Source organism: Equus quagga, chromosome 11 (genome assembly GCF_021613505.1).
Source record: "Equus quagga isolate Etosha38 chromosome 11, UCLA_HA_Equagga_1.0, whole genome shotgun sequence".
Taxonomy (NCBI): domain Eukaryota; kingdom Metazoa; phylum Chordata; class Mammalia; order Perissodactyla; family Equidae; genus Equus; species Equus quagga.
In genome coordinates this window covers 40,839,823-40,984,001 of record NC_060277.1, presented here as the reverse complement: position 1 = coordinate 40,984,001, position 144,179 = coordinate 40,839,823, and the positions used below count along the sequence as shown (strand labels likewise).

The 144,179-nt window shown below is 38.8% G+C and overlaps 1 protein-coding gene across 3 annotated transcripts; it reads right to left on the bottom strand.

Annotated features, from left to right (window-relative positions):
* Positions 1-58,087: 58,087 nt before the first annotated feature.
* MAP3K7 (mitogen-activated protein kinase kinase kinase 7) lies at positions 58,088-126,923 on the bottom strand. 3 transcript variants are annotated; one of them, XR_006890669.1, is made up of 18 exons: positions 126,535-126,923; positions 113,478-113,588; positions 112,338-112,403; positions 111,789-111,834; positions 110,547-110,685; positions 102,745-102,869; positions 100,046-100,174; positions 98,133-98,263; positions 96,460-96,541; positions 93,782-93,912; positions 93,006-93,135; positions 90,210-90,302; positions 80,469-80,533; positions 68,414-68,519; positions 63,839-63,900; positions 63,040-63,155; positions 60,459-61,222; positions 58,088-59,659 (listed from the first exon to the last, which is right to left on the bottom strand). XR_006890669.1 is itself a non-coding variant. In XM_046676211.1 (17 exons), exons 1-17 carry the CDS (start codon positions 126,652-126,654, stop codon positions 61,042-61,044), a joined length of 1,833 nt encoding a protein of 610 aa, XP_046532167.1. In that variant the 5' UTR covers positions 126,655-126,923; the 3' UTR covers positions 58,088-61,041. The 3 variants fall into 3 exon arrangements, 2 of the variants coding, with proteins under 2 accessions (XP_046532167.1, XP_046532168.1); XM_046676211.1 differs by having other exon boundaries at positions 58,088-61,222; XM_046676212.1 differs by lacking the exon at positions 90,210-90,302 and having other exon boundaries at positions 58,088-61,222; positions 126,535-126,921.
* Positions 126,924-144,179: the final 17,256 nt, after the last annotated feature.

Sequence of the window (144,179 nt, the reverse complement as noted above, 5' to 3'; positions counted from 1 at the left end):
CTGCATAACTTACAGTAGAGGATTACATATGAATCCTGCGTTTTATGGAGCCTGACAACTTTTTCTGTAATTGTGCGCAATAATTCTATTGAATTAAAGTAGCAGAGCTGTGCTACGCTGCCCGTAAGACTATTTTACCCTTCCAGTCTGACTCCTGGAGGCATTAGGACCTAGGGGACAGGGTTTGCTGAGCTTAGGACCTAAGCTACGGAAACTTCTGGTGTAGTCTCCCTTGGCCCTGAGCCTCACAGGTACCTGTGCAGCTTTAAAACTTAGTGATGTCCTGACCCCATCCGAGGCGCATGGAGTCAGCATCTTTAGGGTCGGAGCCCAGGCATCGGCGTGTTTTGAGTTCCACTGTAATTATGCTGTACTTGCGCACTCCAAAGGTCAAGGACTGCATCCAAAGCAAACTTCCCAGGTTTCATAAACTACCATATGTGTGTGTATCATACCTTCGTAGATATATATGCATTTTCATGAAAATATTTGGGATTATTTAATGCCTACAAAGCTGATGCTCCTGAGAGTTTGATTAGGAAGTCAAAGTGTCTGTAGATTTTTCTGCTAGGTCAGCAAGGTATTTCAGAAGCTTATCGAAAAGCTCTTTATCAGATAAGAATGTTTTCAGCAGTAAGCAGCAGAAAAGCCATCTGAGTCACTTAAACAAAAGGAAAGGTATTTATCTTACAAAACTAAGATGTCTGAAAGTAGATAGCCCAGGGCTGGTGCAGCAGTTTAATGATGTTAACAAGACCCTAAGACTTTTTCTTGTTCTCTTCTGACATTCTAACCATGTAGCTTATTGCTTCATGACTACGTTATGGCTGCGTCCGCTGCAGGCATCATGTCCACATTCAAGGCGGGAGGAAAGAAAGAAAGAGGGGTGCCAGCCATGTCTTTATCAGGAAAGAAGATCATTGCTCACATCTCTTTGGCCAGGACTGTGTCTTATGGCAATCGTTTGCTGCCTGGGAGACTGGAAAAGTGACTATTGCTTTTCTTGCCTTCATAGTGAAGGAACAAGGAGGAAAGAAGGTTAGGTAGGAATGGCCAGCCAATGCCAACTGCCATATTTTGATTATCCATATGCCTAAATGATTAACTTCCCCAGCATCAGGGAAAGTGTCTTAACACACCTCTCCGAATCATTAGATTTTTCTTATTACCTTTACTGTCCTTATTTTCATTAAAAATGGCGACAGCAGCTGCAACTACCATTTATTGACTACTTACTGTGTGCCAGGCATGTGCTCGCTGATTTTTCTACCTTGCCTCCAATCCAGTTACAATAATCCTCGCTGCAAGGGGAAAATCATTGTCCCTATTTCACAGAAGAGGAAACAGCCAGCCTTTCTGAGGCTCGAAGAGGGCAAATGGTTTGCCCAAGGCCACATACTAGGAAGTGATGGAGTCAGCATTTGAACTTGTCTAAACAGCTCTAAAGCTTATGCTCATCCCAACACAGACGCTGCCTCTATACCAGGATCAAAAACAGACTTAACTGAGGCACACACATGAAGGAATATAGATTTTTCATAATCACTACACATTATTGTTATAGTAGGCTCCATCTATTAGCCACTTGCTGCCCCTTACAACCCCTTGAAGTTATTTAAGAAAAAAAAAAAGTCACCCTCATGTTGAAGACTTCTCCGGAGTGACGTCGGTAACTGAGCCGGGGTGGGCAGATGGTCCTGGGACCCTCCTGGCCCCGCATGCACACTCTCTCTGTGGTCTCCTGCTCCTTCAGTGGGATGCCCTGCTTGGCAGCTTCCTGTTGCCATCCTTCCAAGAATTCGGCAAGGTCACTGGGAAATACGGGAGGGAGGATGGCGGGGTCGGGAGAGAAAGCACTATGGTCATATTACTTCTCGCATAGAAATAGATTTTATAGTGACAAGGTCACGCCTTGATTTCTGGGGAGACCATGACTGGGCAATGGTGCTCTGTGAAAATGAGCAGGGAGCTCCGCCTGGCCATTTGGAAACCCTCGGATCCAAGCCTATGGGAGGCTGGCTCCGGGAGGGGACCCCCCTCAGGCAGACTGGGCCCTTCTTGTTCAAGTCTGATTCACAGAGGATGTGCCAAGGTGCAGCAGAGAAACCGACCTCCAGCAGCTTCCTAGATGGAACTTGCTGTAAAAGAAGAGCCAGAGGGACTTGCGAGGTTTTCCTTCTGCTGCACAAAAGCCCTGGGGACATTCTCTACTGGGTTTATAAAGCCAAGATTCTCAAGCTTCAGAGACCAGCCTCTCATGGCCTTGAGGTCCTTGAGGTCCTTGCAGTGCGGTCCCTTGAATAGTCAGAGGGGAGGTGGGGGGCATGGATTTTGGGAGAGATCTATTTCAAACCATGGCAGCCCCGCTAAGTATAAGAGCCTGTATCTGCAGGCTAGTCGGTGCTTAGAATTCTCTTAAGACTCCAGGGCAGCTCAGAAACATTTTCCTGATTTTGACTCTTGCAAATAGTAGGTGTTGCTTGTGACCGTGCAATCATTGCTTACTCTGAGGAGGCGGATGATCAAAGGTGACCCAGGGACAATGCCTCTTCTGTCAACTAAGGAGCTCCCAGTAGCCCCTGGCTCCTTTGGATTGGTGCAAGCCAGATCAGGACTTTCTTTCAGGTAACCCAGGTGCGTATTCATGAGGCTTGGATGGCTTAGGCTGTCAGCCCCCGTAACAGGCCCTCAGGGACTAAGGACCACAAATGCACACATATTCTTCTCTTGGCCGTGGCCAACAAAGAAAATTCTTTGGTTCTGCCATTTCTCTACCTTACCTGTGGCGTGTTCATTCCCTGGCAAGGAGTCCCACCTACAAAAGCTGGCGGAGTGGGGTGTGTGCTGGTAGAATCTCTACACGCAAAGGTCGGTCTGGAGTTCTGCCCTGACTTCACAGCTGGAGATGAGCCACATTCTGCTTTTAGACTCTAAAAGAGTCCCACATCACTTGGTTCTAATAATGGGGCCCTGAGGTCTCTAAATTCAAAAATGTATAAATCTTACTTGTCTCCTTTTCAAAGGCTAACAATTCAGATAAGGCTGTAAAGATCTGAGGTCCTCTGAGCCAATCCTCCAGGCTCGAAATCCTCTTTGGCTTCTCTTGCAAAGCAGCAGAGGACTTGGGGTTTATCAAGTTTTCCATTTCTATTTTTGTCTCCCTCTGAAGGAAATAACCTGAATCTCATGGCTTCTGCCATCATTTCATCCAGTATGTCCATGTCTTATTCCCCCTTGCTCTCTTAATTCTTCCTGACTTTTTGCTCTTTTGAGAAGATCCTTAGAGTAGAGATGAGAAATGGACCTGCTTGTCCTAAAAATGGGTTGCCCTTCCCCAGGAGGCAGAAACAAGCCTGACGGTTGGGGATGTGGTGTCTTACTTTCTGAGTCAGTTCGCATTCAGCAAGTTTCTTGGTGATATCACCATCTTTGTCCTCTTGTCTAAGGCAATTCAGCAGGAAATTAGCAGTATGACGCCTTCTCATGAATGTGGCAGGATGGGGGGACTGGTTTACCACAGACCTCCAACAGGTGTGGTCATCTGAACAACGTAATTGGGTTGGGACTTTTTTTTTTTAACTATAAAGTCAACATACGCACTCCAGTGGCAGGAACAGAAGGTCCCTGAAGACCTTTAGGGGCAGATACATTTGGAGAGGTCTTTTCAGCTCAAGATATTTCTCCTTTCTCTGGGCATGCCCTTCACCTTCCCATCTTGTCCACAGGAATGGGCCTCCAGAAACCGTGCTTTGTTTTTTTGACGCTGCCTCTCCTAGGAGTAATAATTGATTTGAACAGGGTGGATGGCTGGGCTAATCTGGATCAGTTAGACTTCTCTTCTGTGGATTTAGAAGTAGATTTCTGAGCCACTCTCTGTGGTAATTGGAAATCTTTCCTCAAATCTTACTTTTTCAGTGGGGTCCACTCTGATCCATATTTAAAACTGCATCCTGCCTGCCCACCCATCCTGCTCCTAATCCCCCCACCTCCTTACTCTCCTCTGCTTTTCTTTTTCCACATTTTGCTCATCTAATGTGCTATTGTATATGCTCATTGATTATGTCTGCAGTCTCTCTCTTGCAGTAGAATGTCAACTCCCTGAAGGCAGGGCTCTGCCTTGTTCACTGATGCAGCTGAGCACCTGGCCCAGTGCCTGGCACATACTATATTTAACAAATAATAGTTGATTAAATGAATGGGAGCTGTGGAGTGGTCATATTCTGTTCTATGGTCTAGAGAAGCAGGAGAAGTCAGTATGCATAGAGAGAAGAAAGAAGCAGACTTACAGGGAGAGGTAAACAGGTGAGCTAGAGGTTTCTCTGTGGGCCTCAATGCCTTCTTGAGTCTAGGATTCCCTCCGTTGGGTTTCATGAGTCTTTGGAAACAATTGCCTCCCTTGCCTCTTAAGCTACAGTTGGTTTCTATGTCTCTCAACAGAAGGACCTTGATAATTACACGAACAGACAAAAAGCCCAGGCTTCCTAGAGCTTGCATTCTAATGGAGGGAGACTGACAATGAAAAATAAGTGGACTATATGGTTATGTCACATAGTGATAAGGACTAGAGAAAACTGAATCAGGAAAGAGGGAGCATGGATTTCTAGAAGGAAAGCATTTAAAATTCTAAGTAGAACTCCCAACTTAAAATTTTCAAGAAATGCACCCCCAAGAATGTCTTATTTGAGCCAAAACCCAAAGCAGATGACAATGCAAACCAGGACTGTATGTGAAGAAGAGCATTCCAGGCAGAGGGAACAGAAAGTGCAATGGCTCTGAGACAAGTTTAGGAAGAGGGAGCAGTCTGGTAAGTGGAGAGGAGAGTAGGACAGAGAGGCAGATGGGTCGGGAGGGGCCCTGTGGACATTGTAAGAAGTTTGGCCTTTACCCAGAGTAAGATGGAAAGCCACTGCAGGTTTTGAGTAGAGGTTTAAATTTTGAAAGGACCCCACTGGCTGTTGTAGGGGATCTGTGTGGGGGCAGTGGTGGGGAGGGTGGAAGCAGGAATCCTAGTAAGGAGCGACTGCGATAACGCAGGAGAGAGAAGGCGCCTCTGCAGGGGGTGGCGGTGGAGGAGGTGGTGAGAAGTGGCCCAGTTCTGCACATAGAAGGCAGAGCTGCGCCTCCAGCACCCGAGGCCCCATTATTTCCTGGAACAGTAAGGGGTCTCCTCTAGGCTGTGTGAGAGCGGCTGGGCTGTTGATCCACTATCCTGCCAAGCCCCCAGCACCCCCTTCATGCACCCCCAGCCATGGCCTCTACTGGGTGAGCCTGAGCCATATCCACCAAATAAAATCCTGGCGAGGCTGCACACTTTTCCCACCTCAAGGCCACTTGTGGGCTGTTTGCCGAAAGAGGAGCTTTTTCCCGCTTGTGGATGTGGCGTGGGAGAAACAGACCAGGAGCCGGAGATGCAGATGTCGTCCTGTGTTTGGCTCTGACTCAGACCTCAGTTTTCTCATCTGTGAAATGAGGGGTTTGACTTCCAGGATCACTCATGGTCCCTTCTAGCTCTAACAGACTGTAATTCTGCGGATCTGAGGAACGAGTGAGTCCATCACTGAACCCAGGTCAAAACCAAATTCTCCATCATAAGTCATAAAATTAGTGATGAATCAGTCCAGTGGTTACCGGAGGGAAGTAAGGAGCTCAGCCCTGCCTTAGCTCTCAGCTACTAGAAAATGGTCTGTGATACGTTACTAACTGGAAAGAAAACAGGTTCCCAAACTGAAGCTTAGATTCCATTTATGTAACGCACAAAGAGTGAAATATACCAGGGTGTTAGAAGCGTTCTTGCGGGGGAGTAACATTGTAGGTTTTATTTTTTTCCTGGAACTATTCTACATTTTCCAAATCTTTTAATATAATTTAATACATGTATATATACATAAATTTGTGTACATTCATAAGTGTGGTCTTTATATATTTTTGCCTTTTTTTTAATGCTTTTTGGTGAGGAAGATTGGCCCTGAGCTAACATCTGTTTCCAATCTTCCTTTTTTTTCCCTTTTCTTCCTTTTCTCCTCAAAGCCCCAGTACATAGTTGTAAATCCTAGTTGTAAGTCTCTCTGGTTCTTCTATGTGGGACGCCACCACAGCACGGCTTGATAAGCGGTGCATAGGTCTGTGTCCAGGATCCAAACCCGCAAACACCAGGCTGCTGATGTAGAGCACGTAAACCCAACCACTCTGGCCATGGGGCCGGCCCCCTCTTTTCCTATTTTGATTGCCCCCTCCTCTGCCTTTTCTCTCTGCCACCCTCTGTGTCTTGGCAAATCCCTTCCCGTGGCCCAGAAACCTGTTTTCTACAATGAACATCATCCATTCATTCATTTAAAAAAATGACTTCAAGGGCCGGCCCAGTGGTGCAGCAGTTAAGTTGGGACGTTCTGCTTCCACGGCCCAGGGTTTGCCAGTTTGGATCCCAGGCGTGGACCTGCGCACTGCTTATCAAGCCATGCTGTGGCAGGCATCGCATGTATAAAGTAGAGGAAGGTGGGCACGGATGTTAGCTCAGGGCCAGTCTTCCTCAGCAAAAAGAGGAGGATTGGTGGCAGATGTTAACTCAGGGCTAATCTTCCTCAAAAAAAAAAAAAAAAAAAGGCTGCAAGAAACAGTCTTGAAGCCTCCACCTACCATGGGAATCATAGTGGCTCTGACCTGTTTTTGATGCTCTAGGGAAAGGGGTGGGTGACAAAACCAGAGACAAGAGCATGGGGAGATTTCTGTTTGTTTCCTGAATGAGTATTAAAAACCTTAGACTAACAGGATTGTTGTAAAATGATTAGCCAGCTTCGACAGCAGGGTAGTTTAGACTCTCCCATCAGACTTTCACTCAGGGAAAATTCCCACTGGACATACAGGTTGTTAACACGTAGTTCTTGGGAAAGGACTAGGGAGGCTGCATGTGCAGTGTTAGGACAGGAGCATGCTTATTCCTAGGTAAACTGCCCTGTAACTTGTTATAGAAGTTGCACTTAAGAGATCCCCAATTGGTCATCCAGCCTAGAAGGCAAGTCTGTGGCAGACAAACCTCACCAGCCAGGAACAGGATGTATGATGGGCCCCATGAGACTGAGCAGGATGTTGACAGGGTCACTTCCTGCCGAGGAGAATCACCTTGTGATACCCAGAGTACTAAGCTCTGCGCTACTTGGATCCTTTGACTCTTTCCTAGAACATATATTTTTATATATGCATATACTTACATGCATGTGTCTGTGTATACTTTTTCCTTCTTCCCTTTAAGCCCTCTGGCATGGACTTTGATGGTGATGAGAAGAACGGCTCGTGTGAACTGGAGTGTATGAACAGTGAACATGAGAGCTGCTCGTTACCCGGAGAAAAAGGGCCCAGGAGAAGGTCTGGGCAGCTAGAGCAGACACACTGAAAATCATGGAATTATACAGTCTGCTACCGGAAGAAAGTAGATATAAACATAGACTATAGCCATGGAGGGGCCAGAGGCCATTCATCCTGCCCCCCTCTCTTAGCAGGTGAGGAAACTGAGCCGTCAAAGAGAAAAACCCTGTTCTGCAGCAGCTCAGTGACAACTAATCAGACCCAAACACATGTGCCTGCGTAAGTCTCGAAGTGATGGTTCTAAGAATAGAGGAGGTAAGCAGACCTCTATTCTTCTTTTGTCATCATAAAACAAAATGTTATTGGTTCCTCCAAGGAAAGCTCAAATTACTATGACTCCCTTTACCCTTTCTGAACTGAAGGGAATGGATCTGGATCTTTCCGTGCGTGGGGAGAGGTCAGTGGTGGTTACCCTGAGGCTACTTGTGATAAATTGCCTGCGAATTTTATCCGAGTGGACTCAGAACCTTCACTTTTGGTTCGAGTTCTTCATTCTTGGTGATTTAGTGTTGTTTTGGGAAATTCTAAGGGAGTGAACTGGCTTTTAACACAAGCTCTCAAAACACCTTGAAGGACCGGTTTAGGGACATCCGTGCCACCCAGCTGAGATTTCCAGCAGCCGCCGCAGCAGGAGCACATGTTTATAGACACGAGTCTCTCTCCTCAGAGGTTGTAAAATACGCCAGAGGATTTCCTCCTTTTTTACAAGCCCACTGGGTCAACAGTTTCTGTGTTAACAGTTTTTTAAAAAAATTATTTATATACAGGAAAGTCTCTTTAATTTGGGCTAATATCAAGGAAAACCTCCCTGAATTAGGAACAGAACTTATTTAAAGGAAACGTTGAAAGACAGAAGTTTAAAAAAACCAAACCCCAAATATGTACATATATTAAAATAAGGTAGGTCCCAAAATCTTGTCAGTAACATAGCCAGCCCCTCATACACATGATATTCAGCAGAGGCTCATTCAAGATATTTGGTATCAGCTGTTTGAAGTACAGGTGTTCAGAAACGCCACTGTGTTCTCAAACAGCGATGAAATGCCTCTTCACTCTTAATTAAAGAAGAAACTCAAGTTGTCACGGAGTGATTTTATTCCTGTAGGTTGACCTGTGGAATAGAAATTATCGCAAACTCCAAATCCTTCTCAGGGTGGTGGGGAAATGTTCTTGAGAGAATATTCACATGATCTCCATTGTCTGAGACACTCTTGCTTCTCGCACAGTGGCTGACATAGGAAATGTGTCTTTTTTTTAAGGAAAAAAACTGACAGATCCTCTTGGAAAATAAATTTTGAATGGAATAATAAAGGAAGCCACACTGTCGACCTATCCTTTAGTCCTAGTTTTCACCTGGATGTAGAAATACATTGAGGGGAGTATGCTCCCATAAGGAGTCAGTTGGAAAAATGGTAAATCTGGAACGCCTCAAATGCAAAAATAATGCCTCCTTCTTTCCATCGGGAAAGGAAAGTCACCAGATTGCTCCCATCCTCCTCTCCACTTTTGATTTCCCTGTGACCCATGACGTCCGCTGGCCGGGAGCGGAGGAGTGAGTGTGTGGCTGCACACACTCCTTATCCCAGTGTCAGACAAGTGACCCTAAGAGGCATCATCTCCTCAACGCTGTCCCCATTATCACCTTTGTCTAAAAACGGTATGCTTTGTTTGAATATTGTTTTAAAAATACTTTGCTCTAGAAGAGATACTGGCCTTTTTAGAAAACTGCTCCTGGCATGAGCCAAGATATTTTGTGACTCTAAGCTCTTTGAGAAGGCAGTGTGTATCGGAAAGCCAGCAGTAAAAGCGATGGTTGCTAAGGGAACAATTGAATTGCTGACACAGAGACATACGATGGGACTGAAAACTCTTTTTTTCTTCTCCTGCCACATGGAAAAGGAAGTAGATGAGTCAGAGGAAATGGTGGATGGTCCTTTCTGCCTGTTAAGAAAGCTAAAGGCCTGAACAGCCTATTTAGTTAGCTCAACGGGACAGAGTCTAGTGGCGGTTAAGGCTGAGAAAAGCTGAGAGCAGCTAAAGTTGGGGATAAGTTGGTGAAGGCTGGGGCTGAAACTGTGACTCAGAGCGAGATGAAAAGAGAAACGCCACCTACTAATGAGGCTGACATGAGGCTGGAGTGCAGAAGGCACTTAATCATAGGTAGACACATGTTTCTTTGAACACCATCTCCTAAATACTTTGAAATGTTTAACTGATTGGTTCATTCACTCATGTACCATTCAATTGCCAATTCTGAGAGCCTATTTGTTTAAATGTGTTTTTTTAAAGTATAATTTATATACCTTAAAATTCATCCCATTGTAAGTATGTAGTTTAATGATTTTTTTAGTCACTTTACAGAGTTCTATAGTCATTTCTCCAATCCAGTTTTAGAACATTTCCATCTTGCCAAAAAGTTCTCTTTTTCCTGCTCATAGTCAATCCTGCTCCCGGCCCCAGGCAACTACTGATCTCTTCTCTCTCTCTATAGATTTGCCTTTTCTAGAAATTTTATCTAAATGGAATTGCACGATGTGTAGTCTCTTGCATACAGCTTATTTCATTTCGCATAATGTTTCTGAGGTTCGTCATGTTGTACTACGTGTCAGTAGCTCGTTCTCTTTTTTTAATATTGAGTAATAGTTCATTGTATAGACATGTCACATTTTGTTATCCATTCATCAGTAGATGGACATTCGCGTTGTTTCCAGTTTAGGGCAACTATGAATAATGCTGCCAAGAACATTCATGTACAAGTCTTCATGTGGACATGTGTTTTCATTTCTCTTGGGTACATACGTAGGAGCAGAATTACTGGATCATATGATAAGTTTATGTTTAGCTGTTTAAAAAACTGCCAACTGTTTCTAAAGTAGTTTCACCAGTTTATGTTCCCATCAGCAATGCATGAGTGTTCCAGTTTCTCCACATTCTCCGTCTACATTTGCTATTGTCTCCTTTTTATTATAGCTGTTCCTAATGGATGTGTAGTAGCCTCTCATTGTAATTTTCAGTTGCATTTCCCTAGAGCAGTTGAAGTCCCTAGACTAACGATGTTGAGCGTCTTCTCATGTCCTAAATGTTTTTTATTAGGAAAAATATTTGAAATAATAGAACTTCGAGTGGAAAATCTGAAATCCAAAAACTATGAATTGAAGCACATGTCTAAATACTCTCCATCAGAGTTTATAGGACAGTGCTTTTCACTGCAAACAACTTGCATCAGAATCACCCAGAGTACTTGTTAAAAATGCACATCCCCTCCTAGCCTGCAGAATTGATACCCAGGTAGGGGTTCCAGAGCCCACTTTTTTTTTTTTGTGGTAGATTAACCCTGAGCTAACATCTGCTGCCAATCCTCCTCTTTTTGCTGAAGAAGACTGGCACTGAGCTAACATCCATGCCCATCTTCCTCTACTTTATATGTGGGATGCCTGCCACAGCATGGCTTGCCAAGCGGTGCCATGTCCACACCCAAGATCTGAACCGGAGAACCCTGGGCCGCCGAAGCAGAACATGTGAACTTAACTGCTGCGCTACCGGGCCAGCCCAGACCCCACATTTTTAACTACCCCCCATGTTGGGTGATTCTTATGCACACTGGAGTTTGACAGCCCCCACCCTAAACCGAAGGCACTTTTCCTTACCTGGTGACCATTATGCTGACTGCAGGTTCAGGAGTCACTACTATCCATGGTCCCTAAGAAACAAGTAACCCTGTAAGAGACCTTTGCCCCCAGCATCATGGACTCAGTGTGTAAACCTTCAAGAAAACCATCTTTTTGACTCTAGATTTCTTCTTCTGCAAATGGAAAAATTAGAATTCATCAGAGACAATGTATGTGATCCTTGTGTGCTGTTACTCTAAAAAATTATAAGAACCTGGTTCCCACCTCCTTTATAAGGTGGGCTGGAAGAATGCAGACACGAGAATGTGTGTAGGTTAAGGGCACTGAGTTCTAATACGAAAACACAGTCTCAACCAAGTTCATGAAAACATTAGTCATTTTTGACGAGGAAAGCTCTGTTTTAGTATCATTTCCAGAAGGAAAGCTTTAACTTTATTATTAGGTCAGGCAAAAACTCTTCAGTAGATGGCTTCAATCCCTCCTCTTAGGATGGTGAGTCTAGTGGCCTAAGATGGACACCAGTCCCTCAGTGTCACCAGTTCCTCAGGTACTCATCAGTTAAGGTTGATCGACCTGAATGATTTAAACACCGCTCTTAGACTCAGGGTTCATTATCACCACTAGGTCATGCTTTATGCCTAAGTTTGTAAGCACTATTGCTGTTACCCCAACAATAAGAACAAAAGTCCAAAATGCCATGGCCAGGCCAGGCACTGGGAGGATATTGCACTTGAAAGGAAGGTTTAAGACTCAAAGGGACACATTCTTTGTATACCATGATGATGGCGTGAAGCAGAAGACATTAATAAAAGCAGTAGAAAAAGGTTCAAAGAGCTCAAAGTGGAGGTGGGACTCATAGCCTGGAATCTAACCAAGAAGCTGCTTTTCTTTTCATAGAGGAAAGGCTAAAAAGGGACTCTTTCCATTTGCACTTCAAACTAGTTTTAAATACATTAGAAAAAATATATATATACACACACACACAACAAACCTCCCACCCAGACACCCTCCTACTGGCTGGTAATTCTATTTGAATGGTCTGTGGGTGGCATCCTGGGCAGCCAATATATCATTGTGCTACTCTCCATGTCTCTCCAGGGACAGTGAGAATACACACATGTGACGGCAGGACAGAGACTGCCTCTACCCATGCTCTTTGTGGGATCCTTTCCCTCCAAACGGCTACTTAGAAGCATTGTGCGGTAGAACTGCCTTGCAGGAATCCGAAATGCAAACATTTATGGAATTACTAGGCACAAATTACTTGGCACTGCAAATTGGAACAATTAGCAAACCTTTGTGATGAAGGAATGCTGAACGTGAAGCAACTTGAGAATGGAATAAAAATGGACCTATTATTCTTTGAGTCAATTAAGTGCACATAATATATTCAATATGCTTTAGCCAAACCGTATGTTTATCTCGGCTGTTTGAGAGTGAGGGTGGCTACTCCTAAGCAAAACCCCTTCACACCAGCCCTGCCCCTCACCGACCCTGGAAGGAGAGGAACAAGTCATTCCTTCAAGTGGACGAGAACTAGCTCAGTTGCACAATATCTTGTATACAAGTAAAACAATGCCAATAACACTGAGTAATTTCTTGTAATTGTTGCAGATTTTTATAGAAATTAGCGATAGAGAATGGACCATCTAAAATAATGCCATTTAGTAATGTGATTTTTTTTCCCTTTAGAGACGTCCAAATTACGGACATACTGTTCCTTGTGTCTTCCCAGATGGTAAACTAGACATGTTGGTTGGAAGTAAGCTTTAAAATTGGCACACAATTACAATTGCTGTCCTACTAAAATAAAAATACCAAGTGGCCTGTTAATAATTTTACATTTTCAAAAGACCATGAAACCCTTTTCTCGCTTGTCTATCCATACTATTTAAAAAATGTAATCTGTATAGTTACCATTAATGACCACCAGAGTTGGGCTGCACGGCCTCTCCTAGCCTACAGCAGTCATTCAACAGGGACTTATTTTGGTCTTACTTTCTTCTATCACCTCTCTCTCTGTCTCTTTCTATCCCTCTCTCTCTGCATTTTTTTCTTCTAGAGTCATCTTTGCTGTAATGCAATTCCTCAAACTTTTCTGATTCTTCGAATACACTAGCTGGCAGTGTCTCGGCATTTATATTTATAAAGTTGTTTCTGTTTTAACTTCGGAAATCTTCCGTGTTAGGGCTCTTATTTTTTGGCATGGAGTGGGGGTAACTTTTAAATTTTGAAATAATTTCTGAATTTCTCAAGAGTTGCAAGAATAGTACAAAGAATTCCCATAGACCACTTACCCAGGTTCTCCAATGGTCAACATCTTCCCACATTTGCTTTATCATTTTCTCTCCAGGTATATACATCTTTATTAGTTTTTGGTCTGAACCATTTGTAAGTTGCAGCATGATGCCCCTCCACACCTACATGCTTAAGGGTGTGTCTTCCTAGGAAAAGCATTGCGCTTCAGTGCTGAACAAAGAAAGCGCAGATAAGCAAAAAGAAGGAAACTAAAATCCATCTGGATTCTTACTACCCAGAAATAAACATTTTGCTGTACGTTCTTCCAGTTCTTTTCTCTGCATATATTCAAATTTGTTACACTCACGTAACATGATACTTACAATTTTAAGCCCTGACGTTAGAGGCGGCAAGGTACAGTGGGAGAGCTCTAGTTCTGGAGTCAGTCCGGGTTCAAATCCTGTGTGCACCTCTCACTATCTCTATTCATTTCCTGTGGCTGCCGTCACAGATTACCACAAACTGGGCGGTTTATAACAGCAGACATTTATTCTCTCATCATTCAGGATGTCTGAAGGCTGAAATCAAAGTGTCAGCAGGGTTGACTCCTTCTGGAGCTCTGGGGGAGAACCTGTCCCTTGCCTCTCTCTCCTCACTTCTGGCAGCTGCCAGCAACCCCCATAATTCCTCGGTTTGTATAGACGCATCGCTCCGATCTCCGCCTCCATCTTCATGTAGACTTCTCTCCTGTGTCTCAGATCCCTCTCTCCTTTCTCATATCAGGATACCAGTCATTGATGAATCCAGGATGATTTCATCTTGAGATCCTTAATTGATTATTTCTGCAAAGACCCTATTTCCAAATAAGGTCACATTCTGAGGTTCCAGGTGGACAAATTTTGAGGGGACACTATTTATCTCACTATACCAGCACTATGTTCATAGAAAAGGAATTTTACCTCTCTGAGTGTAAGTTCCTGGGGTGTTTTAAGGATTAAATGCGATGATACATAAAGCATTAGCACAATTCCTAGGACATCATAAGCATTCAATAAATACTAGCTATTGATTATGGCAATAACATGATTATAACATAATTTATTCAATTAATAACCTATTGGCGATCTAGATTTTTTGTTATTATAGATAAGCTCCTAATAAACATCCTTGTGACTTTATTTTTGAAAAGTTTTTACATATTCATGATTACTTCCTTAGCATTAATTCCTAGGCCTAGTTCACAAAAGTCCAAGGCTTTTTCTTTAACAATTCTTTTCTTGGACTGTGTAGTTTTTTTTTTTTTTTTTTTTTTAAGGAAGATTAGCCCTGAGCTAACATCTGTTGCCAATCCTCCTCTTTTTGCTTGAAGAAGATTGTCCCTGAGCTAACATCTGTGCCAGTCTTCCTCTACTTTATATGTGGGACACTGCTGCAGCATGGCTTGATGAGTGGTGCTCGGTCTGGGCCCCAGGTGCCAAAGCAGAGCATGCAAACTTAACCACTATGCCACTGGGCCGGCCTCCTCAGGCTGCATGGTTTTATGATTGATTTTCATTGTCCATTTTGGGAAATCATCCTTTGCATAGCAGTCTGGAGACCAAGACTAAGATAAGTTTTCCCCAAATTACCATTCCTGGAAATATACATGATGCCGAAGATCTGATAATGCTGGGGCCTGTTCACTAGGTGATCCTTCTCCCGACAGGACACAGAGTGGCCTGGGAGGAGATGCACAGCAGTACCGGTGTCCTTGGGGGCTAAGGCTTGGGGGGCGGGGGGAGGAAAGGGACCAAATCTGAAGCAAAGCCACTGGATTCTGCAAAGCAGTTTTGCACACTCAGGTAGACGGTAAACCACACCAACTGTGGCAGGAAAACAGCCCGCCACAAATAAAAGCCTAAACTCCAGCTGACGCTCTGGTGTTCACATCTTAATAAGAAATTGCTCAGCAGTTCAAACGTGCTGGTTCAAAGCCCTCACCACGCATATGTGGAGAAACCCGAGAGGCCATCTTTCTGGGGTAACCCTCAGGCCACAGGTGATTCCAGCAGACTTGTCGGTCCTGCCGCCACCCCCTCCTCCTCCTTGGCACAGAGGTGAGGTGGGATAAGCAGACACAGGAAAGGACCAGAGCACTCTGGTTTCCAATTTCAGTGATGCTCTTCATCATGTCAGAACACAGAGAGGCTCATACACTGCACCAGCGAACCAGGTCAGAAATAAAATGACTAAAGGCACTGGCATTTGACAGTTTCCTTCTGGAGCAAACATACAAATCTTTAGTCAGCTTCTTTTGACCACAGTTAGAAAATATTACCAGTGTAGATGACCACAAATGGTATTTAAAAACATCTTGATGGTTTGAGGGGGGCCAAAACAGAGAAATACCCCTCCACATACACACACACACATTTACCCCACCTCCCACACAAAACTATTTTTCCTTTGATTGACATACTTTTTAAAAATAATAATGTTTGAAATCGTTCTAAAAGTCATGAATTTGGGGGTGAGTGGATCTATCTGAAAAATCTATATTTAGCTTTGCAACGGGTTTGTGAAAGCTTGTTTTTATTTTGATTGTTGTGGGTTTGCACCCCTGGAGTTTCGTTTTGACTTTTCGGGTTAAGTGAGCTTCAAAACGAAACTCATCCAATTGTCAAATGTTCCCCCCAGTTTTAATTTAAAAACCGAGGCTCTCTTACTCCACAGGTTCTGACTATTAGTCTTTCTCCAGAATTCCTCTCCTCTCCCTCTCACAGGCTCTCTCCCTCCTACTGGGTGTGGAATTCCTCCCTTTCCCTTTCTTAATGCGTTGGGCAGTACAGCAGAGGCCAAGGCAAGGCCTTTGATGGAGTTGTCAAAAGAGCTGAGCTCATATTCTCACTCCTAGGTGGTGAAGCAAACTTCATCAGATCTGTGCCTCAGTTTTCCCAAGTGGAGAAATGGGATGCAAATACGATCTCCTCGCTATTTGTTAACGGGGCCATGACCAGAAAACCAAGTTGAACCAGATTGACAATTAAGGAACAATATTCCTTCTATGTAAAAGTTGTTGTCATTACAGGGAGGGAGTCAGCACCCAAATGTTTTTTATACGCTTTTGAAGCCTCAGGACCTGACGTTGGAAGCTACAAAGTGAATTCCTGCTACTCCAGAAACGTATAGCCTCAGACAGGTGCTCTGCTTGGTAAAGAGAAGAATGAATTATTAAACCAATCTATGAAGAGATAATAAGGTGAACGAGCTAATCAACACTCTATACTTCCTCTATTATCACAATTTATTGGGATTACTTTTTAAATGTCTGTTAAACACTATGCAAAGTGTTTAATAAGCTACAGCTATTTTCAGCTTGTATTGACTTCCTATTGCTGCTGAAACAAATTACTGTCAACTGAGTGGTTTAAGCACAATGCACGTTTATTATCTTACAGTTCTGGAGGTCAGAAGCCTGAAATCGGTTCTACTGCACTGAAATCAAGGTGTCAGCAGGGCTGTGCTCCCTCTGAGGCTTCAGGGGAGAATCTGTTGCCTGCCGGTTCCAACTTCTAAAGGCTGCCCCTTTTCCTTGGCTTTTGGTCCTGTATCACGCTGACCTCTCGTAAGAACCTTCGTGATTACTTCCAGCCCATCTAGATAACCCAGGATAATCTCCCTATCTCTAGATCCTTAACTTCATTGGATCTGCAAAGTCTCTTTTGCCGTGTAAGGTAACAACATACCTGCGGCTCCCAGGGGTGAGGAGGTGGACATCCTTGGTGGGCGCACGGTTCAGCCGGCCACAAGCAGGCTCCCTGTTGATCCCAGTACTTCACACACACCTATGTCAGAGCAGACACTCGATTACTATACAGAGAATAAATGCAAAAAATAGATTATGCCTGTTCTCGGCTGTTTGGGTCATCAGATGCTTATTGGGCACCTACTATGAGCCAGACCCCAGGGGCGCAGAGCTGCCCTGGGGCACACAGCCCGATAGGCAGACAGTCAAGGAGAAAAGTGAAAGGACAGAAGTGAGCCCTGTGTGTGTGGGGAGCCCAGTGGAGCAAGGGCACCATAGCAATTCTGTTGGTAACCTTGCAGTTTCTTCATTTACCTCTTGGCTGTTGTCTTCTCTAAGAATTCTTCGAACACATCCCCTTAGCAAATGTGATTAATTACATTCAGATTTTTTATTTCTCGTTTTTTGGCCCTGGGTACTCTTCTGATGTGCTAAGAGTTTCTACTCAGAATTATTAAAAGAATCCATGATTAAGTTTCTGCAGAACTCCCCCTCCCCACCGTGTGCCCCACTCAGGGAAAGCTCAGGTGGCTCAAAGGAGGTCCTCAGTGCAGCTCAGAAACACGGAGTAGGTTAGATGGGTTTCCTGAGCCAGCCTGGGAACATAAGCACTGGAGCTCATTGGTTTTATGGGTAAATGCATTTCAAATTTCAAATAGTGTCGATACACACATGACCTTTCAGAATACAACCCATTAGCAAGTCGTAGGCTGCCGCTTGTGCACCAGTGTCCAGAACCTGAATTTCCCTGACTCAACTCAGGTGAGTTACAGAACACCATAAGGTTTAAGGCCCTTTTACACGAGGTCTTCTGGGTTTCAGAAGGGCTGTGTTGATGCAGGGCTTCTAAGGAGCCAACCACCAGTCTCCTGTCTATGCTAGACTTGGGGCTTTTGCATTTCTCCCCTTCCCTCCTGCCCCTCCTCCTCGGTCCACTTTGGTAGACAAGCAGCCAGTCGGAGGAGGTTTAATGGGAGGTTAAGGAGAGAGAGCTCCAGAGGCTGCAGCAGCCATGGAGGACGGTGCGGGGGGGGGGGGGGGATATACTAGCTGCTGGTGGACAGTCTCTGTCTACATGTAGGTCACTCAAGAGGTGAGGACTGCCTGATATTTGCAAACCCACGCCCCCCTGCAAGGACACCAGGCTCTTGCAGGAAATAGATACTTACCCATTTTGAAAGGCGGACAGGTCCTCCCAGGGTCTGAAGGGACACCTCTGTTGTTCAAAGGTAGGAGTTAAATTGTGGACACACTCCCTTCACGCTTACTCTTGAAAGCTTTTCCTTTACAACTTCTCACGTCCTAATAGCTGATAGCACTCCTGAGCATGAACGTTTTTGTGCCGCTGCCCTTTTGGTGGTAGACGTTGGAAAAAATACAGAGTGCTAATCCCACACACCTGCTTTCAATTCTGCCCACATGGGTTTGGAGTGGGAGGTTCGCTCCGAATATTTCTATACAATTTTCAAACCCTGCATTTTTCCATGCTAACACATCTCTGCTTGTCAGCACCTCATTGAGTACACACACACATACACTTCCCCCCACCACGTTATGTTCTCAAAGGGTGGAGTCCGCAAGTGTGAGCGAGGATGACCACTAGATGGCAGTATATGAAACACTCCCAATGTGCTCAGGTGAACCAAGTTTGAGGATTACCCAGAGCTGGGGTTCCCAGAGTTTAATCTGTAAAATTTTATACAAGAAAAAGAAAAGAGGAGCACTCTGTAGACTTGTCAAGTTTTTATTTTGCCAGGGAACGTCATTAAGATATAAATCAACTTCCACTGCTTCCCAAGAGAAACATTCCAACCATAAAGAAATAGGAAGGACAGAATCTCAAAATTAAGGATTGTCTTCTAAATCTAATAAATGTAGCTTTATGAAAAACTCACCTCACTCTCGGTTTGTTCTCATTTTGATGTGGACCTGTGAAAGAACGAGCATTTGGGAAATAAAACTAGAGGAAAATTGGCAACTCCAGAGTGAAATCACGATCCTTGGGTTTGTATTATCTTATCTCCAGATTGAGGCTGAGACCTAAGGAGGGTTTCCATCCAGATGCACAAAGGGGAAGCAGCGATGGCCATTCCATCAACCTGGATTTGATAAAACTCACTAGGAGGCGTGGATCTAGATGGGCACTCAGGAGCATGGCACACGTGCTGGCTGCGTTGTTGTCGAGCCACCTGCCTTGTCATCTGGACTACTGACATCTTACCGTTGGTCGGGATCAAAACTGACCATTGCTAAGCCTCCCTGGCCTTCGGGATGGGCCCATCTCGCAGACCCCCTGCTGAGCCAGGCCTGCAGGGACTTCATGCTGGTCCCAGCCCTGCCCTCCACCTTGGTGTCCTGCTCTGCCTCGCCAAAGAATTCTGCAACAGAATACCAGGCACGTCTGCACGCCCCCGTCTGGAGCAGAGGCGGGGTGAGACACTCTGGTCTGTTAAAGAATGTGTTAGGGGCCTGCCATGGCAGAGTGGTTAAGTTCACGTGCTCCACTTTGGAGGCCCAGGGTTTCACTGGTTCGATCCTGGGCGTGGACATGGCACTGCTCATCAGGCCACGTTGAGGCGGCATCCCACATTCCACAACTAGAAGGACCCACAACTAAAAATACATACAACTATATACTGGGGGGATTTGGGGAGAAAAAGCTGAGAGAAAGAGAAAAAAAGGAAGATTGGCAACAGTTGTTAGCTCGGGTGCCAATCTTTTAAAAAAAAAAAAAGATGGGGCCGCCCCGTGGCCAAGGGGTTAAGTTCGTGCGCTCTGCTTTGGGTGGCTGAGGGTTTTGCTGGTTTGGATCCTGGGTGTGGACATGGCACTGCTCACCGAGCCATGCTGGGGTGGCGTCCCACATGCCACAACTAGAGGGACCCACAACTAAAAGTATACAACTATGTACCGGGGGGCTTTGGGGAAAAAGGAAAAATAAAATCTTTAAAAAATGTGTTAAATACTAGTACAGTGAGACCAATGATAGGCTTTCAAACAGAGAGACCCTTATTCAAATTCCAGGACTCGGGCAAATCATTTCACCTCTCTAATCCTCAGCCTCCTCATTCGAAGACTAGGATAATAATAACATATGCCTTTTACGGTCATTGTCAGATTAAATGAGGTAATCAATATTAAATGTATAATACACTGCTTACTGTGTGCGCAATATACATTAATCTTAATAATGTAATTCATTTTGGTGCAGGGTACTCCTTTCTAGAGGCAGGCAGGCTGGGTGACCCCAAAAGATGCCCCTCTTTGTGATGAGGATGCTCCACATCATATTTTGGGAGAAATTAGCTCCCAGTAAATCACCACCTCTGAGTGTCTGATTTCCTTTTAACGACACGTACTCTGTAGCTGGTCACAACATGGAAAGTGACCGGGACGTTATGCAGCTTGAGGATGTGGTCCGGCAGCACAGTGCTGGAGCCCTGGAGCATCTCCTAGGATCCTGGCTGCCCTGCTTACTCAGAGGGATGGCAATTACTTGGTATTCAAAGGGTGGGGAGTTCCAGTTTAGCTTTTCCCTCCTTCACTATACCTAATTCAGTAGAAGGTCCCATAGTAGGTATCTCCCCAGCAAATCTACGCAGTTTCTGGTGAGGCTGGAGAGCACAGAGAAAACTCCAGATAGCTAAACACGCCGAAACTGATACCACGACACTGGATGTGTGGGATGACTAACCCTAGCCTGGTTAGGAAACCCCTGGCTTGTCACAGACACGGACAGTCCCTGAAAGGCTGTGCTTGCACTGCCACCTAGTGGTTACAAAAAGCAAGACTCGGTCTGGGAAGGATTCTGGACCCCCCCCCAGCCAGACCCAGCTGTGCAGCTATCATCAAGCGCCAACATCTTCCTCACAGACATTTTATAAGAAAAATGTTTTATTCACAGCTTTTCAAGCTAATTCCCTAACTTAATTTAATTTCATCATCCCCCAAAAGCATTGAACGCTTGTGAGAGTCAAGGGAAGGCCCAGAGCACCAGCCTTGGTGCCCAAAGGCTCATCTGAGTCACTGGCTCATGTGCAACTTTGGGGAAGTGGCTGAAACCTTCCATTGTCTCTCAGAAAAATGGAAGTTAACAGTACCAGAGTTTAGGTGGCTGTGAGGTTTGAATGTGAAGCCCCTTTGTAAACTCTAGGGTGTTCTCCCCTTTCTGACTTCCTGCTGCCCCTCCTCACCTGGATTCTGCCTTTCCAGCCCCATGCCCACACCCTCGCTGCAGTAAAACCAACCAGCCAACCTCCTCCTCTTCCCCAGGAAGGGGAAGACCCCCTCCCTTGGTAGTGCTGAAAATAGAAAACAAACAAAATCCCAGAGTGGGAAAGACCCGGTCCAGGATGTGCTCATGGGGAGAGTTAACAACAACAAAAAAGGCAAGGGAGACCCCTGCCGTTCACAGCCCCCCATTTACCAGGATAAAACTTCATTCAGAGGACAACACACACCCTGAGGTGGGTGGACAACAGACAGGACATACTGGAGTTTACACAGAGTGATGGCCCCCCAAGTGGAGACCAAGGGCTCTGCATGTCTTCCCTGGGCTCAGCCCTGGCCCTGGGAGTTCCCGTGTGACCTGTGTGGAGGCCTCTTCAGAACAACTTCCCGCTCCGCTCAGCCCCTCTCTGATCTCTGAAATTCTCCCAGGACCCAGGATTCTACAAACCTGTCCGGGCTCCCCTAAGCTCAGTCCCCGGCCCCTCGTTCCCGTGGGGCTAGCTGTGGCTCACTGTGTGTCCTGTGTGCCCAGCTGACCTCTGGGGAAGAGGTCTCCAAACTCGTTTGATTGTGCACACCTATCTGTAAAATAATTTTAAGCACACACGTCATTGTGAACATTTATTTAAATATATGTATATATACACTACTAATCTATCATGTATATTATAGAACATTCACAAAAACAGATATCCTAGAAAGATGAGAAATTAATATATAATGTGTCACTGTGCCTGTGCCCTAGAGTGGGTGCAGCCCCTTTTGGGGATGAGAGGTCTAGTGTGGGCCTGGCCCCTTTCTCTGACTGTAAGAGCTGTAGTTTGGGCAGAGGGAGGTAATTGTATCTTGTGAGCTGGCATTAGATAAGAGAAGTTGGACATACAAGGCAGACCCTCTCCTGAAGTCCCCACATAAACAGAGACGAAGGGGACATCTGCTGGAAAGGAGTCAAGCGCGAGGAGGACCCGCGATTCTCTTCACATGTGACACCTTCCTCAAGGCTGCGTGTTGCTGGGATGTGGAAAGCTCTGCCACCCATATTTCAAACACCAGCAGGGCCACCCATGGTGGACAGGTTTCAGCAGAGCTTCCAGATTAAGACAGACTAGGAATAAGGACCTGGCCATCCACTTCTGAAGAAATGGACCATGAAAATCCCACAAAAAGCAGTGGAGCATGTCTGATAGAGCACCGGGAGGTGAGAGGATGGCGCAAAAAGACTGCGCAGGGATCTGCTCTGCTGTACACAGGGTCGCTGGGACTCGGAATCGACTCAACAGCACTAACAACAGCAAGGGTGTCTCAGAAGGGGCGGCCACGCACGATGGAGAAGCCCTGACACAAAGGTCACTAACTTTCTGGCCCTGCGTGACAGGATCTTCTGATTGCCCTCAGAGGACTTGTCATAATTCGCTGAAGTAGAGATAAACAGCTCTCCAGCATCTGCTGGATACATCTGCTGGTGAGAGCAGCACCAGCCAGGCCCTTGGTCTTGGCATCTTGCTCTGCCTTTCCAAAGAATTCTGCAACAGAATACGGGGGCCCATCTCTGTGTCCCCCTTCTGTGGCAGAGGCAGAGTGAGACGCTCTGCACTGTTATGAATGTGTTAAATGCTAACATAGCTAAACACCTGGATGCAAGCATTACTGGTTCACTTATATACACTGTATCGTTTAGTCCCTAAAGCAGTCCTGAGAGACAGGTGAGCGCCCCAGTGCAGGAGGAAGCTGAGGCTAGGAGAGGTTAAGCAATGCCCTCAAAGCCGCATGTCTCATCAGGAATAGAGTCTGCCTAAGTCTAAGGTCCCAGACTAATCATACAAGTTCAAGTTCAGAATAGTCAGCTTTTGGTAGTCATATTTATATAAAATCAGTTAATGTTTATGGAGTGCTTAATCTTTATAAAAGCTTCACTGTTGCATTTGTTCCTCACAAAAGCACTATGAGTGGATTCTATTATTTAAAAAGGAAACTAAAGCTTAGCGAGGTTAAGTAATTTGTCCAGAGTTGCCAGTTCTAGAAAGTTGTGAAATGTGATGTCTGACCTCAAAGCCAGAAACCATAACCTTTACCTCCTTCTCTAGGTCGGTCCAGCTCTGCTCACTGGGACATGGGACTCAAACAGCAACATTCAGAGCCCGCTGAAAGTTTTCTCCCATACCTGAATATGGGCTGTGCGGGAGGGGTTTACACTCAGCAGAATTTGTTTGTCAGATTAGCAGCAGGCAGGGCAGAGCTGCGACTTTCCGCTCGGAGAGTACGTGAATCTCGGAACCTGTGTTTTCTTGCTGTGACATGGAAGGGCTGGACAAAATACACTCCAAGATCCCCCTTACCTCTAACTTCTATGGTTCTGTAAGATGGGAATTGGGGAAGGGAAAGGTCTGAGAACAAAGATATTCCCACCCTTTAACGCGGAGTCAACTCTGCCCCTTGCCTGGAGGACAGCCCCTCCCCACAGACTGTGTTCTCCAACTTCGAAGCACATGCTTTTAGTTCTTCTTTTTAATTTAACTAACATGTAAAAGGTCAATCCTTCATTTAATGGCCGAATTTCAGGGAAATACTCTTTATTTCTGGAGACTCCTTGGTTTCAGAATGTGGAATGTTCCCTTGAATCAGTTGCCTTAAGAATATCCAGCGATGGTCTGCTGGCCTCGTCCTCTGTGGCTGGTGTTCTCCTCGTTCAGCAACAGTTAAACCAGAGTTTTATCCTACAGTGTGCCGAGTCCCTGAGACACAAAATTTCGTAGATGTATTGAAGGGACAGGTTCAAAATTCTTCCTGAGAGTTAATAATCTGTAAACATACTTCTAGCTATTTTTAAAAACTTACCAGGTGTTGTATATGCTCACAAGGGAATACTTCTAATACAAAAATCTAAGGCTGTTTATAAACTTCCCATGATAGTTTGCTTTCTCTAATCTATAGCACAGGGCAGTGAATTCTCACTCACCCCCTAGACCGTACCTGCCTGAAGGTCAGGGGCCACGTCTCATCCATCTTGTTTTTCTACAGCTTTGGTTCAGTGTTGTTCTTGTCTGTTGAATTGAAAGGATTTTTAGTAAGGAGGAGTTCAGAAGTTTGCTTAGTCTATCCATTGCTGGACAGCTGTAGTGGAACTTTATTCCCTAGCAGAGTGAAGACATATTTCCGTGTAACGTGTTCCTCATAGATGGGCAGAAGTTAGAGGAGCTCACTAAATCCCCGCTGATAGGCAGCAGGAGGAAAGAGCAAGAATACTGGGAGCCTCTGCAGGCAAAAAGTTTTGGAGATGAGTCTCTGCTCACTTTTTGGTATCTCAGCAGATGCCCACACCACACCAGCAACATGTGGTAGGAACTGGCCACGCGTGAACATGTAACTGGGCTTCCTTAGCCCAACCTCCTCTGGCAGTAGAGAAGGACTCTTCTTGCACTAACCTCCACCTTAAAAGTAAGGATTTGTCCTGTATTAGTCTTCAGGAGTTTGTGGATTTCCACGTGGCTGGATATAAGGGTCATCATTAGGTCCCACCTACACCCCCGTCTTCCCCACTAATCTACCATCACATGAGCTAGAGGTTCCCACATTTAGATTTTACTTTATACAGAGCGCTAGGGATGAAAGAGGCCTAAGAGCTCATTTGCCTGCTTTGTTCGAGACAGCAACCACTGGACACACGCAGCTATCTAAATTTAAACTAATTAAAATCAAATAAGAAATTTAAAAATTTGGTTCCTCAGTTGCTCTAGCCATATTTTAAGGGCTTAATGGCTGCACGTAGCTAGTGGCTACCATGTTTAAAGTGCAGAAGTAGAACGTTTCCATCATCACAGAAATTTCTATCAGACAGTGCTGGTAGACAAAAGGACTGATTTTAAAAACAAAGAAGAGATTAAATGCTTCACCCAAGGTCCATGGTAGAACTATGAATGAAACCCAGTTTTGCATACTTGAAAGCGACTCCTCTCTTCACTACACTGGAGGTGCCATTTAAAAGCCCCGGGAGAGGTTTCTCAATAGCATGTTAATTCACAGCATCACAAGTAAAGATAGCACCGTCTAGTCCTCCCTGGAAGAAGCCAGGTTAGGCAGTGTGGACAGCCAGGTAGGATGCGTCATGGAGGTGAGATGAGGCTCCATCATGACTCAGGGTGAGGGTCAGACAAACCCAGAGGCAAGGCATATCATCCATGTCTGTATTCCCAGGGCCTGGACCACAGCTGGGACTCCATTGTGACAGAAGAAACGAGAGGAGCCAGGCATAGCACAAGTTGCTGGGTATCAAGCAAAAGGACAGTTAGGGAAGACTGGAGAACTCTAACTAGGATCTGCAGTAAGAAGGAGGGTGTCCCTGTGCCAGCTTTTCACCCTGCCCTCTCCTGGCCCTCCAAATTTATGCTCTGCTTACTGGGATACATGACACCACTCTGGAGCTGTTAACCTTTGCCTTGGTTCATATCATGTGTGACTTGGTAATGAATTTCAACCCACTGTGAACACATAGACCAGGCCCAGGTTAAAAGTTTTGTTTTGAGTAGCTGTAGAGCTGAGCCATAGAAGGAGTGTAGGATAGGAACTCAGAAGACCTGAGTCTACTCTCCAGCACCCTTTGATCCTGGGTACCTCACTTAACATCAGTGCCCTCATCTGTGAAATGGGACAACAGTAATGATTCCTTGTTAGGATTGCTGAGAAGATCAAATGAGGTAATATTCAAGACAATTGTATACAAAGCAGAGAGCTCTGTACAGGTGTTCATTAGTTATTATCTTCATTATTGTTTCCTCCTTTGGCATCTCTTTCATAGCAATTACAGTACTGAATTCTGGGTGGCTACCATTACCTTAGGTTTACGGGACGTATGTGTTTCTCCTCCAAGATTTATTGTGTTCAAACAATTGATGTAGCTACCTAATATCTGCATTGGAAGATGATGTAGTCACAGCCTATGTGGTTTTGTGAGCCAGCAAAGAATAGTTTAATGGTTCAATTAGCTCCTTGAGGAGACACATGGTGCTTGAGATATGCCAAATAAGCAGCATGCAACCTCTGTGGGGAGAAAAGAAGTCAGCCGCCTGCTTGTGAAGACACAGCTTCCTGCAGAGCCAGATGTAGTTCGCATTTTCCTCTTGCTTTTTCCCAATAGCAGTGCTCAGGGGGGATAAACTTTACTTAACCTAATTAATTTTAATCACAGCTTTCAAATCTCATACTGTGAAAAGAATTACAAATTGGAATACATTAATAGAAGCCATAGTTTATGCTGTAAGCTAATCATGAAATGTGCATTTACATTTTCTACATGAATTTGCAATTACCATTAAAATAAAATTCCGTTATATCCTTTTAAATTACCAAAATGTGGAGAGCAGATTGAGCCAGGCTCATTTTTGTGCTAAATTACTAGAAGAATGTCTAAACTTCCAAGAATTAGACAGCTTCCTCCATTTGCGTTGCAGCAAGGAATGATTTCCAGTCATCTGCTCCAAGCGATTTCTGTTTTTAAATAATAATCTTTTAAACTAATTGTGCAAATGTCTCAACTGCTTTAACAAGTAGCCCTTTAAGTTTAATACAGAGGAGAAATTACATATATGTATATATGCAAACACACATAATATATTTACATACAGGCATATATCTATATACATATAGGTGTATTTAGATCTATACATGTCATTTTGCTTTTAGGTTCCATGAAGACTTTTATTTTATGGATGTTTGTATGTAAGTAAATGCTACCTGATTCTTCAAAGGATCTGAGGCAGTTTAGAGGAAACACAGAGGGCATAGTAATAAGATTTTAGTAAATAATTCCCAAATTAGAATAGAATGGCAAGACATCTGCATAGTTATATCATGGCTTTTATGTGTGGGGCTGGGCAGTGTTTGACCTCCCTTCACACACTTCATCTTGCTTGGTCCTGAGGCAGGCAGCACAGGTGCCATGGGCTCCATTTTATAGGTGAGGAGACCGAGAGTGTCAGTGAGAGCAGAGTGGGTCTTTCAACTCCAGTCTGAGGCTCTTTCTATAGGAAGGCTCTTGGCATCTAGAAACACAATTTTGGAACTGTGATAGCCCAATAAGGAGGCACAAGTGGACATAAGCAGTGATGACTTGCAAACAGCATCCTGATCTCTGAATGTTAGTGATACAAAATGTTGTGGGGTGAACGCTCCTCCATAACACATTGTGAAGCTTCAGCTGGTTTGTTTGATCACTGGCTGGGCTCATTTAGATTTTGGTTTCCTGGAAATATTTAAAATCTAATTATGCTGACGAATGTTGCTAGTATACTGCTGGCTGGTTCTCTGGCAATGCATAGAAACAACACACCCCAAAACAACAATAATAATAGTAATAGCAGCAACCAATTATTGATCACTTCCCTTGTTTAAGATACCTTGTCATGTGATAGTCCTTCTCATTTAGTGCTCTGTCTTCTATTTTCTCAGGCAAATAGTCCATTTCTGCCAAAATTTCCATCCAAGATGGCTTTAAGATGCCCACAAACCAGTTTGCCTACCTCTGCACATGACAAGACTCTGAGTGTCCTGTTGGACCCCTGGCTGGCCTACATGGAGACAGATCTCCTTCAGGATCAGGAGGGCCAGGCCTGTTTGTCCAAGGGTGGTCAGGTTTCAGATACCAGGTCTCCTTCAGATACCACCTTCTCTAGCCCTGCTTCCTCCTGGCCTAGGACTTCCTTCATTCATGGCTGACATCATTTGCTTTTGAATTCAGATATCGAAAGACCCTACCCTAGGGCACCTTAGGCCCAACCCAGAGCCCAGATCTCATCCATCGTTACAAAAGACAGCACACAGCGTGTGGACCCTGAAAGACTTGGGCTTTCAGATCATGCAGACCCGGGTGTGAACTGTGGCTCCACTGTATGCCCGCTGGGAGGTCAGGGGATTCACTGAACTGCTCTGCACTTGCAGTTGCTCATAGTTAGCAGGCGTTTACAGTCTGCTTTGCCAAGGCTTTGGGTGAAAAGGAAATGTGACATTGTGTAAAGCATGAATATGGTCTCTAGCACTTCAGTGTTCAGTACCGACTCAGAGGCTTGCCTGTGCTCCTGCTTCCTTTTCTTGAGACTTTAGTATCTTTCTTAATGCCTGTCACAAGAGATATTTGGGCCTATTTACTGAGAAAGTGCCAGCCCCAAACCACCATTTTTCTACCTCCTTTCTCCCCACTTCCACCCTTCTAGGTCCATGGAGCCAGCAGCCCTCCTAGACCAGACAGCCTGGACTCCTGCTGCATGGGGCCCCATGTCCCAGGTACAGGGAGGATCCGAACATAGTCCTCTGGGTCTCTGCACTGTTGACTACGGAGTTGAGGGCAGTGGATCCCCTATGGTCTGTCTAGTGTGGCAGGCGATCAAGACTGGGACAACAAGGGCATAAGATCGCACTACTCAAAGTGTGCTCCATGGACCAGCAGCATTGGCACCACCTAGGAGCTTGTCAGAAATCCACAATCCTGGGCCGCTGAATCAGAATCTGCATCTTAACAAGATCTCCAGTGATTCATATGGACTTCAAGGCTTGGGGAGCCCTTGATTGGCCCCCGGAGGACAAGGGACCCCAAATCACCTCTACAGGAGAACTTGGGTTCTTCCTTCAGGGGTCAGTGTTGGTATCTGCAGAGCCTCCAACAGGTATGGGTTCAAAACATGTATTAAAGTCCCATTTATCTGTGTAGGAGTCAGCTTTTACTTCTTTCTAGGTTGTATAAAACAAACCTTTGAATCTCCTTCCTCACGACCCACACACAATATAGGATGCTGCCAGCTTGCTTCAAGTTAACCTGCTTGTCCCCATACCATTCAGTAAGGTCTCCCACACACCTACTCCAGCCCTTTCCTATTGTCAAAACATGATCACACACGGGCATACCCACATACAGAGATGCTCGTGTATACGTATACAAGGACATGCATCACACACACACACACACACACACACACACACACACACACCCCAGACACCATGGTGAGGTGGGCTTGGTGAGCTGAGGAGTTGAAAGAAAGATTTCTTGAACTCTCAAGGTCTGGTAGTAGTGCTTTTTTATTCAGAGAATAGCATGGGGACAGGACCCATGGGCAGTGAAGAGCTGCAGACATGGAGACAGGACCCATGGGCAGTGAAGAGCTGCAATGGGTTGAGGGTAGGGCTAAATTTATAAAGCAGAGGTATGTGAGTTACTTCTTTACAAGACAAAGGAAAGATCATGTAAAAAAGTTGTTAACATGGTATCAGTGCAGGTGGGGTCTGGTTATCGAGTGGTCATATAACTCTGGATATGAGTCAGGTTGGATCAGGTCAGGATATCCTATGCTTCCTGGAGGATGATATAGATCGGCATGCAGGCTGGGACGCCTTGGGCTTCTCTCCCTGGGGCAGCCTTGATCCACATCAATGCCATTTCCCACCCCCGGACCTGAGCTTATGTTGTCTCCTCTGACTGGCGTGTCCTTCATGCTCTCATTTGGCTAAATTGTAGTCATCCTTTAAATTTCATTTAAAGTGTCAGCTCAGCCAGGGCTGCCATTTTGCTCCCACAAAGCCCTATATAAAATGGCTGTGTGATGGTGTTTCTGTGGTCACCACATTGCATTACGATGTTCTGTTTATGGCTTGATGGTGTCCTGGAAACAGTGGACCCAGCAAGCGCAAGGACCGAGTCGTATTTATCCATCTTTGTCTCTCCAACACCCAGCACAATGTCAGGCACAGCGTAGATGTCCCGAAAATGCTTCTTGCATCAGTGAAGCAGAAAAAAGCTTAGCTTTGTCTGGTGGCTTGGTATTTTGTCCTTTGAAGTTTAATTAGAATGAAATAAAATTACTGTAGACTCAAAGTGTTTGGGGAAAATTCTTAAAACCTTGCAACCCAAGTGGAAAAAAAAAAAAGATCAAAGGGAAATTAGATGACAATTTGTTTTAAAAAAGATTCTGCAGCGGCATTTTAATTAGAGAATATTCTTCTCATTGAAATTAGGAACTCCCAGGGAAATACTTGGTAAGTTGGAGCATCCCTCCTCGTGGTTTCCCACCAGCTATTGCAGGACCTGCTGAGCAGCCTTTGTGAGGGAAAGCTCCGAGGATGCAGCACGATGGGACAGGAGCACTTACACAGCACTGCAGTTCCAGCAATTAAGCCTCTCACCCTTCTCGCCCTGCGGGGGAGAAGGCCGAGGGAAGAGGCTCTGAGCATAAAGGACACGCTCGATTCCACACAACTGGACTGTCACACCGGGAATTCAGTTTTGGATCCTCCTCTCATGTCAAGCAGTGTTCTTCCCACCTCAGAATGTAATCCCTTTTGACAAACATTATACATCAAACCAAAAGGCTCTTCTCGAGAAGTCAGTTTGGACTGGATCAGTGTTTCCTAGACTTTGGGAGGTCACAGATCAGTAAAATTGTTTAAGTTTAAAGAAGAATAAGTTCAGAATGGCCAGCTTTTTTTTTTGAGGACTTTAAAAAAATTTTTTTATTTGTTTTTTTGAGGAAGATTAGCCCTGAGCTAACATCTGCTGCCAATCCTCCTCTTTTTGCTGAGGAAGACTGGCCCTGAGCTAATACCCGTGCCCATCTTCTTCTACTTTATACGTGGGATGCCTGCCACAGCATGGCCTGACAAGCAGTGTGTAGGTCCATACCCAGGATCCAAACTGGTGAACCCCGGGCCACCAAAGTGGAACATGCAAACTGCACTTGGCAGGCCCCTAGAATGGCCAGCTTTTTATTTTGCTAATTAAGAATGCTAAGAAAATCTATGATGAGTATTATGTCATAAAAGAAAGTAAACGTTAATATTAAAATGAATGATCTGAGAATAAAGTCCAGCTTTTTAAAACTTGAATACTTTAGCTTTATGAAGAACTTACCACATTGTCATTATTTTTCTCATTTCACAGCAGGCCAGTGAAAACCAGTAATGTTCAGAGTGGCGTTTGGAAGACATAGGCTTTGCTGATCTTTAATATGCTAGATCCACGTATTTTGTTGAAACCCTAAAGCCAAGCAGAAAAGTGAATGAAAGTTCACTTGCTGGCATTCCACACCCAGGTCAGTCACCTGCCTGCTCCTTACACAACTGTGCAGTAGGCATGACTCACTGCTGACATTACTTTTCCAGATCCAGTGTGTCCTAATTCTGCTTCCTGTTCATTAGAGAAAGAAGATGGAGGACCTGAAAGCCTTGATGTGATCTTCCCTAGTGAGTTTTAGGTAGGATAAGCTAAGCCAAAGTTTTGATCTGAGGACTTTATCCTTCGATGAACCCCACTCTTATTTTTGTTTTGTCCATACAAGAAAAATAAAGAAGATAGTGTTGAGATGTGAATTTGGGGGCTCATATGCAAAGGTGAAATAAAAACAAACACAAAACTTTATATACATTATGAGGAAATTATGGAGTAAAAAGTCTAAAAAGAATTCCTGTGATTGGTTGAAGGAGGGGGATTGTGAATAGATTTTTCTTTTATGTTTTCCCAAGTTTTGTTACGGTATTTATATTACTTTGGGATTTTAAAATGATTTTGTAATTATAAAGAAATGAGAAAAATTGAACTACATCTTTACCGACTTTTTAGGGATCTCAATGAAATATTGTAAAAGCAAGTCACAAACTAATGAATGTGTTGTGGCAGACTGTATTTTCCAAAGATGGCCACCAACATCGCCCCTCCCAGATGCTCCTCTTACAAAGGATCTTAACACTCCTCCCTTTGAGCTCTTCCCCTTGAACCTGGACAGATTTTTGTAACAGCCTCAACCAAGTGAGCATAGCAGAAGGATGCAATGTGACTTTTGCGGCTAGATTGTAAAAATGCCATATACTTCTACTCTGCCCTCTTGGGACTCCACTCCTTGAATTCAGCTGCCATGCTGTGAGGAAGTTAAAAGGCACAGCCCAGGTGGAAAGCCCAAATGTAGATGTTCTGGTTGACAACCCAAGTGAGGACCCAAAATCAACTGCCAGATGTGTAAGTGAGGAAGCCTCCAGATGATTCCTGCTCTCAGCCGTTGAGTCATTTCCAGCCTCTGAGTCTTCCCAGGGGATCCCAGACACCATGGAGAAGAGACAATTGTCCCTTCTGTGTCTAGGTCAAATTTCTGATCCACAGAATCCCTAATTCTAAGCATAATTAAATGGTTGCTTTATACCATTAAGGTTTGGGGTTAGTTACATGAGGAATATGTGTGTAGTATAATTCTTTTAGTAAAAGTAAGCAATCAAGAGCAAAAACAAAATCCTGTACATCTACATATACAAAAAGACCCCTGTACATCCATCTATCTTTAAAAATTTTATTGTGTTAAAATATATATAACATAAAGTTTACCATTTTAACCGTTTTTAAATGTACAGTTCTATGGCATTAACTATACTTGCATTGTTGTACAATCATCACCACCATCTGCCTCCTGAAATTTTTCCATCTTCTCAAAGTGAAACTCAGTATCAATTTAACACTAACTTCCCACTCCCACCTCCCCTCAGCCGCTGGCAACCACCCTTCTCTTTCTGTCTCTATGAATATGGCTATTCTAGGTACCTCACTGTCAACGCAAATAATCCATAGCCAATCTATAAATCAAAATTGGGCTGAGTTTATGATGAGTCAGATCAGAAGAATAGCCCAGGGCCTTCTTCCCCCGAGGAAGGAAGGAAGAGCCCAAAGAAGTGGGGTGTGCAGAGTGGTTATATACAGTCTTGGGACAAAGAGCATACATCACGTATGTTAGGAATGTCCCTTTTACAATAGTCATGAGACTGCCTTGTGGGCACAGCAGTTGATGGACATAGCAGGTAGCAAGTCTGTTGTTGGAGAGGGGTGGTCACAAGGTGAGCGCAGCAATCAATTCCTAGTCTAGGGAGAGATGCTTATCCTTAAGAAAATTCCAGCATAGGGGAATTTACATCTTTATCTTAAGGGCATTTGTCCTTGTCTTTGGGACATAGTAAATGCTTAAAGTAGATATACAATGCACGCTCAATGGTCACATCGGGCCCTTTTGGAAAAACAAGGTCAGGCTGAATTTTACACCAAATGGCTTCCTCATATACTCCAATATATCCTATTGCTTGCCATTTATTTATCATCATAAATAGAATGATACAGTATTTGTCCTCACATGACAAGCTTAGATCACTTAGCATAATGTCTTATAGTAGGATTGTCAGAATTTCCTTCCTTGTTAAGGCTGAATAATATTCCATTGTATGTATAGACCACATTTTGTTTATCCATTCATCTGTCAACGCACACTTGGGTTGCTTTCACTTTTCAGCTATTGTAAATAACATTGCTATGAACATGGGTGTACAAATATCTGTTCGAGTCCCTATTTTCAATTCTTTTAGGTATTTACTCAGAAGTGGAATTGCTGGATCATATGATAATTGTTTTTAATTTTTTGAAGCAGTACCATACTGTTTTCCATAGTGGCTGCACCATTTTACATTCCCATCAGCGGTGCATAAGGGTTCCAACTTCTCCACATCTTCAACAATACTTCCTATTTTCTGGCTTTTTTTTTTTTTACATAATAGCCATCCTAGTGGGTGTGAAGTGTTATCTCATTGTGGTATCACATTTTGATTTGCATTTCCCTTAGCGGTCAGTGATGCCGAGCCTCTTTTCTTGTGCTTACAGGTCATTTTACATCTTCTTTGGAGAAACAGTTAAGTCCTTTGTCCATTTTTTAGTTGGGTTTTTTGTTTTCTTTTTTGTTTGTATATATCCTTTTGAATGTATATATATATGAACAAGGCAAAGGCAGAGAAAAACAGCCAATGGAGTGTTACCTCAGAGGGTGTGTGATGGGGATAGAAGACCAGGAAAAGTGAGTCCTCTTTGCCATTTATGTTGTGTACTGGAGGGTTTCACTTGTCACCAGCATGTGTTACTAATAGAATAAAGAAAAAAAATTTAAAGGAATTATCAATAAAATGTCATTTTGCTTAAGTATCTCAAAATATTGGACTTGATACAGCCAAGAGAATAAAATAGTCTTGAGCTGACCCTCCAAGCAAATTTCAGTTAAAATTTTACTAATGAGAAGAAAGCTTCCCTTCATTGTTCTAGTTGCAGATCCTTGGCCTGTCTTTTTCCACCTACCCCCCTTTCCTTCTGGAAAGAGCTCAGACTAGGAGAGGAGCCTGTCTCTCTTGAAAGAGACTATTTGTTTCCATGGTAACTTGCCTTCTTCATCTTCAGAGTTGTAAACTGGCAAATTCTATTAAAGCCTTATCCAGGCAGTTGCTTTTGAAATGGTGTCTGATATTAGCTGTTTCCTTCTTTTACCTTTGCTGCCCAGTAATCTTTTGAATTTGGTGATTCTGTTTCTATCAAATGGAGGAAGTAAAATAAAACAATAAGAAGCTGATTATACTCGTCTGAACTGGCTCGCTGTGTCCTCTTGTCAGGTACTGTCAAGGGCTGTCATGGGGGAGTCTCCTGGGTGACTGTGATTTGTGTGGCCCAGGCCCACCTCTGCACTGCTCCCTGGCAGCGGAGCCCAGCACGCAAGCAGAGCTGCTTGGAGATGCCCCATGAGGTCAGCTGGAGAAGAAACAGAAACTAGCTCTGTTGTCAAAAATGATGTTGACTGTTAATGGATTTCAGGTCTTATCTATGTGATTCTGATATGGGCACGTGGAGGTGACTACACCCCTGCTGTGAAAGCAACTGTAGTTCAAATAGGTGTAAATAGACCAAGTACCCAAATTATCTGAGGCTGATAATTTTAATCTTTCCAGTAGCACCTATGCTTGTAAAGCTTCATTAATCGACTTTTGTAATAGAAGGTTTTGGGATATTTTATTGACCAGTGTCATTGATATGCACAAAGTCCATATGGTTTTTAATCTCTCTGGAGCTCCAAACAAATAACATTTAAATCAGTTTACAAACAGAAAATATCTCGAAAGCACTATTACTATTCAAGAAATTCAGCTACTTTATCGGTTTCGAAAGCAACTTCATCTGATTATGTTGAAAAAAATAACATTCTATTGGTTTTCCGTTTTTTTTTCTTTAAAGCTAATTGCCGATCAATAGCTTACCTCCAATTTTTGAACAGATTTCTTAGGTGAAATATTAATATTTAAGAATAATATTTAGATTGGAATGATGAAAAAGTTCTGGAGATGGATGGTGGTGAGGTTGTATAACAACCAGAATGTACTTAATGCTGCTGAACTGTACACTTAAAAACAGGTAAAACAGTAAACTTTATGTTATATATATTTCACCACAATGAAAATATTTAGAATTTTCAAACTGGAAAATAACAAAGGTTTCTACAATTGCTAAAGAAAAGCACATTAAGCAAAACACAATTATACAAGTCTCAGACTCCTAACTTTTTCCCCCCTAAACCTTTTGAGGTATCATTGAAAAATAAAAATTGTATATATTTAAGGTGTTCATCTCGATGTTTTAATATTTGTATATACTGTGAAATGACCACTACATCAAGCTAATTAACCTATCCCTCACCTCACATAGTTACCATTTTCTTTCTCTCTCTCTTATTCTTCTGTGGTGAGAACGCTTAAGAATGCTTAAGATCTACCCTCTTAGCAAATTTCAAGTTCACAAAACACTATCATTAACTATAGTCACCATGCTGTACACGAGGTCCCCAGAACTTATTCATCTTAGACCTGAAAGTTTGTACCCTTTGACCACTATCTGCCCATTTCCCCTCCACCCCCCACCCCCCCAGCAAGGTCCTGGCAACCACCATCTTACTCTCTGCTTCTCTGAGTTTGACTATATTAAATTCCACTATATATATTCCATTATTGGAATATATGGAATACTATATAGAATATAAGATATTGGAATATTATATATTCCACACAATGGAATTTTATATATATACTGTTTTATATATATAATGGAATATACACACACACCACATTCCCCTATCCATTCCTCTGCTGATGGATGTTGAGGGTGTTTCCACGTTTTGGCTACTGTAAATAAGGCTGCCATGAACATGGGAGTGTAGCTATCTTTTTGAGATTCAGGCTCCTACCTTTCTATGAAGATTTCCTTCACCCTTAAACTTAGACTCCTGAGAAAATTCCAAATTTCACTTTCTTTCACCATCTTCAGTTTTGAAGCATTTTGAGTGCTTCCCTTTCCCCATGAGTAATGATACAAGTACTATGTTCGGTAGCCCTCATCTCTAGAGACACTTTTGTATTTCTTTGTTTCCAATTCTTGCTCTGGAGGAGTCTCCCATCTCACAAGGGTGATCAAAGAATACGAACCATCCTAGAATTGTAAGGGCCCTCTGCAGCCAACTTGTCTGTCGTCCTACCAGGGCGGGCTTCCCTCTCCAGTATCTCTGACAGGTGGACACTCAGTGTTCACCTGATCACTTCCAGTGACCAGGAGCCCTCTACCTCACAGGCTGCCATTCCACCTTTGATCAGTGTCACTTACTGCACGTGCACTCAACAGTTTGTCTTGGCCTTGTGTCAGGTACTGGGGATACCAAAGAGAACAATATGGATGTAGCCTTGCTCTTGTAAAGCTTACATTAGAACATTCTTCTGTGTTATAGGCTGAAATCTTGTCCCTTTACCTTGGGCCCATTTGTTCTAATTATGTTTGCAGAGTTATAAAGAGTACCTGGCACCATTAATGAGTGTCTTCCACGGGCAGCCTGGTGCCAAGAGTCCTGGTGGCTTCATTTCTTTTATCCTTTATAAGAATCCTATGAGGCAGAGAGCATCGCTGTCTCCATTTTACCACTGAAGAAACTAAGACTTGAATGTTAAGCATCTTGCCCAAGATCATACAATTACTATCTGTGTCTCCATTCATATTCATTCACTCAACACTGGCTGAGAATCTACTATGCAACTGGCAATGTGCAAAAAAACTTGGTGGTTGTCCTTAAAGAACTCCCAGCCAAATAGCAGAAGACGTCAAGCAAACAGGGATAATACACTGTGCTGGGCTGTGTGCTGGGACTTACGACAGCTTGGATGAAGGTCTCTCACCTGGAAAACAGGTCCAGTCAGGCTCCCGAATAACACAGCCAGCTCTTGCTGGTCTCTCACACACCTGGCCCCTCTAAGCCATCCACCACCTGCATCCAGACTCATCTGTTTAAATTGTGAACCAGTTTTGTCACACACACTCATTTCTTTGTTCAGCCAACAAATACTTGTGAGTGCCTACCTCGTTAGCCTTTGGGGACACATCAGTGAATAAATCAGACATGCTCAGGACAATTACAGAGCTTTCAAGGTAGGTAAGAAATAGAAACAGGGAGATGCATAGGATGATTCAAAAAAAAAGCATAGAGCCACTGTGGAAACAGGCTGGTGGTTCCTCAAAAAGTTAAGCACAAAATTACCATATGACCCAGCAATTCCATCCCAAGGTATACACTCACAGGAACTGAAAACAGGTCCTAAAATACTTGTACACAAATGTTCATAGCAGCATTATGCACAATAGCCAAAAGATGGAAACAACCCAAATGTCCATCAACAGATAAACAGAGAAACAAAATATGGTATGTCTATATAATGGAATGTTAGTCATGTAAAGGAATGAAGTACTGACAAATGCTGCAACATGGATGACCCTCAAATATATTAAGCTAAGTGAAAGAAGGTAGACACAAAAGGTTACATATCGTATGATTCTTTTTATATGAAATATTCAGAATATGTAAATCCATAGAGACAGAAAACAGATTGGTGGTTGCCAGGGGCTGGGAAGAGGAAAGAATAGGGAGTGATTGCTTAATGGGTATAGGGTTTTCTTTTGGGGTGATGAAATGTCTTGGAACTAGATGGAGACAGTGGTCGCACAACATTGTCAATGTACTAAATGCCACTGAATTGTTCACTTTAACATCATTAATTTTGATTGGTAAATTTCACCTCAAAAAAAGAAAAACGCATAGCAAAGGAGACTATTTTAGATTGGGATCAAGGAAAGATTCTCTGAGGAAGCACCATTTAAGCTGGGACCTAGAGGCTGTGCAAGAGTTCCTGGAGAGAAGGTTGTTGAGAACATGTCACTGGTAAGAAGAAGGGACTACGGGTGGAGGTGAAAGGGAAGGCCATGTCCAGACAAGGTAAGGATTTGTAGGCATGTAAAGCGTCTTCGATCTTATGCCAAAAACTGTGGGAAATCTACTGAAGAGTTTTAAGCTGGGACAGTCACAGTCCAAGCTACGTGTTTTCAGGCTCACTCTTGCTTTCCTTGGAAATGGATGCAGGAAAACAAGAGCAGAGCAGGGATGCAGGAAGGACGCAACTACCAACAGTGACTTGGACTAAGGCTCCCTGGGGCTGTCAGTTTGGTCTATATCCCTCCAGGGACATAAAGATGCATCACGACCTCATCCCTTCCCCGTTCCCCTGGCTTGTCTGCCTCCCTGCCCACCCCACACCCTCTGCTCCAGCCATAAGGAAGGGCCCCTGGTACTAGTGAGTTCAAGGGGTACCACAATCTCTTTCGCTTCAGGCCTTTGAACATTCTGCTCCCACTTCTGAAATGTTTTTCCGTAATATGTGACTGGCGAACTTAAACCTTCAGCATTCAAAGGCATCACTTCTTTCCAGATGCTTCCTGGCCCCAAGTTACTATGGGGCCTCCTTTGGTGCTAACTCCAGTTCTCTGACCTAATTCTGTAATGGTGCATATCACAATGGGTGGTCATTGCCTGTTTCACCATCTTCGTTTTTCCCATTAACCTAAGGCAGAAACTCATTTGTCCTGGTGTCCCAGTGCCATGCACCAGGGTAGATGAATGACTTCTTTCATGAGAAAGGAGTCAGAATGAAGATGGCTCTCCTGGGGGTTTCCCGTGAGTTCTCAGTTAACATCATTTCTTTCTTTTCCGGAAGATGTTCACTCCAACCCTCCCAGATACTGACACTTGTCGAAATGCTTGCCTCTTCCCCCTTTTCACAATACCTCCATCCTTATAAAATACTAATCACATTTGAGTTTTCCAGACTTCTCAATGGTGAACAAGCCCCTCATCATTGCTTTTGTTCATAAAGAGCAGAAAATGTTGACATAGTTTTTAGTAGGGTATTTTCGTTCCTTTTTCATGACTTTCTAGCTCTTTAAAGACTATCAGCTCAGAAATAATCGATTTTTTTCTGAGGAGGAGGAGGATTAGCCCTGAGCTAACATCTGCCATCAATCTTCCTTTTTTTGCTGAGGAAGATTGGCCCTGAGCTAACATCCATGTCAATCTTCCTCCACTTTATATGTGGCCAGGCTGCCACAGCGTGGCTTCATAAGCAGTGCATAGGTCCACACCTGGATCCAAACCACTGAAACCCAGGCCACCAAAGCAGAGCGCGTGAACTTAACCACTACGCCACCACGCTGACCCCAGAAACAACTGATTTTTAAGACATTATAGTTCTACTGGACTCCTCAGGTTGTAAGTGCTCGTCAATATTTTACTCTTTTTAGGATATAACTTTAAAAAATATATTCACTTCAGTATTACTCAGGACCTTACGCATTTTCTCAAAACATTCACCCATTACCTCCCCAAGCAGTGTTCAGACTTCAGCATAAATGTTACAAGCCCACGCTCCTTGCACTGAATCCCACCTCTGCTGCGCACCAGCTGGGCAAACTTGAGCAAACTGTTTCACCTCCCTGGGCCTCTGCGTCCTCATTTGTAAACTGGGATAATAATGGTACCTGCCTCGGAGAGTTTTTGTGAACACTGAATACATTAATACTTGGAATACACTCAGAACAGTGGCTCGCATTTGCAGCAGCAACAAACACCTTCTGAGGATGGGGAAACGGAACAGGAGGAGCTGTGCGGGCCACGGCAACTGGGGCCTCCTATCTGCACAACCCTACCTGCTCCTTCACGTGCAGAGCGAGGACACGCCTGAGACATCTGACTTGGGAAAACTGTGCTGCCATCTTGCGAGTGCACTCGGGCAATACACCTGACAGTAAAACAGCTTTCTGAAGCCACAACAGCCGGAGGAGCCTTGGTTTGGTTGTCATGGTGTCTTGCCACTGATCAAACTAATAAAAAGTATTCTCTTGAATTCCTAGACTGAAAAAATCATCACTTACGGAAAGAAAGAAAAAAGAACATTTGTTCCCTGACAATACAATTTAACTTAATTTTCATGTCAGTTAGACTTAATAGATGGGGCCAGCCTGGTGGCACGGTGGTTAAGTTCACGTGCTCCACTTTGGTAGTCTGGGGTTTGCTGGTTTGCACACGGCTCTCAGGTCACGCTGTGGCAGTGTCCCACATAGAAGAACTGGAAGGACTTACAACTAGATACACAACAATGTACTGGGGCTTTGAGAGAAAAAAAAAGACACTTGATAAGAAAAAGCTAAAATCTAGGACAGTCTGGGACAGCATTAGGAATACTTAGAAAAGGGAAATACTCCTTTGGGGATGACTTTTTCCTTTAGCTAAGTAAAACCGACACAATTGAGCCATTGCTACTTTTTGACCCTATCAACCTTCTGATTCACTTTTAGTTTAGTGAGCATTTAGACTCTGCTTGCCTCAAAAAAGAAGTAGAAGCAGATCATAACTTCAATATAATGGGTAACAGAAGGAGGGATGAAATGCAGACTAGCAACCATGTAGAAGACACAGATGGCCTGGATGCCATCTGCTTGGCACATGTGATGTTACTCAGGGGGCAGGACATGGAGCCAGACACCTCCCTGGGGTTGGGCGAAGGTTGGGAGGGCAAAGGCCAGCAAACTCAGTTGAAGGTCAGGAAGGCAGTTCAGCCAAGCAGGTGCCCAGAGAACAAGGTGTCCAGTAGAAGGTAACTGTCTGGCCATTCAAGCAAGCAGCTGACCTTGGAAAGATCCAGCAAGTGTCATGAGCTACGGGATGGGGCATCTGGGAATAGACCATATTTGGATGTCAGACAAGCAGGAAACTGGCCAGCCCAAGCATGGGTCAGCTGGTAACAGAGTCCCTCGTGGGGGCTGGTTGGATTAGGGCTTGCAATGGGCAAGATCAAGGCAGGACTCCAGCCCTGAGGGGAACCCATCACCCTATCACGGCGCATGCTCAGAGAATGGTAAGCAGGAAGGTGAACCTGACATTGAGTCCCTGAGTAGCCCACATCCCCAGTGCGTGGATACGACTGAGCCAAGTCACATGGAGGATCACAGCAGGGGTGTGGTGGTAGGGAAAAGGCTCTCCCTGACTGCTGGATCAGTTAGGTGTGCTCTCAGCTCCAAGTGGCTGCAAACATGACTTGCTGTGGCTTCTTTATAGGGACATATATTACTTCCTTAATAAGAAGTCTGGAGAGTGTGATCTCAGGGAGGGTGGAGCAGCTCACTAAGGTCATTCACATTCTCTGCTCCATCATCCTTACACAGGGGCTCTGTGTCACCACTGTCACATGATGGTTCCATGCATTAGGTCCTCATACAACGTCCTAAGCAGAAGGGACAGATGGGAGCAGAAACCTGCTTTCTTCTAAGCCTCTGTCCGTCTGGAAAGAGAGGGCTTTTTCAGAAGCCCCCCAGCAGTCTTCCCCCACACTGCCCATTGGCCATATGTTGGTCACTCAGCCACCCCAACCATATGACAGGAACTTGAAATGCAAATCTTGTCTTTCCAGCCTCTACAAAGGGAGGCAGGCAAGGGAGAAGGGTGGTGGAGAGAGTGGTTGCTGGAAATCTTTTTTACACAAATCTATCTTTTTCAATGTAATTTTTTTTTCTTTTGGCTGAGGAAGATTTGCTGATCTACTATCTGTTGCCAATCTTCCTCCTTTTTTTTTTTTTCCTATGTGAGCAGCTGCCACAGCATGGCCACCAACAGACAAGTGGTGTGGTTCTGCACCTGGGAACAGAACCTGGGCTGCTAAAGTGGAATGCGCCAAACTTTAACCACTAGGCCACTGGAGCTGGCCCTAATGTAAATCTCTTTCTTCTCCTTTTCCCCTTAATTTGAACTGTACTCTGGATGTCCCTTCCCTCTCCCTTGCCATAAGATTATGAAATTGCTTTGGCTCCTTTAGGAAAAAATGGTATTGATTTTCTTATAGATTACAGCTCATCCCTCTCCCTGAGATTGGCCAATCCTGATTATTCAGTGTCAGGTGTTAGAGCATGTGAGCCTTGCACACACCTTGTGGCTCACAGTGAGGTGGGGCCCCAACTGCTGGACAAATGGCAGCCTGAGAGAAGGAATACTACCCCACATTCCCTGTCTTTGAAAACTGCCAAGTCCTCACAGGCCAAAGAGAGTAAATTTCAGGCAGTTGAGTTCTTCATTTGTGCCTTCTCCTTCTCCTCACCCCAATCCATGTCCCTGGGCAGAAAAAGCCTAAGGATATAATAAAAAGAAAGAGAAAGTATGTAACTATGAGGCAGCAAGAATTTCCTTATATGCTAAGAGGGTGGAGCCTTGAAAACTGAAAAGATCAGTTCTCCCAGCCTAGAATGGTCCACAGAACAGGTGAGCAAGAAGCCCATTTTAGGGTTCTCTGACCTACAGGTCCCCAGTCTTCAGGGAATGCAGAGACCATAAAACTGGGTGCACCTCAGGGAGAAATATAAGGGCCATCGGGCAGCTACTGAAGAATAAAGACATTTCCAGGCATATAATGAATCAAAAAGTTTGCCTCGCTTGTGCATTTTCTGAAGAAACTGCTGGATGATATGCTTCAGCCAAAGGAGGGAGTAAACCATGAAAAAGAAAGACAAAGTCCAGGAAACAAGGATCCAGCTCAGGAAAGCAGCGGAGGGAAGTCACAGCATGACAGCTCAGGGCTGGCCTGGAGAGCACCAAGTCTGAATGGGAGCTGGAGGAACTGTACTGGGAGGCTGCTGAATGATGGCTCTGGGGGGAATGGAGCTATAACTTTGTATGAGAATATGAAAAATTATTGATAGGTATGAGTGATACATCTGTTGGAACATTTATTTAAAAAGGTGATAAAACTATAGGCAAATGAAAAAAGGCACTGGGAGAAACAAAGGGTTTTAAGAGAAAGGCAGTATAATTATACATTACTTGGCTGAGCTCGGAACACTAGTTATCTAGTCATAACAATGCAATATCAACTGTGATCTAAGTATATTGGGATGAAAGGGTAGGCGAATGGGAGAGGTATGTTATTTACAAACATGGGGTAAACAGAAGAAACGGACTGAGAGCAGGGGGTGGGGAAGCGGCTGCTCATTTTGTAGAAAATAAATTTGATTTAAAAACTCTATGTATGTATTACTTTAAAAAATTAAAATTCATCTTTAAAACATTTTAGAAGTCAGGCAAATTGCTGATTTACTTGCTGAGGTGTATTCTGCTCTGAGGCACCTTGCCCTGAACTGTGGCCAGGCCACCCTGGATGTGCTATCGTCATGACCCTTAATGAGCTGACCCAGCAGGCGGAATGCAGGAGGCATCAGCATTTCAGCGCTTGTTTTGCCCTCTCGTTAAACAGAGCCAAGTTCTGAGGAGTTTTAATTAAGCTCAAATTGGGAATGGAGGGGGAGGAGCTGGGAGAAGAGATGAAAACCCTGCTCCTTGTTACAGCACGCCTTGTCATATGCTATTGCTTACATAGCAATGATCAGCCCTACTCAGCTACCACTGGGGAAATTACCATATGTAAATATGAAACTCAGGATTACAAAAGGTCCTTGAATGCTCAAAGTGATTAGTGTTCAACTTAATCTTCAGGGATTAGCATTTATGCCAAGTTAATAACTGAAAGGATATTCCGTAAATGACTCATTTAGTCATAGTGTACATTGATGGTTTTACACAAATAATCGCTACAATTTATGGTGATTAGAGCATTAAGTTCAATTTCCACTTATGTTTCGAGGCAGCTGTTTCTCTCAGAGTCCCTCAGGTTTAATACAGCAGGACTTACAATGGGTCACACGTTGTATCTGGGAACGCTACCCTGCCATTTTATCTGAGAGAGACTCTTTCCGTTATGCTGGTCTTGCAAATACATCCCTTGCTCTAGCAGCAGCAATTTGGACCCAATCCAGGACTCTCCCTACAGTCCTAGAGATCGTCCATGAGGAGAATGACTCTAAGATTCGTTCACAGGACATTTACTGGTTGGTTCCTAAATCAAGGAGACATTTTCAAAAGGGCTGTGAAGAATTTATGTTAACATTGCTGTAAATGAAAGGACTTAGAATCTTCTGAAAGGAGGAATCAACAAATACACATTGGATTCTATTTTTCCCTCAACATTTTGATTCATTCTTCTCTTGTCTTCAACACCTGAATATATGAGACAGAAGAAATGAATGAGCCCTAGTGGAGAATGGGGACAGGTAACATTAGCAACACTGAGAGTACAGGCATTTAGAAGGGGATCTAGACCACCTCCGTGCTGACTCGATGAAGAAACTGGGGCCAGGGCTCCTGACTCTCCCAGGAGTCTCCCAACAGCAAGGCACATCCAGTCAGGACAGGAAGGGGCTGGCCTCCAAGTCTTTTTCCTCCAGGGAACTGCTATTCCCTCACGGTCAGCTACAACCCTCCCGTTTTCTGGCTCCAAAGCATTTGATGACTGCAGCTCCTTCTCTGTATCCAGGAGCAATTTGATGAATGCTGATGTAAGAGAAAGCAGAAATGTACTTTTCCCATTACATCTATAGCTGGCACGCTTACCTTGGAATTACAAATAAGAAAAACAGGAGATTGTTATGTCAGTGAATAGTCTGACCTTGTTCCCATTACTACAGTTCTTTTCTTTTTCCTCCTTTTCTTTCTAACTCTATAAATCACTGAAAAAATAGATGGTTATTCACCAAGGAAAAATTAAAGGAGCATATCCACGTGTTCTTGCAATCAGTGTGTAGAGGACAGTCCTATGAGATGAAATGTCATGTTTTAATGGATAATAAAATGCCCCATTCCTAGCAGTCAGCAGGATAAGAGAATCTGGAACAAATTCTTTTAAGTAACAAACATTTAATACTTCTAAGCCCATATGACTACTTTTAAGAGTAAAATAAGACATTTTCCCCCCCAAATAAATGAAGCACTGTGTCTGAGTAGGGGCAAATGTCATTGTTTCATTTCAATGGATCTGCCTCTTACTCATCCGTGGAACAGTGTGCTGGAAACAGCCTGCTTTTGCATTGCAGACCAACCACCTCCGCATCTGTCACTGTGACAGGTTGTTATTTAAGGGGAATGGCAGGTTGCTCAGATTCTAAATGAAGTTCTAAAGAACAATTATTGCAAAGTTTAAACATTTCAGGCAGCAAACCTGGTTCAGGTTCTAGCTTGTTTAGGCAAGGAAGAAAAATAAATGCAGATTTCCTGTATTTTTTGATTTATAGACCTACTCAAAGAGTACATGATTTCTGTTGATTTTAAGCTAGTCACTTAAGTTAGCAGCGTGCAGTTCTAGCTGATAGGTGGGATGGCTAATATTGGACACAGGAAACTCACTGGTTGCTCCTGAGTGTGAGAAGAAGGTAAGGAAGCTTTCAACCTAAGGTCTCTCTCTAGTATCTTCTCTTGTCTTTTGTCATGTCCTCAAGTGGTTGACAAGTGCCGTCTGTTGGCAGGGCCTGAACAGACGCACAGCAGGAAACTTCTCCTTTATCTACTTCAGGAAATGAGTAAACAAAGTTAAAGGCCTTCCATTGCTAGTAAAGGTATGTGAGCACGAGGAGGGCCCAGCTCCTCCGGTTCCGCATCTCATCACCTTAGGAGCTTTGTCTACGCAAGATTCCTGTCCACGTGTATTCTGTTGAAGTCTGCTCACAAGTCTATAAATGGAGTGTCCTAGGGGCAGGCAAAAGACTGGGATTTGCTTTTTTTTGTTTTTTTTTTTTAAGATTGGCACCTGAGCTAACAACTGTTGCCAATCTTTTTTTTTTTTCTGCTTTTTCTCCCTGAATCCCCCCAGTACCTAGTTGCATATTTCTTTAGTTGTAGGTCCTTCTGGTTGTGCTGTGTGGGACGCCGCCTCAGCATGGCCTGATGAGTGGTGCCATGTCCATGCCCAGGATCCGAACCAGTGAAACCCTGGGCTGCCGAAGCAGAGCGCAAGAACTTAACCACTCGGCCACGGGGCTGGCCCCATCTCCTTATTGATTTATGAATTTGCCTGTTTCTTTCCCTCGATGGAGACAACACAACTTCCTGAAGCTTTCCTTGTGTGCTTCAGATCAAAAACCTTATTGGGGTGCAGAGAGATTTATGATTCACATCTATGTGGCTGTAGAAATATTCTGAAAAACTGCTAGTTGGAATTTGTCCTCTTCTAGATGGTTATAGACCAATTCCTTATGCTGTGCTCCTGTGTTTTCCGTCCCTCCCTTACTTCCCTCCTCATTTATTAGAATTCTTGTCACACTATTTACAGAGTGTAGTAATCACAGGAGATCAATTAAAAAGAAAAGAATATTCTCGATGATCTAAAAACAATTATCTTTGCAGGTCTACAGCAGGTTTGGTGACATTATATATGCTATGAATGCCTATAAATGCATTTTATGAAGCCCTATTCATCTGATACAACTACTTTTAAAAATATTTCCAAAGTGGAAATCACTTTTTGTAAACCAAGAAATTCATACATTCTTGTTGCAGAATCTTTTAGAAAATACAGAAAATACAAATCACCTGTAATTCTCACCCTCCAACGGCAACTTGTACCCCTGAGGATCACTGCACCTTTTAATGCACGACGTCCCACTGTCCTGTCTCTACCTCTGCCTCCTGCTTCTTCAAACTTGCTTAAATTTTTAAATTACAAAGTTACTATTTTCATTAAACATGCCAAACAATTCAGAGATATACAAAAATTGTAATAATCTTTCCACCACCATCCATCCTTTCTGGGATAACCACTGTTAAGAGTATCCTTCCACACTGTTTTCTGTATTCATATGCATGTCATATTATATATACAGGTTTTTTGTTTTTAAACTTTTTGACCAAAACAGCATCATATGTCTGCTCTTCAACGTTCTTTTTCAAGTAACAATAGGTCACAGACATTGATCCAAATCAATATATACAGACCTAATTCATTCCTTTAAAAAACTACACAATTTACCATAATTAATTCAATCTTTTTCCTATTGATAGACATTTTGTTGTTTAGGGTAATTTTTTTAATTAAAAAATTTTTTTTGGCCATTATGCAGTCTTTCACGTAACTTGTTAGTATTTATGTCCTTATATACAGGTGTTCTTTATCCTCTAGACTCCTCAAAGTCGAAATGCTCTGCCCAAGATTATGATTTTACCTTTCATAGAAGCTACCAGACTACTCTGGAATAAATATAACTAAACATGTCCAAGATCTCTACACTAAAAACTACAAAACATAGCCAAGAAAAATTAGAAAAGATCTAAACAAAGGGAGAAAATCACCGTGTTTATAAATTGGAAAATTCAATATTGTGAAGATGTTAATCCTCCCCAACTTGGTCTATAGATTCAAGGCAATTACAATCAAAATCTCAATAAGCTTTTTTTAAAAGTAGTTAACAAGTTGATACTAAAATTTATATGAAAATTAAAACAATTTTAATAAAGAACAAAGTCAGAGGACTGATATTATTGATTTCAAGACTTGCTAAGGCTTCAGTTTGATAAAGATCAATGGAAAGTAATAGTGAATCCACGTATAGACTCACATACATATGGTCAATTGATTTCAACAAAGGTGCTTAAGAGAAAGGAGGAAAAATGGAGGGAAAAATCTTTTCAAAGAATGGTGCTGAACACAAGTGGACAGCTTATGGAAGAAAACGAACACTGGTCCTTACTTCACATCAAACACAGGAATTGCTCAAAGTGGGTCCCACATCTAAGACAAAAGTTGAAACTGGGAAACTTACAAGAAAAACATGGGGAAAAATCTTTGCAAACATTTTTTAGACAGAACACAGAGAGCATGAAACATAAAATTAAAAAATTGATAAACTGGGCTTCATTGAAATTAAAAGCTTTTTCTCTTTGACAAACATGATTAAGAAAATGAAAAAGGCAAGCCACAGACTGGGAGAAAATATTTGCAACACAGATATCAGACAAATAACTGTAACAAGAGCATACAGAAGTCTTACAACTCAGTATTAAAAAGAGAAACAACACAACTAAAAAAATGGGCAAAGGATTTTAACAGACACTTCACAAAATAAATTATACAAAAGCCCAATAAGTAGATGACAAGATGCTCAAAATCACTCGTCATCAGGGAAACACAAATTAAAACTGCAATAGATACCACTACACACCTATAAGAATGGCTAAAATTAAAAAGACTCATCACACCAAACGTTGAGTAGGATGTGGAGCGACTGGAACTCTAACACACTGCTGGTGGGAACACAGTTGTACACCCACACTGGAGAAGTTTGGCAGTTTCTGGAAGAGTTAAACATACGCCTATCATAAAACCGCTATTCTAAGTATTTACCCCAAAGAAATGAAAACACGTCTACATGAGAACTCGAACACAGATGTTCATAGGAGCTTTGTTTGTAAGAGCCAAAAACCGGAAACAAGCCAAAATATCTGTCAATAGGTGAGTGAATAAACAACTGTGTTGTATCTATACAATGAAACTCTGCTCAAAAATAAACAAATAAGGGGCCGGCCTGGTGGCGCAGTGGTTAAGTTCCCACATTCTGCTTCTCAGTGGCCTGGGGTTCACCGGTTTGGATACCGGGTGCTGACATGGCACTGCTTGGCAAAAAGCCATGCTGTGGTAGGTGTCCATATATAAAAAGTAGAGGAAGATGGGCATGGACGTTAGCACAGGGCCAGTCTTCCTCCGCAAAAAGAGGAGGATTGGCAGCAGTTAGCTCAGGGCTAATCTTCCTCAAAAAAAAAGAAAAATAAATAAATAAAGGAACAAATTCTTAGTACATCTAACAACTTGGGTGAATATCAAAATCATTATGCTGAATGAAAAGCCAGCTAAAAAGAGACTACATTCTGCAGGATTAAACACTAGAAAATGCCAAAGGATTGTAGTTATGGAAAGCAGAGTAGTAGTTGCCTGAGGAAGGGGGTGGAGGAAGGGTGGATTATCAAGGGGCACAGGAGACTTGGAATTGGGGAAACTCAGTTATCTTGACTGTGGTGGTTCCACAGCTATATACATATTGCTAAAAGTCACCAAACTGTACACCTAAATACATGTAATCTGTATGTAAAACTACACCTCAACTGTTGAGCATTTATTTCCTAAGAACTTTAAAATTATTTTGTCTGGTTCAAAACAAATCCACTCCCAACTCCATTGGACTTCTGATTGAAATGACATTAAACAAACACTCTATATGTACGTATAGCCACAGAAAAATTTTATGACATTGTTTTCTCATTTATGTTCTCATTTATGTTTATGAAAATGTTATGTTCACGTCTTGTTTTATACTATTCATTAAGACTCCATAGTTTTCTTCAGCCCTTCCTATTGCCTGTTAAATGTTTTCTTTGATATTTTATTTTTCTTGCCATTGTCAGTAAGATTTAAAAAAAAACTCACTTCTACTTTTTTTAAGATTTTATTTTTCCTTTTTCTCCCAAAGCCCCCGGAACACATTTGCATATTTTTAGTTGTGGGTCCTTCTAGTTGTAGCATGTAGGATGCTGCCTCAGCATGGCTTGATGAATGGTGCCATGTCCGCACCCAGGATTCAAACTAGCGAAACCCTGGGCTGCTGAAGCAGAGTGCACGAACTTAACCACTTAGCCACAGGGCCGGCACCTCACTTCTACTTCTGACTATTGTTATTATAGAGAAAAACAATTGATTTTGACACATATCAGATACAGTTACTTTACCAAATTCTCTAATTTTAATAGAATTTAAGTAGAGGCTTGTGGGCTTTTTATATACGTTTATATTCTGCAAATAAAGATAATATTGTTTTCTAATTTCCAGTGTTTTTACTGGATGTTCCAGAATAACGACTAAGTACTCTATTTTAGGGGCTTTTTTCATTAGCTAAAACTTAAAAAAATGTTGAATGATGACAGCGCATCTCCGTTTTGTTTTAGATTTTAATTAAAATGTTTCAGATTTGATTAAAATGACAACTGCTGTTGGTTTAAAATGAGTGGATTTATCAAGTTTGGGAAATTCCATTTTAATCCTTCTATTTGTAAATATCAAATGTCCTTTAAGCATCTATGGGTATAACTGTATAGTTCCTTTAAATTATTTATATAATAAATTACACTGATAGATTTTAAAAAAATGTTGCATTCTTGTTATAAATTCTACTTCTTGGTGTGTCAATCTTTTAATATTTTGAAGCATTCAATTTGGACAGCTACATACACCAACTATAAAACATCATATTTTTTAACGGCTATATCATATTACATGGTGTAGCTCTACCATAATTTATTTAACCCTGATTAATGGTTATTTAGGTTGCCTTTTACTCAATGCTGTGATAAACGTAATTGTATAGTAGTATAGCTTTAAAACGATTTCTAGTTTCAACTTTACTTTCTATGCATCTCGCACAGAAATGGTGTAACCGCGGGCCCTCCGAGACCAGTTCAACTGACCCCATCTCCTATCAAGGGAGTGATTAAGAATTGCCTTTCAGAAAATTTGCAAAGTCACACATAGTCAGAGCATGTGCAGAAGTCATCTTGACCTGAAATAACCATGGAACCAAACATTCTCCTCCCCATGGAAGCAAAGGACCGGGACATGACTGGAACTTAGAAGTCAGACTCTTATCAGAAGCCAGCAGTCCCTCATTCAGGAAGATCTAGCGTTAAAATTCCTTCCCCACCTCATCATAAATGTTTAGAATCCTACTGCAAAAGTTTAGAACCCTGTCATAAATGTTTAGAATCTTAATAAATGCTTGAAGGCCACCAATCGAAACCTGTCCTGCCTGCATTTCCACATGCTAGCCTGTTCCCCTCAACCTCTTAAATTTCACCCCAAATCCTGAATCAGGGAGACAGATCTGAAGGCACACACCCCATCTCCCTGCAGACTGATTTCACAGAATAAAGCTGATTTCTGGGGCCAGCCCCGTGGCCGAGTGGTTGGGTTTGCACGCTCTACTTCGGCAGCCCAGGGTTTCGCCGGTTCAGATCCTGGGTGCAGACATGGCACCGCTCATCATGTCATGTTGAGGCTACGTCCCACATGCCATGACTAGAAGGACCCACAAGTAAAAATATACAACTATGTACAAGGAGGCTTTGGGAGAAAAAGGAAAAATAAAATCTTAAAAAAAAAAAAAAAAGCTGATTTCTTTCCCAAAGGCTGATGCTGTAATTAATTGACTTGTGTAGGGGAGGAAGACAAATCCTCTATCTGCTAGGTTCTTCTGGCTGGGCTACGAATTAAATTCATATGAGACAGAATAACAGGAGAAAATCAAACAAAGCTTTATAACATGTATACATGGGAGAAACCCAAGAAAACTGAGCAACTCGCCAAAATGGCAAAGGCTGTTACCTTAAATACTATCTTCAGCTAAAGACAAACAGGATGTTAGGGGTGGGGGGAGTCAGTTATGGGAGACTACCAGAAAAGCACAGTAAACAAGAGGAAGGTGGGGGCCTGGCCCCATGGCTGAGTGGTTAAGTTCACACGCTCCGCTTTGGCTGCACAGGGTTTCGCCGGTTTGGATCCTGGGTGCAGACGTGGCACCACTCATCAGGCCATGCTGAGGCGGCGTCCCACATAGCACAACCAGAAGGACCCACAACTAGAATACACAACTATGTAATGGGGGACTTTGGTGAGAAGAAGAAGAAGAAGAAAAAAACAAGACTGGCAACAGATGTCAGCTCAGGTGCCAATCTTTAAAAAAAGGAGGTTATTATGCAGATTTAAGTCCTGGCCTTCTGCACTGATAAGAGTTTCTAGAGATAAAGTCATTCCCCTCTTTCTGGTACAGGGAGGGAGACCTCTTTACAAATGGAGGTTTCCCTTACAAATGTACATGTCTCTTACAAAAGATAACTTCTATTTGGTTTTCAGTTTTTCCCATATCTGCAGTTTTTAAAAAAAATAACCAGCCAAAAATAGTCCTCATGCCAAGAGACACATCGTGAGGTGGTAAATTCTGATCCCCCACGCTTCCTTATGCACATTGGGCAAGAGAAGCCTGATTTGGTGCAGTAACAATGGGAGTGGTGGAAAGGACAAAGTTTGTATACTCAAAACTCTTGATTTTCTGATGTTTAGGTATCCCTCCTTACACAGAAAGGCAGTCCCCCCCTTCACTTATCTAACATCATTTTGGGTTACCTTTCTGTAGTTTTTGAAAGCTCTGCCTCTGCATCTTTTCTGATCTTATCCTTATCTCTATGCTCAGATTTTTTTGTGAATTCTAGGAATATGGCAGCTTTTATCTCTCTCTGACTCATTAATGATCCTGACTCCAATTCCTAGTGGGGATTTTTTCCTCCACACCAAGCAATTCTTGGACACCAGTTGGGTGTCCCACAACTTAACTCAATTCTGGCACTATCTACTTGGAGACAGCATCAGATGCCAAAGGTAAAGGGCTCAGTCCTACAAGACTGCTCCCCCTGCATTTCAGACACCAATCGCAAGTCCAGGTTATTACCTGTGCATCTGACCAAGTAGCTACAGATTAGAGGTTCTCACGAACCCTCCTTTGGATTCTATTAATTTGCTGCTAGAGCTGCTCACAGAACTCAGAGAAACATTTTACTTACTAGATCACCAGTTTATAAAAGGATGTAACTCAGGAACAGCCAGATGGAACAGATGCATAGGGAAAGGTATGCAGAGGGCTGAGCGCTTCCATGCTCTGAGTGCACCACTCTTCCAGCACCTCCACGTGTTCAGAACCCAGAAACTCTCTGAACCCTGATCTTTTGGGGTTTTTATGGAGGTTCCATTACACAGGCATGATCGATTAAATCATCGGTCATTGGTGATTGAACTCAATCTCAGCCCCTCCCACCTCCACGAGGTCCAGGGCTGGGACTGAAAATTCCAACCTTATAACCACATGGAGCTTTCCAAAAAGTCACCTGATTACATAATAAAAGACATCATTCACTCTCACCACCTAGGAAATTCCAAGCGTCTTTTAGGAGCTGAGTGCCAGGAACAGAGGAAAAAGACTAAACACATATTTCTTATTATAAACCACAATATCACACTCATCCTCTTAGCTTTCACAGTACTAGATGGGTTAGGATCTAGAAAATTTACAGCTGCAGTACCCTTTCTATTTGCTCTATGGTGTAGGTAATTCTCAAATTTGTGCAACAGTCACTTGGGGAACTGGAAAAAAAAATATCCCTGGGTCATATCCCGTCACTGTGAAGCAGAATTTCAGAGGCTGGGGCCCCCAAATTGTGCACTCTTTAAAAAAAAAACTTAAAGCCATTAAAGTTCTGATTCATATTTCACTCCTCTTGTTGGGACTCTGCTTCATTTTCACCAAATCCAGAGACCCTTTGGAATCCCCTCCTCTCAGGGCCACCCCTACCTGCAGGGATCCAGGTTGGGGCCAGTGGTGGGAGGGGAAGTTCCTGTCCTTGTAGGATTCATGCCAGGGCTCCAGTTGTTGTGCCCATGGCAAAGGGCCCTGGGGTCCTGCCAGAGAAAGATGGTTAGAATGATGTGTAAGGTGGTCTCCTGTCCTGGTTTTTATTTTTACTTCACAGAAAACAATAAAAAGGGAAGGGACTTTTAAAAGGGAAAAATCACCACAATGCCAACACTTGAAGACATCAACCACTGCATTTTCCTCTTTTCTCTCACAGTCTTTGTTGGAATTGTTCCATTTAATGGCATTATTATTTCATTTCCATTAAAGACCAAATAGACTTTTGTGAATGGGCTTAGGAATCTAGCTCTCCTCCCCTTTATTAAGTCTATGAGGAAAAAGCATTCCCAGTTCTACATTAGTTAAAAATGAGATTTTTTGGTAGGCCGTGAGGCTTAGAAGATCTGGGTTTGAACTGGAGTCTGTCATTTACTAGCTGGGCAAGTTTTCAAACATCTCTGGGCTTCAGTTTATCTCTAAAGCAAGCGTAATATTTAAGAAATGCCTGAAACATAGTATATACTTACAAATCTTAGCTCTTTTGTTCCTTTATAATGATATCTCTAAGTTTGTTAAACATTTTTTCCTCTCATGGCTAATTTTTGTTTTCCCATTGTAAGGGGTTGTTCTACCAAAGTTTCTATTCATTCATTCAGTTGAGACATAATTGAAAGTTTCTTTTCTAACCTGGATTGTCTGTTATTGAATATCTAAATTATGTACTCCAAGTCTGGTTCCCCCCTAGTGTTCCAACTAAAGTGCTCCAACTTCACATTTGGACATTTTACTTTTCTAAGCTGCATCAATTATAAATACAGGAAAATTTTTAAGTATCGTACAGCATATTGGTCAGATTTTGACACTAATAAAAACGCAAATTACCTGTGCATTCATGTGAGAGGTCAGCGTTTCCTATAACCATTTGATTTCTGAGTGGGGACAGAGGAAGTGAAGGCAGTGGCCTGTTTCCTCCCAAGGGAGTGCAGTGACGGCCACTCACTGTCCTCTAAATCTGTTTGATCCTTCACTTGTAACTGAATTCCCACCTCTTAGTTCGGCACATGGCTGCCCATTACACAGACATTTCCCAGCCTCCCTGCAGGCAGGGTGGCCATGTGACTGAGTTCTTGGAAATGGGTCTGAGTATAAGTGACTTGTACTTTCACTGCTCCTGCCTTTTCCCTCTCCTCTTTGGCTGGGATGCAGATGAGCGCAACTATCATATTACTTAAGACTTTTTCTATGAGAAAGAAAGAACTGCTATTTTGTTTAAGCCATTATTTTGGGCAGCCAGAATTATGCTCTAATGAATAACAGCAAGATAGTGTACATGGTTTGAAGCACTGAGACTAAGGGATTTTCTGATGTGGATGAAAAAAGAAAGTAAAAGGAGAAGAAATGTTCAGCTTAGGCCAAGGAAATTTGGCCAATTCCTCAAGCCTCCTGTACATAAAACGTGGAATCATGAATGGGAAGACAGACGTATGTAGCCACACATGAGTTTTACTACGAATTTTTAAAGTAAGACTATTGTTCAGTAATGTACTAATAGTATAATAACCCTAATGTACTCAAATAAATCTGTTTTCTAAGATACAAATTCATCAATTTCATATGCAGCTTAGAGAATAAAGAAATGTTTCCAATCCTCAAAGAAACAATATCTGTTAAAAGATTCTCATGGTATAGGCAAAAGCGACAAGAGTGGTATCAGTTTTTCCAAGTAATATGCTCATGACATTTTAGATGGACATTTAGTTTAGTATCTTTGTAGGATACTGATTAAAAGTCAGGAGAACGTGTGATGAGGGAAATCACCATTTTTTCTTCAACCATAAAAAAAGGTACACCCATTTTCCTGTTTCTTCAGTCTCTAATTTGAATTTAGTAAATGTATCAATTGATGATTAATGTAGTCACTGCTGTAATAACAAAAGAGGTATCCACAAAGAGAAACATGCAATAAGTCTGAAAGGTAACTGCATCCTATAAATTACTTTTGCTCTTCAGTATTTGCTCAGTAACTTCTGCTGCTTTCAAAGCAATTATTCTACTGCCATATGGCATCTATAAGATATTACTGACCATTAAATTACAGGATAAAGAACACACTTCACTACTTGGACTCAGATAGTTATATAACCATTTTTCCTAAAAAAGCTTCACTGAAAAAACTGACATGAAGGGCGGTTCACATAAACAGAAGCTCAGTTTTGTTGGGACCTCATGGCAGGGGACCTGAGCAACTCTGAGAGCAGTGACTAATTCCTGAGGGAAAAAGAGCATAGGTCCTGGTGGTAAGCAGCACGATATGCCAACACAATCTTATTTCTTTCTATGGGCACCTCTATACCAGGTAGATCCACTGACAGCATCTGTATGAAAAACTGTGTCAAATACTTCTTAAAGAAGATTGTTACTTAAAATATTATTTTGTATAATGTTCTGTGGTGTAATAATCAACCTAGTCGTTCCTAGGATTTTGAGCAAGCAAAAAGCAGCCGCAATGTGAATAAAAATGAAAAACAGAATTTTTTTGTTTTGAAGTTAAACTGATCAACCACCCTTGCTGAAAACTACCATGGATCTACTAATATGCTACTTGTCATGTCCATTTACATTTCAAACACCCAAAGCAATACAGACATAAACAGGCTTACTTTAACAAATAAATTCAAGGGATTTTGTGAGCAAAGTATTAAGGTTTTGTAAAAACATAAAAATAACGGGATCTAAATGTTTCAGAAGATGGTAACACTGCACAATCAAGCAGGCCACACTGGGCACATCTACAGCCTCCTAAAACCTATGCTTTCCGTCAAAGACTGATACTGAAAGGCTTTCAAGTATCACTAAAAATGGTTTAATCAATATTTCCTCTCAAAGGAATTAAAACAACTATTCAAGAGGGGTAAAAGGGTAAAAAGTAGAGCACATACTGTATGATTTTTGTAAAATTCGAGAAAATGCAAACTAATTTATATTGTTAGAAAGCAGATCAATGTGTGCGGCCTGGAGTGAAGGGAGGGGTGGACTGCAAAGGGGCATGAGAGAACTTTCGGTGGTGAGGGAAATCTATTCTGCATCTTGGTGGTTGGGTGGTTTTGTAAGTATATACATGTCAAAACTAATAAATTGCACACTTTAAATGGATGTAGTTTATGGTATAAAATCCATATCCCAATGAAAAACCAAAGAATAAGACCAAGAAAAAAAGGGCAAAAGCAAAAATACAAAAAACAAACCGACAATGAAAAAACCTGGGTTAAGCCTCGCTTTCCTGTAGAAGGAGAAAAAGTCTGCTTTCCAGACCAAGCCTCATATCATTATTTGTATTTCCATTTTCAGCACATCTTTCAGGTGGGGGTTGGGAGGGCAGAAGAATGAAGACACCACATCTATCAAACAGAAGAATGTGAAACTGAAGCACCTCAAAACTCAGTGAACATTTTAAATTAGAATATGGCAAAGAAGTTTAGAGCAGACGGGTTTAAAAGACACATGCTGGTCTCAGTGTTAGCTGCTACCTATAGCGCAATCACAAAGCCCGAGCCTGCAAGCTGGAAGTCACCTCATGTTCCCCTTCCTTTCTTTATCATTCAATTTAAAATTTTTCCTCTGCTCTTCTTCACCTCACGGGCTGATTGTGGCCAGAGTCCCCTTGCATGAGATTCTGCTTAAAACAGATGATGACAGAAAAGCAGACTCAGGCACAAGTCTTAACCTTTAGGAGCCTATTTTCCCATCTGTGAAATGGGAATACCATCTACCAAGTGACTGAAACGGATATGTAATTTGGTATTAGCCACAACCGCTTGGCTTATAATAGGTGCTGAACAAATATTTGTTAAAGTAATGAGCATTCGAATGAACGGACTGATTTACTAATGAAGGTAGAGTTTATAAGAATGTGTGTGCGCGTGCGCATATACCTTGGTTGGGAAGCTAGTAGGTTGAAGTAGGAATGAAACACTTCATGTAAGTTAGATATACTACAAGAAATAAGCTTTCTAATGAGAAGAATCACTTAGCAACGTATGCCATGTTGTACTTCATAGAAATCAGCATTCACTAAAATTGTGAAAAGCACCCATTCAACCAAAAGTTTGAATTGGAGGAGAGGGTATATTAATGGCCAATCACTCGGCCTCTCAAAAAGCATGATTATGTGACCACAGTGTTGAGTATTAGAGAATACTGACTTTTCAGTATTCATTCGATTTTGTGTAAGGTAAACATGCTGCCGGGGCAGAACACTTCACAGCTCATTTGCTGACATAAATCAATCACCATTTTTATGAATAAGTTTAGAATAACAATCTGAATTTTATTACAAACAAAAATAAATCTAAAAAGCTTCCTTCAATTATACAGTATGCACAAGAATTTCTGCATTACATCATTTTTACATAAAATGTTCTGAATGACAGAAGTAGAAGTAGAACTTCCTAGCATTTGAAGAGAGGAGCTGACTGCTGAAAACCACACACACTTACACAAAGAAACAAAATTTCGCAGGCAAGGCCTGCGATCTCTGGCTACAGGGAGGAGCTGAAACTGAAACCACGAACATGAAAAAAGCTTGGAGAAAAAAAAAGACATTCAATACTCTAAAACAGTTCAGCAAAAATACTCAAACGTTTGTAAACAACTTTTAAACACATCTCTTCAATATGCTGTGTTGCTATAAGGTAAATATTCTTAACTGATTTTTAATTGACTCAAAAAAGCTATTTTTACTGTTGAGGAGTATTTCCCTCTAGATTAGATAAAAGCTTTGTTTTCCTTCCCTGGTGGCAAGAATAACTCGCATTAGGGCTTGTTCAGGGATCGTTTGTGAATTTCTTAGACTGGGGCCCTTTAGCCACTTGCTCGTCTGTTTGCTCTTTTCACCCAAAAAAGCAGAGGGTTAGAATAAATGGTAAAACCAGAATTAATGAAAAATTTGGCTCCTTGTAAACACCTCTGTTTGAAGGTTTGATGGGTGAGGACACTGATGAAACTGGCTGTGGATTCTGATCATCCCTGCTATCCTTTCTCCCATCATCAAGGAGACTCAGGACTTAAAAAGTATGAGCTTGGCAACACAACTACTTAAAAATCAAGTAAGGCTGAACTACACTCAGCGTCCAGGACAATTATAGTACCGAGAATGCCCAGGAACTTACTGTAAACAAACAAGCAAGTGTTCAACAGCCTTTTCTGCACTGGGCGCCATGACTTAAACTACTATTTTCTTCCATTTACCTATTTGGATATTTTTATGAAGTGATTGCATGTAGTAATAATAATAATAATAAAATTTCCCTTTAAGTATGTAATGTATAGCAAAAACACATTAGTGACTAGAAATAAACTCTGAAATCTGTAACGCTAAATCCTAATGGAAAAGTCAAGCCTTAGCATCCACGCTTGGCTATCTCATGCTCTGAGATAATTAGAAAAGTCTCTGAACACTGACTAGGTCCCTTTTGGTGGAGTGACAGATGTATATACAAGCAGCAATGCTATGAATGAGTTCCACTTTTCCTCAGTCTACAGTTATTTTCTGTGCCAATTTTATCTTACTATTAATATGATGAGCCTAATATCACTTTCAGCTAGGTAATCAAATTATTTGGGAATGATAATCCTTCTTTTATTTAAATGAAGTGATTGTGGACATTTATTTACCAGAAACTTTCTAATTATAGATTTTGAACAAGCTAAAAATGACACAGTTTAGTACAAACTGCCCTTTACCTTTATTGCTCGTATACACAAGGAATACATTATAAAACTTAGCGGGAAGAGCGAAAAATAATGGAAGAAAAAGTTACCTGCTTTAGCATTTTTAAGAATAGTTTTGATAACTTCTTAGATCAACTTGCTTATCTGAAATAGAGCAAAACTACAATACAATCATGATATACTTCTAATAATCACAGCAATTACACTTTCATCTTTAATTTTCTCTTCATAAAACATTAATGCTATAAAAATGAGGTTGATGACATCCTTATTTAAAAGATACCTTGCACTGGTATCAAAATGTAATTTATTTTAATACCAACTGAAAAAATAGAGCTTATATAGTCTATTATTTCAACGAAGTTTTATTATTACTTTTATTTTCAAAGTTGGTAGCAAAGTTACTGTTAACAATATAAATTTTCTCTTTATAAGAGTTGAAATTCCCTTAAAAGTGTTGAAAGGCAGCAGACATTCTAGGATGGGCTTGTAAGGAAAATCAATTATTCCACTACTGATAAATAAGATACTTGATGAATTTATATTTACTTCTTTAACTTCCTTACTAACTTCTCCTGATCTGCCAGGTTTTTTATTTGGTATTTTAAAAGAAAACTAAGCCCAAGCCTATTAGCTGGAGCAATTATTTCCATTTTCCATTATTTCTCTTCAGTTTTTCAAATATATGGAAAACAATCCAATAATCATTGCAGGAAGGAATGATCATTTAAGCTGGATTGTGTTCATTTACCTTTTAATTTCATTTAAGAGATATTAATATTAGAATCATAAAAGCTTTACAGTTTCAACACATATACACGCAATCACAGAATTAAAAATCTTTATACCTTAAAAAAAAAAGGTTCCATTTTGTTCAATGTATCATAGTCAAATTTTAGTCTAATGAAATATGCTTTTATTAAATACAGCAGCCGCCACTTACCTTTAAATATCTTATGGATGGAACTAACTTCAGTACTGATCCAAGGATGCTGGCATTAAAGCCCTCACTTTGAACTATCCCTAAAGGTTCTGCATTTCTATAATGTACCACCAATTATTCTAGATTTATAATACCCTGTCTTTAACTTGGTATATACCATATTTTGGAAAAAAAATTGTTTTTTGAGATGAGATACAAGAACAAAATCATTCTTGAGGTTCCACCTCGAAACAAAAGACGATGTTTGCACATAGCAGCTAGTCTGATACCCCGTTTTTGTTAGGCTAGCCTTCACACAATGAGCATGCATATACAGCCGCGGTTCACTGCATCTGATCTGAAGTTGAGAACTGCTGCTTATTCAAGTCACAGGTGCCCCCATGTTATGCAAGGAGACAGGTGAATTGCATGTCCACCATGAGAAAAGGAAAATGAACGATGAAACAAATGCAGCAAATATAGGCAGTTGGCATTCAGAAAACGCCAAAAAGCTAACACTCATGAATTGTCATTATAAGGGTTTTTCTTTCCTTAAAAAAAAAAGTCTTTCTTTGCATATTTCAAAATGTAAGGTCCCAGAGAATCATGAAGTGCCCTGTCGTTTTTGCTGCTGACTTCTGATGACCTCTAGTTGTTTTTTGCATTGCTGGTAGTAAGTAGAAAGGCTTTTGTTTTCATCTAAAAGCTTTTTATGTTCCTGTACCAGACGAGATGTATTTTGCTGGTCCTTTTCATCCTGGTCCAGTTCTGCAACTAGTTCTTGCCTAAAAACAACCACCACATAAAAAAATATTATACATGATGGAAAAATTCATTCTTAAATAGATGATGATGAAAGCTCAATTAATTAGAACTTTTATTCTGGGTCTGTCATTATGCATCTTAGGTACACTACTCAAATATAGTCATGGGGTGAAATGGAAACTATCATCCACTCTTTCTAACGTAACCATACAAACATCATAATCCTTTTAATAAGTAACAGTACTTGGATAAAGAGTGAAAACAGATGAAATGGTATAACAAAAGTTTCAGAAAATTTTATTTGGTAACCCTTTAGTGTAGGAAGAAAAAAGTCTGAGAAGCGCTTTGACTAGAGGAAAATAACACAAGTTTTTATCATTCACATTCTACTTTTATATTCATGTACTTATATTCAGTCTGAAGTCACAATCCTATTTAACCATAGTGCGAAGTGGTAGCTAATAGAACATCTGCAAGCTAATTAAAATAGACGCTATCAACTTAAATCTTTCTTATTTTAAAACAGTGAGAACAATATAAAGCACTACTTTTAAGCTACCCACTTTTGCAAACATTTTCAGGAAAGATCCTCAGAGTCTTTTCTAGCCTGATGAACTTTTTTCTCTTTTATTCGGTGGATATTAAATATTAGCTTCTAAAGCAAAGCTACCGGATATAACTGAATAATTAATGAAAGGTCCTCAAAAAGATTTCCTAGTAATATTTCTCATTTAAAATATTTAAAATTGATTAAAACTGTCAAAGTTTTTATATTCCCCTCAATCCATCATTTTTTCCCCCAGCAGAGAACTCCTCTTTCAAATGATTAAAGCATGACAAAAGTACAGGTTAAATATGTGAAATAAGAAATCCAGTTTTTTGTTAACATGAAGTACCAGCAGTTCCATAATTCGTTCTACAATTTGCAGACTCTAATATTTACTTCCTATCCAGCCTCACCTTTAAGATACTGAGTTGAATTCATTTAAATCACTGTATCAGTAAATTGCAATGAAGCTATTTTTTCTGTCTTCTTTGAAACACAAACAGAAAACTTTCCACAAGTTACTTCAGGAAACAGGAATTTTCATTTATTTAGACTAAAATTAATAAAGGGAATTCTATTGCGATATATACATACAGTTGTCATGATTTTTTCCTACAACACTTTGTTTTAGTTACCACCACAAATCAGCTTCAGAGATATAAAATTTCAGAAGGGGCATGCTTAAAAAAACTGAAGTATTTTATTTTAGAGACCGCAAATAAAGGAATATGGAAATTATTCTGTATTTCTTAAAAAAGAGAGGAAGGCAGTCTCTATAAGTCTCAGAAAAACACGTGTGTGTATAAAACTTCCCAGAAAACACTCACAGGTATGAAATAAGGCCCTCCAGTAAGCAATTCTACTCTCCTAAACATACACCTGGAAAGAATATAGCAACATGCTTCTAAGATAAAGTACAACTAAATATTAGTAAATCAAATTATTTTATCTATGTCCAAGGAAACAATCAAATCTTCTAACAATAAATCTAAATAGCTTTTAATATTAAAATTCTGAGAACATAAAAAACATGTTTACGTAGCACCAGTTTATTTTCTGCAGTATTAATACAATATGATACATTCACAAGGGTTGAGTTTTGCATGAGAAACAGCCAGAGAGCTTAAAACTTAAGTGTACACACATATATAAAATCTGAGTTGGAAATACGCTTAATGAGTAATTCTAAAAATTATAAAGTTTTCAAGTCTTCAAACAATATTGCACCTTAACATATTTTAAACTCAAAATACTAATGTGTTTCTATTTTATTCATAAAAGATAACTTACTTTCTCTGCAATAACAATGCAATTTCTGTTTGAACTTTCATATATTCTTGTGCCATTTTACAGTGCTGTTCAAACACTGCCATAGATTCTTTGGAGTTTGGGCATGGTGCTAAAGGCTGAAAATAAATCAGGAATGTTAAGACATAATTAAATCAAATCTTAATATCTAGCTGAGAGTTAAGACAGACACTGATATATTTTTATAGCACTAAAGCAATGACCTTTTAAAAACAAGTTTAAACCATGCCCTAGAAAATCTCAGTGTCCTTCTGTTAGAGTTAGCTCAGAACTTAAATTTACACTTGCTGTTTTAACACTTTTGTTGTTACAGGGACCATGACTCTTGGCTTCAGGTTTTACATTTCAGGTTGCCAGACTGTATTATACCAAAAGACGTTTATAGCTCTCACACTCATGAGGAGACACTGAATTGTATTACTTATATTTTCAGTGAAATGACAATGTATCACAAAATCTACTAAGTAGAAATGAGCTTAAATGGGTTTTGTATTTTAATACACTAAAGCTAAAGAGCAAAAATGCTATTCTTGGCAGTCTTAAACAAAGATATGGGAGTATTTTAAGATGACTGTTAGGATAAGAACATATGATTTTGCCAATTTTAAATGTGATTAACCTAACTGAAAGAATCATTTATTTTAACAAGTTTAAGGAGGTCAACCAAAAGCATAAATAAATGAATATACAATGACAGGAACACAACTGTCAGCTTTAAAGATAAATTCTCTAAACTTTTGCTAAGGAAAAGGTAAATATTCACTGAAAAGTACTCCTTTACCTGCAGTTGGTGATCCAGTGTAAGATAGGCCATTGGGATGGAGTTATCTGATCCATTGGTATCTGGAATTCAAGTATGTATTTTATTTATTTTGTCATAAATAAGTGTAAACAAAAAGCAAGAAAGAACGCATGCAATACTGGTGTCTTTTCCTAAAGTAAAATCAAAGTTAATGCTACTGGTAATAAAAAAAAAAAACTTCTATTTTTGAATTCTCAAGGTAAACAGGATATTGAATTGCCAGAGATAATTAGAATGCAACCATACTCTCATACTTAAACAATATAAGTTGGCTATAAATTGAGTAATATTAAAGCTTTTCGGTCCTTAATGAAAACAAAAACAGTGATATGGGACCTTCATATTTTAAATTTAGATTTCACTGAGACTACCTAAGCAAATCCCAGATCTTTCTTTCCTTGATCCTGCTAACTTTACTATAAGATTGCTATAAGGTCAACTCTGGCAACATAAGTGTTCCTTCACAGGGAAAGAGGGAAAGCAAGAGACACATTCTCTTCCAATGAGTCACCTTCAATTTATACAGATTCTAGTGTGAGCTCCCCATTCCGCCCCTCTAAAGAGAATCACCGCAGAAAATGAGAGATGTTATTGATGGGAGTATATTACACATATGAACAGTATGGGAACTGTGGTTCAACGTCATGCCCAAAACAGTTAAACGGGTTAATTCAAATAACTAGTCAATTTTATCAAACTATAGGGATAGATAACTTTTGATTTGTATTTCAAAAGAGGTAAAACTGCTACAACAACTTGCAAAAGAAGCATGAAATGGTCTCCTCTTAACCTTAACATTTATGTACAACAGTTCCAGAAGCAGGCAGGATAACCCTGAAGTAACATGGACTTTTCTATTTGAGAAGCAGCTGCTTTCCCACTGTTAGTAGAGAATAATTAGGCTAAACAAGTGACTTGTTCAGCCCTTTTTCTGATAAGTAACTCCCTGAAAGAGTGGTGTGGATAAAGGCAAGGTCAGGATGACAGTAAGGCACTGCATCCCATACAATAAAAACTAAGACAGTTTGATGGTTCAGTAACCTCTTAATTTATTGTTGACTGATGTTCTACTTTTTTTTAAGCCACTGAGAAAGTGCTTGCAAGTAACTCCAAAAGCTAAGCTAAATCAGACCAAATGAGATAATGCACGTAAGGAATACCAGGCAATGCTGGCATACGGTAAGCACTAAACACTTAGGGGTAATGGTTATTTTGGTATTAACATGAAATGCAGAATTAGGAAGGAAGGACAATTTTAAATAAGTTTGCATTTTAGATTGAAAAAGTAATGTTTATTAAATACTGTAGTGTGATAAAGAACAAAGAATAGCATTACTCAGTGGAGCCACTCTAAAATCATATACTGACATAAATGTTTTTCTGAAATGGTTAAACAAGAAATACACTTAATTTGTTATTTCTCTGACCAACCCTCTCCTCACCCCCAACAGTAGTTTCAAATTATGCTCCCATGGAACACTATTTTCCAAAAAATTAAAGTTGATTAAAAATGATTCCCCCCGACTTTATGAGAAAAATTAAGGTCTTAAAAGAGTTTTTCCAATTTAACATCTCCACTTCTATTCCTCTTTCTTAAATCTTTGATTTGTGATATGTCTTATTAAACCAGTATCCTCTATTCGATACGTATTCAGAATTAAGTATATCATCAATGCTTCACAGCATTCTGGGGGTGGAAAAAAAAGTCCAAGGATTGTGCTATTCAAATAACTAAAGCCCTTTGATGGTGGGGAACTTAAGGTCCTTTACTGAATTTATTTATTCTCTAAAACCACAAAGTGAGATTTCACTTTCTCAATCATTTAAACTGAAATTTACCTTTTAGTCTCTAATAGCAATATTTGATCACAAGATAGCAAGGTTATTTCATTAAATTTTTTTTAACGTTTCAATTGCTAATCAAATCTAACCTCTTTTCCTGAATGTTGAGACTCACATTTGTTTGGTTAAATTAGGCGCGATATCTTTTCTGGCCCCTCAAACATAATACTTATAACAATCTCATATTCTCTGTGTTCCCTTCATGTAGAATGTTGTCTTCTTTCCGCTTTATGACTAAAGAAAAAATTTCAGTATTTTATGAAAAAGTTGCAGACTATGACAGGTCTTAATTGAATTGACTTCTCTCTTTACTATTACAGCACTCAGCTTGTGCTGCAAATTTAGTATTTTATTACATAAGTTTATTTTTAATGTATTAGTATTAGGACTCTAATCAGATTGCAAGCAATGGGCCACGTCTTACATGTCAATCTTGGCAAAGTACTATGCGTGGAGAAACTCTTTAGTAAGGTTTTCCCTCTGCAGCACCCTCTACTGAGTCTAGGCATCTCTCTCTCTAGTTGCTCTTGGCATATGGATGTCTTTTTCTTTATCCCCACACTATATTATGCATAGAAACACAAGAGCACTTACTATACGCTATGATTGTTAAATCGTTATGCTTTTTATTTTTCTCTGAAAATACATAGAAAACTCTCCCCTTTTAAATTAAAAAAATCTAATTAATTAGGTTTTTTTACTTATAATGCACTTCTGATTTTTTCCTGAGTCAGTGGCCCTTCAAAAAAGAAAAAGTCTTTACCTATCTCTTCCTGTAATTTATTCTATTAGCTTGATTATTAATACTTTCTCTAGAAATAGTGAAAGCTGAACTTCATTAATTATAAACTTAAACCAGAATATCAACTTTTCTAAAATTATATTAAAAATTATTTAAAAATCATAACAATACATTTGCAGTATGTTTCAAGGCAAAGACAAAATTCGATTGATATTGCAACCTGGACATACGTACGATTTCTAGCTATTGATATTTTGTTGTATTTTAGGTCCCAGGAAAGAAAAAAATGATGGGAGTTGGAAGGGTGGGAGAACACATAAAGTGAAAACACAGCAGTTAAGTGAGAGGGACATACGATAATTCTGATTTTACCTTCACGAATTCACAATCTGCCACATGTTGATGGCACGTCTAGATTAGTCTAGGCTGAAGTCAGGAGGCCCTGCCAAGCTGACTACCAGGTCTAGGCAAATGCTGTAATGTCAGGGTCAATGCTTCCTCACCAGAGAGTTTAGGAACCAAAAAGAGCTGATAGTATCTGAATGTTAATGATCAAACCTGTCAAGAGTACCTCTCTGCCTACCTCTGAGGAGAAGCATGTCATGATGAATTCTGCACATGTTCTGAGCAGTGGTGAATGTTCTGAACAATGCTCAGTTGGGCTGTGCTGGGGGTAAAACTCAGAGGAGTTTTTGCCACCACTAAATTTAAACTTACTAAAACTAGAGAGTACACCCCTGGCTAAACATAGTGCTATCTTACATGACACAGAGAAAAGCTACCCGATTAATTTTTAAAATTAAATTATGAACTTGACTAAATCATGCCAAATATCTATAAACACTGTAAGCAGTATTTTAGTTTGTAAAGACAGAAAGCTGACTTTTTAATTTCAACTTAATTGCCACTATTAATAACATAGTTGATCTTATATAAAATTCCGAATGGTTTAATTTTCCAAGGTCTAAGAGCTCATCTTTCCCTCTCTGACATAATAACATATAAATAATAATTTTTATAGAAGCATACAGCTGAGTACTTACCAGAGTATTCTCTGAATGCTAAGGAAAAGTTAATTCCACCAAGGCACAAAATATCCTGCTTATCCATAGTGAAACTATTCTATCACTAGATTTTAAACTAATATTTTGACCAGTTAGTTATTCATGTTAGGGAGTTTTAACACTCTTAACAGGCTTTTTAAGGTCTATTTAATAGAATATTTATATAATTAAAATGAAGTTTCCCTATCAGTTAAAAATGATTCTAAAGGTCAATGGTTAGAAATTTTTCCTCACTAAAATACATGACATCTTGTGTCTTTAAAAATAAAAGACTGAGGGGCCAGCCCCGTGGCTGAGTGGTTAAGTTCGCATGCCCTGCTCTGGCAGCCCAGGGTTTCGTTGGTTTGGATTCTGGGCAGACATGGCACTGCTCATCAGGCCATGCTGAGGCGGCGTCCCACACGCCACAACTAGAAGGACCCACAACTAAAAATACACAACTATGTACCGGGGGCTTTGGGAAGAAAAAGGAAAAAAATAAAATCTTTAAAAAATAAATAAATAAAAGACTGAGATGAAGATAATTCTTTTTACCATTCCGCTGATTTTAGTTATTTAAAAGATAATGAATTTACTACTGTCATCCAGCAGGATGGATCATAATAGGAAAATGGCAGATTGAAGTATCAAATATACAATATCTTCCTATTTGGAAAAATCCCAAAACAAATCTTCAAAATATATGTTTCGTCTCTGGGGGAGAAAATGCAGAGGGCAAGGCAGTCTCTGTCTTGGTACTCAAAAAGACATTTAAAATTTATTGCTAAATATTTGATTTATTAATATGAACATCTAACCTACTGTATAATGCCTGCCTTTGTAAAAATCAGAGTAATGACACAACTAAATGAAAGTAAATATGATGAATTCAACTTCATAATTATAGTGAGGAAATAAACTGGTCACCTGTGGAATCATCAGGGGTCCAGGGATGACTTCGAGCTGGCTTTTCTGAGGTTGGTCCTGAGGTAGTGATCATTCTGATGCTAGGACTGGAGGACCTGCTGCTCACCTGTAGGAAGAAGGGACAAACGGTGATTTTTATTAAAAAAAAAAAAAAGAGAAAATTTCCATTATAAGGCAAAGGACAGACTTCCATTTCTATCAGCAAAGGTTTCAAAACACTCTTGCAAAAACACAAATCCTCTAAGATTATCTATATACAAAATATAAATTTATATATGTGTGTGTATATGAATTCATACTCATTGCCTCCTAAAAATTGATGAGCTTGCAAGAAAGTAACAGAAATGCTCTGAGAACAGAAACAAAGCAGGATCATGAGTCTAGTAAATATTTAAGCTGCTAGCCCTGGTAATTTCATCTGAACCCATGGCCTACAGTTTCTGTGTGGACTGCCTGCTGCACTCAGAAGAACAGGTATTAACTCTTGGGGCTTTGTAGGATGGAGTAAGACTTGCTTGAAGCTAAAACCCAAGAAAGGCTTCACTTTCAGGGAAAGAGGGAATGAGGGAAAAAAAATCTACCCTACAAAATCAGATAGCAAGTAAATTTGTCTGTCTTGGCTCTAGGTGGAGGGGAAAAAAATATATCCATGGGGATCCATAAAAAATTTCCAGAATGGATGGAAGATACAAAAAATCCCAACCACAACAAATTCCAACCAGAAAAAAATCAGAGAAAACCCACAACTTTGAGTTAAACATGGGGCATATTATTGTCAAATTCTAGAAAACAAAGACAAATAGAAGATAGTAAAAAACAGCCAGAGAGAAAAGACAGATTATCCATAAAAGAACACTAGTTAGATTCTCAATAGCAACAAGGGAAACCAGAAGAAAGAAAGAAACCAGAAAGAATATGTCCAAACTGTTAAAAGAAAATAAGTGCTAACCTAGAATTGTTCAGCCAACAAAAATGTGAAGAATGAAGTCAAAATAACATTCTCAGATGAGCAAAAACTGAATCTACCACCCATAAGACTCTTACTGTAAGAATTTCTAAAGCATGTACTTTAGGGAGAAGAAAAATTTTTCCCTGATGGAAGCGCCAAGTTGCAGTCAGGAATATTGGTAAACACAAGGACAAATCTAAATGCTGAAAATATTAAACACTGGAAACAATAACTAACTTACAGAATTACCAAACAAACAAATAAGATGGTACTAAAATCGGAAAAATAACAGCGTAAGTGAGAGGAGTATAGATTTAAAAATCCTTACATTGTTCAGGATGAAGGTAAAGATATTAACTTTAGGTTGGGCATGAGTGTTGAAATTTCACAGGTAATTACTAAAAGTAATAATATACATAACTTCAAATCAGAGAGAAAAATAATGGAATGAGAAATATATTTACTCAATTGAAAGGAAGGAAAAAGGAAAAAAGAGAAAGAAGAGAAAGTATAAAGTAAGAGGCAACAAATTTATCAGTAACCATAATACATGCAAATGGATTAAACTCTCCAGTTGAGACATTTAAAAAATGAGATTGTCAGGCTGGATTAAATGCTGTTTATAAGAGATATATCTAATTCACAGAGACAGAGAAAAGATAAAGGTAAAGGATGAAAAAAGATAACTGGGCAAAAACTACCCCAAATAAAGTTATGTAGCTACATTAATAGCAGAGAGAATACATTTTAGAGCAAAAGAAATTACTACAGAAAGAGATATAATGATAAGTGACAATTCAGAATATAACAACGCAAAATTTATATGCTGTACCCATTAGACTATATGTTGTACCTATACATAACTTCCAAACAGATAAAACAATAAAACTGCAAGGAGAAAGTGACACATTCACCATCGTAGTGAGATATTTTAATACTCCTCTGTAAATGACATATAAAAGCAGACAAAAAATAGAACATGCACACAGTAAAATCTGAACTCCATAAAAAGCAAGCTTGATCTAAAAATATGAACTCCATGCCTAAAAAATGGAGAATATGCATTCTTTTCAAACACTCATGGAACGTTTATGAAAAATGATCATGTACTAAGCTATAAAACAAATCTCAAAAAAGTTAAAAAAAATCTCGTATCACATAAACCATATCTTTTTGTATTGATTCAAAATTAATCTTAAAAACTCCTTATGTTTAGACATTTAAAAGCATTTCTAAATAATTCATTGGTCAAAGAAAACAAAATGGAAATTAGAAATTATTTGAACTGAATGTTAAAATGAATCACGCTAAAACTTGTGAGATGCAACTAAAGAGGGACTTAGAGAAAAACATTTAATTCTAAGTATTTATATGAAAAAATCAGAAGCCGTGACAACTTACAAGCTAGGGATTTAATGTAGTTGGAAAAAGAACCAGGCTATAAGTTTCCCAAAAAGAAATAAAATGGGAGAATACTATAAAAATTTTGTTTAGTAAATTAAAACAAATTTAAAATGAAACGGACAAAGTCCAAAAAACAGATAAATTACCAAAATTTCTACACATTATAGAAAATACCAAGCCCAGAAGATTTTACAGGTGAGTTCTATCAAACATTCAAAATAATGACATTTTCCATCTTACCGAAATTATTCTAGAAAAAAGAAGAAACACTTTCTGACTCATTTTGTGAAGGCAGTAAAACCTGATCAATAAATTAGGACAGTATAAGAAAAACTACTAGCCAACACTTATTCAAGTAGATGCAAAAGTCCTAAAAATTATATTAGCAAATGGAATTTAGCAATGTAAAAACAATACAAATCATTTAAAAAGTTGAAGTTCTCCTAGAAATGCAAAGGTCACTTGAGATTATGAATTCTATTAACCCAATTCATCACATTAACAGATTAAAGGAGAAAAGCCTCAATAGATGCAATAAAAAGTACTTGACAAAATTTAACACCCATTTATGAAACATACATTTAATAAACAAATTCCATTTAAGAGAATTTCTGAAACAGATACATGGTATTTAAAGAAAAGTCTAGAAACATGATATATGATAGAAAATGGTATTGTCGGCTGGTGGGAGGATAACAAGGAGGTCATAGGTGAGGAATACAGAGAGAGAGACACGAGAATTGATCATGTTCCATTTCTTAAGTTGGCTGGTAGGATCATGAACGTTCATGTTATCATCAGGTTTCAGACCTTATATATTAAATATATTATTGTCTATGTATTAATATTTCATATAACATCTCAAAGGACATATAAACTAAAATGGATTTCATAAGAATATTTTTTAAAAGCACCTTTTTTCTTGAAGTGTTACTGAATACCCAAACAGGAGACTCAAAAAAGAATACGGAATATGGAGTTATGTAAAGTAAAACATAAAAAATACATAAATTCATAAAGAATCATTATGTCCAGTTTCAATATGTAAACATAGAAACACTCAAATTAAAGACTGCATCAAGTAAAATGAGAGGCAATACAGTAGTGGAACATACCCTTGTGCAGAGATTAGCAGATGAGAATTCTAATTATGGTGTAATGCCTGATTTAGTTTAGTTCAAGAAGACGTTTTTTTTGGTGAGGAGGATTGTCCCTGAATTAACACCTGTGCCAATCTTCCTCTATTTGTATGTGGGATGCCCCCACAGCATGGCTTAACAAGCTGTGTGCTAGGTCTACACCCAGGATCTGAACCTGAGAATCCCAAGCTGTTGAAGTGGAGCAAGTGAACTTGACCACTATGCCACTGGGCTGGTCCCTACTTCAAGAAGTCTTGCTTTCTTTATCTGGTGAAGGGTCGGGGCTGGGTTAAGGATGTGATAACCTGTAGTGTTCCATCCAGTGCGAAGATTCTATTATTTTAAGCCTTGGAAACTCACAATAGATTGAGGATACTAAATAGTGAAAGACACTTTTATAACACTTTCAGAGATAAAAATCTTAAAATGATTTTGAAGAAAAATTGATGGAATATTACTTTCATCTTGGGTACCTATTGAAATTGCTTCAAAAATTCCAAAAGCTTTTCTATACCATAAACAATTTTAAATCCCTTATCAGATTGGTCTTTCCAAAACCTTAGCTCATTCCCACCACACTTATAAAGGTGCCCTATATACCACACTGCTCATTCTGTTCTTCTCTCCTCCTTGTTAATTCCTCTCCAACCTGTAAGGCTCAACTCAGGTTCCCTTCAACACTATGTGGTCATTCTTGATATAGCCCTGGTTCTTGGTGCCCAAAGCCAGACCCTGTGTTTGAGGGTGAGGAGTGCTTAGCAGTGTGCAGAACACAAAACGTTCATTTACTGATTGTTATTGGATCAGGTCTGAAATTCTCACCCTGGCATTCCTCACCCTCTTATCTTACCTAGCCAGACCATCTCTTCTCTGACAATTTAAGCTCTCATTTCCCTTCCTACTTTTAATGTTGACCCCATATTCATTCAAGGATAACACGGTGTAGTGCAAAGAGAAAGTACAAAACTGAACTACACAAAGCTGCCATTTTTATAGGTCAAAAACAGTCAAATATCAGCAAATTCATGTGACTTAGTCAAAAACTTCGGAGACCTGAGTTTCAATCTCAGCTCTGCCATTTACAGCTGTGTGAACTTGAACAAGTAACTCAGCCTTCCTGAGCCTTAGGCTCCTCATTTACCAAGTATGGATGAGAAGAAGTAATAGTTAAGAAGTCAGGCCCTGGAGACAACACAATCCAGAGTTTGAGTCTCTGGTTTGCCATTTATTAGCAGTGCGGCTTCAGGTAAGTTATTTAATTTCTAAAACTCAATAATAAAACAATGACATTATTACCTACCTCATCAGGTTGTAAAAAATCAAACGAAATAATGTATCTGAAGTGTCTTGACACAATAAAAATGCTCACTAAATGGTAGATAATTAGGTTGTTGTAAATATAAGAATATATGAGACTTGTAACACCTAACAATACACTTTCTAGATCAAAATCACAGTTCTTTCATAAAATATATTCAGTGACTAAACTCTATCACAAAGACATTTTCTCCTTTGAATTTTGGCTGTATTTATAGTCCATTCCTACATAAACTTCAACTTGAGCTGGAAATGCTTTATATTACCCTCAAAGTTGTGATTCCTCAAAATCATTATAATCTCTTAAAGGCAGAGACCATGTGTACTTTTATATTATATTCCCCAGGATTTAGGAAACTGCTGAATATACAATAACCACATAATAAATACTCATTGAGTAAAATGGCAACATAAGCTGCTGGCACTCAGATGTAAGATTGGTGCTTAGGCTTATTTACCTTTTGTATATAAGAAGAACAAGAATATACACCAAAGAGAACCATGATGAAATATATCACTCTTACTTTTAGGATGCTGCTACCCTTGGTTAACAAGTACAGATATTATGACATTATTCTCGAGTCCTTTTAACCTTCTTTGACTGAGCGCAAGTCTTGATGATTTAAGAAAAGTACAGTGAGGGGCTGGCCCTGTAGCACAGTGGTTAAAGTTCCACATGCTCTGCTTCAGCAGCCCGGGTTCATGGGTTCAGATCCCAGGTGTGAACCTACACCAGCACTCAGCCATGCTGAGGTGGTGACCCACACGGAAAACAGAGGAAGACTGGCACAGATGTTAGCTCAGGGCTAAGCTTCCTAAAGCAAAAAAAGAGGAAGATTTGCAACAGATGTTAGCTCAGGGTAAATCTTCCTTACCAAAAAAACCCCACAAAAAAACAAAAGAAAAGAAAAGAATAGTGATTTGACAATAGTTATAATTTCTATTTTTCTTCAAAGTGCTAGCAGGGGAGGGTTTCAGAGTCAACCTAATTTTATGCTAATATTCTTACTTTAACATTTTAAGAGAAGAAATTAAGAGCTTGTGACATGAGACTCAATATAAGTTACGAGAAATTAAGATACAGTATGAGCTAAGAATTAGGTTTACATAATATAAGAATGGAATGGATTTTTGTCTATTAAAAAAAGGCCACTGAACATTTGTTACATTAAAACAAATAATCCTATTTGGACTTAATATGAATTATAGTATTCATTAAGTTTAAATATTTCTAAAAGAATTCTTTGCTACTTATTTCTTTTCACCTTCTACTTTCCAAAAAACTATTAGACAGCAGCTCATGTGCACACTACTCATTGGTTCTACTTGAGACTTCCTCTAGCTATGAAACTAAGAAATAAGGATAACATTTTTAGGTCAAGTTTCAAAACTGGTCTTTCTTTAAAGCTACAAGAAAAGTTATAATGAGTTAAATTTAAATCCATAAATTAACTAAGTCTTTATATTTCAAGGAATTGGTATTTCAATGAATAATATAATATTCTAACATGTTTGTAGGAAAAAAACTGAAGAAATATTTAAAAACAAGCCATAACTATTTTTTGAGTACTTTAAAAATACAAGACACTAATAAGAGCAACAGGTAATACCTGACAATAAAAAAAAAATCAAACTAGTTTGTGGGTTAAATTTATGTTACTGCTTACAACCCATTACAAAAAAAGTCTTTTACAGAAGCTATTAGAAAAATTCACTGTAAAATTCTGATGGCCATAAATGCTCTCAAACTATTAAAACTCATTTAGGTTGCTCCTTCCTTCAAGACATTTACAACTACTTTATTCTATTCTCATATAAAGTGCAAAGTTTAAGGATATAGAGAAACTTGACTTACCACAAGGATTGAATACGAAGGTGGTTACGAGAGTACAGAAATGCCACAGCAATTTAAGGCAGCAAAAGAATACTAAGCCAAATTTAAACCACAGGGGCAAGTTATCATGAGCAGCCATGAAGCCGAACTGGACTTTGACCAGGACTTTATCTCTATATTTGTAAAAAGGAATTGGGAGTTATTTTCAGGCAAAAATAAAGCTATGCTTTTTATGTCTCACCTGAAAGACTGGGAAAATATTTTCATAAGTCAAGAATTCATGGCCAATGCTGCTATTTAGACTGACATTTAAAAGCTATTTAAAATCCCCAGAAATCTCCTTAGTTGCTAAAATTATACAAGCACAAAACAGAGATTAAATGTTGATTTACATGATATTCTTGCTTACGGTAACAGCTGAATAATATAAATATTAAAAAGAAATGGGAATCAGTTGGTAATGTGGATTTATAAGGGTACTTCCGTCATTATGATAGTCACAGATAATTCCATTGACTCTATACATGACAGGGCATACTGAAAACACTGTTTCTAATCTGAAGGCATAGGCTCAACCTAATTCTAGCTTCATTATAGTTCATTACAAGAAAATTTAAGAATTTCATTATTATATGTTCTTTAAATTCTCCAACAGAAAGGTATACTATGAACCAGGAATTATTTAAAACTGATTTAGAGCTTTAACAGAAAATTATTTACACTAAAGGAGGTGCAGACTGAGGATGAACAAAAGAAGTAATATAATAAATGATATCACTTAAATAAATAATAGCAATGCAGGATAATACATCTCTTGATATGTGATAAAAGGCCTTTAAGGCAAATACTTTTCATGATCCCTGACAGAAGCTTCCTTTATGACACACAAAGAACAGAATGCCAATGGATTTTACTTCCTTCCAAGTGCTACTTGGAAAAAGTATTTCCGGAGAGTAACACACTATAGTGAGAGCAGGAAAGTGGTAAAAGCTCTGGGAGGCACTCTATGAGGAGACAGGCACACAACATGTATTAAGCATCTACTGTGTGTCTGGTACTTTCACGTGTTATAAGAACCCCAAGGGGTGGGTGTCGTGGTCCCCATTGGGAGATAAGGTTGCTGAAGCTCAGGGAAATTAAGGAACTTGCCCCAAGTAACATATCTGCCTAGTAAAAGTAGATTCTAAAGCCCATATAGAAATACAGTAGTATGTCTAATTGTCGAAATAATCATAATTGTATCATCTTGCATTTGTGACTTTCACTGACTGCAGTCCCCTCCAAGAGAAATCTTAAAAATAGATCAATATTGGATACCATTCCAGAAGGGGTATGCAGGCATATGTGAGAATGTATCATTTTAGTGAAACATAGAAAGGCTCAACCAGATGTATAAAAAATAAATTTGTACAGTCATGGGTAGAAATTTATTACCAAGATGGGTTAGCCTTGCTCAACAATATGATATAGCTAAAACTCATCATCACTGAAAACTATATTTAAATAATTAATGATGATGCAAACAGAAGCCAAAATACTTGAAACTGAAGAGATCTAGGCTTACTTTAACATGCCTTACATTCAGTTTTATAGGCAAGATGGAATGATAGAATGTAGAGTCTGTGTGCTCTGGAATCAGATCCGGATTCAAAACTTGGTTGCAGCAATTACTGGCAATGTATTGGAAGTAAAAGACCTAGGTGAGTTTCTTTAACCCTTAGTTTATCCATTTGCAAAATGAGGAAAATAAAAAGTATCAAATTTATAAGGTTAAGACTTAAATAATATATATTAAAGGGCTGACTGGCACAAAGTTGGTGCACAATAAATAAATTGTAGCTGTTATTACTGTAGTTCTCTAATTGATGTGGGCATAAGTCTGATCTGCCCAAAGAAGCTCCTTGGGGACTGCACCTTCTCGGTACTGTCAACGCCCCCCAACCAAAGAACACTAAGAACGCATCTGTAGTGGGATGAGTTGGGTTTAATATTCATTGCAGTGAAGCAGAACGAACACTCGCCATGGGGCACTTTGCGGTGTCTCAGTAAGAGGGTTTTAGAAAGAGCTTATTATAGGATTTGGGCTTTTGTTGAGTGATTTTAGAGGGGCTCCAAGAAACGATGGGTTCATTCTAGATTGGCTACTGTCACAAAGTAGGGGCAATTCTACAGGGAGGGCAGAACAGAGCAAGGATAAAGCTGCACTTGGTAAAGAAGGAGCAGTCACTCACGTCAGCTGGGAGAGGGCAATATTTGGTATCTTGTGGGTGGCACAGTGACATTTTTGTCTGTGCTTAGACAATATTATAAAATGGTCTTGTTTTGTTTCACTTTATCATGGTCTCAGCACAACCTTGTCTACTGGCATTCTGAGAAACTGCTTATGCCTTGCTTCTAACCCACTGAGGTCTCAGTGTCAGACCAGTTCCTGGACATGAGACGCTCCTTTTTTCTTTCTCAGTATCTTTTCGAAGTATCTAGGAAGCAAGATCCATTACGTGTGCTTAAGAAGCTTTCTGAATTAATAAAAACCTGAGTTAATCAATTTAAAAGTGAGTTGTATGTTGTGAGGATGCAATCTTTTACACAACTACTTTTAATTAAGAAGCTTGCTTCGTTCACGATTCCTCTCAATAGGAATGGCAGTATAAAAACAACCAATTTCATTGTAGTTTACAGATGGAAAGTCTAAGTGATTTCATTAAGATCAGCCTTGAATCAAGAGGCAAAGTACAAACTCTGGTCAGTTCCCTTTCCTCTATGAGATGCAATGTTAAACTGTATTAGTAAGTTCTCTCTTTTCCTCTGATGATTGTACTGGGTGGGCAAATTCTTTTCTTCATGCTCTTTATCAATTTCTGTGGCCAAAACAAACAAACAAAAAACCTCCATGCATCTGTGTAATCATTGCTTTTGTTGTTAGCACTGTTGAGTTGATTCTGACTCCTAGTGACCCTGTGTACAGCAGAGCGGAACCCTGCCCACTCTTTTTCCACCATCCTCTCACCTTCCGGTGCTGTATCAGACAATGCTCTGCTGCTATTCACAGGGTTTTCACAGCCAATTTTTCGGAAGTGGGTGGCCAGGTCCTTCTTCCTAGTCTGTCTTAGTCTGGAAGCTCCACTGAAACCTGTCCACCATGGGTGACCCTGCTGGTATTTAAAATACTGGTGGCAGAGCTTTCAGCATCACGGCAATATGCAGCCGCCACAGTATGACAATTGACAGGTGGGTAGTGAGGTCCCAGACCTGGAAATGAACCCGGGCCATGCTTGTGAGAGTGCCAGATCTTAACCACTAGACCACCAGGGCTGGCTACTTATTGCTTAGTCCAGACTTTAACAAGACCTGTACCTTCAATTTTGAAAATCCATATTGTGCACACTTTTCTCCTTAAAATAATGAATGTTATTTCAAGAGCAATTAAAAAGATTCTATCATAACATTTTCGGGGGAAAATGCTTTCATAGTACATTAGAATTACTGTTAGCCATTCTCATCCTGAACTGGATATCAGGCATTTTAAGCTTGTAATACTTAAGTAATTTTGAAAAAGTTGATCAATTTTAAGCACTGGCTATACAATGGCCATATATCATCTGTTTTAGAACAGGTGTTATTACCATATCAAACTACCCTTCACTCCAAATCTTTCGGAGCAGTCCATGACAACTCATGCAAATGACGGTCCCACAACCATAGTCTGCCTCAGTTCCAGTGTTTTACTACCTGCAGGTGTTGTAAATAAAAGGGTAACATTCATAATCTCAATACAGAACTTGTGAAGAAATAAGTAAGGCCTGGTGTGGTGAGGTCAGTCCTGAATGACAGCAATGCCTTTATTATGGAGCACAGAGAAAAGCACTCGCACTAGCGGATGCCCCTGAATTATCTTAGAGCAAGCTTCTCATTCCTAGTCAAAGGGGGAACACTTGGCTAGAGTTTCTCATAACTGGAATATCAATGGCAATAGTAAACAGGGTTAAAAAGGCTGAGCTCATCAAGCCTCTAAGGAATCAAAGCAAATACCAGATGTCAAACTGTTACTAAATGCCCTGATTAACGCTTCAAGTATTTGAAGGCGAGAAAGCAGGGAACTTCATTCAAAAGTTCTGGGGTCTCACAAAAGCAGATATACTGAAAAAGCTGTTATTAAATAAATGAAATCAAGATTTAACATCACTTAATACCATAAAACACATAATACATTAATGTGTATATATGTATAAATATTTTATGTATGTGTTTGTATACACGTGTGTGTTTAGGCATTGTGAGAAGTAAAAATATTTCCTAATATAAACGAAGATTAAGGATATTTATCATTTAAACATCTCAAGTGGTTTTTGTTAGTTAAGCTGATGGCTATAAAGGGCTTTCAAATTTTTATTAACGACTACAAAGAATCTCTGGAATTTAAAGTATGATATAAAAATGAAATAATATTAAAACACCTATCTAGGATGAAAAGTACTAATACATTTTACCATAAATTAAATCACACTGTTTATAATACATAATCCTATAATTTTACATGAATATAGACCATAATGTGATACTTTTATTACTTCAGATGCATGCTGTGCTCATAAAATTTATTTCAGCACAACTGAAAACAAATCAATAACAAACCCCTCATAATTAGTTCTCATTTTAAGCATATGATATAAATTATATATGTCGTTTATTAACCTGAATAACAGAAAAGAAATAATGACTCAGCTGCTACTTTTATATACTTGGTTGGTTAAAGCTCTGTACTAGTCAGAAATGGCTTAAATTCTAGCACCGTCTGGATCATCTACAAAGAAGCAGTGATAGAGATCAGGGGAGTTCAGAAGAGCATCCAGAAATATAAGATGAAGAATGAAAACTTTACCAACTGGGAGAAAAGTCTTTCTAGAGTTTATCCATCTGCTTGGTAAATATTGTCTTAAGAATATTTCACAAAAATATAAATCCAGTGAAATGAAAAATTACCAGATTAGTCCTCCAGGTATGTCAGTACCTATGTGATCCCAAAGAAGTGACATCGTATTGGGGAAATATTTATTCCCCTCATTAGTTAAAAGGAGACAATACTAATGATTCACTTTAGAGACAATGATAATGACAAATTGTTAAATTACAAAACTGAATACTTCCTTATTAAAGCATATATAAAAACCAAATAACAGATAGAGAGCACTATTGAATTAATCAATCTCTCATAAATTATCCTTCAAGTTAAATTAATAATAGCATCTATAATTTTTTTTCTAAGTATTTAAGTTCAATTGGCAACGAACTCTATTACAATATTAGGTCAACTCATAAAACTAATTTTGCAGAGTATATATATATTATACTTAATTCTTGATTTCTGCCCATTATTATTCTTCAAAGACAGAGAATTGGAATGTTAAGTCTTACCTGACCAGGTTCTGTTCCAGTAACAGTCAAGTCTTGGATGGATCTACGTCTTGGCTGTCCGTTGCCTTTGAAAAAATAAAAAAAGTAAAATATTGAAATTTATTCAAGCAGACAATAAGGGTGTTAACTGCTACAGTAGGCAGTTGGAATTTGTTGCTCCTTGGATCTACACGAAATGTTTGTAGGAAAAAGAATAAGTGACTTTATTATAAACAAAACAAAACAAAACAACCCAAGAAAACCCCCAGAAAGATAAGGAAAGGAAGAGAAACACCTGCAGTGTTTTAACTCAAAAGCTGCTGGCCTACAACAAAGTATGTCCTAACACAATAGCCACCCCTACCACACGAATAGCTGCTGGACTCTCTTCCACCATCTTCTGCCATGTATTTAAATAGATGAATGCTTGGGGGCTGGGGCTGATGACGGCATCTATTTCAAGGGCCTTACGTTACAGTTTCTACAGCAAGACAGCTAGCAGGTTGTAAGACATGACTGAGTTTAACCAACAGCAATATCTTGTTCTGTTCAAGGCCTAAAAGAATGTGTAGGCTTAAATTCATTATACCAAGTCACACTTACTTAATCCCATTAGTCTTCGTCAGAATCTGGTAATTTATTATTTGTGAAAAACTTCTCTTTAATTTCCTACCAGAGATGAATGACTCTTATTCCATTCCCAAATATATAGCTTGTAGAAATGGGCTACTGTGTTAATGCTGCTTTAGGAACTTCTATGCTAATAATAATTTAAAAATCAGTTTATGAAAGAATTCTACAAATGTAAGCCTTCAGCAAAATAGAATGAATTAAGCAATAGCCTCACTCAGATTTTTATTTGGGAATATGGCTGTTTACACATTATCTTCTAAGATGAGAGATCAGCTGTCTAAAAGAAAACATCAAAATATTATGGGTAACGGCTGACACGATACTCAAAATTCTTTTGACTCTTAAAGTTATATTACGTAGTTTCTCAACTAGTGGGCAGCACTCAAAACATGCACTGTAATAGCTGTGGCCTGAGTGGCAGAAAGAATTCATTCTTAAAAGTTTATATTTCCATGATCCCTAGTAACTTATTTTAACCACTCAGCAAAATAATTTAGCATCTTAATCCATGTGATCCCATTATTATTTGGCAAATAAACTAAAAGGACCTTACAACAGAATAATGATGTTTTACTAATACGTGTAGTGAATATAAAAACTCAAATTTACAGCCACCCTTGAAAGTGTAAGACATCATCACTCTTTTTCATTTTAAGCTATGCTTTAGAATTCTTTGCATAATCTTAACTCAAATTTACTTCAAATTTCATTCTGTTCCAAGTTCCAACTTTTGATTACAAATTAATATAACAACAAACTGCACATTTATTGAATCAGGCACACTAAGATACTTTTGTGAAAACTTTTAACCATCCCTGTTTCCCAAGGATAAAAAGGATCGCTACCACTGTGACTAATCAGCAATTTTAGGCACATTTCATTCAACACAATCATTCTAAAATTAGCTTAGATGAGACAGGCTTGTAAAAGTGTCTGGAATTCTCTTTTCAGATTAGCAACATTTGTGAATCTGGGGAACCACCCAGCACATGTGTCTAAAAATCATTACATCATCATTGCAATAACAACAAAAACAAACTCATATCTAGGTGGGGGTAGGAGGAAAGGGAAGTAAAAACTTTTAAGGAAGTAGAGTAAGGAAGAGCTGAAAGTTAATAAATGCCAAAAAATGAGAAATCTTCAAGCTACAGCATGAGTCAAAGCAAGCAATATCAGGCAATGCATTTTAATTAGCACAACCATGGCAGAAACCATCTGGCACATCGTTCACACAAAGCAAAAAAGGACTGCAATCAACAAATACTTGTTGCTCCAACATTAAGTTTTAAGTCACAATTTAGAAATATGAATGTAAAAAAATCAAACTCCTATTATTGCAAATGAAAATTATTGGATGTGTTCTCAGTAAACTTTGATTGATTCTGACTTTTTTTGCAACTAAATACTATTGAGAAACTCGCTTATTTTACATTTTTTTCATGGTTCTTTGATACGTGCACATCTATGTTACACATGGTAGTATAAATAAAAAAAAGTAGAAACAAGGGGCAATATGATGTCAACAGATGCCTAATCAAGGAATCTAAAACCTGCAAATGATGTCCTGAGTATTCTTATGCATCGAATTTTGGAACTTTTATGACTCATGATAGAGAACAAATATTTTTTAGAATAACTTTTTACTAAGTAAGATCAACAAAAGAAATACACTACGTCTCTAGCCCATCCTACCCATCACACCCCTCAAAAAAGAAAGGGTGATTAGAATAGCAGTTATAGATCAATTCAGTTACTTTTACAATAATGTCACAAAAACAAACTCTCTCTTCAAAAAGCTGGTCCTTCAAGTACAACTCATTTCCTGAGCTGGTATGTGAACACAGAGTCCCTCCAGAGACTGCTGGCTTAGGTCCCAGTCACTTCTATGGTTTTTCTTATTGGTTTAAGTAAGCTCATAGTTTTCCTTACCTTAACTACGTTTATTTTCTATTTTCCAAACTTCCTGAAGACTCTCTTCACGTAAAAATCAACACTACATTTTCCTGTAGTCATCTCTTAACCAAAATGTTGGAAATTTTGAGATTCATAAGTTTTGAATATTAAAAATTATGGGATACTGCTCTCTTTATGTGTAAAATACACAAGATTTAAAAAATTTGTACAGCACTATACACTGCAGTACTATATTATTATTTCATGGTAAAGTGAATGTGTAATTTAAAAATATACATTCTTGTTTAGGCTGCCATAAATTTCATATTTCTTCACTAATTTCAACAAATTCTGCATTATTCCTCAGAAAGGCCCTTCGGGGTATTTTTTTTCTCCTCCCAAAGGAAAGTAATTACTATTGATGAGTTTTGCTTTCTAATAAACCAGCTTTATTAGGTTAGAGTTCAATTTTTTTCTTATGGATTTTTTTTTTAAAGATTTTATTTTTTTCCTTTTTCTTCCCAAAGCCCCCTAGTACATAGTTGTATATTCTTCGTTGTGGGTCCTTCTAGTTGTGGCATGTGGGACGCTGCCTCAGCGTGGTTTGATGAGCAGTGCCATGTCCGCACCCAGGTTTCAAACCGACGAATCACTGGGTGGCCTGCAGCGGAGTGTGCAAACTTAACCACGGGGCCGGCCCCAATTTTTTCTTTTTTTTTAAAGATTGGCACCTGAGCTAACAACTGTTGCCAATCTTCTTTTTTTTCCCCCTGCTTTTTTCTCCCCAAATCCCCCCAGTACATAGTTGCATATTCTAGTTGTGGGTCCTTCTAGTTGTGGCATGCGGGACGCCACGTCAAGATGGCCTAATGAGTGGTGACATGTCTGCGCCCAGGGTCCAAAATATTCACTGACAGGTCAGACAAACTTCCCTATTTGGCCACAATACAGATTTTATTGAAGGTGAGGTGGCTACACATGGCAGAAGCAGGTACAGTATATCTCAGTATAGCTCTCCTTGGGCCTCAGCATCCCTAATCAAAGGTTTACAATGCTAATGACCCTATCTGTGCAAGGCAGGAACTTGCCAGATCTAGCAAAGCTCAATTCTTTCTATCTCGTCTATTCCTATTGGCACTGCACTATTCAGGGAGGGAAAATTGCAGTAATAATCTACATACTTACAGTTAAAGGAATGTTTATAAACATTAGTATGTACTGGTTCCTGAACCAAATATAGTATTAGAATGGTTATATTCTTTTCCTGATAAAGCAAAATACTGCCCAGGTGTCTCTGAACAGATCTCAGCCCCAGTGTCCAGCATTCTATAAAGCCCTACAGAATGCCCCTTCCACCCCTCATCTGTTCGCCAGTTAACTAAGATAGGTGAAACTTCTGAAGGAGAACACCACCACATAAGTATTAGAAACCTGCCATTTACCTTTCCGTTAAATATGTTTGGGCCTTTCTATATTCTACTTAACTACTTATATTCTTTAAACAAGCAATACACAATTAAAGCTAAATGTCCCTGACCAGAATTAAAAGTGAATATTCCTTAAATTTTTCTCAGTTAAGAGATCAAAATGCAGCTGAAATCATAAAGACACCTCAAGTTTCTTTTCAGCTTTAAGAATGATATTACAAACAATAAATATCAATTAAATTCAGGCTCTTCAGAGACCTGGGCAAAAATATTTTATATATTTCAGTAAGACTGACTCAAAAACATTTGCATAGTCAATCTTTTTTTATCATATCCTTAAAAACAGTTCGCAAGACAAAATTCTCTTTGATTAAAGCATTCTATCACTCTAAAATGTTATGCCATATTATTTTAGCCTTAGAAATAACAAAAGGTATACTAAAGCACCGCTGTTCGAGGTTCTCAAACAGAAGCACATGAAGGCAGTGCTTATCTATAGCACAGATGAAAGAATTTTCAAGCGCTTAAAATGAAATCAAGCCTTATAATGCAGTCTTAAATAAGAAAAAAATTCAGAACTACTGACTACGCTGTTATAATATTAATAAAAACTGTTTAAATATAAATTTCTACAAAACTTGCCAATTTAGTTAATTTTTTAAAAGACATTTTAATATACTATAGTTACAACAGTCATACACTATCAGTATTTGGAAAATTTACTTTTGCAAATCACATATTGGAAATTTATTTCATTTTGTAACAGCAATCAATCTTGTATAAACTATGTACAGGAATTTTATATTAGAGAGGAAGTCCAGAAGCCTAATGTTACAATTAAATCTTTTACAGGTGGTATGCATATATGTATTTAACAGTAGTCTTTCCTGGTGGATTTCAAAATGCATTATAATCACAGTTGATTTCCTTAAGTGCTATACCTATGCACACAAGGACTCCAGGGCAGGACTGCTCATCTTCCTTGATTACTGATGCTGGAGCCAAGAACAAAATCTGCTTTCTTAACTACTCGGTCTCTTACTCTATGCTTTAAACTGGAAAAAGTTGTTGCTCCTGTTTTGTAACTTTTTGACATTTTACTTGTTCATCTTTGACATCTGGATTTTTAAAAGAAACGTAGAATTTAGGTATTCTTTTAATATCCGATCAAATGCTATTATGAGAATGTGTTAATATAGTTTCACAATTCATAAGCCCTATTTCATTTGAGTACTTAAGTTGAAGAAGGGGGGAAAATAGATCCTTGGAAGCTTGGAAAGTAACAAAAACAAAATGTGGGAAAGTCAAGAAAATTCAAGTAAAATAACCAAATAAAAATCCATATTCTTGGGGCCAGCCTGGTGGCTCAGTGGTTAAGCGCCCATGTTCCGCTTTGTTGGCCCAGGGTTTTCCGGTTTGGATCCCGGGTGTGGACGTGGCACCGCTTGGCAAGCCATGCTGTGGCAGGTGTCCCACATATAAAGTAGAGGAAGATGGGCACGGATGTTAGCTCAGGGCCAGTCTTCCTCAGCAAAAGGAGGAGGATTGGCAGCACATGTTAGCTCAGGGCTAATTTTCCTCAAAATAAAAAAAAACCAAAAAACCCCCACATATTCTCATTAAAGTCTTGGAGGGAAAAAAAAATTAGAAAAATTTACAGCAATCCAATAATCTGCCACCCATTTTCTTTTCTTTAAATAAAAGTAATACGAATTAAAATGTACTGGCAGAAAAGAATAAAGGACTATGCTTTTAAAACTTTAACTTTTAATGGAAAACATTTAAGAAAGCCTATTTCCTTTTCTCAAAGTCCATTCCAATTTATCAGTTTATCATCTTCAATAAACAAATGGATTAGAAAACTGCAGGTCAAATGGCTTAAACCCTGGGCAAGAAACTTCTACATTTACATTTACTCTGCTTAGGTAGCACACTGTTACTTGGCAGGACCTTCTCCACAAATGAAGAGTTAGAAAAAAAATAATACCGTATTGGTAACTTACTTTTAACTATGTGTCTTGCTTGGTAATAAGAAGCCAGCCTGCTCTACAGGCACTCTTTGTGAGCGGTGGGAAGCAGAAGGGAGGGTTATCCATACTGGAGTTTGCTAATACTTCTTCAGAGCCAGGGCAATGTAAAAGAAGTATAAAAAATTATGTAGTTTGATCCATAGGAAGTCCTAAGGTATTAAAGGCCCATTTTTGTATGACCCGAGAGACTACTAAATTGATGAAGATTGTTGTTAGCCACAGTCTGCTTGCTCTTTCTCATAGGAACGATGGCATAGTATAAAACAGTGTTGAAGAGCAAGCAAAAAACAAAAATTGAATTCGTTTACCTATGACTAGGTTAGGCATTTTAGTCATTATAAAGATGTATCAAAAAAATTCTCTAGAGTAATAGGGTGATTTAAAAAACTTTAAAACTTGGTTTTTAAAAAATGCAAGAAGCAAGAAAGTTCAGAAAAGATAAATTTGTACATTGCCAATAAATAAACATAAAAATTTTTGTAATGCTTAAAGGAATGCTATTAAGAGAGGCAGCTCATTCCAAGAAGTACATTAGATTCAGTATACTGCCCTTGGCCAAAGGAAAGTATTACTTAAATTACTTATCCATAAAAGACAAAAAATATAGCTATGTTTTAAAAAATGCTAACTGGGATCCAATGCCAATTAATACCAGTTTGGATACATCAAGAAGTATCTGGTAACTCCACAGAACTTGTGGGAAATCAACTTTGAGGAAAAAAATTTTAAAAAGTATTAAGAAATTTGGAGAATTAAACCTCATTCTCCTTTATAATTAAAATGGCCACGTAAGACATTTGAGATATTCCCAAAGTGTGGGTTATACTGAATTTTAAAATACAATCTAAGAACAAATTAATGTTTGGTTTTTATGTCCAATTGTCTCAAGTCTAGTGCTTGCATTCTTTTATTAAAGAAAGTAAAACTGATTAGGTTAATGTTTAAATATCTAGAAAAAACGCAATAAGAATATTTAATAAAATATATTACTGAATACTATTTCCATTTGAACAGCATTGTTGCTCTGGCAATTAAGAGCAGAATTAAGGTTTCCTGACTCCATAAGGAACCAATGTCAGAAAAGAGGGTCTCCTGGCTGAAGAGCTCTCTTTAACACAAACCGTAAGGAGGAGCAAGGCAGAATTACTCTATGTTCTCTGACTCAAACAAAAGAGGAGAAAACAGATGTGATTTGCAGTCAGAAGATCCAGGTTGGATCCTGGCTTTGACTCTGGGAAAACCACTCAACATCAACAGATCTAAATTCTTTATCTGTAAAATGGCTATAATTTTATCTAATAACCTAGTTATGAGACTGTTATGAAGGTCAATTAAGATGATGAACTTTAAAGTACTTTATAAGCCACACAGAGCATCTAACCAGCGTTTCTCAGCCTCGGCATTGTTGACATTTTAGGCTGGATAATTCTTGGTTGTGGGAGGCTCTCCAGTACATTGGAGGATGCTTACCAGCATCCCTGGCTCTGCCCACTATATGCCAGTAGCACTTGCCAGTTGTGACAAGCAAAAACATTTCCAGATGTTGCCAAATGTCCCCTGGGGGGCAAATTTACCCTGGTTGAGAACCACTGAGACTACTATTCTTTCTCCTCTGCTCTCCCCCTTATTATCTTGTATAGTATTGTCTATACTGCCCACTCTGTGTGTGTGTTTGTTCTTAATGCTTACCCGTAAGACCTGGATTAAGATTATACTATTTGCCTAAATTTTCCTGATTCCCTCAAACATGTAAGATAATCACAGCTTAGCAGTATGTATGTTTAAATGTTGCCACTTCTTTATTCAAAATATTCCCTCAAACATAGTATCTTTCAGCGTACACGTAAAATGATCTCAAGTACTTTGTTGATTTTGGAAGCAGCCTATGACTCAATAAATAAAATTACTAAGTGAGAAATGGATTAACTCTATGCTCTGAACAGCAATAGTGACGATGTTGTAAAATAAGCCATTTTGGTAACCAGAATAAAAATTATCCTAATATAAAATGGTTTTATACAGACAAGATGGCCCTTAATTTAGAATTTGTATTTTATACATATTTATAATTTATACAGATTTTATATGTATCTTAGTTCCTAGTCACTGGAGCTCAATAATGGCTTGTTCACCTATTTAATAGGCATACATTTATTAAACACTATGTGTGAGGCATTGAGCCAGATACTGCTGATACAATCAATAATAAATAACAAAAATGGTCTCTATCCTCACAGTTTTCAGTTTACTAGAGGAGAAAAGAACCACTATTCCAGCTATTTCACTTCTGGGTATTCATCCAAAGACCATGAACACCCACTAATTTCAAAAGATCTATGCACCCCTATGTTTACTGCAGCATTATTCACAATAGTTAAGACTTGGAAACGACCTAAGTGCCCATCAAGGAAGGAATGGATAAAGACGATGTGGTATATAGACACAATGGAATACTACTCAGCCATAAAAAAAAATATGATGAAACCTTGCCATTTGCAACAACACAGACGGACCTTGAGGGCACTATGCTAAGTGAAGTAAGCCAGATGAAGAAAGACAAATACCATATGATTTCACTCATATGTAGAAGGTAAAAACAACAACAACAAACAAACATACAGACACAGAGAATAGACTGGTGATTACGAGAGGGGAAGGGGGAGGGTGAAAGGGGTAAAAGGGCACATGTGTATGGTGAAGGATGGCAGTCTTTGGGTGGTGAACATGACGTGGTCTACACAGAAATCGAAACACAATGATGTACAACTGAAATTTATATAATGCTATAAAACAATGTTACCTCAAAAAAAAAAAAAGAATCACTAGATACTCAACTATAACACAATATTATCCTAAAAGCACAAACACAGGCAAAGTACAGGGTGATGGAGAATTCACCCAAATCACACCCATGAATGTGTGTGGGAAAAATTATGTGTTTTCTTACCAAATTTTGGGGAAAGAGGTGGAGGAAAACCTAAAGCAGAGGGATAAATAAATGATAATTTTGATAACAAATAATAACCAATACTGAAGGTTACATATGCCGTTTAAGTTTCTATCAAAAATGGTGATTTAGATTTGTCTATAAAATGATCACCATAAGAAATAAAAGCAATTTACCAATTTCAGACCCATGTGTGAGTTAAATATAAAAATATGTAACCCGCAAGAAGATTCTCCTGATAATATACAAGAATCAGAACTGATCATGATTCTTTGGCAAGATACCATGCAAAACAGCAAATTTCATTTAGTTTTACTTTATTTCTGTTTTCCAGGTTAAGGCAAAATGCTATTTAGCAACTCTTTTTCTCAACTTCATATTGCACTTGCTACCAAGGGAAAGAGGCTGGGATAGAAATCTAGAGTGAGCCTAAAAAGTAGTAATCAAGGAAGGAAAGGGGCCAACGACAACAAGTACTTTTCAATAGTTGTTTCCTCATGCTACTGGATACAAAAAAGGTCTTGGTTCAGTTCATCTGCTCACTTAAAAGATGAGAGGAAGTTGGTAGAATTCTGGGCTGGCACTCTCCCTTTTGTGAAAAGGTATACTTTGCCTTCCATTTTATTCTCACTTTTAGAGATCTGAGGTATTCTGTCAAGCTCGCTTCAATGTAGATAAAAATACACAGTTTTCAATCTATCTTCTTAATTACTGAGTGCAAGGTATCTATTTTCACATCCTATAAAAATTGGAGCAAGAAGCATTTTATAAGTACCAGGGATCATTATTCCGGTTCCACAGCTATTAGACCAACTCAGGTGGTCTAAGATACCTGATAAGATGATCTCAGGGACATATGCTGCCATCTCCAGAATGTTGCCAAATGAAGCAGTTTTACGGTGGCCCCGTTTAGGCTTGGAATAGGCTGTAAAAACACATATATACAGTATACATGCAAACAACCACAAACAGTAACACAGAAAACGATTAACTACAAAAATAATAATTTTCAAATAGTTTTGTTAATAACACTTCATGCAGAATGGCATGCAGAACTATATAACTTCATGCATGCTTAGAAAAGGCATGATTAAGGAGCAAATAACTACCAATACAAGATGTTTCACATACCGGCTTTAATTAGCAGAAAGAAAAAAAAAATAGGACACAGACAAACAAAGCTGCAGGGTACTGAGGAAGCTCAATTTCAAACATGTTCACAGAAACAATCTACCTAACTGAAACCACTGATATGCGATGGGGGGCTGGGATGAACGTGGGAAGGAAGAGAGGAGTTAAAAAGAAAGAAGCTATCAATTTGTTTTAATGTCACAAACACAGGAGTACATGTTCAATTAGGCATTTCTTGAAGTGTGCTATAAAATAAAATTCAATGATTAAATGATAATTACTGAACCAACTATGAAAAGTGTACGTTTTTATGACTATAAATATTTACACATACTTCTAGTAAACTGAATATTTATTGTAGTTTCCAAAGTTTAGGGTACATTCTTGGTAAACACGAATAGTGTTGAAACGCTGGAGAATATGAACCTTTCAAAGTAAGACAATTCTCTTAAAAATCTGAATTGTATAAAATTCAATGGACGTTCAATAGCATCTGTTCTATAGTTAGGGTAATTTAAATGTGTGTGGTTACCTTTAACCTAGTGAAATATCACTTCTGTAAAGAATAATTATAAAGCAGTAACTGACTAGCAAAGATATGAAACTATCAAGTTTTATAATTACCAGCAAAGATATAAAATTATTATAACACTACTTCCTGTTTTAGGGTAGCAAACACTATTTGGCAGGCCTAACTTGAGTGATATTCCTCAAGTGAAGGTTCCCCAAAGTGTGAGAGTATCTCTGTGTGTGCACTGTTCATCTGACACTACACTGAGACACTCTCACTCAACAGAAACACTTGTGACTCATAGACACCAGGAGGGCTTGTGAGTGGCTGGTGACCTCCATTCAACTAGATCATTTCTGAAGCTCCATCTCTGTGGCAGAGACTGCTAGTCTCCTGCAAATCTCTATTTTTTTCTTTCTCAGCAACAGAACCCTTACTTTACTCAGGACAGCAACGTTCTCAGATAAAAGATCGTAGATCCTTCTTCCCTTTGTAGCCATCTGATCCTATTACTATGGCCAATGACTTCTATGTGGAAACTGTTAGCAGGGACTTCTGGGAAAGTTTCTTGAAGGAGCTTGGGTATGTGCCCTTTTGGCCTTGCTCTAATTCTTCCTTCTTGCTGCCTGGATTGTGGATGTGACGACTGGAGCTGTAATAGCCATTTTGCAGCACAAAGTAACCTTGAAGATGGAAGCCACACAAAAGGGATTGTGGCAAAGAGACAGAAGGAGCCCAGTTGCCTAATGATCATGGAGCCTATCTCCAGATTTGTGCACGTGTGCAAAATAAAGCTTAAGTGTTAAAGACACTGTTATTCTGGATGTTCTGTTATATCTAACCAATTCTAATGCTAACTAATAAAGTCAGTGATCAAGATTAGTTGAAAACAAGTATACTATGATGGTCCCCTGGACAACTTCTTTCTGAAAAAAGCTCCACACAAAATGAGAATATTCTATTTAGAAAAAAACTAAATGAATGTCTAAAAAGACCTAAAAAAACCCCACAACAAACCTGGTTAGCTAAGTTAAAAAATATATATGCTAACACCCATGGAAATACACATGTATACACATACATAGTTAAAAGACCAGAGGTAAATACACAAAAATGTTAAGTGTTTATCTGAGTGGGACAATTATGGAAGACTGGTTTTTTGTTTATCTCTGAGTGGGACAATTATGGAAGACTGGGCTTTTTTTGTTCGTTTACATTTCCACATTTTCCACAACAGAAAAGTATTTACTTTTATAATTGGCTCCCCTCCACTCCTGGGGGAATATGAAAGAAAATAAATTAAACCAGCATTACTAAAATGAAACCTGATTAGAAAAGAAGGTAAGAAGTTCATTCAGATAACAAAACATATAATTGTTTTTGTGCTGACCAGTCATTCCATAATTAATCATTTTAAGAACTGAAAAAATGGAATTTAAATGCTACCTTTTTCAAGATCAAATAAAATTATAATGATCTTTTATTTTACAATTAAGAGAATTGATCACAACCAACTTAGCTACTTTTTGCCACTGGAAGGAGTAGGAGCAGACAGTAAGGCCAAATCATATTTGGATCTGGAGTACATTTTTTTCGCTAAATTCAAAACAAAATACTCACTATTACTTGAGTTCAGCACAAGATTCTAGTATAAGCACTCAAAATCCTCCAAAACATTCTGGTTTTGGCAAAATTTCAACCTCTCACTTAGATTTTCAGCTCATGTTTGAGTTGAAAGAATTACATTCAATAAAATCTATAATTAGGAAGGTACATTTTATGATCCAAATAATTTTACAAGTCATACCTTCCTTATACGGAATTTGAAATAAATGTATAAATTATTGCTAGAAGCTTAGAAAGTATATTGTAAGCCTACTTTCTGCTTTAAAAAAATTTTAGACACAAAAAACCTTGACATTTCCCCTACTGAAACAACTGTAACTACCATTTTCACTCCTCTTCAGACTTTTATTTCCTTTTTACCTGCGGTCGCAGCAATCCTGGCTTCTATTTCAGACATGTCAGCACTCATCCTCTTGCCCTCGGAGGTTGGGGGCAAACTCTCTACGCTGCTCCCACGGGACGCTCCCAAGCTTAAACGTCCAGATTCACTCTGTTAAAATTACAGGTCAATTTGAATTACTGAAGCTCTTTAGATTTAAAAATCCTGGGCAGTCTAGAAGGAGGAAGATATCAACTGGGATTCTTACGGATTCTGTTCCAGTCTGAAAGAAAAGGGAAGTTTTCAGGGAGAGGGAGCTACAAGGGTAAGGGAGAGCAAGCTGCAAATGCTGGCCTTTAGGAATGGTTGGTCACTGGAGTTGGGAGTTAAATGCCCCAATTATTAGTTAACCTAAATGCCTCAGATGAGATGAATAAAATCACTCCTTAAAATATTTTTAAACTAACAACAGCAAAAATATAATAAATATGAACAAGATGACACGACAGATTTAGGACAACTCCTTTAACAGGGTAGTACGGCCAAGAAATACCCATTTTATATTTTTAACCATCAACCATTAAAGTTAGAGATCATCTTTTGCACAGCTGGCAAAGGCAGCAATCATCAGAAAGGAAAACAACCTGGTAATAAATGGCAAGAGAATCTCATTATATGTTTCTACTCTTAAGCTCATCTGTCTGCTTCAGGAATAAGATTCAGGATTTGTATAATGGAAGACAGCAAATAACTTCTGCTTAGTACAATGTTATAACTAAGGTTACCACATGATTTTACTTTTAATAGTAAAACAAACCTGTTGCTTTGCCTGATTTTTCAACAATTTTGATTCTAAGCGTTTAATAGTATCATTTGTGGCAGGAACTTGCTCCATATTAGTGTCACTTTTATTACTGGTATTTGTAGAAGCGATGTCCATGAATGAGCCTAGGAAAGCAGAAACAATTATGAATATAGCTGTGAATAATACAAATGCTTCATTCAATAATATGTAACTTAAATTCTTTTCCAAACTAGCAAGATATGAATAAAAATAAAATAAGACTTTACAAGCTAATGAAGATACCCAACAAACCCATTTTAAATGAAATTTAAGGATAGCACACAAAGAGAACAAAAATGCCTAAAAAGTCTTCTAACAGTCAAGGATGACTTTAAGGTTCTTAGCCTGAGCTAGTAGAATGAAGTGGCTTATATGAATCAGATGGGGAAGACCATGGGAGGAGTGAGAATGAAGGGAGTCATCAGGAGCTCAGTTTGAAAATGGTTAAGTTTGAGTTCCTACTAGGTATCAAGCAAGTACTTGGATATACGAGTATGAAACTCAGGTGTGGGATGGAGCAAAACATCAGCAAATAGATGGTATATAAAGCCATGATACTGGATGAGATTACCAGGGGAATGAGTATAGACAGATAAGTGAAGAGGCCAAATGACTGAGCCCTGGGCACTCTGACATTTATAGCTTGGGAAGATGAGGAATAACCAGAACAGGAAACCATCAGAACAAGTAGCCAGAGATGTAAGACGAAACCCAGGCTAGTATGGTATACTGGAGACCAAAGTGCTGTAAAGAAGAGAGTAATGAACTGTGTCAAATGCTACTGAGAGTCAAAATAGATGAGAACTGAAAATCATTCATTTAGCGCTAGTAATATGGACATAACCAGTGACCTCGACGAGAGCAATTCTAGAGTAGTGGTATAATAAAAGCCTCAATAAAGAGGGCACAAGAGAGAATGGGAAGAGAGAAGCTAGAAAATGCAAATACAGACTATATATGCTCTGCAAATGATCCCAGAAGAACAGGACACAGAAGGAAGAACTGATAAGAGCAGATGGGATACAATGCACAAGCAGACAGGCTTGCCTTCGGCTAGGAGCATGGAGAATTCAGTCACAGCAACAGAAGACAAGGTAGAGGAGATGGGCACAGGTACAGGCAGGCGGGTAGATGTAGTGGGGGAACTTGTAGGAGCTATCTTCTGATTACTCCAATTTTCTCAGAAAAATAGTAAACAAGGTTAGAGGAGGTGTTTGAAGTTTGAGGAGAGAAGCTAAAGTATAAAATTAAGTCATCTAGGAGAGGGGAGACGGATTAAAATACAGTACAATTGTCCAGCAGCTCTAAAGAGGCACTGGAGGATAGTAACCATGTGTCATCTCCAGTCACATTCAGCTGCACTGGTACAGGCAAGGAGTAAACTGAGTGTCAGATTTAATTAGGCTTACAGTTTAGCCAAACAACCCTGAGACAAGGGCTAGAAGGCTGAGGATTATTCCTAAAGGATTTATAATAGCTGCCTGGAATTAAGTGGAGTGAGGGAGGAAGGATGGATCTAAGAGGACTGAGGGTCAGTGAAAAGGTGGAAGAATCAAAGGACTAAGGGTCACAGTACGGAAACGGGAGGAGGGTCTGAAGGTAGTGGTAGAAGTAAATAATGTCATTTTAGAGTAGTTCATTTTAGGATTCAGAGCCCCTCAAAAGATTTTCAGTAAAATTGGAATTTGGGAATAACTAGCAGAAGACTAAACCAGCTTAAAATAAATATAATTATTTCTGAGGTGGAGAAAATAGACCAGTCCAAATATTTGTTAGTAAAAATAAAATACTAAGGGGCTGGCCCCATGGCCGAGTGGTTAAGTTCGTGCGCTCCGCTGCAGGCAGCCCAGTTTTTCGTTGGTTCGAATCCTGGGCGCGGACATGGCACTGCTCATCAAACCACGCTGAGGCAGCGTCCCACATGCCACAACTAGGAGGACCCATAACGAAGAATATAAGACTATGTACCAGGGGGCTTTGGGGAGAAAAAGGAAAAAAATAAAATCTTTAAAAAAAAAAATATTAAGTCTGGGATAAATACATGGACAAATATATGTGAACATATACACATAAACCTTTTAGTTGTAATTAAATTAATAATGAAATGTTTAAAATGCCATCTATGTTGAGAAGTACAGTTTCTCTAAGTTAGAGTATTAGACTATCTTTTTTGATGACCACAAACTACAAATACCACTACAACTTCATATTTAGAAAACTGAACTAAAACTCAGCTTCTTAAATAAGAGTCTCTGTAGACTCTTCTACAAAGACCAAAAAGTAGGGTATTCATGATGAAGAAATTATGTTGTTATATATATTTACAATACTTTCTAATACTATTTGATCTGACAGTGTCTGTGTAAAAACTTTTTAAAATAAAGAATGATGCTCACAGCAATATAATATTCAATCTTTTTATATATAACCATGCAAGAATTCTAAGACTTGGAAGCGGGTCTTCAGTAACTCTTTAATCTGGGCACCTTCATGAAGATTGATACACCTGGAAACTCAAATTGCAGTCAATCATATGTAATGAAGAAATTACAATGCAAATGGGGACATCACTCACTGGTTCTTGATTATAATTTCATGGGGAGAGAGACACAAAAAAATTAGGTTATTACTCTTCCAATCTATCCATTTACCTGTACTGGTGGCAGAGTTGCTCTGTCCTTCATCTGAATATTGACAAGGATATTGTAACGGCTCATCTGCTCCTGGAAAGTACTATATATAAAAAGGTAAATCACAATTTAAAATTTCTTTAATACAAATTAACTCCTGTAAAAATTAACTTGAAGAGTACGTCTGAATTACTTCCTTGTTGTAGGATTTCAACGTAGCAAAGATCGTGCTTTATTTTCCCTAAGGCATAGAATGAATCTGTAAATACCTAAGTTTTATATTTTACAAAGATAACAATAATGTGCTACTCTTCTGAATTTCAACCATGATCAACGCCATGTATCTACCTAAGTATCCATTTTACACAGAGCCTAGATAGTCTTGAAGAAAATAGCAAATATTTCTCTAGAGAAACACAGGAAATACAATAGTATCATTTCTCATAATTATATGAAACATATTTATGTTCTCATAGCAGCAATGTAAACTTCCAAGTTGATGAAATGATTCTTAGTCTGACAACTGAGACTGGTATGCCATAGAATAATTATTAGACTAATATTTTAAATATCAAGGATAGATTATGGATGTCCCTCTTTGAACTGAAGATGTAATATTGGAAACACGGGATAGATAAAAATTAGAATTTAGGGAAAAAAAAGAAAAGTTTTTTTCTCAAATTAGACAAAGCACATATAAGCACAATTACAATTTGAACAATTTATATATGCCAGTGTTTAAAGCTATCTGACTACAGAGACTAAGTTGCTTTCTTATGAACATATCTTTAGGGCCCAGGATTCTATATATAGCTGGTATCCGAATATGATGGTAAGAAGTTGAAGCAGGTTTGCCTAAGTTATTTTCAATAGAATGAACAAACTAAATCTTCACCCATTTAGGAAATCACTTAGTCTATATTTGAGGAGAATGAAAGATTCTTTCACTGAGCAAACTGTTCTGAAATTCAGGAACTTTCATGAACTTTTTAAAGTCAAGGTACTATTTGATAGATTTTGTTAGTGCACCAAAAACTAGAGGCCTAAAATTATTCAAATAATTCTAAAGAAGTGTTTGATTTACAGACTAGGAAATTTTGATAATCATTTAAAAGGGTTCTTCTAAATTCAAAATTCTATAAATCCTAGAAGGAAGTTTAACTTTTTAATGGCAAATGAAAAGCTGAAAATACGTAATGAAAAACCAAAAGGTCAAAATCACTTAAATAAATGTGTCTGAGAATGCAATCTCTCTATTGCCCTGCATAAAAGACTGCTTGCCTGATGAAGATGTGTGCTAAAGAAAATTTAAAATTTACTTTAGCAAGCATTAGAGTCATAAAATACCTAAGCCCCGGAAAGGCTTTAGAGAGTATCTAACTCAGCATCTCTTTCATTACAGATGAAGCAACATGCCCGGAAACACATTTGTCCACTAAGTTAAGCAGGAGGAAAAAGCAAGTCTGGAAACGGAGTCTAGCCATCTTTCCATTATAAAGAACTAGATATTCGTTTCTCAAAATAATGTCTCCTCATTTGATTATAGGAGCAATGAATGTTCATTCTAACTTGGAAAATACAGAATAGTATAAAGCAGAAAATAGCAATAACGTCCCTTTACTTTAAAACCCCTTTAAAACTCAGTATATATCAAATTCCCCTAAACCCAAAGCCCCTCAAAAGAAGGATTATACCCGCATCAAGTGAGTCATTATTTTCACAATTTCCTCCATTGAAGGACGCTGAGAAGGATCTTTAGACCAACAACGAGTCATCAGGCTCTCAATGGGCTTAGGTAAATTTTTGATCAGTGGCGGTCGAGTACCTACAATTGAAAATTGGGGGGGGGGGGGAAGAATGTATTTACCCAAAGAATGGTATAAGTTTTGTGTATGTATTTCCAAAGCAGTATTTATTTTATAGATCTTGTAATTTAAGATTTTTTTTTGGAGTAATAAAAGTACTCTTTCTGTCCTTTAGGCTAATAAAGGTATAGTTACTTTTTGAAGAGTTAAATTAAAATTTCTATATGTGTTAGGGTAACAGTAAGACTGAGAATTAATATTATTTCATTCGTTATAAACAGTCTTTCAACAAATAATAATGGATTAATGTGTTTTATTAAGAAAAATAAAATCCTGGCTTGAGGTAATCTTACCTGAGATATTTATTTTTAGATTTATTGCAAAACCTTCAAATGTGTTTGAAAAATCATCTTAGACATCTAAAAGTCATCAACTCTGGTGTTATACTCACTGGCCTCCCAAGTGACTCTCTTGTGGAAGGCAAACCTTTTGGCTGCTGTGAATCAGTCATCTCATAAGCTGAAAACTGCCAACTTCTGTGCAGTAACCAAGACTGTAATATTATTACTAAGGTCTCTAATTTAAAGAAGTCCTCAAATATAATGAAATCTTTGTAATTTCATCAATTAACAAGTTAGTTCTTTTATTCCTTACTTCATTGACAGTCAGCTATTTACTGACAACTGACAGAAAGAAAAAGAAAACAGACTGTCTTGGTCGATGTTCAAGCATTCTCCACAATGACATTAAAGTCACTAAAATGAAAGGTAGTACAGGAAACTGGTAAACGCGCTCACAATTACTCAGATGAAGGTACTGTTGGACAAGTCTATGAATGACTTAAATAGGCAGATATGTGTTCGTACTGCTTGTGGGATAGTAGATTAAAACGTCATTAATCAGAATGATTATACTCAAGTGACAGAAATTAAATAACAGAGGGTGATGTTAAAAGTTAAGCAATTTCCCTTCATGGAGTTTATTTTCCAAAGCAAATGGGAAGTAACTTGATTAATAAGTAAGATGTATCCTAACATCATGGGTGGTTAGAAACATCATAAATAGAGGTATAAAAGGGAACAGGTGGGATGCAAGGCCAGTGAGTCCATAAGGCAACACAACTTAAAAATAAGAGCACCGGAATACAAAGATCTGGATTTGAATCCCAGCAATACCACTTACTAATCTTGTGACCTTGGGCAAATTATTTAACCTCTCTAGGTCTCAGTTTCTGTAAAGCTGTAAAATGCGGCAATAATTGTACTCAGCTCATTAGGATGAATGAGAAGACACAAGGAAAGAGGATGTGAAGCACTTTGTGTTCTGCCTTTATGAAAAGCTTAAGAAACAACTCAACATCATTCTTTGCTTTCTCTCCTCGGTGAAACCCTTGCTTCCTTAGGAGAAAAAGGCTTCAGCTCCCAAATTATCTTAACCATGTGACACATTTTATCCATTTACTTCATTTTTAAATTTTATTTTCTCCACAGAGTCCAGTCCGATGCTTCCCTATCCCCTGGAGAGAGCCAACTTAGGTAGTGGGCTCTGGCCATCCAGGGATGGCCTTTCTCTAATTAGCACAGTGTGCAGACCTCTAGCTTTGTGCAAAGGCCAGGACCGTGCCCTGCCTTGCCCTGCCTGATTTTGGGGTTGGCGGAGGGTTGGAGACTGATGGTAGGAAAGTATTCTGGTAACAAAGAATTGTACATTTTAATATTAGGGATAAATGGTCTTCTTTGGAGGAGAAACAATTTTCTGAATAGGAAATATACAAAACATTTAAAAAATTTCTTTTCACGAACCATTATGAACAGCCCACATGATACGGAAAGCTGGGCCACCAATCTCATCAAAGGGTTTCCGACGCGTTATCACTTCCCAAAGGATAATACCCCAGCTGAAGACGTCACATTTTTCACTGTAATTGCTACCTAGAAAAAAGGGTAGGATACTTTCAAGACTTTTTTCCACATCACTTACAGAAATAACTGCTTTCGTAAATTTTAAGAATTAGCATTGTGTACAAAAACAAGAGCATGCCACATGTAGAGTTGAGAAATTACTCTGTCTGAAGTACCTTAAGTCTTTGTAACAAATACACCTTTTTCATGAATTAAGTATTAATAATGCACTAAAAAATCCACTTTAGAAAGCTGGTCACTTTCTACCTTTGCATCAACAAGCACAGGGCTTATCTTTTATTTATTTAGACTGTACTTTCTGAGGGGCAGAGTATGAAACATTTGTACATTCCTTTCTTTAATTTCTTAATTTTAAATTTTCTGCCCCCATTCTCTTAATGGATAGTATTACTCTACTATCAAAGCAGAAGAAATTTCTAATTTAGTGCTGGGATTTTCTTTTCAATATCTGGTGAGATGAAATTCTTAATGTGAAAACTTAAAAATAAGTTGTAAGCAGTGAAAATTATGGATAACAAATTTACGGTGAGCAGATTATGTAGCAAAATTTACACGTTTACTAAATTGGCAGGTGAATCAGCACAATAAACAGCCATAAAACAAAAAAAATTAAACAAAAAAACCCCCCAAACAACCCAATATAAGAATGAACAATGACAGCGATAGCTACATACGTATCTAGTATGTGTACTACACCTGCTCTGAGTTGAGCACTGTAAGCATTACAATGAAGTTCCAATCTAATCTGCACCACAGGCGCTGACATCTTTCAGATATAAAGAAATCTACATAGGCTAATCGTCTGAGCTGAGCTTGGTTGCTCTAAACAATTAGCAGTAACTTTTATTTCTGGGTTCTTTCGTATAAACAAATCTTTTGGCTCTCCATATTGTGTTATTTTAACTCGCAGAAAGGTTTAAATAAATAATTATAAAACAATGCCAATTATATGTATTTTGTATATGAATTTGAAAACAGGAGGCATCATTAATTTTGTGTAATTTTTTTTTAAAGATTGGCCCTGAGCTAACATCTATTGCCAATCTTTTTTTTTCTTCTTCTCCCCAAAGCCCCTCAGTACATAGCTGTATCGTCTAGTTGTAGGTCCTTCTAGTTCTGCTATGTGGGATGCTGCCTCAGCACGGCTTGATGAGCGATGCTAGGTCCGTGCCCAGGATCTGAACTGGCAAAACCCTGGACTGCCAAAGCAGAGCATATGAACTTAACCACTTGTCCACGGGTTGGCCCCTAATTTTGTATGATTTAACACCTGCTTGTCTACTAACTTTTTAATAGAATTTTATGGCAAAATAGCTCCACTCAAGTGACCAGCTGCATAGCAAATTTCTCTTTTGGGTGGGTACAAAGAAACAAGAAACTTTAAATTCATCAAAATTAAAAGAAATAAGCCATAATCAGAACCTGATTATTGAATGTATCTGAATTTTATGGGTATTCACACTTCCTAACATACAAATCATACATCTTCAGTTCAACTTTTCTCATTTAAAAGACAGTTTGAAATTTTTATACAGAAACCTAGCACGAAATTTATGAATCACTCTTTTAGAACTTGAGTGAGATATGGAGATATAAAAGAAAGTTAACATAAGCTTATCCTTTACTTGTTGTTTTTAGTATCATGTAACTGTCCAATTACTTGTGTTCTTTCTAAGGCATGCTCACTTAAACTTGAGACTGTGAAGTTTTAATTGCTAGGAAACCAATACAAAAGCACAACTGACTCGTTATTCCTGGTATTTCTGCTCTGTAAAGTTGCTAGTAACACTGAATTAGTGAACACTGAGTCATCTGCTCCTAGCGAAATACAAGGTTTTTCCTGCAAGCCTCTTCACAACATTTTGTCAACTGATCAATACATAACCTTGCTTTACATGTGTTTCGGCTTCAAATACCCTATTTAATATATATTGCTGATTCACTAACATCAAACTCATGGCCAAGAGACTATAAGCCACGCCTGCATGAAAATTGGTTAGCACATATATTTTCTCTGTAAAACACATCACAGTAGACTTAGAAACACTAGAAAACACTTCAATATTACTCTTGGAGGCCATTTTAAACAGTGAAATCACCAACAAAAGGCACAAAAAAGTGAAAAAATGTGGTACTAAATAGATCACAAAAACAACAGTATAAGATCTGAAACAAGAAGGCAGAGTATTGCCTTGTTTGACCTCAGCTGGGAATGCGTGTGTTTTGTGACTCAAAATTTTTTCCTGCTCTATGCAGGCCTGAGAATAACCATGAAAGCACCGAGTACTGATCTTAGGGTTACAAACAGGAGATTTTACAATTACAGAATCTGAGAATGAGGATGAACTGTACACATGATTGAACTTGCATAGAAGGTGCTAGACAACTTAAATCTTGCTATTCGATTTAAGATCTAAGGCTACATTTATTTAATACCTCCTTAGACTTTTGTATCTAGCTTATAATTATGTACTATGCAGAAATAAAACCACGGAAACAGGGAAAAGCTATAAATACATATTGGATTTACATGAGTAATAAGGCAGATTACCAATCACATTATGCTTTTGTCATTTTACCTTCAAAAACTTCAGGTGCCATCCAAGCAGCACTCCCCTTGTTATTGGTCATGTGTGTCTGAATGTCACAGGCTGTACCAAAATCACAGATTTTTAAAACTGTCCCTCCTGCAACCAGCAGCAAGCTGTTAAAAAAAAAAAACCAAAACAGAAAACCTAAGGTTTTAAGACCAATATATGATTCTATAATAAAAGAAGAGCCTTTTGTGAAAATAGAAAGGGTTAAGCAAAATGTCACCATTCCACTTCCGTGAAATGTTACCTGGTCAGCATGATAGCTCAATACTTGAGAGGAGTATCAGTAAAAATTAACTGGCCATAACCCAATTCTCTTAGAGGGACTGTTAGACCCACTTTTTGATGTCTCCATCTCCATCTCCATCTTTCCTGACTACACTTCTCTCGGGGCCAAAACAAAACATGGGGTTTAAAAAACTTCTAGTAGGTCAACAATATGGTGTCCTGAAACAGGACCGGATGGATATCTATACCTTCATAAATCACTTGCCCCTTATAGTTAATCTATCTATCCCAGTGTTTCTCAAGCTTCAGGCAGAAACCTAGTTATAAAATCTGTATTATAAAAATCTAGATCATAGAGCTGGAAACCTAAAAAATCACTCACAAAATCAATTCAGACTATGACACCATTTTAAGAAATAAAACAATAGAAAATATCAAAGTACATCACAACTAGTAAGATTAAATACTGTTTCACGAAAGTTGTTTTACTTCTATACACAGTGATGTGTATACACAGGATAGATTGTAAAGTATTTCTTACTGTGGATCCGGGTCCAAAAGTCTGCAAACCTGCTCTGTTCTTATTAAACTTATGGTAAAGAGTAATGAGAGTCTTTAGTTTAGCCTAATGCAGCAAGACTGGTTAGCTGTTCACTGATCTCATTTCCTCTCCCTCCTGGACACACAACAAGATTACATTTCCCAGTCTTCTGAGCAGTTAGATGTGGCTATATGACCATTTTAACCAATGGAATGTGGGTGAAAGCAATGTACTTCACCTCCAAACCTGGCCCATAAAAATCTCCCAAATATATACTCCTTTTCCTTTCCCCATATGCCACTGAATGCAGAGGATTATGAACTACAAGACACAAGGAGCCTGGGACTCTGAACCACTATGTGAAAAACTGCCCACTAATCAGGAACATTCATTTTGGACTTCATATGAGTGAAAAGAAAAAACCTGTACTTTGTTAAGCCATGAGATTTCAGGGCTTATCTATTACAACAGTGTCACTCTAACCAATATAAGAAAATGATATTGAAGTGGATGAAGCTATAACAAAAACCAAATATATTGGGCATTGGCTTAGTAGTAGGCAGCAAGAAAACTGCAACTGGAGGCTGGAAAGATAGAGATCTATGCAAAGATGTGGCAAGATGTGGCAAAACGTGGTAAAATTTGTCTCCTGTGATAATTTGTGGCTTTAAAAGACTGGAAAAGTTGACTGCTTCCAGACTCCAAAGAGCAGGAACTAAGAATGACAAAGGCCCATGAGGACTCAGCACTGCAGCAAAGAACAAATTAAGAGAAAATACTTCTCACCTGAACTTGATGTCCTCAAGGTGTCTCCATTCAGTTGAGAAAAGACATCGAGGCCAGGAATTAAGTAAACCAGGTTTAAGATTTTGTCTAAGAATGAATTCTGGTAGTAGTCACAGGCACATGGAACTAACTGGAACATGGGAGATCAAAAGCCTACTTTTAAGGAAATTATATTGCCAAAGAAACCACAAGTCTGGGATAAAAAAGCCTCTGACAGTTTGAGTTTTACAACAACTCTCAGGACCCCGGATCTGCATAAGCAGGGAGTAGGCCACAAAGTTGTACAGCTTCTGAAGAGAGTATAAGCCTCTGGAGATGGACAGGGCGGAGCCTACAAAAGGGTGAGGTGAGGAGTCATGAGCAATGGATAAGGGAGTAGTTCTTCAAGGGCAGAATCAGAGTCTGATCAAGAAACCTTCCCCAATTCCACAGCAGAGGGACTAGACAAAGGAGGACTTCATCCCTACAGACCAGTAACTGCTGTATGCCTCCATTCTTCCCTTTTCCCAATGGAGACTTCCACTCACTGTCCTGTCTCTCTTCGGCCATTGCGTGTGCATGTGTGTTGGAAGCGGGAGGGAGAAGACACAGATAACTTGTGTTTTTGTTTCATTTGTTTCCAGACTGTGAGGAACCACATCCAGACCAGCTGGAGAGGACTACAAATTGTCCTAAGATCCTGGACCGTGAGCTGGATGGTGAATGAAAGAGCCTTTGGGACGTTTAATGGGCAAAGGGCATGAGTGGTTCTACCTGTGCTAATAGTAAAGATCTTGGGGGACCAAAAGGCAGACAGGGCTGAGACTGGCCAACTGCTTATCAAACCCATCCCTTCTTCTTCTGGAGCATACAGGACATTTCCCAACCTCCCTTGAAGGCAGGTGTGGCTAAGATTTAGTTGTGGCTACTGGTATGTGGGTAGAAGGGACATGGGTCACTTCTAGGTCTGGCTCAAAAAACCTCTCATAGAGGATCTCCATTCTCTTTCTTTATCTGCTAGCTGAATGCAGAGGTCCCCAAAGTCCTGGAAGATGGCAGGAGTACAAGATGGAGGGCGCCTAACTAAGGTCCTTGAATGACCATATGCAAGGTCGTCTGCCAAAAAGGAATATCTGTTTTGGATTTCACATGAGTGAGAAATAAATTCTATTGTGACAAGCCTCATACCGGCTACAGCAGGTAGTGTTAAAACAACTAATTTACTCAGCTATTAAGATTCCTTTAAGAAACTAATACTCATAATCTAAAGTTTTCATATCCCAATGTAACTTGTTACTCCTATAAAAACTAAATCTGTAAAGTATTTTGAAAGTGTAAAAAGAACTATGAAAGTAACTTTTTTATTATTACTATTTTTTATTAGCTTACTATTATTAAAATTTTTATTTTTTATTTTTATTAGCTTACTATTATTAAAAAGAAGCTAATTATATTTAAAAATATAAATCATTCTCTATATCATGACCTAAAAGGCTGATAAGCAATATATATCTTATAGCTCATTAATTCTCATCGCCTTTTTCATATCTGCTACTTAAAAGTTTAATCATTTTTAAATGCTTTTCTTAGTTCTTTTTGGTCACTTTTGATAGTTTTCATTTTTTTTGCACATTTTAATTCCTTCTTTTAGCTTTTTAAATAATTTAAGCATATATACTTTATACTATATCTGATAATTCCAAATATTTGGAGTCTTAATATTTGAGGGCTTATTTCTGCTTTGTTTATTTCTGCTGATTTTCGCTCATGGGAACTTGCATCTTTATAGGTGTGGTAATTTTTATTGTGGCTTCACATTTGATTGATCTTAATCTGCAACAATCTAAAGGCTTGGATTGAAAGTATATGACTTTAAAATGGAGTTTCACTCACTCTTAGATGTCCTGAGACACTATCAATCCCAAAGCACTTATAACCTGTCTTGTTGGGGTTTTCTTGATTGTGTAAGTAGGGCAAATGCAAACTCAAAGTAGCAGGGGGGGAGACGCTCAGTTAAGAGAGAGAAGTTTGCCTTGTCAGAACACTTTGTTTTCTAGCCCGCTTTTCTTTAAGTTGTTCCCTCCAAGGACATTGAATTTATGCAGAGGTCTCAGTTCTGCTACCTCACCTGGTACAGAACAAAGAACCTGTCTCCAGTTACACGGGGGCCAGTAAAACCTGGCGCTCACATTTTGATACTGGCCGAGGCTCACAGTAGAGCCCTTGGCTTCCATGCTTGCTTCCCACTCAGGGAGCAGTTCTCTCCACCTTTTGCCCTGATGGATTTCCCTTATTTTTTTAGTAAGATCATCCATACATGTAAAAGGATGTTTGTTGTAATATGTAGCATCTCTGGGGGTTTGCTGTAGGATGGTTTTCACTTCATCTGCTTTGCCATATTGCTGCAGTATCAAATTCTTATTATGTGAGAATAAGAATCAAAGCCATATTTCTATTCAATCCCTACAAGTACAGACAGGATGTTAGAATTTAAAAGCATACATATCACGGCTTAAACTTTATGTGCTTTTCAAAGAAGCATATGAAACCTTGCCAGTATATCAGCGTATGCTGGGATAAGTGGCAGAGAGCCTACAGAGGCCCAGGTTAAAGCTGGCATGTCTCCCTGGACCATCACTTTTACTCAGTTGTAGGTATTTTTAACATCCTAACATTAACTTTAAAACAAATAGCATGATATATGAAGTTGAATGCAAAATTCACATGCAACTTTCCTTAAGAAGGCTCTACTCTCAGACCTACTGAGATTATATTATACCATAACTTAGTTCTAGGCGGGTAAGAAAGTTTGAGAAGCACCAATTTAGAGCACTGAAAACTTTACAGAATCTCAAAACGTCAAATGATTCAGTAGCATTGTATTTTCTAAAAGCAGTTCTATAAATCAAGTTTTCCAAGTCTAAGATTGCTCCTAAGGCCAAGAATAGTTTCTATTTTAAGTAGTCACCTTCCTTAACAGGCAATAAGGAATATTATTTATCCATTAAAAATAAAGAGGTACATATCTGTGTATACTGATATGAAAAGATGTCCATGTAAGAGAAAAAAGCAAAATTGTATATAGTATAATCCAATATACACTTAAAAAATAAAACAGCGGGGGGCTGGCCTTGTGATCTAGCGGTTGGGATTGGCGCAGTCTGCTTTGGCAGCCCAGGTTTGTGGGGTCGGATGCTCGATGCAGACCTACACAACTCGTCAGCCATGCTGTGGCAGCGACCCACATATAAAATGGGGGAAGACTGGCATGGATGTTAGCTCAGGGCTAATCTTCCTGAGCAAAAAAACCCCAAAAAACTGGTTACCTTTGAGGAGTAGAAATGTGAGGCAGGAAAGACTTACGTCATATTTTTCTATAATATCTGAATTTGTTTTTAAATCATAAACGTGTATTATTTTAAAAATAACACACAATTAAAGAAAGTAAACCAAAATAATATATAAGAAGGAAAAAAATGGTCCTCATTTTCAATGTCCTTATTTCGAAGAGACTTCTAAAAATGCTCAATGCCTAAACCATTTTTACGTTTCGAGTATGTGTTGGGGGGAGGAATATAACTCTATTATGGTTAAAATGACCTAATGAAAGATTTCCAGAAAAATCTTCTGAACTTAAGATTCTGACTTTCCTACGTGCTGTATTACCTAAGCACGATCACCAAGCAGCATATTCTTACTTAGGTTTTCCTTCTGAGAACAAAGAGAAATAAAGATGCGCAGTGTACTTTGTGTCATCATACTATACTGCAGTAGTATTCAACAGCAGTATATGGGGATTCATTCTAAGGACAAGTTTTATAAATTCCTTGTATATAGTCACCCAGTTAGCTCAGTCTGTAGAGCTTGAGACACTTAAATTCCTTGTATATAATTTTGTACTAAAATTCTAACTGGAGAGATTATTTAGAAAATTAGTTTTCTTTTAGTCAAACGTAACTAAGATGAGCCAGATAAACTACTATTCTCATCTCCATAATGCCACAAATACTTCTATGATAACAGAAAGTGGAAAGAATGCTAAATGTAATTTACCTTTATATGCACTTCAACAAAAACATTTTTCCCATTTCACTGTTCTTGTTGCAACTCTTACTACTCTTTACCAAAGATAAGAACTCTGTAACTGTTTTCCCTGTTTCATTCTGGTACAATCAAGATAACACAGTAATTTTTCTGAATGACTTATATACTATTACTATTACAATTAGCACTCTTTTACTCATAAGACTTTAATAATTCACAAGCTCTGAGCATGACATTTAAGGCTCACTGAAATATGAACTTAAATTATCTTTGTAGGCTTACTTTCACACAGTTAGGACCAAAACCATACTTTTATTATTGAAGAACACGCAATGAACTTGCAAAAGATAAACAGAAAAGGGGCAAAAGCACCAACTGATACCGAATAAAACACCCAACCAAATCAGCAGGTGTCTTCTTTATATGCCATTCTGAGGAACTCTACCTGACCACAGCATCTGTACGCTGGAATTTCCAGTGACAACAAAATATAGCATGTGTGCTTGTACTTGCAATGGTACATGAAAGCATAGCCATTCCAAAGAACTTTCTTTTCCCAAGTACATTGTGAAAAATCAATTCTAATGCTAAAGCCCAAGTTGAATACTGCGTGCCCCAAAGATGATTTGCAATACTACAGGTGAGTCCAACCACAACAATGCCCAGGAGGAATGAATGACCTAGACCAGACCTCTTGTAAACATGTTAATGGTATTTATTAACAAAAAGAGAGTCCCTATCTACAATGATTTTACTAGGACATATCTGGTCTGTCTAAATAGGCTGGTTAAATAAACCTAAAATTGATGGATTTATGGGGTGCGGTTGGATGGAGAACAGAGGTAGTCATTTAAGCTGTGTAATTATAGAATAGAAAAGCTGTTAGAAAAGTTTTGTGAGATATTTTCACGTATATCGTTTAATAACTAGCCAGTTATTCCAAAGTCAAAATAGGTCCTAATGTAGAAGAAAAGGAACACTTTGGGGAGTTGCATCTGATGGTTTCTGGCTCTTGCAGGAAAAGAATGCTTTATGCCTGATGCTTGCCTGTACCCTTTGAATCATTAGGCAATTTGTTGCTGGATAAGAGTTATGATTTTCATGAGTTTGCTTTGATAATTCAGCTCTGTGTTACTATAGGGTGAATAAGGAGGACTCAATCTCCACAACCAGGAGAAAAAGCCTACGTGATTTCCTCTTTACCAGCCAGGATAGGTAGCTAAGACAACAGCCTCAGGAGTTAAAAAAAATAAAAGTGTCATGAATCTGGGGCTTAAACATTTGACCAGGGAACTGGGGAAAGAGAAATCAGTTTAAGGCTGGGAGTAGAAATAAAGTACACCAGAGAGAACAGTGATTCCAAGAAGCTGGAACCTATGTAGAGTGTATCAGATTAGACATGAGAGTGACAAGTTACATCCAGAAGGGACACTTTAATGCTTTAAACCAGTATCAAGAGAATGGAATACTTGAGACTGATTTCCTAGGGGGAACCTCTTATCTGAGGACTGATATGGCAGCCATGCGTGGTGGGGAGAGGGCATGTGGGGACTTTTTTACTTTGTCACGGGTAGATACAGAAAAAAATTAGAGAAAAAAGGGGACAATAAATACCACATGTATGTTTTCTTGAATTGAGCACCTATACAAACAAAAAACCCCAAAAGTTTTAGACTTTTAAAGTGCCTACTTAGGGAATTTTGAAGATCTTTCCAAGTCCCAGGATCCTTAAGATGGAGAAATCCGGGATGCCAGACATGCCCTTTTGCCTTCATCTGAAAGGGCAAATAATAAGCACTCCATAAATTTCTTTAGAATGTCTGCTATGGGTGGACATTGTGCTAGTTGTTAGGGATCCAGCAGGGAACAAGACAGATGTGTCTGTGTTCTCATGGAACTAACTGTCTAGGGACAATAATATATACTGCAGGTGCGAAATAAGATTTATAGACTAATGATTCTAGAAGTACGCTAATCCAAAGTAGGAGTTATTAAAAATAAAAATTTGACCAAAATAAAAATCCCACTAAAGACAAGATTCTAAAATGCAAGCTTAGATAAATGACTAAATGATAAACGGGAGTTAAAAATAAACACTCTTGATGCAAGCCAAAAGGGAATAGAAAAGAGAAACTCATGTGCAACAATCAGCTTGAATTAGGGGATGGGTGAGGGGTGGCGAGAGAGCCACCACATGACTAGAACTTACTTTGGTGGTTTCAGGTCCCTGTGAATTAGAGCTTTGGGTTGCATGCTGTGAAGATAGGCCACTCCTTGGGAACACTGTAAACACCAACTCATGGCATGGGCAGCAGTGTAATACGGCAGTGGTTCAGCCCCATGCAACACTGCAAAACAAAGGCACAAACTAAAAAGAACTTTATTGCATATAACAAAAGATACAAGGTGAGCACAAGCACAATCACAATACACATGACTGGGTATTTTTCTACACATGCTCCCATCAATCGTGCTTTTAATTCTTTTCTAAATAAAGTGATGGAAATATCTAATAATTTCAAATGGATAACTACCACATAAGTACCTAACATTCAATAGTGCTTCTATTAAATGTTATACATATATTCAAGTAAAATTAATATACATTACCAACTTTTTCATATTGATAGATCAGCCTTTGAAATAATAATATAAATTATAAGCAATATGACACACTACTATAAGAGATACAGAGAAACAGTATAGAAGGAAGCAATTTAATATGTATCAAGATGTTTACAGTGATGCTTTCTATAATAGTTAAAAACTAGAAATAGTTCACCCAAATAAAACAATGGCATATTAGATACCCACTAACAACAGATGAACACATAGGCAGTAAACATAAGTAAAAACTTACATAGAATAATGTTAATTTAAAAAATAAAATGCAACAATTTATTTTATACAAGTGGTGTAACAAGAGACAATACATTTACATATATGGTTGCTATTTCTTAGAGTGAAAGAGCTCTCTTCTATAAAGGTAACCAGATGATACACAGCTTTCTTCCATTGTTATAATTAAAATGTTCTATGAAGTGAGTTTTCAATTTTATTTTTGAAAAGAAATCAAAAGAAAGCAGAATGAAATGGAAGTATGGTTAAAGAGTTTTAAAATGAGGAGGCTCAAAGCTAAGATAGAGCAAAAGGAAAAAAAGTATGAAGATATTTTAAAATCTATTTAAAAAGCAAATTTTACTTTACTTAAATGCTTTTAACATTATGAAAAGTACCATCAATTTAAAAGATTGATATACTTAGACTTCTAAATTTCATATACTAATGTTGTAGCATCTTTTCATTTTTAATCTTGAGCTGATTTCTTTTTTTAATTACCTCCTTTTGGGACTCTGAGGGTAAATTGTGAAGAACATTAAGTAACTTATAGTTTATATTAAAAGCTTTTCAATTATTTTACTCTACTAAAGACAGGTCTAATGACACTCACCATTATATAAAGAGCCCCCTTCAGCATATTCCATCACCAGACACACCTAAAGGAAACACATGCCAGAATAATTAACTACAGAGCTGTAGCTTCTAGGGGACATCACAGATAACTTAGTTCAACCTTTGATTTTATAAATGCATTAAAAATCATTCTTTTGGCCCCTACCATGTGAATGTCACTAGAGGGAAAAAAAAGGTATCCATGATCTAAGATCTTCTCTTCTAGGGGCCCACTGTCTAAGAGTGGAGATGTACGTAAAAATATAACCACAAGAAGTTGGGGATGTTCTCCTATGCTAATGAGTAGGTGCTGTCACAGGAGATCATAAGCCTCATAAAAATATGAGGTTACTGGATAAGACGACCTAAGACAACTCCTCCAATATACTGTGTTACTCAAAGACTAGAAACAAATACATAAAGTACAATTTTTTTTCAGAAATAATGTAACATAACAAATCAACATAGCTTCATAAACTATACAACTGCACACACCTGCCATGTCATTTCTTATAGACAGGTGACAATGAAAAAGTGACAAACTTACTGGATTCAAGCAGGCGCCATATAGCTTTACAATATTAGGATGGTTCACACGGGATAACTGCCGAAGCTGTAACAAATTAAAGTTTCTTTTAAAAAGTGCTAATCTTTTTTTTTTCTAAGATTTTTTTTTTACATTTTTTTTTCCTTTTTCTCCCCAAAGCCCCCCGGTACATAGTTGTATATTCTTCGTTGTGGGTCCTTCTAGTTTTGGCATGTGGGACGCTGCCTCAGCGTGGTTTGATGAGCAGTGCCATGTCTGCGCCCAGGATTCGAACCAACGAAACACTGGGCCACCTGCAGTGGAGCGCGCGAACTTAACCACTCAGCCACCGGGCTGGCCCCCAAAAAAGTGCTAATCTTTTAAGAACTGATTTCAAAGCATCTTTAAACTCTTAGGGTTGTACAAAATGTTAATCATTAATCAACTGTGTAATCATTCAAATCACTATTTACTATGTAGCAGGCACTGTGGTCCTAAGGCCCTGCCCAGAATGGCAGAGAATCACCGCTCTAGAGCTTAGTTGGGGGACAGACATGTAAACAAATAAAGCAATGTTCAAAGTTCTATAACAGGAGTTATGAACAAGATAAGTACATGTAAGCACATATAAGAAGAAGAAATTAACTTTCCCAAGAAATGTTAGGACACCATCCAGAGATGGCATTGAGTTGACTTACGCAAAGCAGAAGAAGCCATGTCATTGTGATTATCATCATCTTCATAGCTATGGTTGAATCATCCACCTACTCTATTTTGGGCCCTGGTGGCCACTTTATAGATATTGTATAATTCTCACAACTCTGCAAGGTAGGTATTATAATTTCTATCTTAAAGATGAGGGACCTTTAAGATAAGGCTCAGAGAGGGTAGGAGAGCTGCTATACCTACAGGTAGGAAGTAGTGCAGCCAGAGTTTGAACTTTGGTCTCTCTGACCTAAAATCTGCACTCTTTCTGCCTACTTGTACACTCTTCCCTACACTCCATCTCCCAGCTCTTGAATTAATTCCCTCTTCTCCATTCCCACTACCAATGCCTTAGTAATTCCAACCTTACACTTGACAAACACTTTTTTTCATAATATTAAATTCACAATGTATCATGGGTGAAGATACGACAACAGAAATGACATCTCAACTTACCTCTACAATAAAAGCTTTCCTCTCAGATTCACTTTCTATTTGTTTAATAGCAACATCTTTTGCTCTCCACTTAGCTTTGCAAACTACTCCAAAGGCTCCTCTTCCAACAACCTGAGATTAAAAAAAAAACACCCTAAGAATTAGAAACAAATAGATCCAGCCTAACATATAACACTGAAGCCAATCTGAAAGACTAATTGAAGAAGACTTCAGAAACCAGTACTCTCTGGATTTGCCACTGAACAAGTATGAATTTTTATTAAAGTGAGGAGAGAATGACATGCACTTGTCTTTGTTTTTGAAAATTTATGGTCTAGACACTTCTTCATTCTCAAGTAAAACCAAAAACAACAAACAAAAAAGACTGTTGGAGACAAAATCAAACCAAAACAGGCAAGATGAATGGGAGGATAGAGAGAATATGGTTTAGAAAAAATAAAAAGCAGGAACATTTAAAAACTGTTTTGACCTATCATATTCATGAAATTAAAAATAGCTTTTGAATAATCCAATAGGGTGTAGACGGGAAAGGATGAAAATATAGATGGTAAAAGATTGGTGATTGTGAAGGATAGACAAAATGTGTTATTATCTACAGAATGAATTACTATTTGTCAAGAAAACGGAACTACTGCAATGCTACAACACGGATGAACCTTAAAAACACTATGCTAAGGTAAAGAAGTCAGACACAAGAGACCACATAATGTAGAATTCCATTTATATGCAATATCCAGAAAAGGCAAATCTACACAGATTGAAAGAAGATCAGTGGTTGCCTGGGGCTGAGAGTGGAAATTGGGATTAACTGTAAACAGGTAAGAGGAATCCTACCAAGGTGAGGAAAATGTTTGAAAACTGATTTATGGTAATGGTTGTAAAAACAAGTATATTTGTACAAATTATCGTACATTTCAAATGGGTGAATTTTATGATATGTAAAATATGGGTTATTAAACGTTATTTTTAAAAAGTTATAAAATAAAGATTGGCTATGTGTTGTATTATTGTTAAAGTTAACCAATGGGTACCCTCAAGGGTTCATTGTTCTCTCATGCTATTCTCTCTACTTCTATAAACTTACCATAACATAAAAAGCACAAGAAGAAAACAAAACAAAAAAATAGCTTTTGATACTTGTTAGAACAAAATCATCAGATTTTATCATTGTAAAGTTAAGTGTCCTTTACTCCGATCTTCCAACTTTCAACGGATCTAAGTACTTCGTGTCAATGCCTTTTCCTCAAGTGAAAAATCTACCTCCCAGTACAGCTCATTTTAGCATGTACTTTCTATGTAGCAGGCAATGAGCTAAGTGCTTTACTTCCATTACCTCATTTACACAACCCTAGGAGACAGGTACTAATGCTATCCTCAATGTACAGAGGAAGCACCTGGGTTTAAAGACATAAACTAACTTGCCTAAGGCTATATGGCTAGTAAATGGCAAATGCGGTTTGAAGTCAGGCAGTCTAACAGCAGAATGTTAGAGATCCTAATTTGTACACATACATCTGTATTATATATCAGAAAGTACCAGTTTCAGCTTCCCTTGGAGGAGGAGTCTTCACTTCACACAAACCTACACAAATAAATCCTGGGCACAAAACTCTTCTATAACAAAGTCAGCTGCAGCTAGGGTGATCAAATAGTTTATCATCAACATCGGCTTCTTTGTAGAGAAAGAAGGGGGTGTTAACAGTAACAAGCAGGACAGTAGTTGTAAACTGGGATGTACGGCCACTCTAGCCATTGCTCAAATTCTACTTCATACATTACGCAAAGTGGTACGGACATTTCTCATGTTGCTTAACATATAAAAACCACACAAATGGTTAACATTTATTGAATGTTTACCATGTGCCAGGTAGCTTTTCATGTATTAACACATTTAATCCTCCTCCATTTTAAAGGTAAGTAAACTGAGTCACACAGTGCAAAGTGCCCAAGATCCCACTGGTCAGTAAGTATTCAGAAAACCCAGGATTTGAAGCCTAGGGTATATAATAACCAATTCACTCTATATTCAGCTTCTATTCATCATTGGCTTAAAGGAAACTGGGCTGCCTCTAGGCCAAAGAAGGCCAGCACCTCTGGTGGTTAGTCTTTCCTTTGGTGACTTTCCCTTTTTCCCTTTCCAACCCCCCGGTACTCAGGGTCTTCCTGCTGTTTAGGCTCTTGCTCTCCTCCACACTTCTCATAAGAGAAAGGAAGCAATTATCAGTCATTTGCACTTGTCATCCAGTTACTTTAACATGAATAGGTACTGGCTAAAACTAGTAGCATTAGAATAATGGAGAGCACGCCTGGGCTCTGGAATCCACAGGCTTTAGTTCGAATCTAAGTTCCGGAACCTATTAGCAATTAATGCTGGGCAAGTTAACATCTTTCAGCTTTTGTTTTCTTGAGAGTAAAAAGGAGATGTTTACATTTTCCTCAGTGAATATCTATAAGGTTCATAAGTCAAAACCGGGCATTTCCTTAAATACTACAAAAGAACAATAAGTGCTTGGAGTTGGGTAGGAATCAGTGGAACGAGCTGTGCTACTCATTTCTCACAATTAACCACGATGAATAGCAAACAGGTCCTGAAACAAATTTCAACTTTAGGGGGATATTAGGCTAATAAGCTGTGGATGGAGACCAGCCTACCTATTGATATTACTAAGAAATAGTGATTATGAAGTAATTTAATTTATTCTTCAACCACGTATTTACAAATACATCAAGGAAACTAGTACTTAGTAGGTCTCTTCTTGCTTCATTTTCCTATTCTCAGGAATGCCCATGCACGGATTCCAAACATATATGTGGATCATGCACTTGTCACAAAAACTGTTAGGTGTGTATGACTGACTGTGATGCACAAGTGCCACCTAGTGCTGAGATGATGACTGACTCTGATCTTTTGACTTAAAAGCATGGGAACAAAATGTGGGGAAACGAGGACATGATAAACTTTCTCCCTTTTGCTTAAGAAAGCAGTTTTTTGGAACACCCTGAAAGACAAAATAGGCATATTCATGTATGATGAGAACCCATGGCCTTAAGAAGCCTCCACTCACATTAGGGCCGTAAGATATTTCATATGTATGGTGAAACAAAAGATCTAAAATGACGATAAAGAAAGTCCAAGATGCCCAAGGTTGTACACATAAACTGAAATATACGACAAAAAAAAATTGCTATGAATTCAAAGGAGTGACGTTAGAAGCAGAGTCAATGCTTAAAGAATAAAATTTCTGTGTACTTAATGATTCTGATCACTAACTGCAATGTATGGAGGCGAGTTTCCCCACACTACCAAGCAATTCTCAGATACCAGTTGGGTGTCTTGCAATTCAGCTAAATTCCGACACTCTCTAACTAGAGAGAGCATCAGATTCCATAGGTTAAGGGATCAGTTCTACAGGACTGCCCCCCCAATCCAGCTGAGCTTCTGACCAACTGACTACAGATTGAAGGTTCCAGTGACCCCCTCCTTGGGTTCAATTAATTTGCTAGAGCACCTCACAGAAAAACATTTTACTTACTAGATCACCAGTTTATTACAAAGGATATAACTCAGGAACAGCCAGATGGAAGAGATGCACAGGGCAAGGTATGGGGAAAGGGTGCGGAGCTTCCAAGCCCTCTCTGTGGACTGCTCTCCCCGCGTCTCTACGTGTTCAACAACCCTGAAGCTCTCCAAACCCAATCCTTTAGCGTCTTTATGGAGGCTTCATTACACAGGCAGGACTGATTAAATCACTGGCCATTGGTAACTGATTCAACCTCCAGCCCCTCTCGTCTCCCCAGAGGTGGGGTGGTGGTGGTGGCGGGGGTGGTGGTGTTGGGATTAAAACTTCCAACCCTCTAATCACATGATTGGTTCTCCTGGCAACCAGCCCCGATTCTAAGGTGTGCTTCAAAAGTAACTCATTGACATAAAAAAAGACATAAAAGAAAAAAAGAGAGAGACATTTTTATTGCTCTCATCACTTAGGAAGGAAATTTGGAGGGCTTTGGGAGCTGTGAGCCAGGAACCACGGACAAAGATGGAATATATATGAGAAATATATTTTCGTCATCTGAATGACTAAACATATATTTCTTATAAAACACCATATCACAGTATTAAAAAATGACTTTCCATTTTTTCAAATGGCACAAATGTGGGGTTATTAGGGGTGAAAAAAATATATATATATAAAGAATTGACCCCCTACCTTCATGGGATGCAAGTGAAGTAGAGAAGAAATTCAAGACAAAATAATAACACAATTTTTTAAACATCAGCTGAAGAGAGCCAAAGGTGAGAGGCTGTGAAGGTGGCTCAAGAATCACCTCCTCCCCTTCTGGGATACACTTATGGATGTGAGGGCAGAAAGGACTTAACCCTCACCCAGTTCTCACTGAGATGCCCAGGAGGAGGCAGCCTCATAGAATATACTTTGCCAACACGGGAAGCTACAAATGAGTAAGACTGGCAAGGGAGATAGGTAGCGGGAGGCCCTACTCATGTTATCTCAGCCCCAACAGACATGGAAATGATACAGAAAAACTCTTCCCACGAGAAAAGCATGGTAACTGAAAATTAAAGACTATTCTGACAGTAGGAAGGAGGCTTGCGTAGGGCAGAGCGTTGGCACACATATCAGAGGCTGTAGACGGCTCAAAGACAGGGAACTAAATGTAGAGCTCAGCTGAGTTTCAAGGATCAATGAACATCAAAGCGGAAGGCCTAGTCAGTGAGCAGAAAGAAATGGGCAAGGTGTCCTGCTTTCAAGGGGAAAAAGTGAGGCTTATGCCAGGACAATGATGAACTTCATTTGTTTACTCCCTAAACCAATATCTCTTCAATGTCTACTATATTCAGGTGCCATTTGGGATACCAGAGATAGAGCAGTAAATAAGACAAAGGCCCTGATCTATATGGAGTGTACTTTCAATTAAGGGGAGAAAGGACAGTCAATAGATAAAAAGATGAATAAGAAAAGTATTAGACTAAAAAAATGCCATGTAGAAAACAAAAACATAAGAAGGTATGACAAAGAGACTGGTGGAAACTTCAGGCCGACGAGCAGAGGAAGGCCATCTGAGAAGGTTACTACCTTGATATTTGAATGACTCAAGGAACAACCAAAGAAGAAACAACTAATGTAAAGGGAAAAAAAACCCCTCATTCCCTATTCAACAATATTTGAACCCCATCTATAGGCTAGGTACTATCCTAGGCACTCAAGACATAGAAGTGAACAAACCAAACAAAAATCCTTGCTCTTACTCCTCCTATTCTTAGGGAGGGAGGTAAATAAAGAGAAAGCAAGGCATATAAGAAAAAGATATAATATTTTAGAAAATGCTAAGTGTGCTAAGAAAAGGAGCATAATTTTGTGTGTGTGTGTATTCCTCCCCAATGCAATTTTAAACAGGGTAGTCCTGCAAGGCCTCGCTGAGAAAGGTGCCATTTTAGTGATGACCTGGAGAAATACTTGCAGTGTTTGGTGTGGGCGGTGCATAGTAGGAGAAGGGAAGAGTGATGCAAGCTGAGGCTGGAGACAGAGGCAGTCTGGATTCTGATCGGCTCTCTGCACCATGAAAAGGAGTTTTGATTTCAGTCTAAGTACAAAGGGAAGCAAGTGGAGGAATTTAAGGAGGAGACACATAATATGATTTTACATTAAAAAAAAAATCATTCTAACTTTCATGTGAAGAATGGATTGTAGGAAAGTTAAAGTATATAAATAAGACCAGGAAGGAGACTATTACAGCAGCCCAAGCAAGAGAGAATAGCTCTCCTAACGAGGACAAGCTTAATGGCAGTGCAGAAAAATGGGCAGATCTGGGATATGTTTTAGAGGTAGAGTCAAAAGAGCTTGCTGATGGTCTCCATGCAGCAGGAAAGGTGGAGAGGAAAAGAGAAGAATCAAGGATAACGTCTAGATTAGGCAACACTTTAATGAATGAGAAGAGAGAATAGAGCAAGCAGATTTTTGTTTTTTTAATAACAGTGAGTTCTGTTTTAGCCATATAAAGTTTAAGATGCGTATTAGATACCTGAGTGGAGATACCCAGAAACAAAGCAGAAACATGAGTTGAGGAAAAGTCAGGCAGGAGATAAAAGCTTGGGAGAGTCATCAGCATTTAGTTGGTATTTCTAGTCAATCAACGGGAAGAGATCACCAAAAAATAATATGTAAATACTGGGGTCCCAGAACTGAGGTCTGAAGCACTTCAACATTTAAAACACAAACAGAGGAGAAAGAACCAGAAAAACTGAGAAGGAGCAATCAATAAGGAAGCAGGCAAACCAGGAGAGTGTCACAAGAAGCCAAAAGAAGACTTTCAAGAAGAAAGCAGACAGAAAAACAGCAAAAGCATTAAGCCAATGGCTCTCAAAATGCGGTCTCTGGGGCAGAAGCACCAGCATCACCTCAAAATTTGTGAGAAATCTAATTTCTCAGATTCCAACCCAGAATTACCGAGTCTGAGAGTAGGGCCCAGAAATCTGTGTTTTAACAAGCCCTTCCGGTGATTCTGATGTTTGAGAATGACTGTATTAGGTTACATTAAACACATAATTAACAGTAAGACAAGATACTTCAGTGGAAGCCATCACAAATACCAGAGAGCCCTCCCCTGCTGTCGATATTATTTATGAAAGTTTTCCAGGGCACTGAGACAGGAAGAAAGAAAAAGGAGAATTCTCGTGAGCAATCCACTGCTTTTCGTGAAACATGGTAGATCAACAGAAAAGAAAGGCAGAGATGGCAAATTAAGACAGTGGGAACTGAGGTAAACAATGAAAAAGCTAATAATCAAACTACAAACACTGAAAGGAAGTCACTTTTTACTTACTATTAAATTTCGAATTCAAGTTCACAAATCAAATATGCTTTTTGGATTGCATTCATATCTGAATAATATACATTTCTTCAACACATTATCATTAACAATTATTTTGAATGACAGTTTTCCCCAAAGATCAACTTTCACCAGGAGTGTAAAAAAGGGGGCTGGCCTGGTGGCGCAGCGGTTAAGTTTGTGTGCTCTGTTTTGGCGGCCTGAGGTCCCCCAGTTCGGATCGCAGGCGTGGACCTATGCACCGCTCATTAAGCCATGCTGTGGCAGGCGTCCCAATATAAGGTGGAGGAGATGGGCACAGATGTTAGCTCAGGGCCAATCTTCCTCAGCAAAAAGAGAAGGACTGGCAGTGGATGTTAGCTCAGGGCTAATCTTCCTCCAAAAAAAAAGAGTGTAAAAAGGGGCAGACATCCAAAGTATAAGTAACTCTCCCATCAAAGACATCCATCCAAAATGGTGAACCTAGAAATAAATGTTTTAGATATTTTTCAAAATCCCTCATCTGTAAAAATAGAAGAACAGAGGAGTTCAAAGAGTACTTGGGTTTTAAAAGGGAAGTCAATTTAGAAATATTTCCTTCTAAATTTATGGATGTTTTCTAAATTAAAATGTTCTTAGATTAATTCTCTTATGATATGCATCCTTCCTCCTGTGGTTCAGCCTCTTGGTTTCGGGTCCACAACTTTAGTCTCATACAGTAAAGCAGATTTAAACTTAATTTCGTTTTTTTCCCCCTCAGGGAAAGATTTGCCCTGAGCTGACATATGTTGCCAGCTTTCCCTTTTTGTTTTTTCCTCCCCAAAACCCCAGTACATAGTTGTATATTCTAGTTGTAAGCCCTTCTAGTTTTTCTATGTGAGCAGCTGCCACAGTGTGGCTACTGATAGACGGGTGGTGTGGTTCCGCTTCCAGGAAGCGAACCCAGGCCGGTGAAGCACAGCACGCTGAACTTTAACCACGAGACCATCAGGGCTGGCTCTAAATTTAACTTCTTAACAAAAAATATAACAGAAGTACATGAGAGATGGTATACAGAATATTTCCGTGTGATTAGTATTAAAAGGCATAAAAATCAAAACCAGAATTTGTTGTCTGTATTTAGAGAAAGTAATTCCTTTAAAGACTAATTTTCTTTAGGACGGAAGACTACTCCATTCCTTCATCCAAGTCAAATTATTAAAAACAAAAAAACAGCTAAACTAGACTAAATGGAACAGGACGTATGCCCTTGCGCTCTTAGTTTACTAAGAAATAATTCTTAATTGTCCCCCATTCATATTATTTTTAGTTCAGTGACTATAGCTGTCAGTTTGGTTTGGCCCTGTTCTGTGGACTATGTGAATAGACCCTGGCTATGCTGCCATTGCTCTGGCTAGAAATTTGGAACATGACAGAACAAGCATAGATCTTACATTTATTAGTTAGAACTTGGAGCCTCCAACTATTTCAGAACTTCAATATCTATTAATAAACTGTGGCAGAGTGCAATTGCCATTTGCTGACAAGACAGATTTGATAACACAAAAGTAAAGCTTTGATTATTCAAACTTTCTTTTGAATTGTTCTTGTAGTCTTTTAAAGCCTGTCATAAGACATCTGACCCATTTAATAGGCTTTTCTTTCAAATAATATGCCCTTGTCATCTTTTAAGCTACACATGCACAATATAAAAGTTATTGCTGTGTCTACCTCTTCACTGTGATAACAATTCCAGGTTTCTACTGAAACCAACGACCACTAAATTTCACATGGAAGAGTTTATTAATAATTTTGGATATCCATAATTAAAAACTGACTAATAAATCTATGGACTCAGTTTATTCAGGCCACTATAAATTAGGTTTTTCTCTATTATCAGTTGCCCATATACCTATAACCTAAAACTACAAAATATATATCACTGTCAAAGTTCTTTCTTCATTTCCCCTTAAACAAAATTTTTGTGTCGCTATTATAAAGCTTAAGAGCATATAAATGCTGCAATGTTTATACACGCTTTGCTCATATGCTACACTTAGGTCAACACTGTGGGTCTCCATTTAAAAAAGCAACCATGCCAAAGAGGGTCTTTTTAGCATTTTAGTAAAGGCCCACCAATAAACGGCTTACTCATGGCATCTTATCCTTTACAGCATCTTTTGCCCCTGCTAGACAAAAGTTATTTGCTAGGTATAAAGGAATCAACATTTGGAAAGAGAATTAGATTTCATTTCTAGTGTAAATGCTGCCTTAAATCACTACATTTATCTTAACCACTGGTTTTTATAACATGTAATTTAAGAGAACCAGATGGGAACTGAATTCTCATGATTATGCTGTGGTAACTTCATTTATTCATTCAACAAATATTTATTAAAAAACTTTCTAGGTGCTAAGCATTGGAGTTACAAGTGTGAGTAAGGCACCTTACATTTTGCTGGGGGATATACAATTCTGGGTACTGATAAGTGCCATGAAGGATAACAGAAGTGACAAAGACCTAGTGTGCTCAGGGAATGCTCCTCTACGGAAGCAACATTTGAGGTGAGACTTGAACAGTGAGAAGGAGACAGCCATGCAAAGTTCTGGGGGGAAGGGCATTCTAGCCAGAGGAACAACTGCAAAGACAATTCCTCTTAGTGCCCTTCCTAATCTATGATGCTTACTTCATTCACAATCCAGTTTCAAACTCTCTTCCACTCAATGGAGCCTTCTGTGATTAACGCTATTTTGGCTTAAGTGCTCAATTTACATTATATTCATAGTTTTAAATTTATGGTTCTGAAAATGTAATTATTTACTGTTCTGTATTTACTCTAGTCTCACAGTAAGTCAAAAATTTTAAGGAGAGAACTCTAGGATTATTCTATTCGTCTTTCACAGTACCTTAGCAGTATTCGTGCACAGGAGGAGAGTATTCAACTAACTACTGTAAAGGAAATCAGTATTTTGTTTCCCCATCCTCAGAATGAGGTTTGGTTACAGAATATTTCAGAAAGAACTAAAACAACACTGTAAATAAATCCCACGGAAAGAGCAACTGACTCAGAAGTGAGAAACTGCAAATTCAATTGCCAGCTCTACCATTTACTTAGGCATGAGGTTTCTGGCAAATCAAACTCTGACCAATTGTCAAGATCTGCAAAATGGGGATATCACTTGCCCTGTCTAACCAGGATTACTTGGTCACCAACTACATTCCACAGAAGATGATCACTGTCAAAGTTTACCATGGAAATAGAGCATAAATACTGGAAACAACAAATGTGTTTTCATTTTAGAACCGGAAGAGACCTTAAATGATCTTGTTCAATCTCACATTTTACACGAGAAAGTAGAGACCCAGAAAAATGAAGTGCCTTGCTCAAGGTTACTGAAATACATTATGGCAGAATCAGTACAGCATCTAAATTTTCTAAATACCCAGCCCAGTTCGCTTTTCACTACTCTGCAGTGCCTTTACTGCTTCTTGCAACCTCGTCCCCAATGTACATACCTCACAATTTATTCTAACATTTTTATACTCAGATCCAGAATGGTAAAAACTAAATGACTTAAAAAAAAATACCTACATACATTTCTGAAGCTGAGACCTTACATAATTTGATATCAGAATTCAATTTAGGAAACGTCACGCTGATATTACTGAGTCAAAATATTAGGAATGTAAGGATTAAAATCAGCTGATGCTTAAAAAATATGCACTATTAAATGACTGCAAATTTGGTCTGTGGTTGGAGTATTTTTTTTACATAGTTTCTAACTGAATTGATAGGATGCTAATTCAATTACATTGCTATCTGAAAAATATAGAATATAATTTTATTTATAGGCAATATATTTGTACCATACAAAATACTGAAAACAATGTAAAATACTTTTTGTTTCTGGTCATCTTCCTCTGTTCTCTTATTCATGATTTTGACTTAGAAGCAGATTCTAAGATGAGAAATAGTTATTGAGTGCCCATGGTGCACCCTGGATTATATAACACTGTTTTAATGTGGGCAAATGATGATGGAAATTATGTAACAGTCTCAACATTAGAAAGGTCCAAATTCAATCTTTAAAGTGAAAATAAACTGATATTAAAAAAATGTATGTGCAAGTGAAGAATATGATGGAAATTATGTAATAGTCTCAACATTAGAAAGATCCAAAGTCAATCTCTAAAGTGAAAATAAACTAGTATTAAAAAATGAAAAAAAAAAAACCCAAATGACTGCCTAATATTAGAAATTCTCATCTAAAACCAAAAATCTACTCCTCAAGAATGTCCTAAATATACCAAAGAAAGGTTGAAACATTATCTAAACTGAAAGAGGGTCTTGGGAAACATAAAAATCTAATCAGAAGTTAAATGGCTTTGGTGGAAGAGCAACAAAATGATGTCTCCTTAGTAACTTTCATTCTTCCAAGAAGCAAGAATATAAGTGCTTTAGAAAGTAGTGTGTGAAAACTACGGTTGTAAGAATCAAATGATGTAAGTCTGTGAAAGCATTTGTTAGACTATGAAGCACAAGTTATTATTATATAACAATTTGTAGTCTACAAGCATAGCAGTTTGCCACAGAGTAGACGTAAATGCTTATTTAAAAACTGCAATTCTTTTATACTGACTCACTGAAGTTTTATTCTTAAAAAAGAAAGAATGTTAGCCATGAAAGCTGGATCAACTATCCACTTCTGAAAAAGGAATTTATCATAGCCTCAACAGAAAACACACATACACACACAAAAATTCCCCTCTCTTCAAAATACAGGTCCTTCTTTTAGCCATGTGACCTTAAAGCAGGTCACTGTCTCTCTCTGGAACTGTTTCCTAGTAATATGTGTCAGGCACTGTGTTGGGTGTCTTGCACATACTGCCTAACAGGATCTGTTATACAGATAAAATGAAATAGAAATTATTATCCCTATTTTACAGTTAAGTAAAGTAAAGCTCAAAGGGGTTAGTTAGGAAACTTGCTCTAAATCACACACCTAATAAGCTGCATAACTGATATTCTGAACGTTCCTCTAACTGCAAAGGCCTCCTTCCCACTTACACTACCTTGTAAAATGAGGTTGTTCTCAGTGATCTCTAAGGTCACTTCATGCAATAAAAAAATATGACTGAGTAATCCATTATTCTTCCAAAACCTGCATAGAAAAAATTTTATTTGTTGAATGATAATTATCTCACTACTTTCAGCTTGCCATTCCCTAAAAATAATTTTGGATTTTTAAAGTAGAGATAACTCTTTGAGAATCTACAATAGAGAACGTACAGGTTCTTTACAGCATATTAAGCAAAGGGCTTAATAATCTTTAAAAATGATAAATAAATGGCAACTGATAAATACTATTTTCAACCAAAGTTTTAAGACTTTCTGAAGTGTGTCTTTAAAATATATATACACAGTTTTTACTTTTCTAAATTTTATGGTCCTTATAACCAATTTACTCCTCTGTGAATCTGAAAAGCAGCAATGTATTAAAGGCACATTATTACTTTGCTCTAAAATAACACAAATTATTGCAGAATAAAGAATGGATTCAGGTTTTCTAACAGCGATTTGTCTGGTGGTATATTCTGGTTGTCACGGAAATCATTAGTTATCTCTTCAGAAAATGCTACTGGAAATATCTTTTCTTCTAGACCAGTCTACATTACTAATGGTGAAATTCATCTAAATTAGTGAAACTGAAGGCAGAAGATTTAATATTACGACTACTGCTCTGCGGAATCGGCGAAACTGAGAACCATTCGGTACTCGGGAAACACTTTATTAGACACGATGATGTGCTAATTTACCAAGCATTTATTGAGCATCCACTACGTGCCAGGCACTGCGCTAGAAGTCGAACAGAAAACAATCCTTGGCCCTTAAGAACACCACGTCTTAGTGAGTTGAAACTCCAAAGCGGCCGCGGTCTTTGATGAATTTACTACTTACAGACATAATAACTGGAGGACCACACTACCTCACCAGTCCATCCTTCTGTTTGAGATGACCCAAATCCAGGCACTAGACTATCAAATCCAAACTCAAGAGTGCCGAAGTGAGAAAAAAAGAGCGCTACCCCGGAGCAGCTGAACGCGGAGAGTCCCCTTTACACCCAGTCTCTGTGGGGACTCCGGGGTGGACCCTGCGGGGCCCGGAGGGTGAGACGGGAGGCGCCTTAAGAGCCGGGCCAAAGCAGAAGCGGCGACGGGCGGGGCCGGAGCCCCGTGCCAGGCCTCGCTCACCTCTTCCACCTCGATCTCCTTGTAGTCGATCTCTTCAAAGTTGAGGACTTGGGAGGGGGCTTCGATCATCTCACCGGCCGAAGACGAGGAGGAGGAGGAAGCGGCAGAGGCTGTAGACATGATCCCTCGCGGAGCCCGGGGGGCCAGGGAAGGCTGCCGCCCGGACACTCCGGGGGAGACACGCGCCCACCCGCCTCCGGACCGACCTTCACCCTGGAGCCACGGCGATGCGTGGCGGGGACAGAAGCAGCGGCCACAGCCGAGTCCCGGCTCCGGCTCCGCTGCGTTTTCCGCCGCCGGGCCCCGCCCACTAAACTTCCGGTTCCGGCCAGAAATCGGAAACAGGAGGAAGGCCGTGAGCTCGAGGGAGGGGAGGGGAGAATTTTGTGACTGAGACGGAGAAAGGAAAGACAGGTTGGGGGGTGGAGTAGGGGAGGGTGAGAGGCTATCTTGGACTTGTAGAACAAATTTCGCGAGATCTTTGTTAAAGGGCCTCCGCAACCGGATGATACCGCGAGAGCTGACGCAGTGTCGTAATTAAAATGCGCGAACGGAAGTGGCGCGGAGGGCGCCGGAGTGTCGGTGCGGTTGGTCCTTTAGGAACCCGCGGGAAAGATAAAAAGCCAAGCTCTTAACTCTGGTTGGCGTCCTGTGTTAAGACCCCACTTCCTTTTTTCTCTGAGACCTGCAGACGGACGGGATAGTGTTGAAGTGAATTTTTGTGACGAAGCTTAGTTTTCAGCTAAGCTAAAAGTAAGCTGAGAGGAATTGTTTCTTTAAGAAGCTTTGGAAAACGTGTTTCCCCCAATGTGGTGCCTGGAAGGAAGGAGTTGCTACTGTTACTTTGAGCCACTCCCTGACGCTGTCAGAGATTCTAAAGAAAATAATACAGAGCGAGCCACTGCATGTAACCTGAGTAACACTGTCTAGGCTGAGTGCCCACAAACAGAAGTTAATATTAGGTAAGGTAGATATTTGTAATTTGGCGTAATTGGTGTTCATGTGAAGTTATGGGTTGTATTAACAGTAGGTATCAAGTGTGGAGCACTATGCTAGATGCTTTACATGTATATTTAGTTCTTAACAAAAGCCTTACAAATTAACTGATTTTTTTTTTTTTTTTTGCCATTTTCAGGACATGAGAAAATAGGCCCAGAGAGATTAAAACAATTATGACCCTCACAAGCTAGTAGAACCTAAGTCGGTATATCTCCAAGGTGGATAGTATTGCCTGTGTTGTGCTATCAACACAATTTTTAGTTTTGAACTAGCTGTTAAACTTTATTTAGTCAATTTGACCTGAAGACCAACTGGGAAAATTGGAGTTAGAGATGGTGGTTTAAGGACCCGAGATGAAAGCCTGCCAATGTCAAATTCTAAGTCTCAGTGAGAGACCAAAAAGGTACAGAAAGGGAGAAAGTGAGGGGAATGATGATCCTAATATCACTGGAGGAGAGCTTTCCAATTAAGGAGTAACCAACCAAATAAATGCTGTAGAGAAGTTCAACATTTTTGGGTTTGCAAATAGGTCATTTGATTTGGCAATCAAGTTAGGAACTCCTGGAAAACATTGTCTGTTTTTAATTCATAGTTCTAGTAACACTCAATGACAGTTTGGTTAGTGGATAAAAGAATGAGAGGAAAGAAGAATTTCTTCTCACTGTACACTTCTCTGCGTGATCTTACTCAGGGTCTTCACCACCTATGCCACTTTTATGATGCTAAATCCATGCATCTCCCAATGCTCGAATTTTTCCTGAATGCTAGACCTTTTGGCCATCTCTATTTAGATGTAACATAAACACCTAAACTTCAAGATTCCAAAAGCAAATTCAAGTTATCACCCACCACAAATATGTTCTTCCACGCACATTTTCTGTCTCTGTGAAGGATCCCATCATCTACTCAGTTGTCCAAGTGAGAAATCAGGGCTTTATTTCTACATGTAAAACGATGGGTAGGGCACTAATCACCAAATGGAACCAGATTAAGCCAATGGGATAACCATTTTTATCTTGTCATTTCTCTACTCAAATTCCCAAACTGGAATGGTCACTCCTTAACCTTGTGCTATCATTCTGCAGGTTGTATCTGATTTCTCTTTAACATGTTGATCTTAATGCAGTGGATGCTACCAAATGGGAACTCAAAATATTCTTGTTACATACTCTGGATGAATGAATAGCTTTTGCCAGTCCTCCTTTTCCCTGGAGTGCAAAATTTGTTTTCTATACCTTTGGTTTGGGACTAGAATCCTGCTGATAATAGACTAATCACTACAGCTGTGCTGCTGTTCTCCTCCTTGATTTCCCCCCAACATTTTATGAAAAATATCAACATACAGGAAAGTTGAAGGAATTTTACAGTGAATACCTATATACTTAGCACCAGTATTCCACCGTTAACATTTTACTGTACTTGCTTTATCATGTATCTGTCCATCCACCCATACAAACGTACATTTATCTTTGTTGAATGCACTTCAAAGTGAATTTCCTGGATGATTTTGAACATCATCTACCCTAATACTTCTGCTTTTGTGTTTTATCCACTGATTTGGACTTCTGATATTGATACTAGTCTAAAATCAATTGTCCTATTTGCACACAGACCACCTTTTGGTCTGCTTGGCCCCTTTTCACTAGCTTCTGACAGGGTCCCAGGAGTGTTCATGTCTCTGCATCCAGTCATCCCCCAAATCCGGTCCACCTCTCCCATTCTGTGAGTGGTTATGTGAACTGGTAAATTCCCAGTTTTTCATTTAAGCTGATTCAAATTGTATTTTTGTCACTTGCAATCAAAGAATTCTAAGTAAGACAGTTTGAATCCAGAAAAAAGAGGGAGGGGAGCTGAACCCATCTTAGTTCACCTCAGTGTTGACTTTGCATTCCCTATAACTTCTTTAATTTTCATGAGTTAAGGATGGAATCATGGACCTCACAATTTCATGTCAACTTCAGTCACCAGTCTATCGTGTCTCCACAAATTTCCAGAGATACATTTCAAACTATTTAAGTGGTCTTCTCGAAGTCCCTCCCAGTTTGAGCACTCTCTACCACCCACCCTCATGTCAATGTCCTAATAGCTACTTTAACCTTCAGCTCTGTCTTCAATTTTAACACTTTTATACCATCCAGGGGATAAGGGCCAGGAGTTTCAAAATCTGTTTCCCACCATCTCTGCATGTTCTAATTGGGATTCTCATCTTACTTGCCTCATTTTGGATATAAGGACACCTGCCACCTATTTTCATGGAGACTTAGCAGAAACAGACTAAAATAGTTCCACTTTAAAGTTCTGTTGCCTTGGCATATGTAGTACATTAGATAAAGAGTTTCATATTTTATCAGTTAATATCACTTTTGTTGGAAGTAACAGGAAACTCAACACAAAATAGTTTAAACATTAAAGAGGATTTATTGGCTTAGTTAAATGGAAAGTCAAGAGCCAGAAGAGGCTTCAGGTGTCATTTGATTCATAAACTTAATGATAGCATCAAAAATTGAGTTTCCGTTATTGTCTTCTGCATTTTCTGGTATTGGCCATTGCTCTAGAACAGAGTTTCTCAACTATTTTTTCATTACTGTCTCCCCCTGTGCCCGCCAAGGAGCCTTTTAAGATTTTTTTAGTGGCCCTCCCAAGGTTTTAATACCACAGATATGCTGTATATCTGTTTGTGTACTGAATGCGTATTTATGCTTTATAAATAAAACGTAAATTTCTTCTCTCCTTAATTTTCCCCCCCTTAGAGGTGATACCACCCTCATTGAGAAGGCATGCTCCAGCAGTTTCATTTTTCATATGACGTGTCACACTGTCCAGTACAATTTCAGAGAGCATCTCTTTCGGTAGCTATCTCAGAAGAGCAGGGAACTTTCTTTTTCAAAAGCCCTTGGCAATTGTACCCTTGAGTGAGGAATGAGGGAAAGGAGATTTGAGGTTGTAAACATCTTGTTTAGAAACTTAGAACCAGGACTCACAAAGCATGGGTTTTGAGAAGGAGGAGCTGCTAACCAGAAGAAAAATCTGAAGACTCAGGAGGGGCAAAGCAGGGAATGGTTGCTGGGTATGCAGCCAACAAATGTTCGTTGTTCATACGTCTATGAGGTTGACCTCTGTACCTAGGAAGTGCTATCTTTACTTCCTGTCCCTGAACCAAACTAGCCCAACTCAATCAAATATTATTCTCTCCAGGAAGTTCACAAATAGTTTTCTGCTGTACTGTATTCAAAATTGCAGGACACAGAGGATAGCTAACCCCTTAGCAATTCAGTGACACTGCTGGAGGGCAGCTCCCCAAATTCCTGCGTTTCTTTGATATTTGAGTTCATTCCCATAGTTTCTACTCCCCACATTGTCATCCTAGGTCTTTTGCAGCCTGTGTTGCTCTTGGAAGGATTTGTGTTCCAGGTGCCAACAGTGTGGCTGGTAAGAGTAGGCCTGCAAAGGCAGAATAGAGGCTTCTGGCAGGTGCAGCTTCAGGGCATTCTCTGACATTACATAAAGCTGACATATCTGTTTGTAGCTAACTGTCTGTCTCCCCCCCACCCCCACCGCCGTCAACCAAGCTAGCTGCAAGGCAACTGCTTTGATGGTGCCATGTGTCCTGTGGATAAAATCTCTGTCATTGTTTTTGAAATACTTGATATGAAAAAGTTCAACTGGTTTCAGAATCCTTTCATATTATCACAAGAAATTTGAACATTACATTGTAAATTTTAAAATGGTTGTAAAAATATTTAAACACTTTTTTCCTTGTATGAACAAAATTTCTCTTTGAGGATGACTATAAGAATTTGAAGAGATCATCCTTAGAAAGTCTTGATCAGGAATTGATAGTAGGCATTTCAAGTATAAAAGTCTTTTTTTTTTTTAGATTTTATTTTTTTCCTTTTTCTCCCCAAAGCCCCCCAGTACATAGTTGTATATTCTTTGTTGTGGGTCCTTCTAGTTGTGGCATGTGGGATGCTGCCTCAGCGTGGTTTGATGAGCAGTGCCATGTCCACGCCCAGGATTTGAACCAACGAAACACTGGGCCGCCTGCAGTGGAGCACGTGAACTTAACCACTTGGCCACGGGGCCAGCCTCTCAAGTATAAAAGTCTTATATTAAAAAGTTATATATCATGGAGGAAAGTTTATTAAAAATTCCTATTAATATTTTGAAAACTATATTTGATATTTATACAAATTCAATATTTAACCTTGTCTCTAATACGTTGTATTTATTTTTCAAAATTACATAGTGTTAGGGGCCAGCCCAATGGCCGAGTGGTTAAGTTTGCGCTCTCTGCTATGGCTGCCCAGAGTTTCGCTGGTTTGGATCCTGGGTGCAGACATGGCACCGCTTGTCAGACCACGTTGAGGTGGCATCCCATGTGCCACAACTAGAATGACCTGCAACTAGGATATACAACTATGTATGGGGGGGGATTTGGGGAGATAAAGCAGACAAAAAAAAGAAAAGAAAAGATTGGCAACAGTTGTTAGCTCAACCAATCTTTAAAAAAAAAAATTAAATGGTGTTAGAAAAGCAATGCTATTTTTTTTATTAAGTCCCAAATAGTTACCTCCAAATCCTTTCCAGTTGAACCCAGAGTATCTTACAATATCATCGTTTTCTGCCTGTGCCATGACACGAAAACGTTTGAGAAGTACCAAGTTAGGAGGCTGTTGCAGTAGTCAAGGCAAGAAATAATAGTGATTTGACAATATGGATAGCGGCATAAGGAGTATAGATAATGGATATATTTGAGAGATACCGAGAAATGGAATTGGTGAGATTAGTGATTGACTGGATGTGGGGGAAGGAGGTAAAGGAAAGGGCAATTTTAAGGATGATTCCCAGATTTCTCACTTGTGCAACTTGGATAGGAAGAATACTGTTTACGGAAGCAGGGAAGACTGGAACAAGGTTGGGGGAGAAGAGAATAAAGAAATCAGTTTTAGACATATTGAGGTAGAAATACCTGAGAGATTTCCAAGTACAATTATCAAGTAAGCAGTTAGTTGTAGGGAAAAAGATGGATTGGAGAAACAGATACTGGCCTGCTGACAATAATTTGAGCCATGGAAATGGATAAGATCATCTAGGGACGATGTGTAAAGTGAGAAAGAATAGACTTAAAACAGAGCCTTAAGGAATAAAATGTTTAAGGTATGGGTGGAGGTGGAGGAACTGACAAAGAAATTTGCGGAAAAATAAAATTATGATGCGGAAACCAAGATAAAAGGGTGTTACAGTGTTAAATACTTCTGAGAAGTTACACAGGAGAAAAACTCAACAGTATCCGTTGGATTTGGGTCTTGCCTCCTGAGGGCTAGTCAGGGGGTATCTCTTAGTAGGGAAGGGGTGTGAATGGGCTCAGATGGGTAGGTTGGAGTATCCATGTGTGGGCATGTAAGGATCCTTGCAGTGTAGAATTAAGTCCAGAATAGGAGGAGAGGGGGATAGGTCAGGAGCTGAAAGCCAGCTTTGCTTATACCACCACATTCTGGTGCAGGTAATATTGTCAAGGTAGGAGGATGGACTGTATTTTCTTTATCAGTTTGTTCTCTTGAGTTAGAACTCATAAATATTTAGACATACAGTATGTGAGCCCCCATTTTTAGTCTTGCTTGAGGCCACACAAATGTTAGGAGAAGGCCTGTTTTTATATGTGTTAGATTTCTATTCCTGTGTAATAGTGCTACAGCCAAGTTGTTCCCATCTTGGATTTGCAATTTCCCACAGATGTCTCTCTCTTATCACTTAGGTCTCAGCTCAGTTAACACCCCTGAGGTAGTTATATTAGCTGCCTACCCCACCGTCAGCTCTCTACCCCTTTCTATCCATTACTCAGTTTTATTTTATTTCTAGCCTTTTACCTGTCTGACATTATCTTGTTTATTTGCTGCCTTATGTTCTGTCCTCCCACCCCCTCCCCACTCCTGCCATTGGATGTTAGTTCCACTGGGACAGGGATCATAAGCATTGTGTTCACCACTGTCTCCTCAGGATTTAGAGCAACATCTGAAAGATAGTAGACACTTAATAATTTTCTAAAACATAAATGAGTATCTACATTTCTAAGTAAATACTGTTTAATTTATTTCACATATAAGGAATGGGTTAGCCAAATATTTTCTATAATATCATTGAGGGAAGATTTAATAAATAGCTAAATTGATATACAAGTAGCATACCAATTATTTATCATGGAGATTTCTTAAGTATTTGTGAGTTTTGAAAATGCTAGGGGCCGGCCCCGTGGCCGAGTGGTTAAGTTTGTGTGCTCCGCTTTGGCAGCCCAGGGTTTTGCCGGTTCAGATCCTGGTCGCGGACATGGTACTGCTCATCAGGCCATGTTGAGGTGGTGTCCCACATGCCACAACTAGAAGGACCCACAACTAAAAAAAATGCACAACTATGTACTGGGGGGATTTGGGAAAAAAAATGCAAAAAAAGAAAAAAGATTGGCAACAGTTGTTAGCTCAGGTACCAATCTTTAAAGAAAAAAGAAAATGCTTTCTTCTGGTCAATTTAAATCTCTCTCCAACTTAAAATTACTAATTTTTAGGATATCTTTCTTTCTAGATTTTGCAAGGGTAAACTTTAATTCCTCTTCTTTCCAAATACTCCTATTTAATCCACCTGAATTGTGTTTTTAATTGAAATTTAATAATAAAGTTATTGTGGGACTAGTGATTGCTTTCAGAAATAACTGATATTTTAACCAAAATAGATGTAAAATCAGACAGAAAAGACAGATTTTTATTTTCTGAGCTTCTGAGGCAAGCTTCAACATCATGGTGTACTTCAGCCTCAGTTTTTAAAAGCAGAAACGCAATGAGACAAGAACATACTTCAGAAGTAAAAGTAACCTTCATAGAAATAGTGCTCTTCACTACAAAAGCGCATTCATTAAATGTTTTATTTCACAGACTAATATGTCACATCAGTGTTCTTAGATAGTTTTTCTCAAAAGAAATTCCAGAAGCAATTTGACTTCATTTATGGAGTAAATAAGAGTGTTTCATATCACACAGCCTCAGGGAATCACAAATTAAAACTTTCCACTAAAAGGGATGCCATCTACAATTCATTATTTCAACAAACCAACCACTCCACTCTTCTGAAGTTGTAATTAGGGTAAGGGATGTATAGTGCTTGAAACCTGCAAGGCTGAGAGGGCCTACTTTGCATTCTCATTGGTAAGCAGCCCATTTCATGTCTTCCTCCGAGTTCCCTAGCACCCCACAGAGCTACTCTTAGTGACGCAAAACTCCATTAAGTAAATAGAGGCTCCGTATTTAGAAGCCATCTCTGGGAATTCAAAGCGTTCTGAGAGGAAAATTGGTACTATCAAGACTAAGGTATTAATGAAAAGGTCTGTTAAATTTCTTTTGGGATGCTAATTAATCTTCTAAAAATTGTTAATCAATTCAATTATGTAACGCACTTAAACTTTAACACATGGTACTAGAAAAGTAACAGGGTCTATCAGTTATGCCCAGAGGCATTCAGAAAGTTAACAGAAATAGTCTAAATGAAAATCATCCCTGAACGGTGTTTTAGTTTGATCTTCAATGTTCACTTGTTCTATCACTTTTGATAAGTTTGAGAAATCAATATTTAGTGCTCAGATATTTGAAAAAATACTGGAAGTGTTAGAAGACATTTAGGAAGTGGAATTATGACAACTATTCCTTAATGCAATCTCCTACCTGAAGTGCAGAAGAATTTTAGCATGGATTATTAAACCCAGGCTGGTAGCTTTAGCTTGAATTGTTAAATAAAGAAATCATCTGATAAATTTTTAATATTTGAAGCCTGAGTAATCGTGCTGTCAGTATTGAGCTAAAGGAGTTATGCTATATGAGTTATGCATATTCCTATCAATATTAAAGTATTTTTTTGGTGTGGTTAATAGGGATATGAATCATATCAATGTTGTTAAATGTTAAAATGTCATTCCATCTCTAAATCTTAATGTATTTGAAATGGTATGTGAAAGTATATAGTTTAATGCCTAAAAGATATTTGGTGTTCAAAAATGTTACTATGAATTGAATACTATATAGAGGAACAGAAATAGATGACATGATGAAACAACAGAAGTTAGCCACAGCCTACAGATCAGTCAGTGATTAGTATTGCAGGAGATCCTGATCCAGTACGTCTAAGATGTGCCTGAGCCAGCCTTAGTGTCTGTTTCACAGCCTAGTCAGAGTTGAGAACTGTTAAGGGTACATATGGGCAGGAGCATGTATTTTAATAAATGATTTTAGTAATTAATTTTGAAGAATTAAAAATTATTGATAATGTTTTAGTCTTGGGCCCACCCCATTTTCCTATTGTTTAAAAGAAGAAAGTTGATGTTAGTGATTCTATTCTGATTTGTAATACATTTCTTTTGACTGAAGCTGAAGACTGATTCCAGTAGGGTGCATGGGACAACTCACCTTGGTAAGGATGCCTTGATCTTGGCTGTAATCTTTGGTTTTGTAAATTCAATAACTCAGTTTTATTGGTTCACTCAGAATATGATTAGCCTTTTGACTCCTCCTTGCCGAAACCACTAGTGACCATATGAACTAAAAAGCCAATACTGTATACTAGTCCTTCTGAATGAGGGCCTGGAGAGAGGGAGCCTAGTTAAGCAGGGAACAATTAGAGTAGATTAACAAAAGGAGACTTGAAAGGGGCAATGTGTTTAAAGATATTGGTACAGTTGTGATGACCTCACTAGTGTCCTATAAAATCATTTTATCAACACTGAGCACTGTTTGAAAAGACAACTAGCTTTATAACCATAGAAAGGCATCTCATTTTAATGGGCCCCAGAAGTTCCTTGTAAAATCACCAAAGCCTGTTTGCCTAAAGGCTTAGAGCTAGATTACTAGTTCTAGGCTTCTATCGAGCTATCAGATGATCAGATTGCTTTTGGGCATATTGGAGTCCCTTAAGACAAATGAGTGTTAACTTATTTCTTTGAAGAATGTTTTTTGAATATAGACGTTCCCTGGAAAAATATGGAGCTTTTTCTATTCGTTTATTTGATGAGATAATTATACTTTAGGATTGCATCACTATGATTTTTTTATATAGTATTCCCTTTCTTTTCTTATCTGATCATTTACTACTGATTTAAGGCCAAGTATGCTTAAAACTTGAGCTGTGGTGTGGTGAAATTCTTTGGTTTCAGAGAGAAGAAATTAAAGTTGGAATTTAAGCAGAGTAAGACATTTTAAAGAGGGTAAGGTCAATTAATCCTTAGGAATGAATCCTCAGGGGTGTTCAGGAATGTGATCATACTGTAATGAGTACATCGAGTGTAATGATGTTATACTGCATGGCATTAGGTAGAAATTGGTAATTTGGGGAGGATGGAAAATAACAAATATTATCATTCAGTTTATGTTAGGGTTTTAAATCTCTAAATTTCTTTAACTTTTCCAGTAAATACTTCTGGTTTCCTTGATAAATGACAATTACTTAAGGTTAGTATGTCATTATCCTGATCCAAACTGGATGAAATTCACAACCTAAAGGGAAATTTCCTTCTGAGATCAAATTAAACAAATCTTGATCAATCTAAATGAGAGTAAGTTTTACACCTCCTCATACATCCAGACAAATCAAAAGTTTATTAATCAATATAAGCCATCTTCATTAAAAGAAAACAATAGCATATTTGAATTGACATATGGTGTTTATTAAACTAACAAAAATGGAGTTGTCTTTGGTTTCAATTTGGTATAGTATTTCTTACCTTAACTTTCTTGCTCACAATTGATTTCTACCTTTTTCTAAATGATTCGTTATCAACTTTAATAAACCTCAGATTGATCCCCTTTGGAAAACAAAGAATACATTATTTCTTGTGTCTCTAGCTTAATTTATCAAAAAAAAAAATAGATGTCATCAGAATTGATAATTCACCTCCAATTGAAATATATCAAACTAGCACTCAAATGATTTCTGAAAGCAACAAAATTTAGCTGCAGGACTATAATAAGCTGTGAAATCCAGATTAAAAATTTAGCCTTGAAGTGCCATTAGATCTTGAGAAAGAATGCTGGAGACCTAGGATGTGTAGAGAACAAGAAGTTAAATGACTGTATTTCTTTCAAGATACTCTTTTACTTTAGGTTTTCAATTGACTATATAAATATGATTGTGTTTATATTGGGGGAAATTGTTAGGGTTTAAAATGTTACTTTTATTCTTGATACTTTATGGCTAAAACAGAGTATAAGACTATCTCTTACAGAAGAAAAAGTCCTGCGTCAACTCTATCCCCTCTTGGCTAGGTTGTCAAAAGTTAACTTTTAAAAAAAATTAAAATTCAGAGCTCAGTGCAAGTGGGTTGCTGTGTCTATTCCTGGATCGCTTAGTCCTAAATCATTTATTCACTCCTTTATCAAGCAACAGTGACTTACTGAATCTAGACAGTAGTAGCCACTAGACTATAGTGGCTTGGTTGGTAGAATCTTGGTTGTGGCAGTACAAGTCTACAAAATACAGACAGTGGGTAGGATTTTTGTTTCTTTTTCAGGCCTAAAAACTTACGTACCCCAACATCTGACTGGCAGAATCTTACTGGGTGTATTTGATTGTAGATTCACATTCATATAAATGCTGTATTGGATTAACTGGTTTCATTTTGAGATCACCAAGTGATCCACCAAATTGTTCACTTTAAATAATGGAAATAAATGCGTACAGTGACTATGTATGCCATTCTTTAATTGAAGAAAACTTAGTGAACATCCACTATGTGCCACTATTCTAGGCTTTAGAGATATAGCAATAAATAAGACTAACGATTACTTAGTCTTAACTCTGCCCTCATGGAAGCTTAAAGTTGAGCTTATTTTGTTGTTTCCAGCTATATTTACATGCTGTTCTTGCAAATGTATACTGTTCTTGCAAATCTTAATAGTTGTTAATAGAAAGTTATTGGTTTCACTCAATGTGTTTAGTTCCTTTTCCTAGTGCTTGCATTGCAAGACTTGGAGTTGTAATACATTTCCTCTGTTATGCTTTTCCATATTGATTGCAGCTTGCTGATTTTGCATATCTGGTTGGTATACTTAATTAGTTTTTTCCTCTTCAGTCATTCTTCTTTTTCAAGAATGATTTTTCATTATTGTAGAATTTGTTTCAAGATCTACTTTATTATTCCACTAATGTCTCATTGAGATTAGCATTTTTCAACGTTCTCATATTTGGTTCAGCCATATTTACACTGAAGATTTTTTAAGTTTTTGATTAAGTATAAAAATGCTCAAAACTGAATACATTTTGACTAGTAAATAAGTGGTCCAAAACAGAAATAATTTTTAATATTATGCAAAATAGTATATATCAGTTTGAAATAAGTACCACACTTAGCTTTCCACATTGTAGCAATTTTTAGCTCAGTTTAAAAAATATCGTTAAAACATTCTTAGAAATGCATAAAATTCCTGTAAATGGTTACTGCCTTCCTGTCACATGTCAGGGTAAACATTTATAAATTAAAAGCTATGGTTTTTTTTTCATGTGCTTTTATTGATTGGAATGTTCACCTGAAATTTGCACTCAGGTGAACCTTGAGGAAACATAGCGCAAAGTTTATATACACAAAGTCTGTTATTTGAAGGTTTGTATTCGTATAATATGTGCATTCCTTTGAAAAAAACAATTGTTTATTAGTCATTCTCTGTCTTCAATATTCTTTGCACATAGAAATAATTCTTAACATTTAGTAGTTAGCTTTTTATTTGTCCACCTAACATTCACTTCCCCTTCTTCTCGTATTAGCATCTTGGTTTTCCTTTGGACAATGACCTCTCTCTGTGCTTGAGTTTCAGGTGAGGTTAACTACTGCCCCCTTCAGCGATGGGAACACCATCTAGGTGTGGCCATGAAGAATAGTACAGTCGTTGGTTCAGGAGTGGATATATAAACTAAGTCAGGCCAATCAGAGCCAATAGTCTTGGGCTGGAATTACGGGAAAGAGGCATTCACTTTCTGCTAGAGATGCTAGACTGGTAGTCTGTATACCTGGAGCTGCTAGGAGCTGTCTTTGTAACCCTTTGGGAAGAGCTTGCTTGAGAACAAAGCCTGTAAAGGGAATTGAAGCATGTATGGAGAGAGACAGAATCCTAATAACAATGCCTGAGCATCTCGGTCCAGTGGTGCCTGGAGATCCACTCCTTAACTCTTACTTATATGAACCATCAAGTCCCAACTGTTCCACGAAAACTCTCCCACCACCCCTTCACAGTTTGCTTTTTTTTTTTTTTGCACTTACAACTGTAGGTTTCCTAATACTTACTATATAGACTGTATGAAACCATTGTTCTCTCTCCCCCAACAAATCTTTTGTGATCAAAACACTAAATAGACTTCTGTTTTAAAAGCCTTTCAGCTTTTGGGGTATGTGCTAGAGAGTTAGGCTTTTCTTTTCTGTGAAGCAATAAGTGTCTATGGTGTTGAAACCATAGTTAGATGCTTAAAGGAGAGCGGAGCTATTGAAACTCTTGAGTGTGCCCGAAATCTACAATCATAAAGAAGGCCTATTTGTCCTTAGAGATATACTGTTTATTCAACAAATGTTTACCAAGTTCCTGCTATTTTAGGCACGGGAATAGAGCAATACAGATAAAACATCCCTGACCTTTTGGCGCTGACATTCTTGTATTATTCCAAAGACTTGGAACCCAGAACTGGAGCCATTTCTGGGGCAGGGGGCACTCAGAAAGATTTCATCCCTCTGCTAAAACCCAATGGTATCTCATTGTTGTAAATAAATAAAATCCAAAGGCCTTAACATGCTTACTAGGACTGCACAGATCTGGCCTATGCTCACTTGTCCGACACCTTATCCAAGAACTTATACCCCCTTACTCATGCTGCTGCAGTCAAACAAGCTTTCTTCCCTTTCCTCTAACATAAATCTGTCTCACAAACTTTCGCCTCTCCCCTCCTTCTTGTCTCTCTCTTTCCCTTAACACTTCATGTGGTCACACTTAAATGACACTTCTTCAGAGAGACATTCCCTCCCCACCCAGTCTAAAGTGGGTTTCCTTAATATTCTATCAAAGAACTCTATTTTTTCTTAGTATTTATAATAAATTTTTAATATGTATATGTATTTGTATATATTTGGTTTTTTTAGTGTTTATTTACTACCTCTCCTACCACTGTAAGCTCTGTGAAGTCAGAGACTATATTTGCTTTGTCCACCACCAAATTACTCAGTGCCTGGCATTGTGCCTAGTACATTGTAGGAAGTTAAATATATTTGTTGCATAACTATGTGACTTAACCTCAGGCTCTGTAGATGTAGCTTCTACTGTCCCAACCCTTTTTTGAGCTTCATGCTTTTCAAGTCAAGGACCCTTTCTAGCCCTCTTCTTTAGCTGTCTATCCTAGGGGTCATTCTGGTACAGCAGTCATCATCTATTTATGTGATAGGCTGGGCCTCAGGCACCAAACTGGGAGAGTGACCACAGAAACTTGATGAGATAACAGGAACCAAAACAGAAACTCTGCCCTTACAACTAGAGCTTCCCAGAGCTGAAATTGAAAGGGGCAGGGTAATCCCAGAAGCCCATTGGTCATCATGGGGGTACTGAATTCCAAGCCCGACTGTGAGCAGAAGGCTCAGACAGCAACATGGAAGCCAGTAACGAGACTGGGAATGTGGGCAAGTGTGTCAACCTCTAATCTTGTCTGTTTGGAGTATGATTGTGTGTGTGTGTGTGTGTTGGGAGTGGTTATATAGTGGACAGCTATATCTGTTTATATATTGATTGCCTAACACATGGGACGGCTGGATAACCAGGTGAAGATTGACTCTCCAGTGGGAGAATGAATATAACCTGGGTGCTGGAGGATCCTGGGGGAGGCAGAAGCAGAGGAAATGAGATGAGCTGACATACTGATCTTGCCTATTCCCATCCCATTCTGGTTCTCTGTTGGTTTTAGATGGGGTATAAACAGATCCTTTCTTAGCCTACTCTGGCCCCTTTCAGACTTCAAACCTTCTTAGACCAAAAGAATTAATTTTCCTCCCTGATAGTTTATTGTGAAAGTTTTCAAACAGACAGAAAACTTGAAATAATTTTACTGTGGACACCCAAATATTTACCACCTAGATTCTATAATTAACATTTTATTTTGTTTGTTTTATCACATCTTTGTCTACCTGTTTAGCACTTTACCCACCCATTAATACATCTTAATTTTTGATGTATTCACTGATGAAAGTAAATTGTAAACACTGGTACATTTTCCCTTAAATACTTTGTTCTTCATATTATTAACAAGAGTTCAATATTTTTTACATTTTTTTTCTTTTGAGGTAAATTTTACAAATAATAAATGCACACATCTTTAGTATACATTTGCTGAGTTTCAACAATGAATCTACCTGTATAATCCAAACCTGATCAAAGTATAAAACATTACGATCATCCTAGCAAATTCCCTCATGCCTTTTCCCAGTCATTTCCTGCTCCAACCTCCAGAGACGCCATCATAGTTTCAGGACATTGATCTATACCAGTTAGTGTCATTAATGAGCCCTCAAATAATCTTTCTTCAGTATTTATCTTTTCTTCTCATGATTCAAACAGAAAAGAACTCTGCTTACAAAATTCAAAATCAACTAAAACCTGAAAGAAAGAACTTGGCACAGTGTCAGTTTCATAATGACTTTTCCCAGTTAAGGCCTAGTGTTATTTTGTCTAACTCATATTCCCTCAGGGTGCACTAGATACAGAATAAAAATGGAGTCAAGGGGCTGACCCAGTGGCGCAGCGGTTAAGTGTGTACCTTCCACTTTGGCGGCTGGGGTTCGCGGGTTCAGATCCCCAGTGTGGACATGGCACTACTCATCAAGCCATGCTGTGGTAGGCATCCCACATATAAAGTAGAGGAAGATGGGCACAGATGTTAGCTCAGGGCCAGTCTTCCTCAGCCAAAAGGAGGAGGATTGGCAGTGGATGTTAGCTCAGGGCTAACTGTCCTCAAACAAAAACAAAAACAAAAAAACAAAAACATGGAGTCAAGGCTCACAGGGTCACATTAACAGAAACAAAATACTATTTCTCTGGTTATCACCTCCCCTCCATTCTCCACCCCAGCCCACTCAGAGGTCATTTTGACCTTTTAAATTCTTGCCAGTGGTTTCAAGGAGTCTCTATACATGTCTCACATAAGCTGGCTAACATGGCCAAAATCATCCTTCTTGTTGACACTAGCTTGTTGCCCTTACTTGGGTCAGACTGGTACCCCTAAGTCTCTGTTAACCTGAAGATGAGTTATTTCCTGGAGCATCCTTGGTCTCTTAGAAATAGATCTTGGTGGCCAGAGCTCACTTGTCCTCTAGATATACTCAAACATGTCTGAATTTTCTGTGGGTTCATAACTTAGCTTCATCTTGGTATCTGTTGATACTATTACAAATGACGTCCTTGAAAACTAAACCATTGATAAGGGTCACACCATTTTTCTAGCCCTTAGTCCTCCAACAGAATGGAAAACACTTTATATTTCATTGGGTTTAGCTTTCACACATTCCTTTTATGTATTAAAGTACAGACTTTAATACATTAAACATTGACACACCCAAACTACTTTCTGTGCACTGAATTTGGACTCTTCTAAACCATCAGCAATGATTTTGAAATAGTGCAGGATTGGCACTGACTACCAGCCAAAAATTTAGCTTCACCTATCTTCTTAGCTTTATCCAAGCAAGAGTATTTATTTAAGATTTGAATATCTTATTATATTTTATCCTTATTTTAAAAATGAATTCACAATAGAAAAATGAAAGGGCTGATGAGAAACAAAAGCCTAAATATCTGAATAAATTTGGGACAAAGACTAAAATTATAAAATGAGCTGAAAGCAGTAATTTGTCAATCTCAATCAAAGATTCATTAGACTTAAGCGGCTTGTCTGTATGTTGAGGTATATATATATATATATTTTAAAAAAGAACGTATGTGAGATGCTGTAGAAATATACCATTCAAAGATTGGGTCTAAAAGGTAAAGTACAATGAGATATTTTATAACATTTTTAGCCCTCTGAGAAGAAAACCTAATGCTAAAATAGTTTATTATAATGTATTTTTCTTATTACTATTTATCACAATTAATAGTGACAAACATACTATATGATTATTTATCTAGTGTAGATTTATTCCAGTATACTGTATTCTCCCTGAGTTTTTTTCTCTTCTTTTAACCAATCTTCCATAAGAACCTAGGAAAGTAACTAGCACTTAGATGGGTTCAATAAATGTGTTGAATGAATTAATGAATTTGTGTGACTATTCCTATAGAAAAGCTACTGTGGTGTTAGGTTGAAAAATATGCACATTTTAAATATTGACAGATGCAGTCAAATTGCTCTCCAAGAAGCATAAATCCCATTCTCGAGGTATTGGGAAAAATCTAAAAAGGAGGTAGGTTTGTTGTTTTCTTATGAAGAAATTAATATGCTAAAAAGCCCCATTTTATTGTGTTTAAAATGTTCAGGTAGAGAGTATATTGTATTGAGAAATTATGTTTTAAAATTTTGAAATTGTTGCTGCTTATAGGTTGATGGTGTGGTTACTGTGATGTAACGTAAAAAAACGAAACTTGTCTGTGTAGATG

Excerpts from the sequence above, each read along its gene's own strand:
- MAP3K7 (XM_046676211.1), bottom strand. The coding sequence starts at position 126,654 with ATGTCTACAGCCTCTGCCGCTTCCTCCTCCTCCTCGTCTTCGGCCGGT. Across the intron at positions 102,870-110,546 it reads AGGGACCTGAAACCACCAAA|CTTGCTGCTGGTTGCAGGAG; the intron begins GTAAGTTCTAGT and ends TTTTTTTAACAG. Across the intron at positions 98,264-100,045 it reads CATGTGGGCTGTTCATAATG|GTACTCGACCGCCACTGATC; the intron begins GTTCGTGAAAAG and ends TTTCAATTGTAG.